Source organism: Aulonocara sp. 'chitande type north' Nkhata Bay, linkage group LG5 (genome assembly GCF_057382095.1).
Source record: "Aulonocara sp. 'chitande type north' Nkhata Bay isolate Kocher_YH1m ecotype deep benthic linkage group LG5, A_spYH_male_GT1.1, whole genome shotgun sequence".
NCBI classification, from domain to species: Eukaryota; Metazoa; Chordata; class Actinopteri; order Cichliformes; family Cichlidae; genus Aulonocara; species Aulonocara sp. 'chitande type north' Nkhata Bay.
In genome coordinates this window covers 44,968,308-45,087,259 of record NC_141348.1, presented here as the reverse complement: position 1 = coordinate 45,087,259, position 118,952 = coordinate 44,968,308, and the positions used below count along the sequence as shown (strand labels likewise).

At 45.4% G+C, this 118,952-nt stretch overlaps 10 protein-coding genes across 21 annotated transcripts in view; 3 read left to right on the top strand and 7 right to left on the bottom strand.

The window, feature by feature from the left end:
• Positions 1-520: 520 nt before the first annotated feature.
• LOC147331465 (haloacid dehalogenase-like hydrolase domain-containing 5) lies at positions 521-13,519 on the bottom strand. Its single transcript, XM_086293784.1, has 10 exons — positions 13,152-13,519; positions 12,753-12,944; positions 12,406-12,597; positions 11,065-11,177; positions 9,269-9,362; positions 8,999-9,032; positions 8,748-8,922; positions 8,492-8,668; positions 6,537-6,702; positions 521-899 (listed from the first exon to the last, which is right to left on the bottom strand). The coding sequence occupies exons 2-10, from the start codon at positions 12,804-12,806 to the stop codon at positions 711-713; spliced, it is 1,194 nt and encodes a 397-aa protein (XP_086149910.1). The 5' UTR covers positions 12,807-12,944; positions 13,152-13,519; the 3' UTR covers positions 521-710.
• Positions 13,520-13,837: 318 nt separating this feature from the next.
• On the bottom strand, positions 13,838-26,278 carry isy1 (ISY1 spliceosome associated protein). 2 transcript variants are annotated; one of them, XM_086293786.1, is made up of 12 exons: positions 26,149-26,278; positions 21,608-21,630; positions 20,627-20,678; positions 20,096-20,161; positions 19,968-20,010; positions 18,094-18,206; positions 17,694-17,811; positions 17,495-17,617; positions 17,138-17,250; positions 16,179-16,268; positions 14,432-14,556; positions 13,838-13,968 (listed from the first exon to the last, which is right to left on the bottom strand). In XM_086293786.1, exons 1-11 carry the CDS (start codon positions 26,149-26,151, stop codon positions 14,449-14,451), a joined length of 852 nt encoding a protein of 283 aa, XP_086149912.1. In that variant the 5' UTR covers positions 26,152-26,278; the 3' UTR covers positions 13,838-13,968; positions 14,432-14,448. The 2 variants fall into 2 exon arrangements, with proteins under 2 accessions (XP_086149912.1, XP_086149911.1); XM_086293785.1 differs by lacking the exon at positions 13,838-13,968 and having other exon boundaries at positions 14,379-14,556.
• A 1,502-nt stretch (positions 26,279-27,780) lies between these two features.
• Positions 27,781-32,209, bottom strand: cnbpb (CCHC-type zinc finger, nucleic acid binding protein b). Of its 6 annotated transcripts, none has more exons than XM_086293792.1 (5): positions 32,191-32,209; positions 29,078-29,194; positions 28,826-28,891; positions 28,558-28,756; positions 27,781-28,484 (listed from the first exon to the last, which is right to left on the bottom strand). In XM_086293792.1, the coding sequence occupies exons 2-5, from the start codon at positions 29,178-29,180 to the stop codon at positions 28,367-28,369; spliced, it is 486 nt and encodes a 161-aa protein (XP_086149918.1). In that variant the 5' UTR covers positions 29,181-29,194; positions 32,191-32,209; the 3' UTR covers positions 27,781-28,366. The 6 variants fall into 6 exon arrangements, with proteins under 6 accessions (XP_086149918.1, XP_086149915.1, XP_086149917.1 ...); XM_086293789.1 differs by lacking the exon at positions 32,191-32,209 and adding an exon at positions 31,325-31,841; XM_086293791.1 differs by lacking the exon at positions 32,191-32,209 and adding an exon at positions 30,996-31,839.
• On the top strand, positions 30,528-40,322 carry LOC147331462 (pyruvate dehydrogenase [acetyl-transferring]-phosphatase 1, mitochondrial-like). Of its 2 annotated transcripts, none has more exons than XM_086293783.1 (7): positions 30,528-32,227; positions 32,354-32,429; positions 33,279-33,483; positions 33,553-33,966; positions 34,174-34,274; positions 34,357-34,922; positions 38,437-40,322. In XM_086293783.1, the coding sequence occupies exons 3-7, from the start codon at positions 33,295-33,297 to the stop codon at positions 38,703-38,705; spliced, it is 1,539 nt and encodes a 512-aa protein (XP_086149909.1). In that variant the 5' UTR covers positions 30,528-32,227; positions 32,354-32,429; positions 33,279-33,294; the 3' UTR covers positions 38,706-40,322. The 2 variants fall into 2 exon arrangements, with proteins under 2 accessions (XP_086149909.1, XP_086149908.1); XM_086293782.1 differs by having other exon boundaries at positions 32,327-32,429.
• A 2,206-nt stretch (positions 40,323-42,528) lies between these two features.
• LOC147331461 (uncharacterized) lies at positions 42,529-44,481 on the bottom strand. The gene is made up of 2 exons (XM_086293781.1): positions 43,966-44,481; positions 42,529-43,077 (listed from the first exon to the last, which is right to left on the bottom strand). The coding sequence occupies exons 1-2, from the start codon at positions 44,223-44,225 to the stop codon at positions 42,819-42,821; spliced, it is 519 nt and encodes a 172-aa protein (XP_086149907.1). The 5' UTR covers positions 44,226-44,481; the 3' UTR covers positions 42,529-42,818.
• A 700-nt stretch (positions 44,482-45,181) lies between these two features.
• On the bottom strand, positions 45,182-57,076 carry LOC147331460 (RNA-binding protein 39-like). Of its 2 annotated transcripts, XM_086293777.1 has the most exons (15): positions 56,863-57,073; positions 56,262-56,328; positions 53,504-53,553; positions 52,686-52,868; positions 51,429-51,482; positions 51,230-51,347; positions 50,232-50,384; positions 49,097-49,243; positions 48,955-49,020; positions 48,615-48,819; positions 48,446-48,532; positions 46,193-46,304; positions 46,004-46,109; positions 45,709-45,787; positions 45,182-45,624 (listed from the first exon to the last, which is right to left on the bottom strand). In XM_086293777.1, exons 2-15 carry the CDS (start codon positions 56,310-56,312, stop codon positions 45,521-45,523), a joined length of 1,515 nt encoding a protein of 504 aa, XP_086149903.1. In that variant the 5' UTR covers positions 56,313-56,328; positions 56,863-57,073; the 3' UTR covers positions 45,182-45,520. The 2 variants fall into 2 exon arrangements, with proteins under 2 accessions (XP_086149903.1, XP_086149904.1); XM_086293778.1 differs by lacking the exon at positions 51,429-51,482 and having other exon boundaries at positions 56,863-57,076.
• A 522-nt stretch (positions 57,077-57,598) lies between these two features.
• Positions 57,599-67,691, bottom strand: tsen2 (TSEN2 tRNA splicing endonuclease subunit). Its single transcript, XM_086293780.1, has 12 exons — positions 67,050-67,691; positions 65,179-65,245; positions 65,049-65,088; positions 64,698-64,958; positions 64,260-64,368; positions 64,092-64,166; positions 63,284-63,334; positions 63,050-63,194; positions 59,895-59,931; positions 59,622-59,733; positions 59,449-59,538; positions 57,599-58,027 (listed from the first exon to the last, which is right to left on the bottom strand). Exons 1-12 carry the CDS (start codon positions 67,212-67,214, stop codon positions 57,968-57,970), a joined length of 1,212 nt encoding a protein of 403 aa, XP_086149906.1. The 5' UTR covers positions 67,215-67,691; the 3' UTR covers positions 57,599-57,967.
• Positions 67,692-82,812: 15,121 nt separating this feature from the next.
• On the bottom strand, positions 82,813-86,661 carry LOC147331458 (MKRN2 opposite strand protein-like). The gene is made up of 4 exons (XM_086293776.1): positions 86,020-86,661; positions 85,743-85,792; positions 84,110-84,278; positions 82,813-83,879 (listed from the first exon to the last, which is right to left on the bottom strand). Exons 1-4 carry the CDS (start codon positions 86,220-86,222, stop codon positions 83,648-83,650), a joined length of 654 nt encoding a protein of 217 aa, XP_086149902.1. The 5' UTR covers positions 86,223-86,661; the 3' UTR covers positions 82,813-83,647.
• A 5,263-nt stretch (positions 86,662-91,924) lies between these two features.
• Positions 91,925-96,852, top strand: mkrn2 (makorin, ring finger protein, 2). The gene is made up of 10 exons (XM_086293775.1): positions 91,925-92,051; positions 93,265-93,393; positions 93,465-93,604; positions 93,680-93,814; positions 93,891-94,066; positions 94,166-94,231; positions 94,299-94,447; positions 96,067-96,177; positions 96,325-96,469; positions 96,550-96,852. The coding sequence occupies exons 1-10, from the start codon at positions 92,026-92,028 to the stop codon at positions 96,718-96,720; spliced, it is 1,248 nt and encodes a 415-aa protein (XP_086149901.1). The 5' UTR covers positions 91,925-92,025; the 3' UTR covers positions 96,721-96,852.
• Positions 96,853-98,394: 1,542 nt separating this feature from the next.
• Positions 98,395-118,952, top strand: part of LOC147331456 (actin-associated protein FAM107A-like) — a 28,378-nt gene continuing 7,820 nt past the window's right edge. For 3 of the 4 annotated variants that reach the window (XM_086293773.1, XM_086293772.1, XM_086293771.1), the window contains exons 1-3: positions 98,395-98,551; positions 103,833-103,884; positions 117,766-117,970. In XM_086293773.1, coding sequence (XP_086149899.1) covers positions 98,528-98,551; positions 103,833-103,884; positions 117,766-117,970 — 281 coding nt within the window. In that variant the 5' untranslated portion in view covers positions 98,395-98,527. Of the gene's footprint in view, positions 98,552-103,832; positions 103,885-107,467; positions 108,195-117,765; positions 117,971-118,952 lie in introns of those variants that run through there. The other variant, XM_086293774.1, reaches the window with a different exon arrangement.

Below are 118,952 nucleotides of genomic sequence, written 5' to 3'. Positions count from 1 at the left end.
CTGTACAGGTGCAATATGTAACGGAGTGGAGAGACTGTCTGTCACTCAGAGAACCAAGGTTACAGTGGAACCACACAGTTTGTTGGCCTTCACACCAAACTGCAGAACACGAATCTTCATATTTACAAGATCATCTTGTCTTTCCTACGGAGCACAGAGAGATTATCAACAACATTCAAACTCGATAAGACTGAGTTTAAATGAAACAAACACGTCTCTAAGCTCCACAGCTCTACATTTACAGATTCAAAGACTAATAGACATCTCACGTTATTATAAAAGCTTTATTCTGACCCATGAATGTAGAAAGTTATTAGTACTTATGTATGTCTGGAATGTTTGTGGATGAAGCATGTGTCTGTGATCTGCTCCTCGCAGCTTTTGGTGGCTGACCGTGACAGGCTGCCAGTGAGAGCAGAAGCCTGTCTGTGTCTGTACTCGGATACAAATGTAGATAAAGCTGCTCTCTTTCTGTCATTCTCCCCTCAGGATACGTGATGATATCTGCCAAAAAATATCCAAATAAAAACACAATTCAGAGATTTCTAAACTTTATTCAACACACTGATGATCAGGACTTTTTCCAACGAAACAACCAATCAGAGTAGGAGAGAGTGTGTCCCTCCAGGCAATCTAATTTAGCACCAGCTCTGATTAAAGGCAGAGGAGTATGTTGATGAGAACCAGGTGCAGGTTTCCCGTTGTGAAGGTCAGAGGTCAGAGCCCTCCTGCTGCAGCAGCAGGTCCACAGCAGCCTCCACGTCCTCCACCATGTAACTCGGCTCCATCAGGTCAGGCTCCGGTACCAGGTCTCTGTGACCGTGAAACACCGTCTCCATGATGCTGCTATTCTGGTCACTAGGCAGTGGGAAACGGGGATTGTAGACACCTGTGCACACCTGAGGACAGGTACATGGGAAGATAAGCATTTTTGCACTCTTATTATTTTGAACTCAGATGTCCTCAGATGTGCTTTTATTTTGAAGGACTAAATCGCTGATGCTCAAAATCAAAATTAGGCTTAATAGCCCTGATTTACTGACTTGGTGTTGGCTCTCTCTGCAATACAGTATCACTTCCTGTTCCTGTTACAGTTCACAGATGTTTTTGTTTAGCCTGTTTAGTTTTAGATAATGACTTATCTTATGGTGTGATCGTCACATGCTTTATCCAAAGAGCACTCTGTGTTGATTCACCCACTAATTACAGTCACAGTATTCACTCACTGTCTTTAGGGATTCACTAACTTAGCTTAGCTTAGCTACGCTTAGCTTGCAGCCGAGTCGCTAGCAGCAGGGCCTCTTCACCTGTTCATCCTGCACTTTCCTGCTCCTTGTGTCAGACATTTAATCACTCCTTGGCCTCCTTTACTAATAACAATACATGTCATAAATGTAGCTATTCTGCAATCTTTTATCCTGTGTAAATCCCTATTAAACATAAAACAGTAATCTATCCTCGAATACACTGAGTGTCGAGCAGAGTAAAAAGTGAATCCTGACGCTGACCCATGGATAGATCGCCACACGTCAATAAGCCCTAATTCCGTTAACATTCCTTTAACCCGTTTCCCTCCAGACGTGCTTTTCCTGTCCCTATTATTTGAGTCTAATCTGGGATTTAACAGTAAATTAAAATCTCCTGCACAAATAAGAGTTCCCACCGTTTCCTTAGAGATCAAATCAAATATCTTCTTAAAGAAGCTTGCGTTGCTTCCCGGGGGTTGCATAGACATTTAATAGTGTGACCGCCTTATTCTCTATTCTACCTTTTACTAAAACAAACCGACCTTCCTTATCACTTATAGTAGATATATGTTCAAATTTTATTTTATTTGAGAGAAGGATAGCTACTCCTCGTTTTTTCCCGGCCCTATACGATGAATAGAATGTATGTCTGAAACCCATCTTTTTTAATTTCTCATGTTCTGCATTATCTAGATGAGTTTCTTGCCAATATGCCAAATCTACTGTCTCCTTTTTCAATTTGGCAATTAATTTGCTTCTTTTAATAGGGCTATTCAGGCCATTTACATTTAGTGACAGCATTTTATAGAAATTATAAGCCATCAAGTGGAGATGTGGAATACAACATAATCAACCCAGACCTCAGAACATCACAACCAGAACTCACTGAACAGCAAACACACCAAACATTAACAAGAGCTTCCAATACAAAGGATATAAGAGTGTCCTTTGACATTGAGGGGACTGGCCACAGGGTGGGGCTCCTCATCCGACAAGAGGGGAGTGACCGACAAAAAAGCCAAAAAAGGGCAAAGAATAAGCAAAAACAGTCTCTTATCGCTACTAGACATAACGTGGTGGTTCTCTAACCATGTCCGTAGGCACCAACCTAAAGAAATATGAATTCTGAAGGATACGAAAGTCAGTGTTCCTGCGGTTAGATTATCAAAACTCTACCGCCAGCTATCTCACCGTTGTCCCGCCATCAGCTGTTCACTCGTCTGCTGGCACTTTTTCTTGCTCCCTCCGGAATGCTTGGAGTTTTTCCCACACGTGCTGCTGGAAGCCGCCCCCGCAGTGTGCTGTCTGCGTTTCCCAAGGAAGTAGGAAGTGTCCTCTGTCATCCTGTTGGTTTGGTTCCCCAAAGTGATCTTACCCACGGCTATTCCCCGCTTTCTTAAATCCTCGGCAGCTTGGGTCGCGGTATTATATAGGACATTGCCTATATAATACGCATAAAACACTCGCATCTTACTTAGTGGTGTCTGGAAACGGATCCCGTTGTCCTTCAAAGCCTTCTTAACTGGGATATATTCCCGTCTCCTTTTCTGCACTTCCAGGGAGTAGTCATGATCGAAATACACCCGTTTGTTTTGGATATGTACCCCTTTGTTCCATGCCGTGCGGAGAATCTCTTCTTTAACGGAGAACCGGAGGAAGCGCACTATTATTGAGTGTGGTGGGGCGTTCGGGGGTGGTTTTGGTCCCAACGCGCGGTGTGCGCGCTCAATGCCGAGAGCACGGTCCGGGCCGAAATCTTCGCCTAGGTGTTCTTTGATCAGATTTTCAACAAAGGTAGTCACCGACGAGCCCTCCGAGTTTTCCGGTACACCGTAGATCCGGATGTTTTTGCGCCTAGCGCGGCCCTCCATATCGGACACCTTTTCCTGAAGCGCCTGTTGATTTTCCAACAGCTGCACAAGTGTATCCCTAACACCAATGTCCCAGCGTTGTCTGTGAAGGTTCTCAGTCATCCAGGTCATCGTAGTCAAAGGAGCTTGCAAAGAAAAGCGTCTGGACTTCTTTAAGTTGCTTGAAGACGTTTCACCTCTCATCCGAGAAGCTTCTTCAGTTCTAATGTCAAATGGTGGAGAGTCCCAGATATAAACCTAGTGGGAGTTTCCCCCCACAGAGCAGCTACAAAAAGAAAGTTATAGCTTGCATTCAGGACCTTGAAAAGGACAAAATCACTGACCGCCTTGCATATCACCGCCTTTACCCAGGGGATGCCATACCCTGCATTTACGGACTTCCTAAAATCCACAAGGAAGCTGTCCCACTCAGACCCATAGTCAGTAGCATAAACTCAGCCACTTACAACATTGCTAAACACCTTGCTACCATCCTTGCTCCTCTCGTGGGGAACACCCCACACCACATCAAGAACTCCACCGACTTCACCGACAAGGTCCAGAAACTTACCCTGGATCCAGATGAAACCATGGTGTCCTTTGATGTAGTCTCTCTCTTCACTTGCATACCCACCAAGGAGGCCGTGGAGACTATCAGAAAACGACTACAAGAAGACAGCTCCTTGGAGGACAGGACCAACTTCACACCCGATCAGATCTGCACACTGTTAGACCTCTGCCTCACCACTACATATTTCAAGTACAACGAAGGCTTTTACAGACAAAAACATGGCTGTGCCATGGGCTCCCCCGTGTCACCTATTGTAGCCAACCTTTACATGGAGGAAGTGGAAAGGAAGGCTCTTGGCTCTTTCAAAGGAAGAGTACCCAGCCACTGGTACAGATATGTGGACGACACCTGGGTCAAAATCAAGACACAAGAAGTGGAATCCTTCACTGCGCACATTAACGCTGTGGATAAAAACATCAAGTTCACCAGGGAAGACACAAAGGACGACTGTCTGCCTTTCCTGGACTGCGCTGTGCACATTGAAGAGAACGGCAAACTCAACATCGAAGTTTACCGGAAGCCCACACACACGGACCAGTACCTCCTCTTTGACTCCCATCACCCTCTGGAACACAAACTTGGAGTAATCAGGACCCTACACCACCGGGCAGAACATGTTCCCTCTAAGCCTGAAGGGAAAAAGAAGGAACACACACATGTAAAGGAAGCACTCAAAACGTGCGGCTATCCTAAATGGGCGTTCTTAAAGTCAGCAAAGAGGCACAGAAAAGAAGACCAGACACCAGCGAGGGAGGACAGACGCAACAACATTGTCATCCCCTATGTAGCCGGTGTATCAGAGAAACTCAGGAGAGTTTTCTCCAAGCACGACATCCCGGTGTATTTCAGACCCAGCAACACGCTCAGACAGAAACTGGTTCACCCAAAAGACAAAACGCCAAAACACAAACTTAACAATGTGGTGTTTGCTGTACAGTGCAGCGAGGAATGCCCAGACCTCTACATTGGAGAGACCAAACAGCCACTTCACAAGCGCATGGCACAACACAGAAGAGCCACCTCCACAGGACAAGACTCAGCAGTCCATCTGCATCTAAAGGTCAAAGGTCACTCTTTGAGGATGCCAATGTTCACATTTTGGACAGAGAGGACAGATGGTTTGAAAGAGGAGTGAAAGAAGCCATCTATGTCCACTGTGAGCGACCATCTTTGAACAGAGGCGGGGCTTACGACACCAACTCTCTGCCATCTATAATCCAGTTTTGAGATCCTTCCCAGACGCCTTAACGCCCACTCACATCCTGGGTCATCTGACCTCAGGAAATCACATGATAAGGTGGGGCCAGGTTTCACAATGAACACACCCGAAACTCTGGCTGATTGGGACCCACGCCCAGTTTCACACCTTGGCTCAGGCGATTAGAGGATCATCAGGGGGTCCTTTTGTCCCTCTGTGGGGGGACACTCCCACTAGGTTTATATCTGGGACTCTCCACCATTTGACCTTAGAACTGAAGAAGCTTCTCGGATGAGAGGTGAAACGTCTTCAAGCAACTTAAAGAAGTCCAGACGCTTTTCTTTGCAAGCTCCTTTGACAGTGTCCCAGCGTTCCGAGTCAGCCATGTTGTCCTCGACGTGCTTTAGCCGACCAGTCATCTCCTCTACCTGATCCGCCATCTCGTGTAGTCTTTGATTCAATTCCTTAGAGAGTTCAGCCATTTGCTTCTTTATATCCTCCCGAAATTCCGTACCGAATGCTTTGAAGTCACTTTTCAATTTGGTTCGCAATGTAGCCATTTCAGCCACCAGTACGCTACTCACAGCATCCCGAAGCCAAACCAGACCTTCACCTCGGTCGCCATCTTGTCCCGATGAGAGGCTTGCCTCACTAGCCGCGGCGTCCTTCTCCATTTCACAGTCAAGAATGTTTCGTAGCCCGTATCCTCCCTTTTTAGATTTATCCCCACTCATTCTTGCGTCGAAAAATGGCAATGTAGCCCTAATACAGCTCTCGAGTCCGGGGAAACACACGGTTGGTGCCGGAGGTCACTCTCTATGCGGCCATGCGGTGCTACGAGCCACCGGAAGCAGAATGTCTGTACTTTTGTCACCTCTGCTAAATTGGAGACTCGGCTTCGCACCCTTCATTCACCCGTAGCTAGTCAGGCCCCTGTAGCTGGTGCAGCCGAAGATAGCGTAGGCCCCGCTAGCTGTTCCCCGGCAGACCCCAAGCAGCTGGGGAAAGAGGGCGGCTGGGTCACGGTGAGGAGGAAGCATAGTCCTAAACAGAAGCCCCAGGTACACCACCAACCTGTTCATGTGTCTAACCGTTTTTCCCCACTCGGTGACACACCCGCCGGGGGTCAAACTCTGGTAATTGGTGATTCTGTTCTCAGACATGTGAAGCTAGAGACACCGGCAACCATAGTCAATTGTCTTCCAGGGGCCAGAGCAGGCGACATTGAAGGAAATTTAAAACTGCTGGGTAAGGGTAAACGTAAATTCAGTAAAATCGTAATTCATGTCGGCAGTAATGACACCCGGTTACGCCAATCTGAGGTCCCTAAAATCAATATCGAATCGGTGTGTAACTTTAGACTTTTAATTCATTTGAAAGCCTGATGCTTAGCCTTGTCCACCGCAGCTGTAAAACTCAGAAACCAGTCTTATTGATTATCATCTATCCTCCATCTGGACCTTACACAGAGTTTCTGTCTGATTTCTCAGACTTTTTATTTGATTTAGTGCTCAGCTCAGATAAAATAATTACTGTGGATGTTTTTAACATCCATGTAGATGCTAGAATCACAGCCTTTGCACTCCAACCTCATTATTTAAATTCATTTTTTAATGACCATCCACCATTCAAAAAAAGAAAGATGTAAACCTCAAAGGTGATGTACGTACCAGGATAGAGTGGCACTGAATTGCAGACATTGGCTCCTCCTCTGCCATCACCTCACTTCCCATTCCCCGGGCAACCAGCCTGGTGGTGGTTGTCACAGCAGCATGCCGCTGACCCAGGTAACGGTTGTACAAGTTAGCACCATAGATGTCCGTCATTAGGTTGTCACTAGGAAACAAGAAGACAGTTGGATTAGCCAATAAAGTAGATACTGGTTCCCAAAGTGTGACGCTGGGTCACACCATCAAGTGATTGCTGGTGTGCTGCAAGATGCAGTGTAAAATCTATAATTAATTAATTAAACTCAAAAGCATTCAAAACTTTGTTGTGGAAAATCTTAAATTAAATTGCACCACCATGTGAGTGATAACATTCTACATGCATGCATACAACTGGTGTCAGGAAAGAGCTTGCTATACTAAAGTGAGAAAGTGATGTTACTATTACTAATATGACATGATTAAAATATGTGATTGACACATCAAACGAAATTTCCAGCACAACTACAAACAAAGCCATGATTAAATTATACTTTATTTTTTATTTATCTGACCAATTCCCAATTAGGAACTGCTTTATTTCTCAGTTGGAAAAGTGAAACTGCCACAATAACAGGACAATCAAATAGAGGAGGAGCTATCAGCAGATGTTGTTATAGATGATGTTTTACTGATGATGTCACAGACGGTGTTGTTATAGATGGAGTTACAGATGTGTGGCTAGAGACGGTGTTGTTATAGATGGTGTTGTTGCAGATGGTGTTACAGATGGAGTCGTTACCAATGTCGTTAAAGATGGAGTTGTTACAGATGGTGTTACAGATGGTGTTGATACAGATGTTGTTCTAGATGGTGTTGATATAGATGTTGTTCTAGATGGAGTTGTTACAGATGGTGTTGATATAGATGTCGTTACAGATGGAGTTGTTCTAGATGGAGTTGTTACAGATGGTGTTACAGATGGTGTTGATACAGATGTTGTTCTAGATGGTGTTGATATAGATGTTGTTCTAGATGGAGTTGTTACAGATGGTGTTGATATAGATGTCGTTACAGATGGAGTTGTTCTAGATGGAGTTGTTACAGATGGTGATGTTCTAGATGGAGTTGTTACAGATGGTGATGTTGATATAGGAGTTGTTACAAATGGTGTTGATATAGATGTTGTTACAGATGGTGATGTTGATATAGATGTTGTTACAGATGGTGATTTTGTTACAGATGTCATTATAGATGTTGTTACAGATGGTGATGTTGTTACAGATGGTGATGTTGTTACAGATGGAGTCGTTACCAATGTCGTTACAGATGGAGTTGTTACAGATGGAGTTGTTACAGATGGTGATGTTGTTACAGATGGTGATGTTGTTACAGATGGTGATGTTGTTACAGATAGTGATGTTGTTACAGATGGTGATGTTGTTACAGATGGTGATGTTGTTACAGATGGTGATGTTGTTACAGATGGTGATGTTGTTACAGATAGTGATGTTGTTACAGATAGTGATGTTGTTACAGATGGTGATGTTGTTACAGATGGTGATGTTGTTACAGATGGTGATGTTGTTACAGATGGTGATGTTGTTACAGATAGTGATGTTGTTACAGATAGTGATGTTGTTACAGATGGAGTCGTTACCAATGTCGTTACAGATGGAGTTGTTACAGATGGAGTTGTTACAGATAGTGATGTTGTTACAGATGGTGATGTTGTTACAGATAGTGATGTTGTTACAGATGGTGATGTTGTTACAGATGGTGATGTTGTTACAGATAGTGATGTTGTTACAGATGGTGATGTTGTTACAGATGGTGATGTTGTTACAGATAGTGATGTTGTTACAGATAGTGATGTTGTTATAGATAGTGATGTTGTTACAGATGGTGATGTTGTTACAGATGGGGTTACAGTGTTGTTGTTATTTGTTACAGATTTCGATATGGATGATATTGGTTACCCCACGGCATAGATGGTGTTCAGCCTGCGGTTGCAGTTCTGCTGTCGCAACACCTGCTCAGCATACTGGTAGGTTACCAGACTGGGTTTTCCCAGCAGTGCCTTGTACTCCAGTTCCCGACCCGTCAGCTTCCTGTAGACTGACTCCAGACACAGTAAGAACATCCCATGGCCAAACCTACAGCAACACAGCAGCAGTCAGAGCCATCAGCAGGACGCCTCCACTTTAGCACCTGTGGTAAGTCTGTGGTTGTTACCGTGGTGATGGGGCCTCAGCCATCCACAGCAAGTCCGTGTTGCAGGCTAAGACTGGCAGCTGTGGTGAAAGCTGGGTGTCATACCCACACTCTGGCCTGCCATTGGTCAGAAGCACGTCAATCAGCAGCTGCAAATTGGTCTCCCATCTGACTGGCTCCCCAAACAGGATGATCGCTATGGAAACACCGAAAGTCAGAAAAGGAGCTGATGAAGAAAAGCCATTCCACTTCCTGTGTGTTGGCTGTCTTACCTTGTATCTGGGGGAGACTCTGTGGTGGAGATGACTGAAACAAACAAACAAAGTGATGATGGAATGAACAAACATAACTCTGGAAGAAGAAACACTAATGAGCATGTGGAGTGCAATTTAACTTACTGATTACTGCCATTTTTGCTTTTTAAAAAAAAAAAAAAAAAAAAAAAAAATCAGCACTATTTACCAGGTAGAACGAAGTCTCATTCTCACCAATCAGAAACTGTTTGCACAAATGGCTCTGAGTTTAATGTCTGCAGGACTCACAGGAAGTGTGGGATTCCTGCTGTGGTCCACCATGTCCAGCAGGGGGTGGTGTTCTGAGAGCTGCTCCATGGTCATCACCCTCTGAAAACCCAAACTGGAAGAGCCATTCAGGATTGCAACACCCAGATTTTTCATTCAGACGTTCCGACAATTAAAGTCCCGCAATCAAAAAAATCTGTCTGAGTGAAAAACACCTCACAGTGTCTCATCATCCAGACAAATATTTGGAAACATTTGTTAAAATCAGATTAACAAGCAGGATTAAGGTTAACCTGGGGGGTATTCCAGGAACTGTGTTCATCAAACTCCGAGTTTAAAAACAAACTCTGAGGTGATCAGCTGATCAGAGTTAGTTCAGCCAACTCTGAGCATGTTGAGCCTGAGTTAAGCATGTGCGCAAGTAGAGAAAGAAAGCCAAGAAAGCGCTTTGATTTTAATCCAGGGAACCGAAGAATGCAAAGACATTTATCAGTTTAATCACTTTGCACCACCGATTTCATCAATGCAGACAGAAATGATGTAATTTTTAATAATGTCAGCTATCACAACTTGAATCCATCCATTCGCTTATCCTTTTCAGTGTTGTGGGGGCGCTGGAGCCAATCCCAGTTGTCATAGGGCGAGAGGTGGGGTACACCCTGGACAGGTCGCCAGTCTGTCGCAGGGCCAACACACAGAGACAGACAACCATTCGCACTCACATTCACACCTATGGGCAATTTAGATAGTGGAGATTGATCAATTAACCTAACTGCATGTCTGTGGACTGTGGGAGGAAGCCGGAGTACCCGGGGAGAAGCCACGCAAACACGAGGAGAACATGCAAACTCCACACAGAAAGACCCCGGGCTGATGGTGGAATTGAACTCAGGACCTTCTTGCTGTGCGGCAACAGTGCTAACCACCGTGCCACCGTGCTCATGAATCCTAATTTTAGATCTGATTTTAAATCTAATTATTCATCTGAAGTCCAAGAGGGATCTGCACTCGAGTCTGTTTTTAATTAAAAACTGTTTGCTACAGTTAACGACCATTTCATTATTTCAAAAATTCCAGTAAAAATAAAGAATTCCCTGAGTTCTGTCATAACTGGATAAAAATGCTGATAATGTCGCTCTAATATCAGCTTCAAGCTAAAAAAAAGTTGAAAAAAAACATCTGGGACGAATCCGATCTGAATCCCTGATCAAAAATCTGTTTCGATCCGTCCTGCTGTGCAAGTGGACTCGGTTTGCTGATCCGTCACGGAGCCCATGTTCTGGCTGATCTGGTTCTGGGTCGACCTGCCGAGGCCGACTCAGGTGATTTTCAGTGGTTACATTTCACGATTACAGTCAGACTGTCTGCAGTGACTTTAAACACATTTAGTTCAGCTTTAGTTTTAAAGTCATCTCAGCCTGAACTTCACTCAAATAAGATCCATTTATCCATCAGTGTGATTGATTATCATAGTTTTTGTAAAAACATCTGCAGATTAATTGTTTGCTCTGAGCTTGGACAGAATTGACTTGAATGAGGAAATGAGTCAGTTGGCTGGTTCAGGTGCAGCAGAGGGGAGGAGTCAGAGAGAAACCATGGCAGCCAGCAGGTTAGTTTGGAGTCTGTTACCATGGTAACTGACTCAGAGTAGAGGTTAACAGTATTTCTGGGACAGAAAAGTTTCCTTCATCTCAGGGTTAGCGCAATCAGAGCTGCAGCTAAACCTGCTTCCTGGAACTCCTCGTGATCTTTCTGTGAGCACCAGGATGAGGTCCTGTCTGCAGTTTTCTGACCCTGATGAACTTTGAGGAGGATACGTGTTGGCGATGTGTGTCACCGGCCCCTGTCCAGACACAAGGACGCATTTATCGTGGAAACTCTTCATCATCTGCAAAGGACTGTGGGAAAGGACCACCTGCTCCGGCGTGATCTACAGACAGAGAGAGACATGAGTGGTCCGAAGAACAGCTGTAGATAAAAGATGGACCCAGCCACTGACGGCGCCTCCACGAGACAAAGTGACGCGCTGATGTTCTTTAGTGTGAGCCATGCTTTAAAAATGGACCCTCGGATGCGCTGTAGACTTGAAGTGGTCCCATGATTCTACATTCAAGTCAGGAGGATTCAGGATGAATCCTGGCGTCCAATCACAGCACAGATATGAGCAACAACACAATGAATTAAAACATTTTAGGGCTGTCAATGTTAACATAATGCAATTAAAATTTTTAACACAAGTAACCCATCTGGAGCGCAGAATGACTCGAAGTCCCTGAAATGTCTCTGTCAGTTTATCCAAAGTCTGTCCGTTCTGCGATCCACATGAATGTTAATCGCATTAATGTTAGCACGTGAACACTAACAGCCTTAAAAATGTTCATGGCAAAACAATGAACTAATTTGAATAAATGTCACTGTCTGACATCATGTTACACAGTGTTGAGCCACACGGGCTCATTTGTAACGGAGGTTAAAGGTGTTAAATTCATAACATTCACAACAAGAATAACACACATGAGTCGTGACACGGGTCAGCTGAGCTGCTCAGAGACAGGAACAGTTACATCCAGCTCTTCAAAATAAGAGCTGAAAGGTGTGTTTTATTGTGTTAACTCATTACTGTGTAAAGTCAAAGTCACAGTAATTTAATGGTCAGTAAAAAGTGTTCAGAATTAGCAGATAGATGATTCTGCTCTCCTGCATCAGCTGCCTTTAAAGAGTAAAAGTATCGGTACTTGTATCAGCAGCTCTACCAACCAGAGCCAACCCTTCGCACCATGTGACAGTCATGTGATGTTAGGGCTATCTTCCTCCTCTCCTCTTCATCACCTCCTGAGTTGAATTTAGAGTCATGGGACCTCTTAAAGTTATAAATTAATGACATTAAAGCCCAACAGAGTCCCGTGAACACGGAGAAGCCCTCAGTGTGTTTATGCAGCCGTGTCACAGCTTCCACAGCGAGAACACGGTGAGCACAGATTAACTTTACCAGAATCACCTGAGACACACACACAGGTAGGGAGGAGGCTCACTGAGAGGTGAGGAAACAGGCTGACTGTGTTAAATTATACGTAAGAGTCCAAAAAAGCTTAAATAATCGATCGATAAACGGCGCCTACACAGCTGGAATCAAAACAGGAAGTTCTGCAGCCTCCTACCTGGACGTCCAGCAGGTGAGACAGCTGCTGGGCTTTGTGGTGTCTCTGGCAGCTTCCTGCATTGGTGACGAAGACAGTGGGAAAAAGGAAGTTGTTGTTACTGTCCAGGAGCTTCCTGAAAGCTCGCCGAGCAGCTGGGATCACGGCGGACCCACGCACCAGGACGCCATCCACATCGAAGATGACGCCCGCCTGACGGACAGGTACGAGAGAGAAAGACAAGTTATTCACTTTTCCTCCATCATGTGAAGAAGCCTGCTGTTGTCCGACAAACAGTAAGACACGATCAATAGATTATCAATAGTTATCAGTCTGGGTTCATAGGATGTCATAACACACACACTGACCTGCCTGCTGGAAACATGTCTGACCGTCTGCTGCAGGAAACCTCGACACCACATGACGCGCAGGTCCCTCTGCCGCTCATCGCTCTTTATATCCACACAGCTGCGATGTCACCAGTGGGAGGAGCCTGATGCAGCACACTTGCGTTGTCACCACAAAAAAAGCTTCTGCTCAGCTGACGGTACGGTATTTTCCTGTGACACAGACAGAGATGAGGGATGGGTTACCTGTGGAGGAGAAGAAGGCGTGGCCTCGAGATAACCTGGTCATGTTTGGTCATTAGTTGATTAGCTCCTATATTAAGCTGATAACAGGAATTGAAAAATAGATCCTGTTACCTGAGCTAAACACTCAGCTTTAAGTCTCAGACATGTGATCTATAAATGAAGTGTAAACTGTACCTGTACAGGTGGGAGGAGTCACCTGGATCCAACAGCACCTCAGGTTCAGCTTCAAGTTGAGGTTCAGGGTCACGATTGGTTCACTGGAGATAAGGACGCTGAAGCAGACGCGCGCGCACACACACACACACACACACACACACACACACAGACGCACACACAGACAGAGATACACACAGACAAACAGACGCACACACACACACACAGATGCACACACACAGACACACACACACACACACAGACACACACACACATACACACATACACACACACACACACACACACACAGATGCACACACACACAGAGACACACAGACGCACACACACACAGACAGAGATACACACAGAGGCACAGAGAGACAGACAGACACACACACAGACAAACAGACGCACACACACAGATGCACACACACACACAGACAAACAGAGAGACACACACACACAGACACACACACACACAGACAAACAGACGCACACACAAACAGAGAGACACACACAAACAGAGAGACACACACAAACAGAGAGACACACACACACAGCCGTTTCCTCCTCACATGACATCACATGAAGCGTCAGGTCATTAATCAGCCACATGCTGCAGAATGCTGCCACCAATCAACAGGCAGATTGAAGCCACATGATGACACAGACTGAAGTACTGCAGTAACCTCAGTGTTGACAGTACAGCGAGGTACTGCTGATGAACCTTTGACCCCTGCTGCTGCTGAGGTTAAAGGTAGTGTGAATATGAGGGCCAACACAGAAGAAGAAGCAGAGCATCGTTACCATAGCGATGGAAAACCTTTGTGATATCCAGCTGGAAAGGAAATGAAAACGTGTAAAAACAAAACAAAAGAATAAAACAAATTTAGCTGCACAAACATGTTCCAGCCATTTTCTTCTGCTTATCCATGTCACGGTCATGGGGGGTGGAGCCTATTTTAGCTGTCACAGGTGAGAGGATGCACGCCAGTCTGTCACAATGAACTTTTTCCTAAAAATCATGACGTTTGTGATTCTTTTTCCCAGTTTTGAGATCAGTTGCACTAAATTGCTGTCGAGTCTCTACGTTAAAAGCGCCCGGAGGAGACTGCTGCTGTGGTTTGGTGCCGATATTCTCTTAAAAGTCAACATTTCTTTCCCCTCAATGAAATTTGTTCACTTCACTGTCCAGCAGGGGGCAGACCTGAGGTTCACTATAAGCAAGAAAAGTAGACGAGAAGAAACTGAAGAGCAGAAAGTTTTTATTAAGAAAAGGTAAAAAACACGCCTGTATTTACAGCAGCAGACAGATGGGTCAGAGCCCCAGTAGAGCTCGGGCCTCCTGACTCTGAGCCTGAAGAGTCTCGCTGGCGTAACGCTGCAGCAACTCCATCTTCTTCCTCCTGACCAAAGCCTCCTCCACCTGAGAGACAGACAGACAGGGAGGTTACTCCTGAACTACGTACCACAGGTACTTCATCACTAGACCATTCTGGAGGATTCCCATGATGCACTGGGTGTTTCTTCTTCACTCGCTATGTGTTAACAGACCTCTCTACTGAATCATATCCGTTATTAATCTCTGTCTCTCTTCCACAGCATGGTCGTGTCCAAATTCATGGGCTGCATCCTCCTGAGGACCCAGCCTTGGCGGTCTACGTGGGCCGGGTCCTCAGAAGGTCGGGTAGGCCGGAAGTAAACGGCTGTGGAATTGGACGGTCTTGCCTTCAGATTAGCGTCACCGCTGTCTCGGTGGAGTTTAATAAACTCGGCCGTCTGCTCCTTGCTGTCTAAAATATAACAGGACACTGGCGGAAATTCTCAACTGCCTCACACGTCTGTTTAATCAGTTTTCTGTTTGACGTTTATTCAGCTGTGTGAAAACCACCCGGGGGATTAATAAAGTTTTATTTTATCTAATCTAATAACTTTAATCTCAGCCAAACTGATTTACTCACGAACAAACAAAACACTGAAAAAAGCCCAACAATAACATTTTTAGGTTGTCTAAGTGACTTATATATCACGTTTAACCCGAGCAGCGAAACTCCGCGGTGATCTGAAAATGATGTGCCGGGAGTTGTGCCGCTCTCGGCCGCATCAGTAACCCTCGAGCTCCCGGCTAGCTGTCGAGCTGGTGGGGAGCAGACGTCTCTGAAAACGTCGAAGCACTTTTGCAAATATGGGATATCTTGATAAACCGAGCAGATATTTGATGTTTACACAACTACTTTCTCACCTGAAAATATGTTAAAAGTTTATTTTGTGACCCAGAAAGATTAGTATGAGTAATTTAAAAACTTAGCAGCGGCCGCCATTGCTGGAAACTGGAGTTTGGCTGGTTTGAATTCTTGGATATGGTGGGCCACGAAGGACACACCCGACCCATCCTTCAAATTCGGGAAAAAGCAGGACGCATTTGTCGGCTGCATTCGGAGGAGTCTACGAATTTGGACAGCCTTCGGCGCGTCGCTGTGATGTAATCGGTCTACAAACCCGTCCTCAGGAGGATGCAGCCCATGAATTTGGGCACGACCTGTGTCTTTATCATGTCCTCCTTCTCTCACAGCAGATGGCCCCGCCCCTCTCTGAGCCTGGTTCTGTGGGAGGTTTCTTCCTGTTAAAAGGGAGTTTTTCCTTCCCACTGTCGCCAAAGTGCTGCTCATAGGGGGTCATATGATTGTTGGGTTTTTCTCTGTATGTGTTATTGCAGGGTCGACCTTACAGTATAAAGCGCCTTGAGGCGACTGTTGTTGTGATTTGGCGCTGTGTAAATAAAAGTGAATTGAACAGACCAAACTCTCCTGAAACCCTGCACGGTAGGCTGACCTGCACCTCCTGGGAAATGTAAAGATAACACCGCCTGCACAGGTGTGCCAAAGGTGACGCCCACTCAGGTAGGCCACGTTGTTGGCTCTATGTAGGTTGGAGATCTAAATGAAGCGGACACAGTCAGAGCTGCTTTCAAGGCTCTGGTTAGAATCAGGCGTCATCCTTGGCAGTGAGGGTCCTCACGTTGCAGGCAAGCGTGTTTGTGTGTCTCACCTCTTTCTGAGATGGAACAGGTACGTGTGCGATGAAGGCGAGTCCTCCATCCTCTCCCTCCTGCTCCTCCTGCTCCTCCTGGTCATCAGGCTGCAGAAATAAAAAAAGATTGTTCATATTCAAGCACATCTGTGTGTGTCAGTAAATTAGTCTTTATTTTTCTCTTCTCTAAACTTATTTAACTTGGATGATTTAAGGATGATTCGAAATGTCCACCATGTTTCAGTAAATAACCCACATGTTGTTGACGTTGGGTCACTGGATTGAATGTTAAATAAAATGAAATAAAAATCACGTGAACCCCGTCTGTCAGACCCAGAAGGCTGACTCTGTTCAGCTGCACATCTTCAGTGAAACATCGTCATCAGGTGACTTCTTCAGTCTCAGCTGACTGCAGGTTTCCGACCCTATGAACAAGCAGCACTGACTAACAATGGGCTGTGAGGTCAGTTTCATCATCATTGATATGCAAATTGTTGTAACTATCGATCGAAGACCAGCTGACACTGAAATGTTTCACTGAAACCGATGAACAGGGTCGACCTTCTGGGACTTCCTCACCTGGATGACGTCTACCTCAACGTTTGAAAAATGTTTCAGTGTCTTCAGCTCGTCCTCGTATCACGATAAAGCAGACGAGGTAAACATGGCTAATGCAATAATCCAGCTGTTAACATCAAATTTATCGTATTTCGTAACGATCTCAGCACACTACAAGTACTGTTAACCTTAAACCTGTACCCGGATTAAAGTGATCCTATTCAGTTCTTACTGACCAGGACAAAAGTGATCTGGATTACATGATCCATGGAAGAAAAACCCAGATCATTTTATCTGGATTACATGTCAGAGTCGCACGTTCACACCAGACGGTGTGTTTCTACGAGTGAACCGCTCTCAGGTGTGCCGAGGTCACCTGACAGAAGCTGATTGGCTGAGCAGGTAAAGAGACAGTTCACCTCTTCGTTGTAGACGGTGTAGATGCTCTCCTCCTCTTCCTCCTCCTGCTGTTTCTCTCCAGACACTCGAGACTCTCTCTCTGTTTTCCACCTGTGGACCGCCTCCAGCACAGCTACACACACACACACACACACACACAGACACACACACACACACACACACACACACACACACAGACACACACACACACACACACACACAGACACACACACACACACACACACACACGTGAGGTTACCTGAAGTGTCACACGCATGAACAGACGCTTCAAATCTGCTGAACTATAATCCAATAATTCCATCATCCAGGATTTTCACATATTCTCTGGATTATTTTATAATCTGGGGATTATGAACCTTGTTTCTCGTACTGCGCCTCCAGAGGAAGAAGGACGCCGTCGTCTTCGTCTCTGTAGCCGTAATACTCTGCATCCACATCCTTCATCAGCTCCCCCCTTGTCTTCCTCGGCGCTGGGGCAGCTGGGAGATTACATACTTGGTGAGGACCGATGGTGTGACAGTGTGACATCAAACAGGAAGTGATGCAAATACGTACGCTCCTTCTCGAACAGCTCCCGGACTCCCGGCAGGTCTCTGGCAGCTCCAAAGTATTTATAGCCGCGGTTTCCAGGCACCTCCTTTCCCTCGTGGTCCAACATCCTTGGCCCAATGCGCTGCGACACAAACACGCGGTCAGCTGCTTCGATTGCGCCGATTGATAAATAAATTGGAATTTTCAATAACTTGCCATGATTACTGATAATAAATCAAGATTATCAATATCAAGTCAGGATTTGATGAAAGTCTCGCAGCACGATGTTACACAGATTACAACATTCAGGGTCACGTGACTCATCACAGCAGGCTTTAAATCAGTGGTTACTATGGTAACAGTTCTATTAATCTGACCCTTTGATGGCTCAGATTAAACGTGAACTCCTGTGTATGTCTCTTACTGCATAGTCGGGTCCTCCGAGCTCTTTGATGCGGACCTCCCAGTGACCTTTCTCTCTCAGCAGCTTGTTGATCTCATCGTTCAGATCCCGAATCCTGAACTCACCCAGACCAGCTGCACAGGTGAGGCACAGGTGAGGCACAGGTGAGGCACAGGTGAGGCACAGGTGAGGCACAGGTAAATGGTCTGTATTTGTATTAGAGATGGACCGATCCGATATTACGTATCGGTATCGATCCGATACTGACCTAAATTACTGGATCGGATATCGGAGAAAAATAAAAAATGTAATCCGATCCATTAAATATCAGGAAAGCACCTCACAAAACTTGCAACACGCCGTAACTCACCTCAGAACGTTAGCACGTGGGAGCAGTATGCATCACGTGATAGAGCAGCTGTGGCATGCGGGACCTGTCGGTGGTCTGGATAGCATGTGGAGCTTCGCTAGCAACCCGGCATTTCATCTCCGACAAAGTTATCCCCGAGAGAAGTAAAGCAAGTGTGTAAGTCCATCTCTGAATGTTTGTAAAGCATTCCTGCGTTAAGCTTAATGAGCGACTGCCTCTCGCTCTCCGGCTGCTACTTCAATCATGAAACTGCTTAATGATCAGCTGATCGGCTTTTCTGTCGCTAGTCCGTGTCTCTTGTTTGTTTTTGGCCCACTTTGCACCAGAAAGAGGAAACCAGCGGCTGAACAACAGCAGCACGTTTAAGCTTGATCAGCTGTTGTTAGAATTTATTTAATATTACTTTCTACTCGAGGATCTTTTTCTACGCAGCTGACGCTGGTAACTGTGCAGGGGCGGATCTAGCAAAGTTTAGCCAGGGGGGCCGATAGGGCATTAACAGGGAAAAGGGGGCACAAAGACATACTTTTCTTTCTTATTCTCATTTAAAATGTCGAGCTTTTAATTATTTAATATTTATCTGAATCTTACACCCAAAGTTTTAATTTGATGTAAAATGAATAGAAGTCAATTACTGTATATAGTAACTATTAAGTCTAATATATATACCCTAGTAAGCTATAGTACTTTTTCCTTTGGGAAGGTACCATCTGTGCAGTCTGCAATTTTGTTGAAGAAAGATGTTGAATCTATTTAATATTTCTTGAAAAATAATTGATTTCTGTGCATTTTTTTTCACACTGCATCAAATTAAGGTTGATTACGTCGATTAAGCATCATGAGGTGGAGCGTGAGGGGTGGTTCCCTATTTTTTATTTATTTATTTTTGTTGTTGCTGGGAGTTGGAACCCTATTAGTTAGGTTGCTTAATATTTATGCTAAGTACTCTTTAAAATACCAGAATAGGGAGGATGGTGTAGGTTTAAGTTTATTAGATTGATCAGTATTGCTGAACTATGAAATATTTTTTTTGCATACAGGTATAACAGAATAGCTTTAGTGTAGTTGTTGTTTTAAACTTGAGTATGAACTTATACAAAATGCAGCAAGATATTTAAAAAACACTATATCAGATTCATATCGGTATCGGCAGATATCCAAATTTATGATATCGGTATCGGACATAAAAAAGTGGTATCGTGCCATCTCTAATTTGTATAGTGCTTTACTAGTCCCTAAGGACCCCAAAGCACTTTACACACAAGCTACATTGTAGCCACAGCCACCCTGGGGCGCACTGACAGAGGCGAGGCTGCCGGACACTGGCACCACCCGGCCCTCTGACCACCACCAGTAGGCAACGGGTGAAGTGTCTCGCCCAAGGACACAACGACCGAGTCGGGGCTCGAACCGGCAACCTTCCGATTGCAAGACGAACTCCCAACTGTTGAGCCACGGAGAGACACAGGTGAGGCACAGGTGAGAGAAGGGGAGTGGGACAAGTGAGGAAGAGACTTGGACTCACCGTTCTGGATCTGTGCGACTTTCTTTGAGATTTCACTGATAATCTGAAACAGGCACACAGGACGCACTCAGTACACCTGACTGCAGGTACCATCACCACTACTGATACTAGTGCTGCAGTGTGACTACCTGTCGTCTCCATTTTTCAGCTTTAGGAAGTTCACTGCACTCTGAGGCCAGAAAGGGTCTTCTTTCCTACAGATGAGAGATCAGGCAGACAGGTGTTTATCTGACGGCAGCACTACTGCTATAGACCGCAACCGCCTGCAGAGTGATAACAATTGCGGAGAAGATCATCAGGACCCCGCTGCCCTCTCTGCAGAGCATCTACCATCACAGAGTCCAGAAGAGAGCTGCCTCCATCCTCAAAGACCCCACACACCCCCAACACGGACTCCTCAAACTTCTGCTTAGGACCAAGGTTTAGAAGTGCGAAATCCAGAACATCAACAACTCCTTCCCCACAGCTATCAGACTCTTGAACAGCTGACCTATTTTAACAGTAATAATAATTTTTGCACATGTATTTTATTTGTTCTAGTTCTATTTGCAGATATTAACCGGCATCTGTGTGTGGACAGCAGAGAAAGAATTTCATTGTACAGAGAAATGCTTTTCTTTGTACACATGACGATAAACGCTTTGGATCTCGAAACTCACCTTGACTTTTCCTTCCTCCAGCTGAGCCTGCCTGAACCGAGCCAGGGCCGTCCTGACAGACAAAGCAGAGGGACACATTTACCCTAAGAGGAGGACAGGTGGAGGAGGACAGCAGGAAGAGGAGGACAGGTGGAGGAGGAGGACAGGTGGAGGAGGAGGACAGGTGGAGGAGGACAGCAGGAAGAGGAAGACAGCAGGTAGAGAAGGACAGGTGGAGGACAACAGGAAGAGGAAGAGGAGGACAACAGGAAGAGGAGGACAGGTGGAGGACAACAGGAAGAGGAGGACAGGTGGAGGAGGAGGACAAGAGGAAGAGGAGGACAGGAGGAGGAGGTCAGGTGGAGGAGGACAGCAGGAAGAGGAAGACAGCAGGTAGAGAAGGACAGGTGGAGGACAACAGGAAGAGGAAGAGGAGGACAACAGGAAGAGGAGGACAGGTGGAGGACAACAGGAAGAGGAGGACAGGTGGAGGAGGAGGACAGGTGGAGGAGGAGGACAAGAGGAAGAGGAGGACAGGAGGAGGAGGTCAGGTGGAGGAGGACAGCAGGAAGAGGAAGACAGCAGGTAGAGAAGGACAGGTGGAGGACAACAGGAAGAGGAAGAGGAGGACAACAGGAAGAGGAGGACAGGTGGAGGACAACAGGAAGAGGAAGAGGAGGACAGGTGGAGGAGGAGGACAGGTGGAGGAGGAGGACAGGTGGAGGAGGACAACAGGAGGACAGCAGGAAGAGGAGGAGGAGGACAGCAGGAAGAGGAGGAGGAGGACAGCAGGAAGAGGAAGAGGAGGACAACAGGAAGAGGAAGAGGAGGACAACAGGAAGAGAAAGACAACAGGAAGAGGAGGACAACAGGAAGAGGAAGAGGAGGACAGGAAGAGGTGGTCAGGTGGAGGAGGACCACAGAAAGAGGAGGACAGGTGTGTGTCTGTGGGGGGGGGGGGGGGGGGGGTCATACAGCACATCTCTGACAGGAAGTACTTACATGGCCTTCTCGGCGTTCCTCGCCTGCACAGAGAGAAGATCGGAGTGAGAAACATCTGGAAACATGTGGAGCTCAAAGAGGAGGTAATTTCATGGTAACCAATAGCACGTGAGGTCACCAAGCACCTCCTCTGAACCTCTCCTTGTTGGCCTGCAGCTGGGCCTGGAGGTGTTATCCAGGTAAAGTTGACACCTGGGCAAGAGCTGAGACCCAGACTGCCGCCAGACTCCATTAAAATCAGCAGTTTAATCAAGCTGATAATGGATTGCATTTATATAGCACTTTACAATTCCACTATTCATTCACTCTCACATTCACATTCAGTGAGATCTTGAGGGAGAACAAAGGGAAGCGGCGGCGGCCTAGAGGGAAGCGAGCCGGCGTCAGGAACAGGCTGAGAGCTCGTGCACACCTCTGCCTAGTAGGGGTGGGGGAAAAAAATCGATACTGTGTAGTATCGTGATATTTTGTTTGCTAATAATGTATCGATACAGGGACAGCAGAAATCGATATTTTGTTACAAAAAAAGTTTTTGTGGACTGGAACTCTGACTTCAGAGCATGTTGATCAGTTCCTTTTTCTGAGCAAGAATCCTGACACTGTCCAAATGTGTTTAACTTTTTTTTGGCAGTTTACTTATTTTAATTTAAGACATGTTTTATTTTAATGAAGTTTAAAACTTTTTTATTTAATGTAAAATTATATTTTGTTTTAATTTACTTTCAAATTCTTCAGTTGCTGAATGGGCTGCATAGTTTTTATAAATAGCTGTAATTGTACCAGATGGTTGCATTCAGTTCAGTTGGACTAGACTGTAATACAAACCGTTCAGTTTGTCAACAATAAAACTGAAATAAGAGAAAGACTGAGTGCGAGACTTTGATATTAGATAAAATGAATATTGATAAACCTTTATGTACAGAATCTGAATATCGCAAAATATTTTTAAATATTGTGATAATATCGTATCGTGGGATGTATGGTGATTCCCACCTCTACTGCCTAGCATCCTGCTCGCCAACGTCCAGTCACTGGAGAACAAGCTTGACGACCTCAGGGCCAGGATAAAGTTCCAGAGAGACATTCGGGACTGCAATCTCCTCTGCTTCACCGAGACATGGCTGAACCCAGCGGTGCCGGACCACGCCATCCAGCCGGCCGAGTTCTTCTCGGTTCACCGCATGGACAGGACACGGGACTCGGGGAAGTCAAGGGGAGGCGGCGTGTGTTTAATGGTGAACAACAACTGGTGCAACAGTGCGAACGTTGTTCCTCTCACACGCTCCTGCACACCAAATCTGGAACTACTGTCCATCATGTGTCGTCCTTTTTATCTACCTCGGGAATTTACATCGGTCATTGTAAGTGCCGTTTATATTCCACCACAAGCGGACACAGTCACCGCCTTATGCGAGCTGCATGAGGCACCAGACACAACACCGGGACGCTGCGCTTATTGTGACGGGGGACTTTAATAGCGCCAACCTCAAACGCGCAGCGTCGAACTTTTATCAACACATCACCTGCCCCACCAGAGGTGAAAGGACACTGGACCACTGCTACACTACGGTCAAGGACGGCTACAAGGCACAATCCCGCCCTCCTTTTGGCAAATCTGATCACGCCGCCATCTTCCTCATCCCAAAATACAAACAAAGGCTGAAACAGGAAGTTCCAGTTCAGAGGAAAGTCGCGCGCTGGACGGATCAATCGGTGGCCGCGTTACAGGACGCACTCGATGACGCAGACTGGGGCATGTTCAGAAACAGCTCCGACGATGACGTCAACGTGTTTACGGAAGCGGTTGTGGGATTCATCGGGAAACTAGCGGATGATACCGTGGAGACAAAGACTATCACAACGTTTCCCAACCAGAAGCCGTGGGTGGATAAAACCATCCGCGACGCTCTGAGATCCCGCACCGCTGCCTACAACACGGGACTCACGACGGGGGACATGGACCCGTACAAAGCCGCGTCATATAACGTGCGGAGGGCGGTGAAAGAGGCGAAGCAGCGCTACGGGAGGAAACTAGAGTCACAACTCCAACAGAGTGACTCTAGGAGCCTGTGGCGGGGACTAAGGACAATAACGGACTATAAAGCACCAACAACCGGTATGACGAACGCGGCCGTGACTCTGGCAGACGAGCTGAACACTTTCTATGCTCGCTTCGAGGCTGCAGCTAAGGACTCCAATGATGCTAGTGTTAGCGGCGCTAACGGCTGCAGACAGGAAGATACTGCCAGCACCGGAAACGTGCTCGTCATCTCAGAGCATGAAGTAAGGAGAGCCTTCAAGAGAGTGAACACCAGGAAAGCAGCAGGACCAGACGGCATCCCAGGTCGTATCCTAAGAGACTGCGCATACCAGCTAGCTCCTGTGTTCACTGAGATATTCAACATCTCTTTATCTCAGTCGGTGATCCCCACATGCTTCAAAGAGTCCATCATTGTTCCTGTCCCGAAGAAACCCCACCCTGCTTCTCTCAATGACTACCGCCCTGTAGCCCTCACCTCAGTAGTGATGGAGTGCTTTGAACACCTGGTCAGAGACTTCATCATTTCTTCACTACCAGACACACTGGACCCACTACAGTTCGCTTACCGTCCAAATCGTTCCACAGACGATGCCATCTCTCATCTCCTCCACACATCACTCACTCACTTGGACACTAGAAGGGGGAATTATGTTAAAATGCTCTTCATAGACTACAGCTCTGCATTTAACACCATAATTCCCTCCACACTCACCACCAAGCTGGAGCATCTGGGACTCAGCTCATCTATGTGTCAGTGGATCTCCAACTTCCTAACTGGCAGACCACAGGCAGTAAGGATGGGCGGACATGTCTCAGCCTCCACCACTCTCAGCACTGGAGCCCCCCAGGGGTGTGTTCTGAGCCCCCTGCTGTACTCTCTGTACACATATGACTGCGTGGCCACTACCAGCTCCACCACCATCATCAAGTTTGCTGACGACACCGTCGTGGTGGGCCTGATCTCTGATAACAACGAGACGGCCTACCTGAAGGAGATTAGGAATCTGGAGAACTGGTGCCAGAGGAACAACCTCCTTCTAAACGTCAGTAAGACAAAGGAGCTGATAGTGGACTTCAGCACTAAGCAGGAGAGGAACTACCAGACCCCCGTCATCAACGAGTGCCCAGTGGAGAGAGTGGACAGCTTCAAATACCTCGGAGTTCACATCACGCAGGACCTGTCATGGTCCTGTCACATCAACACCGTGGTGAAAAAGGCCCGACAGCGTCTCTACCACCTCAGACGCTTGAGAGACTTCCAACTGCCCTCCAAGGTGCTCAGGAACTTTTACTCGTGCACCATAGAGAGCATCCTGGCGGGAAACATCTTAACCTGGTTCGGGAACAGCACCATGCAGGACAGACGAGCTCTACAGAGGGTTGTGCGGTCAGCTGAGCGCACCATCCGCTCCGAGCTCCCTGACCTGCACTCAATCTACAGCAGGCGGTGCTGGACCAAGGCCAGGAAGATGGTGAAGGACCTCAGCCATCCCAACAACAGACTGTTCTCTCTGCTGAGGTCAGGAAAGCGATTCCGCTCCCTGAAGACCAACACAGAGAGACTGAGGAGGAGCTTCTTCCCGCAGGCGATACGGTCTCTCAATCACACCACCACACAGTACTGACCCACACATATGGTTCTTACACACACACTGGACTTTCTGGACTTTGGTTTTGCACAACACTGGTCACTATATTCTTCATTTCCCGTTAATACTTGTACAGCTGCTGTTATTGTGTATATATTTATTTATATTTAGATTTCTTCATACATTCTTATATAGTTCTATATTGTGTATTTTGTTGTACAGTTATTTTATTTTCAACTTTAATTTATAGATTTTATCTTATTCTTCCCAGTTAAATTTACCCTTCATTCTAATTTGTGTTGTACAGTTATTTCATTTTTAACCTTAATTTATATTTTATTCCTTCCTAGTTAAATTTACCCTTTTTAATTTTTCATATTTATTTCCTATCTTATTCATAGCCTTTTCCTTTTTTGTTCTCTTTAGGTCACGAGCAGTTGTCCAAGCATTTCACTGCATATCGTACTGTGTATGACTGTGTACGTGACAAATAAAATTTGAATTTGAATTCACACACTGGTGGAGGCAGCTACAGGTGTAGCCACAGCTGCCCTGGGGCAGACTGACAGAAGCGAGGCTGCCATATCGCACCATCGGCCCCTCTGGCCAACACCAGTAGGCGGTAGGTGACGTGAGCATTAATGTTCAATACAGCCACCTGATCGATACACCAGGTGATCACGGTCTGCTTTGGTTGCTCAGTCTTCTCCATGTTTCAGCTGCTCCACCAGACTCCATTCAAAAATCTGTTATTTTTAACTCAGAGTGTTTTAACACGGTTTGGAGTCGGAGGAGCGGCTCCTCACAGAGCCGCTGAGCGCTTCCTGATCACTGATTAATAATGAATATTGATTAACGTGCACACGGCTGTGACGTCAGTGAACACAACAGATTAAAATGCTGATTCTCACCATGTCTGCTGCGGAGTTTAGCCGTTAATCCAACAACCGAGCAGAAACCATCCAAACACACACGAACACAGCACGCACACTAACAGGAAACACGTCACCGGCTCCCCCACTGCATCCGGTTTTATGTCTGCACTACTGCCCCCTGCAGGACGAGCGGCCCGCCTACAACGACATGTAAGATAAAATAAAAATGTACACACAAATGTAGGAAATAAAATAGTTAATGTGAAAGCGTAGAACATTAATATTCATCTGCTGTATGACGGACGTGCACGCTGAACTCTCAAACTTATATGAGCTGTGTGAGATCTGATTGGACGGCCACAAACGCCAACAAATATTTCCTAAAATGTTTTGTTTGTTGTTTTAAATGTCAAACATTGTATAAGAAGACAAAACTGAAGCCTTTCACTGAACGAGCAAACAAACACACTGGTCCTCTGTCTGCACACACGTCAGAGCACTGCTGCCATCAGTGTGTTGGTATGTAACAACTGCAGTGTGACTCTGCACAGCCTCAGCATGTTTGTGCTCTCTGCTCAGAAAGAACTTATTTTAACATTTAGCTCAACAACAAACAAATTCTGCCTAAGAAGAATTACATTAGATTTCCTCATATCAATATATAATATATCTGATTTTATCTGTTTTGATTTTATATACTGTTTTGTTTGTTTGTTAATTAGTTTGTTTGTTTGCTTGTTTTAATCAATTTTAAATCATGCTTTTTATTTGTTTTTGTTTCTAATGTCTCTGTAAAGCACTTTGAATCACCTTGTTGTTGAATTGTGCTATACAAATAAACTTGCCTTGCCTTGCCTATATAAGTAGGGGTGACATGGGCCACAAGTGGCCACGAGTTTGACACCCCTGGCCCAGGTAAGTGAGAAGTCTGATCATGAACACCACAGAGGTCAGAGGTTAACGCTGGGATGTATTGTTGTACATCAGCAGTGAATGACATGTTCATGTACGACCTGTATTGAACTTTTAAAGATTCATTGTGTTTATTTATGTTTTATTTCCACAGCGACTTTATTCTTTCACTGTACGCAGATCAAACTTCCTGTGTCCTTAATAAAACTGAGTCAGTCGTTCATTCGATGTAATCAGAGTAGTAACAATGATGACTGTTACTACACTGGGGCGATCGTGGCTCAAGAGTTGGCAGTTTGTCTTGTACTGGTTCGAACCCCGGCTCGGACAGTCTCGGTCATTGTGTCCTTGGGCAGGACACTTCGCCTACTGGTGATGGCCAGAGGGGCCGATGGCGTGATACGGCAGCCTCGCTTCTGTCAGTCTGCCCCAGGGCAGCTGTGGCTACACCTGTAGCTGCCTCCACCAGTGTGTGACTGTGAGAGTGAATGAATAGTGGCATTGTAAAAGCGCTATTTAAATGTAATCCATTATTATTATGATGATGAGAGGAGGAGATTCTGGAGGTGTCTGACAGCGAGGAACTGAGCAGGTCGTCAGGGATCGCTCTGTCCAGCTGCTGCAGATGTTAATTAAACCATGAGGCTTTCAGGTGAGCTCTGGAGCTCGTTTCCTCTGATCTGATTGGTCGGTTCGTCTCCTGTGGGTCAGTGGTGCCTGTCTGAAGAAATAAGACAGCCACCGCAGGCTCCGCCCTCATCCTTCTTACCTTTTTATTGTCAGGTAGAACATACACCTTTACAACAGCTCACAGGTAAAATGTACAAAAATAAGATTTTTCTGGGGGTTTTGTCCAGACTTCCTGCGGCTTTTTTTCTTGGCGTACGATTCCTCGACCTGCACAAAAACGCACCTGTAAAACATCTGCTGCGACCTGTCCTGATTGGCTCGTTCATCCTGCGATATTATTGGGTGATTGCTGGAGGTGGGGACAATCATTTTATATGGTCCAAAAACAAAAATGAAGTTGGCAAGATACAAACTTCCATGGCTCTGTTAGCCCCACCCAAAGGGCAGAGGGGAGGGGCCTAATTTGGCCTTCATACATCACTCTCTCAGGTCTAAAAAAGCTCTGTACATCGTAACACAGCTACCAAACTAAAACACAGAAGAACAAATGGGTTTTGTAGCCCGCCCCCTCCTCCTCCCTCCGTCTGCTCTGACTGGCTGTTACGAGGCTGACCGACAGGCCTCTAGACCAATGACAAGAGGAGGATCAGAGGGCACGAACAGAGAATAAAAGAAGAGGTTTGGGAGCGCAGGGTCAGGGGTCAGAGGCCAGCTAGGGGGTGGCTTCAATGGTGCACTCTTTCGCCAGGTGACCTGACTTCCCACAGTTATAGCAGTTCAACTCGGACGCCTTGCTGCAGTGCACCGCAACATGGCCGATCTCCCCGCACCTGCAGAGCACACGGACAGGTTACGCTGGACCGTTCACCTGTGTTTGTAGGCTCAGCTTTAGTATTAGTTTACCTGTAGCACTTGACCTTCTCACAGCACTTCTGGATGTGTCCGAAGCTGCCGCAGGAGTAGCACTTTTGCTCGTGGGCGTGGTTACAATCGCGCGCCATGTGACCGGCCTTGCCGCAGTTATAGCACAGCTGCTCGCGCTCCTTCTTGGGCTCCTTGCAGTCTCTGGAGATGTGACCTCCTCTGCCGCAGTTGTAGCAGGCTGCAGGAAAGATCACACCTGTGCTCACCTGTCTTTAAACTGTTGTGATCTGTAAGCGTGTGTCCTCACCGTCCTCTGTGCGCTCGCAGTCTCTGGCCACGTGCCCAAGTTCGCCACATCGGTAACAGAACAGGTCTGCAACGACACGACAGGGGTGAACCGCCGGGTGTGTCACATAGTCAGCTGTTCACAATAACAGCACCAATGCAGAAGCTGGAAATGGAAACAGGTTTCCACGTCTCCATGGCGACATCTGTAAAAACTACAGGCTTTTTAATAAACTTTAAAATAAACTCATGGAGGTTTGATGATGGGTGTCACCTTTGCCTCTGCTGCGTCCTTTCCCTCGCCCTCGGCCGCCACTCGGACAGTTCTTCACCCAGTGGCCTGAGCGGCCGCAACCAAAACACTCGTTACTGCTCATCGCCACGACCACGGCTGGAACCACAGACAGGAGATTCAGATGTGAAACTTTACCTTCATGAAGGTGCAGAATAAAAACCACGGAGGAAAAGGAAAAACACACCAGGAACACCTGAGATGATTCTCCTCAGTCCTGGGCCCACCCACACAGGTAGAGTTTACAATAATTGATCACACAGCAGTGAGGAATAAATTTGAACACAGCAGGTGTCTTTCTGAAAGTGCTGTAACTAGATTAAGGATTTAATTCCAGGACTGTTTAATGTTAACTAGTAATGACTTCATGAATAACATTTTAGGCATTAGAGAGAAAAAAAGACTCATAATCATCCCACAGATGTAATATTATCTGCAGCTACTCTTAGTACCATTGATGTTAAGTTAGACTCTTTTTCTCCAATTGATCTTTCTGAGTTAACTTCAATAATTACTTCCTCCAAACCATCAACGTGTCTTTTAGACCCCATTCCTACAAAACTGCTCAAAGAAGTCCTGCCATTAATTAATGCTTCGATCTTAAATATGATCAACCTATCTCTAATAATCGGCTATGTACCACAGGCCTTCAAGCTGGCTGTAGTTAAACCTTTACTCAAAAAGCATCTCTAGACCCAGCAGTCTTAGCTAATTATAGGCCAATCTCCAACCTTCCTTTATATCAAACATCCTTGAAAGAGTAGTTGTCAAACAGCTAACAGATCATCTGCAGAGGTTTATTTGAAGAGTTTCAGTCAGGTTTCAGAGCTCATCACAGCACAGAAACAGCTTTAGTGAAGGTTACAAATGATCTTCTTATGGCCTCTGACAGTGGACTCATCTCTGTGCTTGTCCTGCTAGACCTCAGTGCAGCGTTCGATACTGTCGACCATAATATCCTATTAGAGCGATTAGAACATGCTGTAGGTATTACAGGTACTGCACTGCAGTGGTTTGTATCATATCTATCTAATAGACTCCAGTTTGTGCATGTAAATGGAGAGTCCTCTTCACACACTGAGGTTAATTATGGAGTTCCACAGGGTTCAGTGCTAGGACCAATTCTGTTTACATTATACATGCTTCCCTTAGGCAGCATCATTAGAAGACATAGCATACATTTACACTGCTATGCAGATGACACCCAGCTCTATCTGTCCATGAAGCCAGATAACACACACCAATGAGTTAAACTGCAGGAATGTCTTAAAGACATAAAGACCTGGATGGCCGCTAACTTTCTGCTTCTTAATTCAGATCAAACTGAGGTTATTGTACTCGGCCCTGAAAATCTTAGAAATATGGTATCTAAGCAGACTCTTACTCTGGATGGCATTACCTTGGCCTCCAGTAACACTGTGAGGAACCTTGGAGTCATGTTTGACCAGGACATGTCCTTCAACGCACATATTAAACAAATATGTAAGACTGCTTTCTTCCATTTGTGCAACATCTCTAAAGTTAGAAATATCCTGTCTCAGAGTGACGCTGAAAAACTAGTTCATGCATTTATTACTTCCAGGCTGGACGACTGTAATTCATTATTATCAGGAAGTCCTAAAAACTCCCTGAAAAGCCTTCAGCTGATCCAAAATGCTGCAGCAAGAGTCCTGACAGGGACTAGAAAGAGAGAGCAGATTTCTCCTGTTTTGGCTTCCTGTTAAATCCAGAATTCAAAATCCTGCTCCTCACATACAAGGTCTTAAATAATCAGGCCCCATCTTATCTTAATGACCTCATAGTACCGTTTCTATTTTTAACATTAGGCTTCAAACTTGCTCATAGGGGTCAAATGATTGTTGGGGTCTTTTTTTCTGTTCTATTATTGTAGTGTCTTTACCTTACAACACAAAGAGCCTTGGGGCCACTGTTGTTGTGATTTGGTGTAATATACATAAACTGAATTGAATGGAGCAGCAGGGTCCCATCAGATTCACTCTGACCCCCTCATGTGAGACACCTGGGGAAGCTGTAGAGCTGATTTTAATGTGGACACATAGGGGACCACAGGAAGACAGGTGAGGACAGGTTCTGATTGTCTCAGGTCTTCACCATGATCAGACTTTTTCCTCTTGTTCATCATGTAATAAGATGCCTCTTCACAGAGCAACAGCAGATCAATCGTGTATCGATCCTCTCCGGTCCTCCCGTCCCACCAACTGTGCTAACCTGCACCGCCCCCGCGGCTCATGGCAGCCCGACGCCGTTAACAGGCCACTCTGTGCGGCCACCAGCCAAAGGCTCCCCGGCCGATGAGGTCCTTTATACCGGCTCCCCGCTCCGGCCTGTAAGCCTGTAAACAGCCCGTCATGGCAGCTAGCCTGCTAGCAGCTTAGCATACGCTCCGCAGCGGAGGAAACACCCGACACTGTCCGCTCCGCAGCGCCTCTTCCCCGGGGCGGAGCGGCGCGCCGGCCGGCTGCAGTGAGCCCTCTGCAGGCAAAAAAGAGCGGATCAAGCCGCCGGAGCTCCGACTCACCTCAGACCCGAAACTGTGGAGGTTTGTTTGGATGCTGGTCTGCGCCACACGCGGTCTGCACACGGTCCGACACACACACACGCAGACACACACTGATAATCTCACACACACGCAAACACACTGATAAACACACACTGATACACAGACACACACACACACTGATAAACACACACTGATACACAGACACACTGATAAACACACACTGATACACAGACACACACACACGCAGACACACTGATAAACACACACAGACACACACACACTGATAAACACACACTGATAAACAGACACACACACACGCAGACACACTGATAAACACACACAGACACACACACACACAGATACACAGACACACACACACACCTTGTTTACTCACCTTTAGCCTAAAGCTGATGTTCTGGCTCACCTGTGCTGAACTCACCTGTGCGCCGATACAGGAGAACCTGAGCAGGTTTTGTGTACGGTCAGTGGGAACAGCCTGCTGTCTGACACGATTATGAAGAATGAAACGCACAACAGTGTCTGATCTGCACAAAACACCTGCACACAGACAGACCTGAGAGCTGCTGGCGACCCCGCCTCCTCCCCCTCAGGTAATTAAACACATTGGCTGCTTTCTCGCATGTTTAATATGGTGAAGAATGAAGCCTGTGCCACACTGAGCAGGCTGAAAGTGAGAGGATGGTTTACAGGTAACTGATCGATGAGCGCGTCACCAGCAGGGTCAAAGGTCACAGGAACAAAGACGCAGCTGCGGGAGGAGTGATCAGGAAGACGAGACGTCAGGCAGACAGGGTGAGTTTCAGCGTCGTGCTTAGTCAAAACTTTCCACCGGAACCACAGCTGACCGTCAGCTGATCCTGTTTAACTAAACCTGGTTTCTGGGTTAGAGCCAAACCTCAGAGTCACAGGACAGTGATTTATTTATTTTCAGTGTGATAAATGAATCTGTTTGTTGGTCACTGTTCTGATTCTTCTGCTGATCCTTTGATGTCACTCTCTGAAAACCAAAATTCACCTGAAAAAGCTGCTGAACAGAGCTGCTGTTACTTCCTGTCTATTCCAAAAAACTGGCCGCAGTTCAGCTGGTGGTGCAGCAGGGGGCACTCTGAGCTGAGGATTTCCAGCTGCTTCTAGAATTGTATTTATTTTATTTCTCCATGAAGCTGAATCAGTTCAGCGTTCTGCTGCCTGCTGATTGGTCAGTTAGGGCAGGACGTCGGTGTCCCTCGATGGCGCCTGTTTCTAAACGATACCTCTGGCAGATGCCAGGAGTGTAGCCAAAGTGCAGCAGAAGAAGCAGCTGGTTGTGGTGGTTGAATGTGAAGCTATCGTGAGGCCACTGGTGGCTTCATGCCCCAAATCAACATGGAGGATGCAGTAAAGTGACTGGTGATGCTCTAACATCCTTGATATGCACAAAAAGTAGAAACTTCAGTAGAAACATCAAAGAATAGAACAGTAGCTAATGTCCCGAGCCTTTCCATCAGAGTCATGAACAGCTCCACTGAGTCCCATTCATTCTGCATGAGCTCAAGGGCGCCTCCTGTGGAACAGGAAGTCACTAATGGCCTTCACCAGTGGTCATGTAGGGATGTCAAACTTTAGATACCTGAAAACCAAAATGCTCTGATCCTTCTGCAGGTCCAGCCTTCATGCCATGTTGGGGCGAACCGCCTTCCATACTGGATGCTGCAGGTTGCAGCAGTGCTGCTTCCTGTCCTTGCCTCCTCCCCATCCACCTGAGCTGCACAGACTCCATTACTCAGCAAGCAGTGGGAGCCGGAAGCTGAGGGCGGGACAGGAGGCGGGGCAGATAAATTCCGCTCAGGTCGACCGGATCTTAAAGGTGACAAAAATCAGACTCTGAAAGCGTTAACTGGTGATGTCACACATCTTAATGACTGTTTGTTTCCAGGCCAATGAATACAGCCTTACCCTCCCCAGAGGCCCCGCCTCCCATGGCGTTCTGGGTTTTCATAGCAACATGTTGCCATCCAACCTCCCCTGCGAGGACCGTCAGAGCAGCGCCACCTGCCTAGCGGGCCGTGGAGGCGTGTTGTTTGGCGTGTTCGACGGTCACACAGGGCCGGCCTGCGCCCACGCTGTCAGTCAGAGGCTCTTTTACTACATTGCCGTGGCAGCGCTGCCGCTGAGGACACTGGTGGAGCTGGAACGGGCGGTGGAGGAGGAACGGGCCGTAACACCACTGCTGGAATGGCATAAATACCCCCAAGACCTGAGCTACCCCAATGGAGAGGTGACGTCCTTCCATAGCCTCCGGAACTACTGGCAGGAGAGGCTGGAGACCGAGGAGGAGGATGAGGAGGAGGTAACCAGGTGTCCTGACACATCACAGAATCACATTCACGGACAGTGCAGGTCCAAAAAAAACCCAAAACATGCCTGAATGTCAAAGCCTTTACCTGGTCTCAACCAGGTGCAGGTGGACTTTTCAGAAACCGATTTTCCTGTTTTGGTTTCAGCAGAAAGTTCACCTGTGGTGACATCATTATCTGTTCTCTCTGATTGGCTGCAGGATGACAACAGAACGACATCAGCTCTGGTCAATGCGTTCCATCGCCTTGACTACGACCTGTCTGTAGAAGCCCAGGTGCATCTGTCCCTGACCTCCCCCAGGTAAGAACAAAGTTGTGTTTTCTTCAGCAGAACCTGCAGGTGAGTCTGTTTCAGCAGGTTAAGCCTCTCTTTGTGCCCACAGGCAGGTGTCTTTCCCTGGTGAGGGGTTGTCTCTGACCTCCCCCCTCCGGGTGGCGCTCTCTGGTTGCACAGCCTGTGTCGTCCACATCTCCAACGGCGTTCTACATGTGGCCAACCTGGGGGACAGTCGGGCAGTCCTGGGCGTCCAGGAGGCAGACGGAAGCTGGTCTGCGATCAACCTCACCAATGACCACAATGCGCAGAATCCCGAAGAGCTGCAAAGGATTCTGGGAGAGCACCCAGCGGAGCAGAGGACGGTGATCCGCCACGACCGCCTACTGGGCCTGTTGCTGCCCTTCCGGGCGTTCGGTGACGTCCGCTTCAAATGGAGCGCGGATATGCTGAGTCGGGTCTATGAAACTCGACCGGACGTCCTGTCTGCGGTCAGTGAGGCGGTCCGGACGATGCCGCCGCACTACCTGACCCCACCCTATCTGAGCACTGAGCCAGAAATCACCCGACACTGTGTTGGACCTGCAGACAAGTTCCTGGTCCTCGCTACTGATGGACTCTGGGAGCTGATGCATCGACAGACGGTCATCCAGCTCGTGGGGGATCATCTGACAGGTCAGTGCCAATCAGTTACTGATCCTTTAAATAGCAACACAGTAAAGCTTGTCAAAGGAGCTTGCAAAGAAAAGCGTCTGGACTTCTTTAAGTTGCTTGAAGACGTTTCACCTCTCATCCGAGAAGCTTCTTCAGTTCTAAGGTCAAATGGTGGGGAGTCCCAGATTTAAACCTAGTGGGAGTTTCCCCCCAAAGAGGGACCCAGTTTCACACCTTGGCTCAGGCGATTAGAGGATCATCAGGGGGTCCTTTTGTCTCTCTGTGGGGGGAAACTCCCACTAGGTTTATATCTGGGACTCTCCACCATTTGACCTTAGAACTGAAGAAGCTTCTCGGATGAGAGGTGAAACGTCTTCAAGCAACTTAAAGAAGTCCAGACGCTTTTCTTTGCAAGCTCCTCTGACTACGATGACTGAGAACCTTCACAGACACAGTAAAGCTTGTAACTATATATATATATATATATATATATATATATATATATATATATATATATATATATATTTCACCTCTGTAATATTCTGGTTATTTATAACTGAACTATTTAGAATAGAATTAGAATAGAATTCAACTTTATTGTCATTGCACATGCACAGGTACAGGGCAACGAAATGCAGTTTGCATCCATCCAGAAGTGCTTTAGTGATATAGATATATTACAATATATATTAGCAATAATATAGATATGTGAGTATATTACAGAAATGGGTCTATTATGGTATGTTACAATGTACACGGTATGAAGTATGTTGTGAATATTCTATAACTATAAGTATGTACAGGCTGTAGTGAGTACAAGCTATGTACAGGATATGAACAGGATATAAATATGAAAAACTATACAGAATATGAAATAAATAACTTTACAGAATCTGAGATATACAGCTATACAGAAATGGGAACTATGCAAGTTGTAAACAGTTGTAGGGTTAAAAATTATCAAATGTACAGAATGATTATTTACACAGAGCTACACAGTAGTGCAGTTAAGATAAGTGAGATATAATTCCTACAGAGGCTATATAAAGTGCTAGTGGTTGTGAGTGGTGGTTCAGTCCATGTTATTATTGTGTGTTTGAGGGTACAGTTGTCAGTGTTGGGAAAGTTACTTTTAAAATGTATTCCATTACAGAATACAGAATACATGCCCCAAAATGTATTCTGTAACGTATTCCGTTACGTTACTCAATGACAGTAACGTATTCTGAATACTTTGGATTACTTAATATATTATCATGCTTTTTACAACAACGTGAATGTACTATTGCTGTGTGATTTATTACTATTACTGAAGGTCCGCGACTCCGAACTGTAGTAAAGGGACCTCTGACTAATACGGCGGGGTCCCTGTCGGCTCGTAGCCGAAAAATAGCTTTACTTTGTTGTGTGGGTCAACTTTTCTTGCGAGAGACAGAGAGAGGCGTTGAAAGGCTCCAACGGAACTTATTGTTTTCGGAGGAAAACACGAACACGGTGTACAGTCGAGTCTTAATAGCTTACTTACAACTGGGCTCGTCAGGCACTCTTCTTGGCTGCAGTGGTTATTATTATATTTACATGCTTCCAGCTCCCGTTTTTCCTCGATGACAACTCGTACCTTTCCACTCCCCTTTTTCTCCCTCCTCGCTCACAGACCCATAACGTGTATGGCAGTCCATTCTCCCAGCAGCACGGACTACACTACCCATGATGCTACATTCTTTAGAGCTATGCTTGTAGCATTCTGCCTGTTAGCTTAGCACAACAACAACAACAACAACAACGAAAAGGCCTCTCTCACCCAGGAAACACACAGTCGCAGAGAGAGAGAGAGGGCGTCACCCTGTAACCATGGCAACCGTAACGCTGCCGCCTGGAACAACAGAACGTAGCTGTCAAACAAAACCCAAACAGTCCTGACCCGCGACAATATGAAACAGGAAAGTACCGCAGTGTAATCCATTTATTTCAACAAAGTAACTGTATTCTGAATACCACCTTTTTAAACGGTAACTGTAACAGAATAGAGTTACTCATATTTTGTATTTTAAATACGTAACGGCGGTACATGTATTCCGTTACTCCCCAACACTGACGGTTGTCGATTGTGTGTGTGTGTATGTTCAGTCCATGTGTTAACGTGGGTCAGATGTCAGGAGGCAGAGTTCAGGAGTCTGACAGCTATTTGTATATGTTAGCGCTATTACATACATTTTGTAAACTTTGTAATATTTGGTTTTATTTAATTTACTTCAGTCTGTTACTGTTGTTGTCTTGGAGCGACTGTATTCTGATCATATCTAATAGACTCCAGTTTGTGCATGTAAATGGAGAGTCCTCTTCACACACTGAGGTTAATTATGGAGTTCCACAGGGTTCAGTGCTAGGACCAATTCTGTTTACATTATACATGCTTCCCTTAGGCAGCATCATTAGAAGACATAGCATACACTGAAAAACTAGTTCATGCATTTATTACTTCCAGGCTGGACGACTGTAATTCATTATTATCAGGAAGTCCTACTCGTGTTTCTTCTCCACTCACTTTTTTTCATGCTCCATTAGGGCTGTTCGATATAACGATATATATATCAGATGACGATATAAAAACGTCTGTCGTTTCATTTTACGCTATCGTTTGTTTCGTGGTGCCGCAAAATAAACTGTTTACGGCAATATTTGTTCATTGTTTTGATGGTCACTGTAGTGGCTGTATGAATTTCTTAAAGTTCTCTCTTTCTCTTATATTTAATATAACAACACTATGGACGGACAAGCACCTGTTTTTATGCGTTGTTGTTAGCAACAATGACGGTAACACCATCGCGTGTCCGCTTGTTTATGTTCCTCATAAACCTTTCACAATAAAGCTCAAGATCCTGTTGAGACTTTTCAAAATAAACTGAATCACGTGAAAGAGCAGATTATTTACGGATGAGAAGTAAAAAAGAGCCGCCAGGTGCTAAAAAATAAACCTTAGACTCAAACATTAGAACAGGCTTTTCCCCGCAGCACGCCGTGTAATAAATACTCACAAAGGAAACGGCGGCCGTTACAACTTATGTCTAAAAATGTATCGTTTCATGCATCGTCAAGTCGAGCTGCCCGAGATTCACAGAATTTACAGAAAATGTTACATTTTTGTGATTTATATCGTTATCGGGACGATAGCTGTCTTAAATCGGGATATGAGATTTTGGTCATATCGCACAGCCCTATGCTCCATATGTTTACACACCAGAAGGTGAGTTCATATTTTACCCTGAACCACGACCTTATTCTGAAACTGTCCCATTGCCACCTCTTGGTCACCTTGTTTTTACATTAAGCCGTCCCAGCATCTCATCACATGCCAGTCTTCACCTGTTTATGTTTTCGGTGTTGGAGTTTGAGATTCTTTTGAAGACTGAGGTCACAGATAATCACTCACAGTGCTCCAAAAAGTGCACATGAGGTGTGAGCGTGCTCAGACGTGTCCACCTGTCTTTACTTCCTGTCATCGTCCTGACTCTGTGTGTGGTTTGTCGTTGCACAGCCCTCCAGCAGCAGAGACCTATAATTCCCTGCGAGGGCACAACGCTGGGCGACCTGCAGCGCCTCTTGCTGGAGAGGAGGGGGCGGGTCCTGTCGGCGCTTGAGGACCAGAATATCGCCACCCACCTGATCCGCCACACCCTTGGCGACGACGGGTATGGAGCGGTAGCTCCAAATCGTCTCGCCAAGATGCTGAGTCTGCCTGTGGATCTGGCCCGAAGGTACCGTGATGACATCACTATCACCATCATTCACCTGAATGAGATCTAACACCTGCAGGTGATTACCTGCTTGGTAGTCACCCCGCTGACCAATCAGCAGCAGGCGTGCTCATTCCAGCGCTGATCTTCATCCTTTTCCTTAACCGTATCCCAGCTCTGAATGGTCGAGGGGTGGGACACACCTGGACAGGTAGCTGATCAGGTGTTTCTGTTATTTTGTCTGCCTTCAAGAAGACCAGAACTCGACACACACACAGGTCTGAGAAAAGCTCCACGAACGACACCGGAGCTAACCTCACTTTTCAAACATCGCTCTTCAGGTGTGGAGCAACACAGTGAGCATGCTCAGTGAGTTGATGTTCCGCACTTGGAGTGGAGAAGTGGCGCCACCTCCTGGTGGCACACTGAAAACACCTATCTCGCCTGAGGCTACGGCTACGTCCACACGTACCCGGGTATTTTTGAAAAATTTTCTATGCGTTTGCACTTTTCGTCCACACGTAAACGGCGTTTTCAGTAACTGATAACGGAGATTTTTAAAAACTCCGGCCAGGGTGGATAATTTCGAAAACTTCGTTTTTGCATTTACGTGTGGACGACAAAAATGGAGAAAACGCAGAAAACACAGCGTCAAAGGTGTGCGCCTTTTTTGACGTCACACTGTGCGTCACGTTATTGTTTCGGTGAAATGAATTTCTACAATACTGTTACTGTTAATTCTACTCTCTGCAGTGTTTAAATGCTTACATATACACACAGTTACTGTCCCTCCACACTCGACTCGGTTCTGCTTGTCACTACCCGATCTGTACCACGCATGTGTGAAAGGTGTCTACTTCCAGTCGAAGTATTTTACGATAGTTACAGGTCAGAGTATCTGTTAAGATGTTAAGAAAAACAAGTATCTCTTAAAATGTTTCCGATAATGAAACATTTAATATATTGTAGACAAAAACAAAAAAATAAAAAGATAGTTACGGATCAGGACTCCCCGATCCTTACTGCGCATGTGCAATGTTTTCTTCTTCTTCTGTTCGTTTAATGGAGGTTAACACCCCAGTGTACGAGGACACTGTCACCTGCTGACTGAGCGAATGAACCGTATTGTAAACTGAATTAGCGTAATCACAAACGTGTGTTTAATTTGATTTATTGATAGTCGAGTGTGTTTATGCTTGTCTGTGTGGAGAGGATTGTTGGAATAGTGATGATGACGTCCGCTATCACTGTCAATTGTTAGTAAACACTTCATCTGGCTGGTACCAATCGGGTTTCCGGTACAGATCGGGTAGCGACACTGCTTCTATGGAAAGTAAAAAAAAAGAAAAAAGACACTGCTTCTATGCCCCATCCTTGTTTACTTTTTCCCACCGAGGTTTCTAGACTTCTGATTGGCCAACATTTCTACACGGTTAGGAATATAGCGCCACCTGTTGCTTTGGCATGTTCATAGCAGCGTTTTCCTTCATTTCTGCGTTTATGTGTGGACGGGATTATTTTTTAAAACGAAAATGGAAAATCTCCGTTTTCAAAAATACCCGCGTACGTGTGAGAATCACCAATCGGAGACACAGCAGGACTTCCTGTGAGGAGGTGATGGTGGCTTCTCTCTGTGCTTCTCAGACTGTTGCTGTTTTTACTCGTTAATAAAGTTCCTGTTTGACTTCCTGTAGGTCCGGCCTGTTTTTTTCGCCAGAGTTTCACTTCCTGCTTATCCTTCAGCGTGTTAATGCCGGCTTGTAAATGATAAAGCAGCATTGAAACAGGATGCGAGAACTTACCTGCCTGTAGCAGAGGAGGGGGGTTAACCAGCGCCATCTACAGGCTGAACACAAACATGTGGCTTCCCTTCAGAGTGGGATGAATTGATGCCCAGAGTGTAACCCTGATCACAACTATTCTAAAATGTTGTTCACAGGACAAACTTCACAGATTGTCCCAGAGATTAAACCAGTGGTTCCCAAACTTTTTTTGCTGGGCCCCCCTTTGTTTTACAAGAAAAAGTTTGGTTTGGAAACATATTTGGCGATGCTTCCTCTCCTGCTTTGCGTTTGTGTGGGAGCCCCGTAAAAAACCTGTCCATGATGCTAGCAGTGTCCATGCTCGATGGGTGACGTGTCCGGTGAGTCTGCTGGCCGTGCAAGAACTTGGAAGTTTGCAGCTTCCATTGTGTACAGATCCAAACTGCACATGTCAGCCTTTTAGTGTGGGGGGTCTAACGGTGTGTTCACACCGAACGCGATGGACGCGAATAGAGCGTCAGGTTTACATGTAAAGTCAATGGAAAGGCGCGATGACGCGCGATTGCGGGTCCCGCGAAAATTCGGAAGCAGATTTGCGTCGCGAAAACGCCAAAACGCGTGAAACGCGCGTCAGTGTAGCGCGTCTGGCGCGTTTGACGCGCGAATAAAACCACGCGCGTGAGTTTTTGTGTTGCATTTTGTGCATACGCGCGTTTCGCGTCTACCGCTCGAGTTGGAAAAATCTGAACTCCAGCGTCAAATCGCGCCGCGACAACCAATCAGGAGCCTGGTGACGTGGCTGTTACCTAGGTCAAAGGGGCAGATCCAGCCAAAGCCTTTCATACTTCAATGGAGGGGAAGGCTAATCAATGCGGTAGCAAACAACTCGGAGCTGTACAACACCAGCTGCTTTCAGTACCGAGACAGGAATAAAAAGGACCGAGCTTGGAGGAAGATATGTGAAGAGATCGGGCAACCTGGTAAGTTCATTCATTTCTCTTTTGAAAGTTTTCACTGACCCGGGGAAGCAGCACAAAAGCTAGCAAGCCACCGCTATTTTCCCACTGACGTACAAATACCGTTCTGCTTTTATGCATGTTGTCATTTAGGAATATATTTTATTGTTTATTAATAAACAGCACACAGTGGTCCCGCTGTTCATCCGTCACTGCTTTGCTTTTTCGCTGATTTTTTATTGCACAGTACAGCATTGCATTCTGCAGCCTGATTGACAAATCTCCTGCGCTTGCCAAATTTATCACGTTTGGTTTTGATAACCATCGCGTCCAATAGAAAAAACAGCACAAAAACACCCATAACTATGAGCCTCATTCGGAAATAGACACCTGCACCGTGAGGGAAAAAGGCGCACGAAAGTGGCAGGCAGATGAAGACAAACCGCGGCATAATAATACTTTTACGTTTTGCAATCTACAAAGGTTTGCACTTTGAGAATCAATTGTGAGAACTGTGACCAGGGGCTAGTTATTCTGAGAACCCCTGCAATAAATGAGGGACCACTGTCTACTCTACGATTATTATATCCAACCTGTTAACATTTAATACTGTATTGATAGAACCAACTGATTCTGCAGCAGAGCATCCCCAGTCCCTGAGCTCCTGCTGCTGCACCCACAGATATGTACAGCAAGCACTGATACCTTTTTAGTCGGTGGGATTCCCTTGTGATCACCTTTACTAAATATCTACAACCAATCTGATTATATCCTGTTATTGTTTTTTTTTTTTTTTCAATGTTGAAATTAAAATCTAGTAGCAGCCTTCTCATTTCTTTGTGTTTTGTGCTGTTTTACAGGCCCACAGGGGAGGACGGCTCCGAGGCAGATGAGGGACGGGTCCCAGGACGGTCCATCGGCGGTGGAGCTGGCCATCCTGGAGTCCCTGAAGAGGCCACACCAGTCTCCAATGGAGCATTTCCTCCTCAGCCTTGTTCCTGCTCTGGAGAGCAGCTGGTCCTTTTTATTCCTGTCTCTCTGTAAATACTTATATTTTATATATTTATGTTTAATGTTTTTCTGTTTGAGACTTTTAATATTATTTCAAATAAATGTTTATAATGACTAATGTCTCAGTTCTACTACACAGCAAATGTTGGCACACGACTTGACACATGTAGACTTTATTTCATATTATACTAATGACAAAATATACTGATACAGTGGGATGCAAAAGTTTGGGCAACCTTGTTAATAGACATTATTTTCCTGTATAAATTGTTGGTTGTTACAATAAAAAATGTCAGTTAAATATCATACAGGAGACACGCACAGTGATATTTGAGAAGTGAAAAGAAGTTTACTGGATTTACAGAAAGTGTGCAATAATTGTTTAAACAAAATCAAGCAGGTGCATCAATTTGGGCACCACAAAAAATAAATGAAATAAATATTTAGTGTATATCAATGTGTGTGTCTCCTATATGATATGTGGGGTGCCTTTGTCTGGATGTGCTTCCCATCCAGAGCTGCACAGCACAGAGGAAAGTTCCAGCGCTCCTGGAATCCCTCTGTGATGGACCGCCAGTCTCCAGGTGAAGGCACAGCCATGAAGTCGTCCACTAGACAGTCCCAGATGGACGTCGCTGCCTGGGGGGTGATCTGACACACCGACTCTGTAACTGAACGCTTGGTGCTGAAGGAGTCCGCGGTGACAAGGAACCTGGACAAAATTGTTCAAAATCAGTATTATGTGTACTGCAGTTACAAAATACATTATTCAAATTCCAAAATACTTTTGTGATGTCAGATTTAAATCACAAAACATGAATCTTACATAAAACCTTTTGTAATTATAAGGATAATTACAAAATGTATATTAGATCATATCTAAAACAGTTGTTTTGTTTTAACTTTAACATATCATAATTTGATTGGTAGCAACTTTCACAACTACAGTGAGCCAATCACTCATAATTCCTAAACATGTCAATCAGGTAGGAATGAAGTAAGACATTAATAGAAATAAAGAGTTGTATGTTGACATGTAGCCCTTTCCTTGCTTAAATCATTAATATTTTTGAAAAATTAATCTGTGATAAGACATAGCTTATCAAGATAGAACCATGTAACTAGAGATGAACCAAACTGTTCACAGTTTTATCTAACTCTGTTTTAATAAAGGATGGTGACCCCTGTTATAGAGTCTGACAGCTGCAGGGATTATATACAAATATTCAACTATCCCAGAATCAAACCAGGTCTAAATAAAAAGGAGTGAGTATCACTACAAGGTTAACTCAGTGGTCCTAATGCTACAGTTTGATATCAGCAAACACCGAGCGCATACATTGATGTGACACCACAGCCATGCTATCATTCAAACACTGATAACAGCATAAATCGAATTAAATCGGGACTTGATGAGACCTTCTGAGTATCACTAGAAATATTATAAAGAGTCGTCTCTGTACCACAGTTTGCTTTCAGTAAACACCGACAGCATTCACTGTTAGCATAGCACATCCATGTTAGCAGTGTATAACTGGATGGATTAGCATATTAGCACAGATATCAATAAAGGACTACCGTATTGACCACTTTTACTAACCTCAGGCAGACGGACAGGCGCTCTGCAGGTGGGATTGAGCGTCTGTAGTTGGTGTCTAGGCGGGCAATGCTGGGACCGACGAGGGACAGCAGGTCCTCAAACTGGCCGACGGTGATAGCGCTGGAATCGGCCGTCATCCAGGCGCAGCTCCTGGAGCAAGTGGTGAAACTCACCAAACTGCTCATGCCTCTGGAGGACCTGATGGACCCAGGTACGGCGAGGACGTCTTTCACGCTGCTGCTCTGCTCTCCACAGTACATAGAGAAGGGAGACTCTCTCTTCAAGCGCTAGCTCGACAGCTGCCATCTTGCAAAACCAGGTCTGGCACAACTCCCTCCCACATTCCTCCCACATTTCCGGTTCACGCGCGTCAAAATATGATATTTTGACGCGCGTCAAAATATGATATTTTGACGCGCGATGGATTTTTCTTGGACACGCGTTGAGACGCGAATGTACACGCGTCAAATTAGGGGCGTTTGGGGCGTTTTATTCGCGTCCATCGCGTTCGGTGTGAACACACCGTAAGGCACACGTGTGCGGTGGAATGGGTTATCTCAGCGAACGATATGAGAGTAATGAGTCTTTTGTGTTTGTAGAAAATGTTTCAGAACTTAGAGTTCAGCTCATGAAAAATGGGAGCAAAAACAAAAGTGATGCATTTATATTTTTGCTCAGTGTATCTGCCAAAAGAAGCTTCTTCATTAGTGGAGAAGCCATGAAATAACCATTAATTTTCTACTTCCTTCCTCAGTCTCACTGAGTGAAAAGATAAAAATCCCTCCATGGCAGCTCTTTTGATTTCAGGTGCTCGCAGCAGGAAGCTCGGGTTACATTTAAACAGTGCAACTCCCTGAGGAAGAGGAGGGGTGGAGCTGCCCAGCTTGCCGCGCAGTCCGGAATAATCCTTCCACCCAGAGCGGACAGGTGTGGATGCTCCCTCCTGGCTGATGGAGATCATGTTCTGGACTTTGTGGAGAAGCTTAGACATCAATGTTTTATTGAACCAGCAGGAGAGGACCTAAAGTCCAGTGTCCAATGAGAGACCCGTGTTAGTTATGGTGACACTGCAAATTCTGATATCTAGGTAAATACAGACCATCATCACTGACACACTGTAATCTGAATACTGTGACCTGCTCCTGAATGACCTGCTCTGCTCACAGCCAATCAGATCGGGCGTGTGCCCGTCAGAATCAGACGCCACAGCTCAGAGTGACAGAAAATAAAATTTAATCAACAATTTTTACAAAATGAAACTCGTTTACAAAAACATTTAAACTGCAAACCAATCATGTCATCAGGCCACACCCTCGCAGCTCACAGAGCTCAATCACTGGACGATACTTGGGGGCGTGGCCGCACAGAGACTCTACAACAGGAAGAAACGGTGGCGTGGGGAACCAGCCAATCGAGACCGGGCAACATGTTTGTATCAAACAAACGGCTGCCGACCTCTGACCTCGGGAACCACACTGAGCATGTGTGACGACCAGCAGGACAGGGCTGGGCTCTGAATTACAGTGTCCAATCAGAGGGCAGCATTGACAACGAGTCACCGGCGTGGGGGTGGGGCCAGCAGCTGCGTCGCAGTGACAGACTCCGGGAACAGGTTGTGGTAGGTGGGCAGGGGCACGTACGCCGCGGTGATCATTTTACCTGGAAGGACAGGTAAGAGTGTGTCAGAGGTGCTCTCTGATTGGCTGACCAACGACACACAGGTCATGTGACGTGGAATCTTACCAGCAAAGAATCTCCCGTGCAGGGCATTGACGGCAGCCATGGCGGCTGGGATCGAAGGACACTTGACATAGACGTTTCCCTGGAAACAGCAGAGGTCAAAGGTCATCGCAGTGAAAGTAAACAAAACCAAAAGTGAAAGAAACAAAAGTCAGACTTTAGGAACAAACGAAGGTCAGAGTCAGGAAAATAAAAGCTTTGCCCCAACAAACTTCACTCTCTCCACCGCGGCCGCAGCAAGGAGCTCACGACTACCGGCTGAGTCGATAAGGTCAGAGGTAAGAGGTCAGGTTCTTACCTCAGTGGAGTTTTTGTCAACGTAAATGTGAACAATGCCGCCATGTTTGTTACACTCCTCTATGACGTCATGCTGGATGTCCAGCTCCCACCCAGGAGCCTCCTCACTGAAACACACACACACACAGGTCAGGTGAGGCCTACAGGTCCTCCTCCTCACCTGTGGACACACGTGGGCCGAGGTATTTACCTGCTGGGGTTAAACATGTTGGACAGCTGGAAGCAGTGCGTCGCCAGCGGCTGAGACGGGAGGTTCAGAGCAGGAGAGTTCATGTTCATGTTGAGAGTCGGGTTCATGGCCGCTGAAAGAATCCGACACTTCACATCAGTGAACAGGAACCAACCAGCAGCCAACAGGTGTGACACGAGTTTCTCGTGTTGCTCCAAATCACGTCAGTCATCTCAAGGAGCTTTAGATGTAAATAATACAGACAAACCCCAATAATCATACGAGACCCTATGAGCATGTTACTATGAGGAAGGAAACTCCAGGCACGTTTTTAGCATCTACGTGGATGTTAAAATCACCCACAATAATTATTTTATCTGAAATCAACTAAATCAGATAAAAGTCTGAGAAATCAGACAAACTCTGTGTAAGGCACAGGTGGACGATAGATGATAACAAGTCAGACTGGTTTCTGAGTTTTACAGCTGGGGTGGACGAGGCTAAGCATCAGGCTTTCAAATGAATTAAAAGTCTGTCTGGGTCTTTCATTAATTAATAGGCTGGTGTGAAAAATTGCTGCCACACCTCCCCCTCGGCCTGTGCTTCGAGGTTTCTGGTAGTTAGAATGGCTCGGGGGTGTTGATTCATTTAAACTAACATAATCATCCTGCTGCAACCAGGTTTCTGTAAGGCAGAGTAAATCGATTTGTTGATCAATTATTAAGTCATGTAATAGGGATGACCGATCACATATTACGTATCAGTCCCATACTGACCTAAATTACTGGATTGGATATTGGAAAGAAACAAAAAATGTAATCCGATCCATTAAATATCACAAAAGCACCTCACAAAACTTGCGACATGGCGTAACTCAGCTCATAACCTCAGCACGTCGGAGCAGTGTGCCTCACGTGATAGAGCGGCTGTGGCGTGCGAGACCTGTTGGCGCTCTGGTTGAGTATTTGTAGCCTCGCTACCAAACCGGCATTTCATCTCTGAGGAAGTTATCCCAGACAAGTAAAGCAAGTGTGTAAGTTCATCTCTGAATGTTTGTAAAGCATTCCCACGTTAAGCTTAACAACCGATATATGGAGCGACTGCCTCTCCTGCTGCTACTTCAATGTGAAACTGATCAATGATCAGCTGATCGGCTTTTCTGTCGCGAGTCCGTCTCTCTTGTTTGCTTTTGGCCCACTTTGCACCAGAAAGAGGAAACCAGCGGCTGAACAACAGCAGCACGTTTAAGCTTGATCAGCTGTTGTTAGAATTTATTTAATATTACTTTCTACACCAGGATCTTTTTCTACAGCTGACGGCTGGTAACTGTGCAGGGTTTAGCCAGGGGGGCCGATAGGGCATGAACAGGGAAAAGGGGGCACAAAGACACACTTTTCTTTCTTATTCTCATTTAAAATGTCGAGCTTTTAACAAATAATTATCTGAATCTTACAACCAGTTTGAATCTGATGTAAAATGTATAGAAGTCCATTACTGTATATATAATATACCCCAGTAAGCTGTAGTACTTTTTCCTTTGGGAACCGTCTGTGCAGTCTGCAGTTCTGCTGAAGGAAGATGTTGAATCTATTTAATTAAGCATCACGAGGTGGGGGGTGGGGGGTGGTTCCCTATTTTTTTTTTGCTCAGAGTGTGCAAGCCTGTTGGTTAGGTTGCTTAATATTTCCACTAAGTAAAACACCAGAATAGGGAGGATGCTGCAGGTTTACGTTTGTTAGATTGATCAGTTTTGCTGATCTGTGACATATTTTGGCTGCAGTGTATTTCTTGCATACAGGTTTAACAGAATAGCTTTAGTTTAGTTTTTTAAACTTAAGTATGAACTTATACAAAATGCAGCAAGACATAAAAAAAAAACTGTTTTATTGATTTAAAAAACAAAACAAAAAAAACACACTATATCGGATTCATATCGGTATCGGCAGATATCCAAATTTATGACGTCGGTATCGGACATAAAAAAGTGGTATTGTGCCATCTCTATCGCGTACTAACAGAGACTTGGAGGAGAGAGACCTAATATTTAATAATCCACATTTCACTGTTTTACTCTTTGGAGCTGACAGTCTCTATGGAGATGGGGTTTCAGGGGGGTTTGGGAGAGAGGTGTGTCAGACTGCAGCTCTGCTTCCTGTCCTGACTCTGTCACATTTTGGGGGGTTTAATAAATTTGGCCAGATTTCTGGAAATGAGAGCTGCTCATCTCCAAAGTGGGATGGATGCCGTCTCTCCTAAAGCCCACGTTGTCGTTACCTGTCACTGCAGCCATGGCTCCGATGGCAATAGCCCCACTCATCTGCAGAGCCTGCTGAGCAGCAGGAGGGATCTGCAGACCAGTACCTGCACACGCACACACAGAAGTCAGAGGTCACACAAACAGTCGGGGTTACAGGTGTGATTTCAGGTGTGACCTCAGGCTCACCCTCAGCCAGGCGGGCCATGAGCTGCAGCCTCCCGGTGGTTCCCAGGTCGATGCCGGTGTGTTCCAGCTCATCGCTGTCAAGGAGGGACGACGCCATGGAGATGTCGGTCCGCTCGGTCACATGACCCACTTTCATGGGTCTCCCAGCTAACTCGAAGCCATTCAGCTGCTCCAGAGCGTTCTTGGCGCACTCTGCATCTGCAAACTGACATCAGAGCACATCGTGTGACGCCCGACACGTCATAACGGGCTCACCTGAATGTGACCAGGTGACCCACAGGTTCACCAATCAGAGGTTGGTGGTTCTGCTCACAGTCTCTGTCACTGGAATCAAACTCACGGTGATGAAGCCGTATCCTTTGGAGCGCTCCGTCTCGCTGTCCATCATCAACTGGATGCTCTCAATCTGAGACACACACACGGCATCAGAGGGTCACCTGAGAACAGCTGAGAGTGTGTGTGAGTGTGTGTGTTCGTCTCACCCGTCCAAATGGCTCAAAGATCCCTCGCAGCATCTCCTCGGTGATGTTGAAGTGCAGCGAGCCGACGTACAGCCTCATCGGTCCAGATGTCCCTTTTTGCAGATTGTTGGCTGCAGCAGCAGCAGCAGCAGCTCGGTTCTTCTCTGCCTGAAGACAGACACACACACACACACACACACACACACACTAAACTTCGAACATTTAGAATACTTTGATGTACCTGAACTTGAGCCTGTCTGTGTGTGTGTTCCTGTCTAGCTATCTTTGTGAGGACCAAAATCTGCATTCTACTATACTTGTGAGAACCAACAGTCTTGTGAGGACACACTCACGGTCCTCACAAGTTTGAAGACATTTTTGAGGCTCAAAATGTGGTTTTAGTGTCAGGGTTACAATTAGGTTTAGGGAATTGTGGCTTAGTTGTACTTGTTTTAAGCTTAGGTGCACGGTCCTAGCGGCCGACTGGACCCTTACTCTCCCTTCAATGTCCCAGTGTGGTTTATATTTTCCTCCTTTGTTTGCTTCCTGCGTCCTGCTGTGTCAGCCTTAGCCATCTGATCCTACAGTCTTAATATGTGAGCAATATAAGGGGAATACAGAGCTTTTGGTCCCCATTTTCTAATAATGCAACCAGTAGGGAAACAGTCTGAAATACTTAATATGTAACAAAACAATAAAAAAGGTCTTATCTCCAACAGGTGAGCCGATCCTCCCTCACCTCTATGGGGGGAATCTCACCCTCACTGAATTCAAGTTTTTATTACATTTTTTTGTTTTATTTGTGCGTTAGTAAACACAGCACTCACACTACATTAGTTTTGGTTGAACTCTTTATTCACACATCAATGTCAGTACTTTCTTAAGCGAGGGAAGATCAGCTCACCTGTCAGTGTCAGAATTAGCCACCAACCCTGGCTACTTTTATTCTATAAAAAAAAACTATAAAAACCAATAAAATTATAAAAATTATTAATAAATAATAAAAGAACAGACCTGTCCCATCCCCCTTTACACCAAATTGCATTAAAACACTTTTTAAAAAAAAAACCTTTTGCACAGGGTCAGGGGCTGGGAAAGCATTATGTCAATGAAGGTCCTCACTGAGATAGTTAAACGGGGTTGTGTGTGTGTGTACCTGTGAGGCCTGTACAATGATGGGAACTCCCAGCAGCCTTTGTCCCGTCAGCCCAATGGCCAGAGGAACTGAACTTGCCTCCACGAACTCTATGTAGGCGATGCCCTTTGACCTGCGGGAGTTCCTGTCTGAGATCATCCTGACGTCCCGAACCTAAACACAGGAGCAACATTAGTTGCCATAGGAACCAACCAGCCGATCCACCGGAGTAATCAGAGTAAAGCCAGTGCAGAGGTAGGGATCGCCGGGACGTTCCCCTGACGGGACCGGCCGCGCCGCGGTTCACATTTCATTAGTATCCATCGTCTGTCTAACATACATATGCATTATGTTTACTGTGTAACCATTCTGCATATGGAGCTCACGCGTCACACACTCAGCCTGTCCCAGAGCGCCGTGTCCTTCCACCGAGGAGCTGACAGCGATCAAGTAAAAAGCTCACACAGCAGAAACATAACTATGGATTCGATGGTGTTCACAGCGTACGTGTGAACTATCACGTATCATAACAGGAAGTGATATCACTTCCCTAAGGTTTAAACCCCTCCAAGGCCTATTACAGTTCTGATTTTTCCAAGTAGAGTAGATTTGAAAACCCTTTCCACGCCGATGGTGGAACGAGTGGGCGGGCTTGAGGGTCCGACTGCTCGCAGATACGATCGGCCGAGGCTCGAGCGCACGGCGGCGACATTCTGTCTCCACCGTTTTCTGTGACCAAACACAAACGTACACTCTGTAGCGTGAACGAGTAAAATAGAAGCAATGAATCAAAAATCACGACAAGAAGAACTCCACCAACCAGAGAAAAGAGAAGTGAAGGAGCGCCCGCGGTGAGCCACGAAAGCATTGAAGGTTTAAACCCCACCAATCAGACGACGCCTGTGGTCAGCACGCGGCGGAAGTGGGAAGAAGAAACTACCCGTGACTTGCAGTCACCCCTACACGCTGAGGAGGCGCTGCAGCAGGCCCACGATAGAAACAGGAAGTTGGCGTCTCACCTTCCCCACCGCAGAGAAAAACTCCTCCAAGTCTCGGGGGCGGATGCGGGCGGCGAGCTGCATGCAGAACACCGTGCGGGCGTCTCGCTCCTCGGGCGTCAGGTTATCGATGGGCTGCCTGCAGAAAGAACGCCATCAACACCAGTTATTGATCCCGTGAGACAGGCACAGACTCCTCCCCTCAGACCCACGCTCTCACCTGATTGGACTCTTCTCCTTCCTGACGGGACTCTTACTCCTCGACCGCCGCCGGCTGAAACATGCACACAGGGTTCTACTGCAGATTCTACTGTTCTACTGAACACTTCCTCTACAGTTTTCAAGTTAAAAGCCTTCCTCTGTGTTAGAGCTGCCACAAACGATTATTTTGATCGTCGACTAGTCACCGATTATTTTTGCGATTAGTCGACTAATCAGATCATCATCCATTGGACGTAAAACGTACAGCTTATTGCACCAGCAGCATCTGCTCTTATATAACTATCATTAGCTTACAGCTTGAAGTGTTTAAGGTCTGTGCTAACTAAAAATAAAGACAAGATGATAGTTTATTAAAGTTTAATGAAATTTGCAGATTGTTTCGGTGAAGTTTAATAAACTCCTTCTATCTAAAATATAACAGGACACCGGAGTAAATTCTCCAGCATCTCACACTTCTGATAATCAGCTGTCTGCTTGACGTTTATTCAGCTGTGTAAAAACTTTAATCTCAGCCAAACAGATTTACTCAGGAACAAATAAAATACTGAAAAAGCCAAACAATAACATTTAAGTTATCTAAGTGAAAGACGGCGGTGGGTTTGAAAACGATCTGCCGGGAGTCCGGTGTTCTCACGGCTCTAGTTAGCCTAGCCCCCGGCTAGCTATCGAGCTAGTGGGTAACAGACGTCTCCGAAAACGTCGGAGCGCTTTTGAACATATGTTAAACGTTTATTTTGTGACCCAGAAAGAATAATGAGAGTAATATTAAAACTAACTAGCTGCCGCCATTGTTGGAAACTGAGCTGGGCCGCGCTATGAATTCTGGGATAGGTTGGGCCACGAAGGACACACCCAACTCATCCTTCAAATCTGCTGAAATGAAGGGCGCATTCGTTGGAGTCTTCGAATTTGGACTATCTTCGTCGTGTCGCTGTAACGTAATCAGCCTACAAATGCGGGCACAGGAGGATGCGGTTCCTGAATTTGGACACAGCTTCTTCTTCTTCGGGGTTTAACGGCAGCTGGCATCCTTGTACATGCAGTGCTGCCATCTTCTGTTTCAGTCCGTTATTACACTCTTAAATCCTGCTACTTATTCCTGCGTCTTCTGGGATCTTACAAAGCTTCAAACGACGCGTCGACTATTAAATTAGTCGTCGACGATCTAAATAGTCGACTAATCGTGGCAGCCCTACTCTGTGTGTTAGCTTTTAATGTAAAAAAAAAAAAAAAAAACCACCAGGAAGCAACTTACTGCTTGTGGTGGTCTCTGTAGCGCCCACCGCGCTCTCTGCTGCGGCGGTGCTCTCTGCTGCGGCTACGACTCCTCCGCCTGTCTCGGCTGCGGCTACGTTTGCGCTCCCGACTCCGGCTCCTCTTCCTGTCTCGACTCCGGCTGCGCTTCCTGTCGCAGCTGCGACTGCGGCTGCGTTTCTTCCTGCGAGACACACGGCAGCCAATCAGAACACGTCCCGACGGTCACGCTTTCAGTCTGAGATGGTTTGCACACGTGCAGAGGAGAGTGGATATATTGGATGACAAACGATGAAGACGGTACGACGGCGTGTCAAGGCCACGTCAAGACAACGTGGAGATGTGCTGGTGTTTCAGGACAAACTGCCTCCAGGGTCGTGAGGTCATACTTCTGTTTTAGTAACAAGGAAGTGATTTCTCCTATAGCGCACAGACGCGGCGTGGTGATCGGCGTCAGGACGCTGAAGAGAAGGTGCAGATGCACGGTTACCAATGGTTACAGCCTGGCGCAGTAAATGGGATGGATGTTGCATCACAATAAGAGCTGATGAGTTTGTCTCGCTCATCTTTGTGTAGCGCCTACAGCGGCCGTCTTGAAACAATAGTCATCTCCACATTTCGCCTTTTTTCTCAAAATGATCAATTTTGTTCTTGACGTGGCGCCAACACGCCGTCCTAAGATGGAGCTGCCAAGCAGGAGGAAGAGAAGAAGAGGAGGTGAAGGAGGATATGCAGAGGACTGATGTGACAGAGGAGGATGCTGGGATAGGAGGAGAAGGAGGCAGATGATTGGCTGTGGATGTGCAGGCAGGTGAATACCTCTTGGAGCGCTCGTCCTGTCCGTTGGGGCTCGAGATTTTGGCGTCCTCCTAAGCGGGGTCGACAGAGAACAGCATGAGGTGGTGTCAGGGAGTGTAGGGGGTGGGGGGGACAGGAGAAAATATAAACAGTTTAATGAGCGTCATTCAAACAGGAGGGGGAGGGGCTGTGTGTGTGTGTGTGTGTGTGTGTGTGTGTGTGTGTGTGTGTGTGTGTGTGTGTCAGACACACACACTCCAAAGTCCAGCTGCTCTTCAGGTGTGTGAAACTCCTGTGACGCCCTGAAGCAGACAGGAGGATTACAGCCTTGTTTCCACTCGCACCTTCTCTACTCGCTCGGGTTTTAGGGTTTTCCAGGAACTGCAAGTACCTGGTACCAAAAAAGTACCTGGTACTGTACTCTTTTAATACCTACTTGGCCGGGGATCCAGGAGAGCAGATCCAAAACTGTGATGTCATCAGACTGCATGCCAGCAATTGGCCAGTGAGCGGCATCACTCGATGAGTCACAAGAGCGTCTCCCACACAAAAATCAAACGCGCCATATTTTTAAACCAGACAACGCTGCACAAACCATCCCGCCGTGCAGCGGCGAGGACGCCATCCTCCGCTGTTACGTTGATCGTGTCACATACGAATGACACTACGAGACTTTCGGCCACGTTTCTATAGCAACACGTCGAGGCGCTACTTGTAATGGAAAACAACAGAAAACGAGCTGAGTGGAGCAGGTAGTAGTGGAAAAGAGGCATTAGTCACTCAGAGCCAAGAACCAGAACCAGAGCTTAGGACACGCCCTCACCTGCACTACATAAATAATATCTGATTAAACTGAATAGCTGCACACCTGTGTGAAGTCACACCTGTGTTGTGCAAGGTCACACTGTGCACTTCCTGCAGAGCTGCTGCTCTAAATCGCGGTGCTTCCCTCTGGCAGAGAGCAACGTTGCTGCTCACCTGCACACAGGTAGGCCCCACCCACCCCCACGTCCTGACCACCCCCACGCTAAGCTAAGCTAACTCTTCGACTTCATCTCCCAGAATCCTCTGCACTACCTCACCAGTGGAGGGGGTCGGGATGAGGGGGTCGGACCAGAAGCAGGTGACAGTTTAACCAAGGGAACTACAGTCATGTTACCATGGGCACCAGAGTACAGCAATGCATGATGGGGACTTTTACTACCTTCTGAGTGAGACAGATCACAGTGGCTTTCAGGGGAGCAGAGGTGAGAAATCGTTAGGCAAGTCTACAAAGAGAGATAGATGTGCGTTTAATTATGTGAAGGACGCGTCATCATCAACATCATCATCAGGGTCAGCCGCGCTCTGCTGCTCACAGCGCCACAGCGGATTTCAGGCAGTGTTTGGTCACATGATCACGTATCAGCTGAACCAGCAGCCAGCAGGCGGGCTGTGCTTCGTCTTCATATTCATCATCATTTATAAACAACGGTGAATGTTAAGCAAATGAAACCCAGCGTTAAAAAACGGTGACATTTTATTGGTCGACGCAAAAATGTATGAACACGGAGGAAAATCACAAACGTAACGGCTCGACCGTGACATGAGTGAAGATCAGAGAGGAGACAGGGGGAGGGGCTTAGCGGCCAGAGGTTTTCCATGTTGAAAGGTTTTTCCTTGCCACTGTCACCACGTGTGTGCACACGGGGGGGGGGGGGGGGGGGCGTCTCTGTGCCACTGTCCTTACCTTACAGCACCTGTTCTACAAATAAAGTGGAATTGAACTGAGCTGAGGTTTTTCATGTTGAGGAAAATATCTGAAGGGCGAGGGAGGGCGAGGGAGGGCGCTGCAGGCCCGCTAACCAAAATAATCCAGTGTGAGCTCAGGTTCAAGTGTTTGTCTCTGAAAACAGCGAGGCAGATACACGAGAGGAGGCTGAAGGAGAATCAGTCTGCTTTGGATTTAACAAATAACTCTTGTGACAGAAACCAGTGAGCACTGTGCAAAGGTCTGAGGGTCTGAGGATTAGGACTCAGGTGGAGCTCGGGATTCATCTACAGGAGAGCTGCATCATTACAAACTGAAGTCTGTGTGAACAGGTGACCTGGACGATGTGCAGAAGTACAGGAACGCCATTTACCGTCTGATCACGAGCCGTCCCACTTACCATGTTACTGTACGAGCCGCCCACGCACTCTATCTACTCTATTAAACAAGGCGGGACTCTTTCACTGTTAGTCTGAGCAGTTTGCAGTAAACTCTGTCTCACAGACTTTTTCTTTTGGGCATTTTTAAACGGGCTGTTCCCATTTCTATGACCTCCATAAAACATCAGGGTCACAACACGTTGTGGCGAAGTAAGATGCACATTTTGTAGTCCATTGTCTGCACGTCTGCAGTTTTAACATGGCAGACATCCGGCGCCACGCTGTTAATGAGAGAAGAGCGTGAGGTCATTTCAGTTCTCTGTGCACGGCTCCTCTCTTTTCCTAAGTCCTCAACACGGAAAAGTGAAAGTGATTAGGAATAGGAGATGGGATGGACTTTTGGAACGCAGCCCTGGTGTCAGTCTAGATCCCTGTGGAAGGTCCAGAGAGGAAGTGATGTCAAAGAGCCTTAACGCTGCCAGTAGGTGAAGGAGGAGTTACAAATGAACTTTGAGCTGACATAGTTTTGTTCATTTTCCAGCTCGCTGCGCGACCAATTACTCTGCAGAACTCTGCAGGTGAGCAGCAGTGGGTGGAGCAGCAGAGTTCGGCTGACAGTCTCATGAGCAAAGGACAAACAGACTCTCACCTTCTTGTATGGCGCCTCCAGCATCGCCTCGATGTCCAGGTCATCTGCCATCTTTCTACCTGCGCACCTACACATGCACACGCCGAGATAAAGAGTTTAATCACCTGTCACAGCTGTCCAATAGGTACAAGTTAAATCCATTACCAGCTTATCAGTATCAGTTACCATGGTGACCAAACAGGTAAACAAAAATACCTGGCGACACATGTGTCTGACGTCACTGTTACGCCTGTCAGAATCTACTTAAAGTGTAGAAAACATCATCTGATGACGGGATCAGCAGGTAAACGTTACACCTGGACTCCCGGAGGCTCAGCGTAGCATGACTCAGACAGGTGAACAGCACATGTCTGTGAGCCTAACGTTAGCCTCTCAGGTGAACACGCGCTCAGTGACCCCCCCCCCAGGCCGGAAAACCACCATCGGTGAGTCCGGTGTTTGCGCGGGCTCGGCCGGGAGGCTCCAGGTGAGTGTCACCTGAGTCCTCCACAGCAAGCAGCAAGCTCAGCATGCTAACAGGAGCGGGCCTTCCGCCGTTTCTCCGTGCTAGCGGGCTCCGAGTCGGGCTGAAGCCCGGCGGACAGGCCAGTACCGGGCTTACCTGGATGCAGAGTGGCTCGGCGGGTGTCAGCGAGCAAAACGTGTCTGTGTCCGGGTAACGGAGCCTCTCCGGTGCTCGTCCGGGGGACGCTTCTCTTAGCTATAATGGCGAACGACGGGAGGGCTAGTGTTCTCGCGAGATCTGGATACAGCGAGATCAAAACAAAACAGCCGCGGAGTTACAGAAACTAAAAACTGTGAGACAAACTGAAGCAGTTTGACTTTGACCACGTTAATAAACAGCCAATCAGAGGGCGACACCTTTCGCTCGGGACACGCCTCCCTGAATCTGCCGTTCACAAACACCGCAGCCAAGAATTCAAAATACTAAAGTACTATAAAAATGTCTTTATTATTTCCATCCGTTTCTAGGCTACCCAATCCAAAAATATGACGACGTCAGCTCCCTTTCAACAGTATCCACACGTGGAAGAGCTGCAACAATCTCTCATGATCACAAAACATGTGAATGGAAATAAAAGGATGAATACCAAAAGAAAAGATTCAAATGAGCTCCATGATGGAGCCGCAGAGCAGAGGGAACCTGCTTTCATCATCATCACGATGAAGACTTAAAGACACTCAGTCACACCTGTTCTCACGTGAGTTCTCGAAGAGGTTCTACGTCCTTTGATCTGCACGGTCAGAACATAAAACCCTTCAAACAAACCATCGCTGTGTGGAAATGATGAGTGTGCTGTGGTGCAGTGATACAGAAGTCACAACAAACAGGCAGATTCAGGTGTGTTCACCTTTATTAGAAACAGAAAAGTCACCTGCAACGCACAGGTATGGCAGCATTTCATCAAAGCATGTAAAAACTCAGAGTGTGAACTTCATTCAAACACAGGCATTCAGGTCCAATCATGTACCTGAAGGCCTGGGGTCAAAGGTCAGTGAATGACCGTTCCTTGACACCTTTCAGCTGATCACCACCTGTCATGGAGCTGGACAGGTGAGGGTGAGAGGCTGGCAGAGAGCTCACATTTCTTCTTTCTTCAGTCATTAAAGTCTTTTAACGGAAAACACAGATTCTATTCGACGCCTCATGACCTTTTATGTGACATCACCATTTCATGACCTCATAAGCGTCTCACGCCAGCCAATTAGATGTCATCCTGCTCCGCTCGCTCTCTAGAGGAAACCCACCTGCTGACGATCACTTCCTGTGGAGACAAAACTACATCACTAAAGTGTTTCACCAGCAGGCAACCCTAAACCCCGCCCCCATTACTAGCAACTTGGTCATTGAGGCGGAGCTTCTATTCATCGAGTCACATGAGTCCTCATCAGCTCTGCTCGGCTGATTGGCTGCTCTGCTCTGGTCTCACTCTTTATTTGCAGATGGCTAACGTGGCTAACGGGTAATTGCTCTTAGTTAAGTAGCTCATGCTAACATGTTAACATCCCTGATAACAGGTTGATACGGCAGTGTTGCTGAAACAGGAGCTTTACTGAACCCTGACACTCCTCCTGAAGTGTTGATCAGTGTGATGGACGCTAATGACCTCAGCTGTTACTGAGGGGTGGAGCTGCATGAAGTTGACCTAAAAACCGAAATGTTGGGATGGAAGCAGCTCCTAACCCTGGGTTTCAGCTCCATGGCAACCACTGCTTCTACATCCATGTTCTACGGCTCATCGGGCTCTCAGGTTCAGAGGCAGCGTCTCAAAGGTCACGTGGGTCCTTCCACACTGGCTCCAGGACTATCTCGGGGTGTGATTCAGGGTCTCGTCCTGGTGGGACACGGTCAGAACAACGGGGAGAACGACCAAGCTGCTGCATGGAATGGACCATGTAGGATCTGATGACATCAGTGTCTGAACGGTGCACATCTTGAATCTTCACAGGCCTGAAGTTTAGGAAGAGCAGAGGCTTCACTTAAAGTGTCAGAGCACTGATATGTGGTCGGAGGTTTCATATTGTCCAATGAGGAATATCTGACCTGAAGGACATCAGCATCAACAATCCCAGGAAGTTGATTCTATTCATCTGGATGTACCGTTTTCGGTGGGAGGAGCTAACACTGGGTTCATGATCAGTTGATTTATAATGCACAGACTAACAGTCACAAAGCGAGACAGGTGCAGAAGCCGGGTATGAGTTTGGTGCCCGTTCATAGGGTCGGGGAGCTGCAGTCAGCTGAGCCTGAAGAAGTCACCTGATAATGACGGTTCTCCCACTGACTACATCCAGGTGAACAGAATCAACATTTTGGGATTTCCTCCCCTGAATGATTGAACATCAAGACACGACAGGGAGTTTGAACATTTTGTCTTCTCCTCGTCTAAAATAAGGCACGGTCATTCCAGCTCCATGTTATCCTGCTTAGAGGAGCTCCATGAGTGGTTCACGCATCTGCCTAAAGAGTGAAAGATGCCAGTTCGATGCCTTTAGAGTCAGTCATGAAAAAATGTCCCAAATGAAACACGCTGTGGCCACGGCGCCCCCCGCTGCTGTGTGCAGAAGGCATCAGCTCTGCATGAGTCACAGATCAAAATAATCCTTCTTTATCTGATCCTGTTTTAGCTGTTGGGAGCTGTTTTAGCCCCCCCTATTATCGATAGTTTCAGTTCTGGTTTCTTACCTGGACCTTCAGCTTTCTCAGACACACAGGTGAGTCCAGCTCAGCCTCTGATAGGTCGGCTGGATAGATGATGTAGCACAGCATCAGCTCCTATAAGACAAACACAGGCGGTTCTCTGAGGAAACCAAGAGCAGAGAGTTCGGTCCACGCGGGATCGCTCTGATGGCGTGTACCTTCGACACGTTGGCGGTAATCCTGCTGAGAGCTGCCAGAGAACGCCACGAAAACGGGCGCAACGGTGAGGCCTTGAATGCATCGTCAGCCCGTTCTATTACCACAGAGTAGCTACAGGAAGAGGATGGAGACAAAGTTATGGACCCTAGGAATAATCAGAGAGGTCAAAGGTCACGAGTTTAAAACAGAAAATATGTGAAATACTTTGAAAACAAAGATGCTTCCCTAAGATACGCCCTCCATAGAATCACCGCTGTGTGTGTGTTTGCTACCTGGCGTGGTAGAAAGGTGGTCCTTTCCTGTACAACACTGAAAACAAACACAGCATGATCAGATATCACACCTGGGGTTCGTTCTTCGTACCTCGCTAAGTAGGTTAGCCGGATTAGATTGTTGACGATTTCGCGTGATCCCGGATCGTTCGGTTCCCCGAAGCTCATCCGGGACTTGCTGTCATAGCAACAGATCCGTAAGCGTAAACCTGCTGGGGAGCAGGCTTACTTTATGTAAACAGGATTAGATCGCGGCCACGCAGGTATGTCCGCTTCATTTATACGAAAGCAACAGCGATATTCCACCACTGTTTCACCATAAATAAATAACATCAATGTAACTGAAGATAATGCAGCACCTGATCCATTTATTGATTTCACACAGATACATACAGGTCATTTCCTAAAAAAGGGAAATGTACTATTAACATTCTATTACATGTATGTGATTATTACAGATGTAATTCATATTTCAGAGTAGTAATTGTAAATTACTTCGTGTAATCAAGATGAGAGACCACGGCTATAAAAGCGAAGGTGGATTTGGGAAGCCTGTCGCAGCCATGTCCTGTCCGTATACGCGACCAACCCATTGCGGAAGGTGCAAGATTGATAAGGAGAGTTTACAGAATCCAGCGTATATTGCGGGACAGACAGGATCCTTTAGCTCAGCGCGACAGTGTGCTCATAGAGAGATATCGATATTCCCGTGAGGGTATTATTTACTTAACCAACTTGTTGACGAGGGGGTGCAGGACCACCACCTGTCTTTTTTTGCTCTGCCCTTTTCTTGGTTGCTGTTATAAACAAACAGATTATTTCAGGGTCTCTTTCCAAGAGACTAAAAGCAATATAAGTGATAAATATTACCATTCTGTAGAATATTCTTATATTTCACTTTTACTTGTTCCCATGTTCTAGTGGGTCCTGTTGTGGCTCTAATGTGAAAGAGGATATAATGTAATATAATAAATTTACCCTACCACCTACTGGTGTTGGCCAGAGGGGCCGATGGCGCGATATGGCAGCCTGGCTTCTGTCAGTCTGCCCCAGGGCAGCTGTGGCTACACCTGTAGCTGCCTCCACCAGTGTGTGAATGTGAGAGTGAATGAATAGTGGCATTGTAAAGCGCTTTGGGTGCCTTGAAAAGCGCTATATAAATCCAATCCATCATTATTATTATTATTATTATTATTATTATTAAATTACTTACGAGTTTAATTTGTCAGCAACTTTCTGCCAGCCCTCTCTCCTTGCTTTTGCAGCCTTTGCAGTGTTCCCTTGTGTTCTGATTAAACTCTGAAACTCCTGAAATCCCTCAATCAAGAGTTCTTGCTCTGCTGCCGAAAAATACCGAGCGCGCTCCATCGACATTTTTGCCGACCAATCAAAGGGTTGCCGATCAATGTTTCTACTATCGATGCGTAGCCCCTGTTAAGCCACCCAGTGATCTCACATTACTTCATCCAGCTGTACTAATCGTCAACAGCAGGTGTGTTCGGAGCACCGGAATAGCGAGCTCAAAGTTAGCGCGATGATTTGATCTTGGATGTAGTAAGCAAGGTACGAAGAACGGACCCCTGGCCAGTCATATTTTAGACTCCGCCCATGAGTTTAGGCTCCATCTCTGGGGTTCATTCACGTTTTCTGACTAATAGCAAGTAGAGCAGGGCGATATGGCCAAAAATATTTATCACGATATATATTTGAAAATTTGCGATAACGATATAACTGACGATATAATTGATGTGAGACAAAATACAACTCCACAACTTTACTAGCGCAAAAAAAACCAACATCCATTTATTTTCACTTAAACAAGCAGCTGTTTTTATGCATTAAAGCTTTATAAAAATGTAACAGTGCAAATGCAAATTCCTTGCTGAAAGTTTGACCAAAAGGCATTTCCAGTAGAAATGGGCTGACATATCCTGAGCATAACCATGTATAATATCCACTGAAGTTAAAAAGAGGAGCTTTGCAACATTAAACTGCAGTGAGCCAAATAAAAAAGTCAAATACATATTTTTCGGACCATAAGGTGCACGGGATTATAAGGCACATTAAGCGAAACAAAGCAGTCAGATAAATCAAACTTTATTAAACTCATTCTTCTTGCTTCCTCCACTTCTGTACCATTGATTCATTAATGTTGAATTCTCTGGCAGCTGCTCTATTCCCATGTTGTTGCAGTATATTAATGACTAACCTCGTATTGTGGATGGATTATCTCAGTTGTTCTCCTGACTGAAGTTTGGTCCGTTTACAGCATCCTGCCATGCGATTGCATTTGTCTCTAACCATGAAGAACCTTCACGTTAACTTTTATAAGTGGAAAAGTGTTAGTGTTCGTCCTCCAGCTTCACTGTTTATGTTATGCTAACATAGCTGTGTCGCTAGCGATCACGTAGCACATCATTATATACCAGCTAGTCCAACTTCAGTAACCCTACAAACGTCACTGCTGTTTAGTTTCCTGTCTTCATTTATGTTGGAAGTGATAGCAGAGCTGTACGTTTGAATGTTTCAGAAATCTCTCAGTCAGAACATGCTATGTCATGTTTAGGTGGAAACTAGTGAGCTAACTTCCTGCTAACTTCTAACTCCGCTGAATTTAATAAATCCTGTTTTCATGGATGCCTGGATGTTAAACTTGATAGTTACACCTGGTAAAGCAGCAACGCTGATCATTTTATTACAGATGAAAGAATTTAGACAGTTTTTAACTCTCAGTGATGCTGCAGTGTTCGTTTGACTTTGGGACCTGAAAGGATGGAGTTTAGGACCCAGATCATTCCCAGATTTACGAGCACCTTAGTTCAACAAATACCGCTTGCATGTTCTACAAAAAAAAAAAAAAAAGTGCTTTGGTGGGTATCTGATGGACAAACACCAAACCAGTTCCACATCACTGAAGTGGCACCATTTTTACAAACCAATTCTGGTTCATCGGTTTTATTCAAAGATCTGCCGTGCTTTTTCGGCCATGTGCGTATGAAAACAAAAGCACTGCGCATGCACGTTTTACCCAAATTCTATCGCGATATTTCATTTTCTTATTGTTGCCTAACATTATACCGGTATTACCGTGAACGGTATGATATCGCCCAGCCCTAATAGCAACCCCTACCCAAGTGTTTGTGTGTTTGTCTTACTGAGGTCTACGCCATACTTGGCTCCGCCCCCTCCTTTAGGGACCCACCCCTTGCTGCGGAAGTGATGATAGACTGCATAGGAGCTGATGAAATCAGGACGCAGGGACCGAAACGTCCTCCACAGCTGCACGATGGACAGGGGTTCCTGACCAATCAGAGGTTAGTAGAGCAATAAGGTCAGAGTGGGAGGAGCTTTGAGTGAAACACATGAGGCGGAGAGAGAGAGACAGTTACCTGCTGCTGGTAGACGGACAGGCAGCCCAGACTGTAGACCAGGAAGAAGGCCTGAGGGCGACACAGACAAAGAAGCTGAACCTGTTGTGACCCCAACAGCAGCTCTGAACACCTCACTGACATCTCAGCTTGTTCAGGTGAAGCAGGAGCTCACTGCTGTCAAACCTGACGGAGTTGAGGATTGTTGGTAATGTAGGACCTGCTGTGTGTCTGACACCCCTGGAAGTAACTGTGAAACCTGCTCAGTGCAGCTGAAAGCCTGAAACCACACAACCTTCAGACAACCATCACCATTATCTACCTGTGGGAGTGGATGATGCTGTCATCGTGGAGGTGTCTAAATTCTTTCATCTGTAATAAAATCATCAGTGTTGCTGCTTTACCAGGTGTAACAATGAAGTTTAACATCCAGGCATCCATGAAAACAGAATTTATGAAGTTTAGCAGAGTTAGAAGTTAGCAGGAAGTTAGCTCGCTAGCTTCCACCTAAACATGATATAGCATGTTCTGACAGAGATTCAAACGTACAGCTCTGCTGTCACTTCAGACATAAATGAAGACAGAAAGCTAAGCAGCAGTTTGTAGGGTTACTGAAGTTGGACTAGCTGGTATATGATGATGTGCTACGTGGTGGCTAGCGACACAGCTATGTTAGCATGACATAAAAACAAGAAGAAAAACAATATCTGAACACCTGAACCTGAAGTTCTACTTAAACAGCTGTTTGCTCAACTGGAAATCTCCCCCCCCCCCCACACACACACACACACACGTCAAACACGACTACATGAGAAAAACGATGCATTACCTCCTCCAGACTGAGCTGCAGGTACTCGGAGAGAAAGAACGGTGTCCGCCTCACCTCCCTGACCCCGCCTCCAGTCTGCGCGTACATACACAGTGATCAGATGTTAACTCCAGCTTCCTGCGATCATTAAAACAAGGACTGTTTTTCTCCTCCACCATGAAGACCCACCTCACTGTCAGAGACCACCAGGAGGAAACCAGGACCAGGAACCAGAGGAGCAGGATCAGGATCCGAGTCAGGATCACAGTCCAAACTGGAGTCGGAGTCCTGTTCTGAGCTGGAGGTGTTCACAGAGAACTGGTTCACACAAACTGAACTGCATCATCTGAATAAACCTAGACCACCTGACTGTGCTGAGAGCCATAACACGAGGAGAAACCACATGGACCCGTTTATGAACTTTGGCCTGAATGCCATTGTCTGCCTGCACAGATGTTTAGAGTCAAATTACTGACGATAATCGGCCAAATTCAGCCGAAGAAGCAACGACATAGTGTTTTCGTTTTAGGTTTTATTTGTCCTCTCATGTTTGTCAGGTAAAGGAAGCAGAATCTAAAATTGACTGATTTTTAAATGGACCCTGGGTGCAGTGAAACAAAACACTACCTGCAGCTTCTCTTGGCCTCCGGCTCGACCTCTGACCCCCGTCTTGACCTCTTCATCTGGGGGCTGACTCCTCCTTCTTGCTCCGGCTCCTCCTTCCCCCTTTCACCGTTCTCCTCTGCCTCCCCCTCCCCTCCCATCTGGTTCCTCACATCCTCCATTTGTATTGGCTGAGAAAGCCTGAGCAGGGTTTGATGAACAGCCTCTTCATCCCATCCCTGAGCAGACAGAGCTGACCCCACCCACTTGAGCAGCTCCTCATACCTGTGAGGTAAGAGGTGACATCACTGTGTGAGCAAACGACAACAGGAAGTGGTGTGATTAAGAATATAGACAGGAAGTGGTGTCACTAACCTGGCCTGTGAGACCACAGGTAGAAACACGCCTTCGTGTTCTGTAACAGAAACAGAGACCAGCTGACTCCAGAGAGCAGCTCTGATTGGAGGAGGCCGGAGATGATGTCATTGTGCAGGTGTAAACTCACGCTCCCATTGGTTGGAGATGTTGTGCTCCGGTCTGGATCTGGACAGAACCCCTTTACCAAAGTAACCCTGAAAAGAGCACAGGTGTTCAGCTGTCAGCACCTGGCTGCACTAAGGTGGATACAGGCAGAGCAGTGGGCGGGACTAAGCCTCTTTCCAATTTGATTGGCTGAGCTGTGAGCACACATGAATGATTGTCATCTCTAAAACCTGAGCCCTGTTTCAGTCCAGGGCGTCGCTGTGGAGGACTATAAATCCCTCAGAGTACACACTGATAATAAACTGGACTGGGTTTTAAACACCTCTGCTCTCTACAGGAAGGGCCAGAACCTCTGGGGTCCTTCAACATCTGTCTGACAATGCTCAGGATTTTCTATGAGCCTGTTGTGGTCAGCGCTATCCTATGTGCTGTTGCATGCTGGGACAGCAGGTTGAGGGTCGCAGACGCCAACAGACTGAATAAACTGATCACAAGACCAGTAATGCTGTGGGGACGGAGCTGGACTCCGTTAGGATGGTGTCTGAGAGGCAGATGTTGTCCAAGACAAAGACAATGCTGGACAATCTCTCCCACCCACTCCATGACGTGCTGGCCAATCACAGGAACACGCTCAGTGGGAGACTGAGATTACCCATAATGCACCACTGAATGACACAAGAAGTCATTCCTGCCTGTGGCCATCTCTGTGCAACTCCATCTAATACACACACATGGTGGAGTAGTTACAGTGTTTGTACGTCCTCCAGTGAAAACAACGTTTTACAGGTTAGAGTGAAAAATGTCAATCATGTATATTTAATCTCTGTAATAATCTGGATATTTATCATTCAGCTATTTGTTTAGTAGTGCTATTTCTTATTTTTTGTGACTTTGTAATATATTGTATTTAATTTATGTATTTAATTTAGTTGAGTCTTTTATTGTTCTTACTCTTATTAATAAAGGATTCTGATTTAGTCATAAGTGCATCAATTCAATTTTATTTATCCAGCGCCAAATCACAACAACAGTCACCTCAAAGTGCTTTATATTGTACAGTAGATGTACAATAATACACACAGAGACAAACCCAGCAATCATATGACCCCCTATGAGCAGCACCTTGGCGACAGTGGGAAGGAAAAACTCCCTTTTAACAGGAAGAAACCTCCGGCAGCAAATTGCTGATGCACCTCACACACTGCACCTGCTGGTCAGGATGTGACGTCAAATTGTGCGCTCGACACCAGGACCAGTGACAAACCAACTCTATTTCAGAAAGACACAACTTGTGTCCCAGCGGCCGGTGCTCACTGGAATAATTAATTATACTGGGACCTGGAGTGGAAGAAAATTTGGACCTTACCATAGAAAACTCCTGTTAGCCAACACAGTAAAGAAAATTCCTTTTAAAATCAAATAAAAATCATTCATTGTTTTGACCCCACCAGAACTTTTCTTGTAGGATATAAAAAAGACTGATGCTAACTGTTCATTTTGTTTCCTGTCAGAAAGAAGAGATTCCTCACGTGTCTTTGTTTATGTTCTTTATCTCTCCTGGCACGATTTCTGTGCCTTTGTTGTTTCTATGATCTATTCTGACCGCTCTCTCTGTTATGGAAAATATTGTTTGGCTTTTTTGACCCTGGAAATAAAGCAAACGAAGTTTATTTGATTCATTTACTAATCTTACTGGCTAAACCTCGTATACATCAATCAAAATTTTCTAAGGCAAACAAGGCAATATGTGCTTGTTTGATATGTTGTTTCCGCCCCAGGTTGTGTCTAACGGTCACTACACGGACCCCGTGACCGTCTGTGCCCGTGTTCTCACGCGCGGCTGTTAACTCTGCAGAGATGGGAGGGGCTCAGGTGAGGTGGGTGTGGTCAGACCTGGTCGTGGATCTTCTGGCTGTGTTCCGGATCACAGACCAGCACGTGCTGATTGAGGAGCTCTGCCTGGAAGTGGCTCCTCTCGCGCGGGCTGAGCGGCAGCGGAGCCTCGAACTCCTCCGTGACCCGGAGGCGGCGCCGGGGAGCCCGGAAGTCCGCGTACATGCTGCCTGGGGTCGAACCGGGCCGGGACTGCGGGTTTGGCACTGCTAGTTGTTAGCCTCCGCGCGGTTTGTTTGGCTGTGGCTTCACCGAATCTCTGTCCGACAGGAACTGTCGGTCTCCTCCGTGTAGTTCCACCCCCAGTTCTTCTTCTTTGTGTTTAACGGCGGTTGGCAACCAACGCAAAGGAGCATTACCGCCTCCTACTGTTCCGGAGTATGGGTCGGACAGTGAGTTCACAAGCTGTATCAAAAAAAACAAAAAAACAACAACCCTACACTCTGTCATAAACACCTATAGCCTTCAGAAACCCCACCAGTTCCCTCACCTGTGCCCTACTACCCTCCAACACACTCTTCAGATTAAATTCCCCAATTCCCCGCTCCTTCAATCTATTTTGCAGAACTGACCTCTCCACATCATAGCCCTTGCACCGCAGTATTACATGCTCTACTGTCTCCACCTCCTCCTGGCACACTCCACAAAGCCCCGTCTCATGTTCTCCTATCATCAGTAGTGTATTATTTAATGCACAATGTCCCAGTCTAAGCCTGGTAATGACCACCTCATCTCTCCTACTACCCCTATACAACCTACTCACTGCCACCTCCTTCTTAAGATGATACAATTGCCTGCCCGTACTCCCTGAATCCCACCGCTTCTGCCACTCCTGAACAACCTGCCTCCAAACAATACCTTTCGCTTCAGATCCACTGCTTGCAATTTCCATCTCAGTCCTATTTTTAGTCAACGCTCTTTTCGCCAACCTATCCACCTTTTCATTTCCACTGATCCCTACATGAGCTGGCACCCAAAGAAAGTGAATATTGCCACCACAACACCTTATTCTGCTGACAGTCTCCAGAATAGCATACAGCATGCCCTGCCTTGTCTTCGAACAAAACGATTGTAGACTTGAAAGAACAGCTGCCGAGTCAGAACATACTACCACCTGCCTGATTTTCGAACACTCTACCCATTTCAATGCTACCAAAATTGCTACCATTTCAACCGTGTACACTGCCAGTCCATCCGAAGTGCGTCTGTGTATTCCATTATTTTTTGACGGAACTGCTATTCCAAACCCTGTACTTCCAGTAACTGGACTTTTAGCACCATCCGTGAACACATGAATACACTCAGGGTATGCAGTCAACCTGTGAAAATGAAATGCTGAAACAAGATCGAATCTGCCTTTCAATGTTCTCTTCAGATCCAGCAAGTACCAGTCCACAGGAGGGGTCTCCAATAACCATGGGGGAACCACAGAGAACACTACTGCAGGACATATTTTAAGTTCATACACCTGACACTCCTTAGCCCACTGATTCCCCACCTTTCCAAAATGAGCCTTCTGACTTCTTCCATACTCCCAGCATTCCAAAAGTACCTCCTTTGTGGGATGTGCGTCACCATGACCACCAAGATGAACCCAGTAATTCACCGACACTTGCTTCCTCCTAAGATCTAGGGGCATTTCTCCCATCTCCACCTGTAGGGCACTGACTGGAGACATTTTAAAAGCTCCACAGCACACTCTAAGGGCTTCCGATTGCAGAACATCCAAACGTCTCAACACAGAAGGAGCTGCTGAACCATATGCCACACACCCATAATCAAAGACCGACCTAATTAATGCCTGGTAAAGTCTTTTCAAAGCAGAAGGGCTCGCTCCCCAACCCCTCCCAGCTACACACCTCATAACATTAATAACTTTTTTGCATTTGGTTTCAATCAGATCAATATGCTCCCGCCATGTCAGTCTCGAATCAAACACAACACCTAAGTACTTAAAAGAGCTCACTTTCCCAATTACCTTGTCATACAGTGTCAATGTCAAAGTCTCACTCACTTTTCTTTTGGTAAAGAACACACAGTTCTTCTTCTTCTTCTTCTTCTTCTTTCCCCGTAACCGCCCCCTGCGGGCTCCTGTCATCCTTAATCTGACGAACACTTCCTGTCAGGCTAAAAACGGAAGCTGTCCCTCCGGTAATGAATCGATCCATCCACGCTGCCAGCACCACCTGTGTGGATGCACTCCATCCATCTGCCACTAAAAGCCTCTGAAACAGGGGCGGATCTACGAGGTGGCACCCTAAAATAATCTCTCGACCAGTGTTGGTCAAGTTACTTGAAAAAAGTAATCAGTAACTAATTACTGATTACTTCCCCAAAAAAGTAATCCCGTTACTTTACTACGGTGGCCCCTAGAGACAAAGCACGTACAAACTCCAAAACACTTGCAAACTCTAAAACACATGCAAATTCCAAAACACATGCAAACTCCAAAACACTTGCAAACTAAAAAACACATGCAAACTCCAAAACACGTACAAACTCCAAAACACATGCAAAATCCAAAACACTTGGAAACTAAAAAACACATGCAAACTCCAAAACACGTACAAACTCCAAAACACATGCAAACTCCAAAACACGTACAAACTCCAAAACACATGCAAAATCCAAAACACGTACAAACTCCAAAACACTTGCAAAATCCAAAACACTTGCAAACTAAAAAACACATGCAAACTCCAAAACACGTACAAACTCCAAAACACTTGCAAAATCCAAAACACTTGCAAACTAAAAAACACATGCAAATTCCAAAACACGTACAAATTCCAAAACACTTGCAAAATCCAAAACACGTACAAATTCCAAAACACGTACAAATTCCAAAACACGTACAAATTCCAAAACACTTGCAAAATCCAAAACACTTGCAAACTAAAAAACACATACAAATTCCAAAACACTTGCAAAATCCAAAACACGTACAAATTCCAAAACACGTACAAATTCCAAAACACTTGCAAAATCCAAAACACTTGCAAACTAAAAAACACATACAAATTCCAAAACACTTGCAAAATCCAAAACACGTACAAATTCCAAAACACGTACAAATTCCAAAACACTTGCAAACTAAAAAACACATGCAAATTCCAAAACACGTACAAATTCCAAAACACTTGCAAAATCCAAAACACGTACAAATTCCAAAACACGTACAAATTCCAAAACACGTACAAATTCCAAAACACTTGCAAAATCCAAAACACTTGCAAACTCAAAAACACATGCAAATTCCAAAACACAACGGAAGTGCTCCAGGACGCTAGGGGCAGTGTTGAGCTTTTGTTACCTAGTAACTACACAAGCCAGGAAGTACCAATGACCGGATTTGGGGTTTGCAGCCTTAAAGGCCGCATTTTATGGCCGATTACGTCACAGCGACAAGAGAAGGCTTTCCCAATTCAAAGGCTGCTCGAAATGCGGCCCTCAAATGCGTCCATAATTTCCCTTCATGGCCCAACATATCCCAGACTTCATAGTGCGGTGGTGGTGTGGATAATTTTGCCGAAAAAAAAACGGTGGAAGCGGAGCGGAGGAAGAGTAAACTTTCAGAAGTAAGTACTGAATATTATGTCACTTATTTATGCGCAAATATTTTTTTAATGAAGAACATTAAACCATTATTGTTGGCCACATGTCGGGAAAGTTATGTGACATTAGTCATGTCTGTACTTTCAGAATTAACTTGGTTTTAAAGCCTTTACTTTAAAAAATATATATATAGTCGACCTTAATCTGACAGAGAATATGATGATTTTGTGGATAATTAAAGTCAGTCATATATCCACAAACACAACAAGCTGAAAGTCAGTGATGCTGCTCGGTTTGCAGTCCTGAATATCACAGCACAAGGAAGATTCACTGCACTGTTAATGTTAGCTATGTTATATTGCTGCCTCTGTTCGGTGGTGTCGAGCCAAACGCACTTTAACGTGTGTTTGAACGAGCTGACGGTTCACTCGTTAAGCTGAAAGAAAGATGCTTTAATCACAGCAGTCACACATGTGTCCACTGCACCATCTGGAACTCTTCTTGTTTACACTCGTAATAACACAAACACTAAATCCTGCTTCTCTGTGCTGTTGTGTAGCAGTGTGTACACCTGAGACTGTCACCTGTCTGTCTGTCCTGCACTCTCTCTCTGTTTCTTTCTCTCTGATTGTGGAATAAAAGTATGAACATGTGTTTATAAGTTACACTTGTGTCTGAATCCTGCAGCTTATCACACATTTGATTTCCATGTGTGACAACTGCAAGTGTCCAGAGTGAGGACAGACTGAGGGAGCCACTGCTGCACATCATCTGTGAGGCTTTGCACCCCTGATGATCCACCAGGACAAACTCAGCAGTGTGTGAGGAAGAGGAGGAGGAAGAGCCAGCAGCAGCTGACAGATGGAGAGAATAGACAGACTGTTCCCTGTTTGTGAAGGACTGCTAGAAAAGTTTAACATAACTGTCTGTGCTGAATCAGTCTTATTAGGTAATGTTCAAATAATGTGATCATCCCAGTGTTTCCAGTGTGGGAGAAAGTACTCAGAGTACTCAGGGCCTTCAAGCTACACACTATGAAAGGCAGCAACAAGTGTAATATTCAGAAACCTAAAGTATGTATCAGCAGCAGAATGGAGCTAAAAATAAATGTTTGTTTCAGTTCTATGAAGCTTTGAGTATTTTGGATCAGTAGCTGCTGTGTGTGTTGCATCATATTGCTGTAACTGTTTATATGCTTTATATATTCTGAGGTAAGTTGATCTATAGTGTTACATCATATTCTATAAGGATGTTATGTGTTTGTAGACTTTCTGCCCAGTTTGACCCATTTAGCAGACGTCAGCCTGTTTAAGGCTCTGATATCTATTCTGTGTGACTTACAGCAGTTATGACATGGTCTGATTTTCTCACCCAATAAAGGAATATTTCATATATCAGTCTACTCTTCATTTTATCAGACACAGTTATCACAGCTTGTACATTTTCTTTTTACACATGTATGTAAGCAATGAGCCAAATTTAGTAATGCCAACATGAAGGAACAACATTTGTCTCTTATATATGATACACCTATATATGCACTGTCAAAGATACTTGTCTTTGAGTGAAGATTTAAGGTGATAAGACATGTAAATAACTGCAACTTGAATCTGTACTGAGGCTCAGTATTTGACACAGAGTTCATGTTCACTGCTGTAATAGCTAATAATGATTAATATAATAACTAGAATATTGGCCATATTATATTTACATTACCAAAGTGATATGACTTTAGTCTCATGAACAACATCAGCTAATTCTTATTTACTAATTAATCTTGAAATGACTGTTCAGTACAGAAATGAAGCCCAAAAATCATGTTTTACTGTCCTGTGGTCTCAGCCTCAGATACTTATCAAATCACACAAAGCTCATGTAGAAACAAACAAACAAATGAACAAAATATGTTCTCCCTCATTTCTGTCAAACCAAGTTGTATGACACGTTTCCAGCGGTTAGTATCACGGTTGCTAGGCAACCTGGGAAGCGCGACGGAGACTAGACCGTCCCATACAGACAAACTTGCCGTTTATTTTGCAAATCGAGCTCAACACTGCCCCTAGCGTCCTGGAGCACTTCCGTTGTGTTTTGGATTTTGCAAGTGTTTTGGAATTTGCATGTGTTTTTTAGTTTGCAAGTGTTTTGGAGTTTGTATGTGTTTTTTAGTTTGCAAGTGTTTTGGAGTTTGTATGTGTTTTGGAATTTGCATGTGTTTTTTAGTTTGCAAGTGTTTTGGAGTTTGTACGTGTTTTGGAATTTGCATGTGTTTTTTAGTTTGCAAGTGTTTTGGAATTTGTACGTGTTTTGGAATTTGTATGTGTTTTGGATTTTGCAAGTGTTTTGGAGTTTGCATGTGTTCTTTAGTTTGCAAGTGTTTTGGAGTTTGCATGTGTTCTTTAGTTTGCAAGTGTTTTGGAGTTTGCATGTGTTTTGGAATTTGCATGTGTTTTGGAGTTTGTACGTGCTTTGTCTCTAGGGGCCACCGTACTTTACTGATTACTTATTTTCAAAAGTAATTAATTACTTAGTTACTTTTTAAAAACACAATTTACAACCTGAATAGGTGATAAAGCGATAGATCTTTCAGCCCAATTCTACTTTTCTGCATAATCCATCATACAAAATGTAATCAAATGGAAAAGTCTCTTTTTAAAACTTGTTTTATTAGTTTTAATCTTTTAACTTTATGCATCAAGCAAAGATTTAATTATATGCAACATTCTCTGACTGGAAGAAATTAGTTTAACATTTAAACCTATTTTCTGCACATTCCAGCTCATAAAATAAAATATTTTTGTGTTTACACTCAGTCTTTCAAATAGATGCAAGTAAAACACAGCAGAAAACAAATAAAGTCAAAGACTCAGAGGTCCTGTTGCTCTATTTTCACCTGTAAAGCAGGAGTGGGGTAGGCGGAGGTTTACCCTGGTGCAGGTGTGCCGCGGTCAGTGGAAGAATCCGCGAGTTTCTCTGTGAGTTTCCCATTACGTCGTAGCTACTCGGTGCTTGTTTGGACATTTAGGGGTTTTTTCGCTGTAAAAAGAAGTTTTCTTCCCACGCACGATGCGATGGACACTAATGTTTTTGTCACTTTTTATGGAATCAAACTCAAAGTAAGGTCAGTACTTCCACGCTTTAAACGCTGCACGCTCATACTCTCTCTGCACTCGATATGTGATCCATTGTTGATCTGCACACAGCTGTTGTCACGAACGTCGCACTCGCTTACGTCACTGTCATGAGACATTCTCGCAAAAAATCACGGTTTTAGTAACGCAGTAACGCAGCGTTCCTACGGGAAAGTAACGGTAATCTAATTACTGTTTTTGCAATAGTAATCCCTTACTTTACTTGTTACTTGAAAAAAGTAATCAGATTACAGTAACGCGTTACAAGTAACGCGTTACTGCCCATCTCTGCTCTCGACACCCGTACTGCCTCCCTGGGTTTGCATGTGATAATGTTGTTTATTAAAATAAGTTAGCATTAACACTTTGAGCCAGAGGTGGGACCAAGTCATTGTTTTGTCTCAAGTCTTTATCCTCAAGTCTCAAGTCAAGTCTCAAGTAATGTCAGGCAAGTCAGAGTCGAGTCTCAAGTCACTGGTGTAAAAGTCCGAGTAAAGTCACAAGTCTGAAACTTTGAATTTCAAGTCCTTTCGAGTCTTTAAAAAAGAAAAAGAAAAAAAGAAGCATGTTGCAGTTATGCTAAATGTAAATATTAGACCATGTAATTTTTAAATCTGTGTTTTTCTCAACACATGACGAAATAGTGAACTTAGAAAATATACACAAATTGTGAAATTGCACCTCTTTAAAATGCAGCTCAATTAAACCTAGCTCCAAGAATAATTTTCACCGACAGTTCTGAGATAAGCTGCATGTTATTCTTGGATGCGCTTGTAGGACCGGCTTTAAAATCGCATCAGAAAAATATCATACACGTTAAAAAAAACTGTATCACCAACGGAGCCTGGACAACATTTGCTAGTTAGATGAAGTCATGAAGCACCACCTACGTTCTTTATGCAACTTCAACTGTCGGAGAAAGTTGAAGTTGTTCCATCTCTGTCTGTGATTATCTTCTTGCATGTTTTGCATATTGCATTTCGGTTTTTTGTTGACTACTTCATAGTTTATGTACCTGAAAAAAATAACTTTTTTGAGCTTTTTTTTTTTTTTCTTTTTAAAAAAAATCTGGTTAATTTGATTGGCTGTGCTACAGCTCACGCACACATACAGTGGGGCAAAAAAGTATTTAGCCACCGATTGTGCAAGTTCCCCCACCTAAAATGATGACAGAGGTCAGTAATTTGCACCAGAGGTACACTTCAACTGTGAGAGACAGAATGTGAAAAAAAAAAAATCCATGAATCCACATGGTAGGATTTGTAAAGAATTTATTCGTAAATCAGGGTGGAAAATAAGTATTTGGTCAATAACAAAAATACAACTCAATACTTTGTAACATAACCTTTGTTGGCAATAACAGAGGTCAAACGTTTACTATAGGTCTTTACCAGGTTTGCACACACAGTAGCTGGTATTTTGGCCCATTCCTCCATGCAGATCTTCTCGAGAGCAGTGATGTTTTGGGGCTGTCGCCGAGCAACACGGACTTTCAACTCCCGCCACAGATTTTCTATGGGGTTGAGGTCTGGAGACTGGCTAGGCCACTCCAGGACTTTCAAATGCTTCTTACGGAGCCACTCCTTTGTTGCCCGGGCGGTGTGTTTTGGATCATTGTCATGTTGGAAGACCCAGCCTCGTTTCATCTTCAAAGTTCTCACTGATGGAAGCAGGTTTTGGCTCAAAATCTCACGATACATGGCCCCATTCATTCTGTCCTTAACACGGATCAGTCGTCCTGTCCCCTTGGCAGAAAAACAGCCCCATAGCATGATGTTTCCACCCCCATGCTTCACAGTAGGTATGGTGTTCTTGGGATGCAACTCAGTATTCTTCTTCCTCCAAACACGACGAGTTGAGTTTATACCAAAAAGTTCTACTTTGGTTTCATCTGACCACATGACATTCTCCCAATCCTCTGCTGTATCATCCATGTGCTCTCTGGCAAACTTCAGACGGGCCTGGACATGCACTGGCTTCAGCAGCGGAACACGTCTGGCACTGCGGGATTTGATTCCCTGCCGTTGTAGTGTGTTACTGATGGTGACCTTTGTTACTTTGGTCCCAGCTCTCTGCAGGTCATTCACCAGGTCCCCCCGTGTGGTTCTGGGATCTTTGCTCACCGTTCTCATGATCATTTTGACCCCACGGGATGAGATCTTGCGTGGAGCCCCAGATCGAGGGAGATTATCAGTGGTCTTGTATGTCTTCCATTTTCTGATGATTGCTCCCACAGTTGATTTTTTCACACCAAGCTGCTTGCCTATTGTAGATTCACTCTTCCCAGTCTGGTGCAGGTCTACAATACTTTTCCTGGTGTCCTTCGAAAGCTCTTTGGTCTTGGCCATGGCGGCGTTTGGAGTCTGACTGTTTGAGGCTGTGGACAGGTGTCTTTTATACAGATGATGAGTTCAAACAGGTGCCATTCATACAGGTAACGAGTGGGGGACAGAAAAGCTTCTTACAGAAGACGTTACAGGTCTGTGAGAGCCAGAGATTTTCCTTGTTTGAGGTGACCAAATACTTATTTTCCACCCTGATTTACGAATAAATTCTTTACAAATCCTACCATGTGGATTCATGGATTTTTTTTTCACATTCTGTCTCTCACAGTTGAAGTGTACCTCTGGTGCAAATTACTGACCTCTGTCATCATTTTAAGTGGGGGAACTTGCACAATCGGTGGCTGACTAAATACTTTTTTACCCCACTGTACGTACGGGTGTGGTTTGAATAAATAATGCCCACTTTCTATATAATATGCGTGTTAAATGTTATATTTGGGGTGAAATATCAAGTCTTTTCAAGTAAACCGGTTCAAGTCCAATTCAAGTCCCAGGTCACTGCTGTAAAAGTCCAAGTCAAGTCAGTCTTAGAACATTTTTTCAAGTCAAGTTTAAAGTCATAAAATTAATGACTCGACTCTGACTCGAGTCCAAGTCACATGACTCGAGTCCACACCTCTGCTTTGAGCCTAGCTACAAGTTAACACTAAATATAAATAGTAACACATATCGTATAATGTCACCCCCGCCCACATCTGTGCCAGAGCACATTTTGAGCAGGCTACTAAAACCAGAGTTATAAAAAATATATGCAATGAGTTTTTTAGAGAGAGATAGAGAGGGATATGGACAGCGAGTCATGAGATGTGAGAGATTTGTGATGTTTGGAGTATGTAGTTAGTGTGTTGTGTAGTCATTTGTTTTGTTTTGTGTGTCAGTGAGGGCACTTATGAACGTCACAACGGCAGACTGCAGTGTAAACTCTGTCTCCAGGACGAGTGATCCACTTCCTGTTGTCAGACCTGCAGGTTTATCCCTGTGGGGGTTCTCCTCTGTCTTGTGGTGGACAAACTACTTTTTCTTATTGTGTCACCTGATTGTTCTTTCATTTTAGTTTTAGTAGTATTCTTAAAAGGTTGTACCAAAATCACCAGATGCATCGGCTGCATTTTTAGGTCTGTAGTTGTGTAAAACTTTATTGTTTATCAAATTTGTGCATAAGTTTTTAAAATAAAATGAACGTTTTTATGTTCTTGTGTGATTTCAGATCAGTTGTAGGTTGTGCTGAAAAAACAATGAAACAAACAAGATGAGAAAAAATGAATAATAAATGTAAAATCAAACGTAGTTAAAAGTGAGCCGTTATATCCTGAAGCCCAGCGGGTTAATTGTTGTGTAAATTTAAGCAAACAATTTCATTACTTGTAATAAAAAAGAGTGAAACTGAAGTTAGACTTGTGTTTGTAACTGAACCATGTTTTGTAGCTTTCTGGATTTTATACTTATTGGGCTGCATATTTATTTATTATACAGGCTATACCAGGGGTCGGCAACCTTTTTGATGATGAGTGCCATCTAAATTTCCTCAGAAGTCAATGTGCCATATGATTGCATTAGCAATAGATTTAATAACGCTCTATATCAACAGTTACACACTATATAGGACAACTTTATAGAATTATATTTGAATATTTGTTCGCAGATGTTGGCAGCTGTCAGCGAATAGTTATCAGCTATTATGAAACAAAAAAAGACTTTTTATCCATAACAGCAAATGAACTGTACAACAGAAAATGCAAATGCTATTTATGGTCTCCTCACAACAATGATAAGAAAAATAAACTGGGCCAATATGGCATGTTTGTTAACACAGAGATACACATGTTAATGTGATCTCTGGTCTCCAGCATTCAGACGGCTACCTGAGGACAGTCATGTGAGAGAAAATCTGCTCACACAGACATGTAGAGCCAAGGGGCGATCGTGGCTCAAGAGTTGGGAGTTCGCCTTGGAAGGTTGCCGGTTCGAGCCCCGGCTTGGACAGTCTCGGTCGTTGTGTCCTTGGGCAAAACACCCGTTGCCTACTGGTGGTGGTCAGAGGTGGCGCCAGTATCCGGCAGCCTCGCCTCCGTCAGTGCGCCCCAGGGCGGCTGTACCTTGCCATCACCAGTGTGTGTGAATGGGTGGATGACTGGTTGTGTAAAGCGCTTTGGGGTCCTTAGGGACTAGTAAAAAGCGCTATACTGTCAATAAGGCCTCTGCAATGTTCTGAAGACAGTTAAAGTTGTCAGGCAGTGATGTCCAGCAGGTGAAAATGCAGCTCCATGAACACACACAGCTGTGGATTCCAGCTGCATTCGTAGTTCTGCAAACTTTGACCCCACAGAGTCGAGCTTTTCAGTTCAATCAGCTGCATTTCGATGTCCTCTGTTTCCAAACAGCAGTGTTGGGGAGTAACGGAATACATGCACCGCCGTTACGTATTTAAAATACAAAATATGAGTAACTGTATTCCGTTACAGTTACCGTTTAAAAAGGTGGTATTCAGAATACAGTTACTTTGTTGAAATAAATGGATTACACTGCGGTACTTTCCTGTTTCATATTGTCGCGGGTCAGGACTGTTTGGGTTTTGTTTGACAGCTATGTTCTGTTGTTCCAGGCGGCAGCGTTACGGTTGCCATGGTTACAGGGCGACGCTCTCTCTCTCTTTCTGCGACTGTGTGTTTCCTGGGTGAGAGAGCGCCTTTTCGTTGTTGTTGTTGTGCTAAGCTAACAGGCAGAATGCTACAAGCATAGCTCTAAAGAATGTAGCATCATGGGCAGTGTAGTCCGTGTTGCAGGGAGAATGGACTGCCATACACGTTATGGGTCTGTGAGCGCGAGGAGGGAGAAAAAGGCGAGTGGAAAGGTACGAGTTGTCGTCGAGGAAAAACGGGAGCTGGAAGCATGTAAATATAATAATAACCACTGCAGCCAAGAAGAGAGCCTGACGAGCCCAGCTGTAAGTAAGCTGTTAAGACTCGACTGTACGCCGTGTTCGTGTTTTCCTCCGAAACAATAAGTTCTGTTGGAGCCTTTCAACGCCTCTCTCTGTCTCTCGCAAGAAAAGTTGACCCACACAACAAAGTAAAGCTATTTTTCGGCTACGAGCCGACAGGGACCCCGCCGTATTAGTCAGAGGTCCCTTTACTACAGTTCGGAGTCGCGGACCTTCAGTAATAGTAATAAATCACACAGCAATAGTTGTTGGGTCTGTGTTTCCACAAACCCCGCTAATTCTAGAGACTTATTCATGATGAAGAAAACAAGACAGTCGATCGATCCATTACTTGCACAAGGGAGGCCTCGTCTGTGTCCAGCACGACAAAGAACCCCAAAATGGTGGCCTCCTCTCGCTGCCTTTTATTGACAAACTTCAAACAATAGTTTACAAAGCACCTCCCCTTGCAACCCCCCTTTGGTTACAAAGACAAGGCACTGTATGTAAATGTATACAGTGTGTGTGTGTGTGTGTGTGTGTGTGTGTGTGTGTGTGTGTGTGTGTGTGTGTGTGTGTGTGTGTGTGTGTGAGACCTCCTGCTGACCAAAGGGTCATAAACCCAGGAAGCTTACATCAAAAGAAACAGATCTTTCAGATAGGATGTATCTACAATAAAACCTCCCCCAGCACAGAGTGGCTGGAGAGGTGGTCAGAATCAAAGGAATGGCTTTGATCCTACTGCTTAAACTAAGACTGTACAAATTTAAGAAACACAATGGCAACATTCAACAATTAGACTTAACAATAGTACATTCACGTTGTTGTAAAAAGCATGATAATATATTAAGTAATCCAAAGTATTCAGAATACGTTACTGTCATTGAGTAACGTAACGGAATACGTTACAGAATACATTTTGGGGCATGTATTCTGTATTCTGTAATGGAATACATTTTAAAAGTAACTTTCCCAACACTGACAAACAGTTAATGCGAGACAAATCCAGCTGCTCATTAAAGCTTTCTGGATTGATCGAGTTTACGGATGTATCCGTGTATCTCCGTGGTGCTGATGCTGCGCTGAGCAGACAGCTCCTGAAGTGTCAGAATGTGGAAATTTCAACATCGCTTGAAAAAACTGCCAGCTAGCAACGTCCCTCTCACTGGTAGGCTAAGTTATTTTTAGCTAATTACAAGTTGAATCTGGTAGTTGGGGTTGTTAGCTAAGATACTGTCATTAAGAAGCGGCACAACTAATGTGTCTATGCAACAAGGGCGTAGATTTGGCATTTTAAATGAGAATAAGAAAGAAAAGTATTTCTTTGTGCCCCCCTCTCCCTGTTAATGCCCTACCTGCCCCCCTGGCAACACTTTGCTAGACCCGCCCCTGCACAGTTACCAGCTGTCAGCTACATAAAAAAGGATCCTGGTGTTATTTGTCTCTCAGAAACAGTTCATAACTTCAACTCATCCATGTCACCTAAAAGGTAAACCTGTTTCTCCATCACAGCTCTGATGATCCAGTAAGGACATCTCCTGGTTTCATCTTCATGTTTCCCTCTCACCACATATCCAAACCATATCATGACCAGCAGCTTTTACAGCTGTGGCTCCAGCAAACATCAGCTGATACTAGAAAGTAATATTAAATAAATTCTAACAACAGCTGATCAAACGTGCTGCTGTTGTTTAACGCGACATCTGCTGGTTTCCTCTTTCTGGCACAAAGTGAGAGATAAACAAGAGAGAAAAGCTGATCAGCTGATCATTGATCAGTTTCATGATTGAAGGAGCAACAGGAGAGGGAGGGGGAGGATGAGAGGAGAAGAAGCAGCTGTGCAGCGTAAAGACGCAGAAAAACTGCAGCTTTGTGTCTTTTTCCATTCTAGCTGAAGTCCGGGACAAACTGTGTTTCTTTTCACCTCAATACCAAACGCATAATAATTTCTCTGAATACAAAACGATTCTGTTTTTTACAGGACGGTCATGCCGACCACAGAGCTAGCCTTCCTGATCAGTTTCTCCAGCCTGGATGAGTCCTTCTTTGCTGTGCTGCTCCCCCAGCACACCACAGCATAGAAAAGTACTCCAGCAACCACCGACTGGTAAAACATCCTCAGGAGCTTCCTGCAGATGTTAAAAGACCTCAGCCTCCTGAGGAAGTACAGTCGGCTTTGGGCTTTTTTATACAGGTGCTCTGTGTTGCATGACCAGTCCAGTTTATTGTCCACCCACAGCCCGAGGTACTTGTACTTGTTGACCACCTCCACCTCCTCCCCCTCTATCTGAACCGGCAGTGGACCTTCTCTGGACCTCCCGAAGTCCACAACCAGTTCCTTAGTCTTTGAGGTGTTGAGTTGCAGGTGGTTTGTGTGACTCCATGCGACAAAGTTCCTCACCAGACTTCTGTACTCCTCTTCCTGATCATCCCAGATACACCCCATGATGGCCGTGTCATCTGCAAACTTCTGAATATGGCATAATTCAGAGTTGTAGCAGAAGTCAGAGGTGTACAGGGTGAAGAGAAGAGGGGACAGCACAGTTCCCTGTGGTGCTGCTGACCACAGTGTCAGACGTGATGTCCTTCAGCCTGACGTACTGTGGTCTGTCGGTGAGGTAGTCGGAGATCCAAGCCACCAGGCAGGGGTCCACCTGCATCCTGTTCAGTTTTTCCTGAAGCATACAGGGCCGGATGGTATTAAAGGCACTGGAAAAGTCAAGAAACAGGATCCTGACCGTGCCTTTTCCCCCATCCAGGTGTGAGTGGGCTCTGTGTAGGAGGTACAGGATGGCATCCTCCACTCCGACACCCGCCTTGTATGCAAACTGTAGTGGGTCCTGGGCATGTTGTACCTGTGGTCGGAGGAGGTTGAGGAAGAGCCGCTCTAGAGTCTTCATAAGATGTGACGTCAGTGCCACCGGTCGGAAGTCATTCAGCTCATTGGGCCGGTTCATTTTGGGGACCGGGACGATGCAGGATGTCTTCCATAGGGCGGGCACTCTCCCCAGTCGCAGACTGAGGTTGAAGACTCGTTGTAGCGGCTCCCCAAGTTCAGCAGCACACGCCTTTATGTATGTGTTGTGTTACTTTACAGATTATTTATCTTCAAACATAATTAGTTACTTTATTACTTAGTTACTTTTTAAAAACATGATACACAACCTGAATAAGTAGAATGTAGAAGAATGGGAGGCAGAGCCTTCAGTTTTCAGGCCCCTCTTCTGTGGAACCAGCTTCCAGTTTGGATTCAGGAGACAGACACTATCTCTACTTTCAAGATTAGGCTTCAAACTTTCCTTTTTGCTAAAGCATATAGTTAGGGCTGGACCAGGTGACCCTGAATCCTCCCTTAGTTATGCTGCAATAGACGTAGGCTGCCGGGGATTCCCATGATGCACTGGGTGTTTCTTGTTCACTCACTATGTATTAACAGACCTCTCTGCATTGAATCATATCTGTTATTAACCTCTGTCTCTCTTCCACAGCATGTCTTTATCCTGTCTTCCTTCTCTCACCCCAACCAATCACAGCAGATGGCCCCGCCCCTCTCTGAGCCTGGTTCTGCTGGAGGTTTCTTCCTGTTAAAAGGGAGTTTTTCCTTCCCACTGTCGCCAAAGTGCTGCTCATAGGGGGTCATATGATTGTTGGGTTTTTCTCTGTATGTACTGTACCATATGAAGCACCTTGAGGCGACTTTTGTTGTGATTTGGCGCTATAAATAAAATAGAATTGACCTTTCAGCCCAATTCTATTTTCCTGCATAATCCATCACAATGTAATCAAATGAAAAAGTCTCTTTTTAAAATTTATTTTATTTGTTTTAATCTTTGCATCAAGCAAATATTAAATTATATGCAACAGTGTTTAAAAGTGTTTAACTTGTTTAACATTTAAACCTATCACCTGCAGCATATAAAATAAAATCGTGTTTTGTGTATATACTCTTTCCAACAGATGAAAGTAAAACACATCAGAAAAGAAATAAAATCACAGATTCAGCAGCACTGAGTCGTGTTGCTCTTAAATTTATTGTCACCAGTTTAGCAGGAGTGGGGCGGGTGGAGGTTTGCCCACAGCGGTCATGTCAGTGGGAGGATCCGGGGGTTTCTCTGTGAATGTCACGTTCCCGTGGCAGCGTGCTCGCTGCTCGCTCAGATCTGAAGTTTAATGTTTCGCTGTAAGAAGTTTTCTTCCCACGCAGAGTGTACAGTGGACGCTAATGTTTTTATCACTTTTTATGGACTAAAACTCAAAGTAATGTGAGTACTTCCACGCTTTAAATGCTGCATGGTCGTACTTTCACGGTCATGGCGATGACCATCCCGCCACATTCTGCCCCCTGAGGGTGAAAACCTGCAGCTCCACGCCAGAGAGCTGCAGGAAGTGTGATTTAAGAAACTTTATTTCAGAATAAAATAAAAGATGTAATTTCCTCTGAGACCCTCGGTGTGGCTCAGGGACAACAAAAGGTCAAAATTCACACAACTAACGAGCTAAAGAAGATCAGGTGGAGGACGAGCAGCCCCAGGTTCAAATCCTCACACACACAGACATGAACCAAAGCTCTGTGTCTGTGTGTGTGCGTAGGTCAGTTCATTGCACATCAGGTCTGACACTGAAGCGTCACATGTGACCAATGACAGCTGCTCAGCTGCTGGGCTCCGCCCCCTGAGCGTGCTGCTGTCGGTCCACCTTGTAGAACTGGTGTTTCTGGATGTGCCGGTACAGCGTGGTGTATTTGGACACCCTCCTCATCCTCGGCAGGATGAAGGTGTGGGTGAAGTCGTCTCTGCTCAGAGCGCCGCGGCCCTCGGCTGCCAGAACGCCGTTCACAAAGTGCAAGCAGAAGCTGAAGCAGTTGTGGTTGTTTTCATCAAACCTGCGACACACAGAGAGAAAAGCTGTCGACAGATTTCTACACCTGCAGGTGATGGTGGTGATGGTGGTGAAGGCGCCGTGGCGGCGAAACACGCCTGTGTCTGGCGACCACCGCGGGTCACCTCGAACCTGTCTGACAGCGAGGGAGGCTCATAACGACAGAACGCGTTCAAGCTTCCTGCCTTCAAACAGCTCTCAGGTAAACTGTCAGGAAGGTCAGGTGTGAGTTACCTGTGCCAGGCAGGGTCCCACATAGGCCCGTCAGAGAAGCGCTCCAGGTACTGGTCCCACTGAGCGAGCAGGTGGAACATGTCGGGTCGGACCAGAGGGACGCTGATGCTGCGCTCCCAGCCGCTCTGATCCCTGCGGACGCCGCCACGAGTGTAGTTATACACAACACCTGCACACAGGTAGGAGGAGCTGATCACTCTGATCACTGGCCACGGGTCATCGATCACATTGATTATTGATCATTGTTTGGCTGCAGAGCTGAAATCTGTCAGGCGCTGCGGGAGGATCACATCACATCTGTCTGAGATGAATGATTCATAACGTTAAATTTAGAGAACATAAAAATAAATTATTTATAAAATCTAAATTATTAAAATTAGGAGATTTAGTGAAACCACGGACACTATTAATTACGTTTAAGGCTAAAAAATAATATTTTGCCTTTTAAGTTACAAAGAGTATTTTTAACGTGTTCGGGGGGAGAAGACAGAAGGAAATTTTATTTTAAGCGTCAGCTACACAAAGATTAATGAGTCCAACGGTTAGAGGTATACGACTGTGGAAGTGTCTTCATCATCATTTAAAGAGTTGTATAAATTTACATTGTTTTAAAAAGTGTTACATGTATAAAATTAAAATTAAAAAACTAAGCTGTAGTGCCTCTTCACCTCACTGTACAATACCTTGTGCAATACTTTTTGTAAATAGTCAACAGTGCAATAGACTCAATACTTGAAATGTGCAATTCACTTGTATTTTTATTTTTTATTCCTATTTATTCTATTTATCCCCTTTGTATATTTTATTTATATTTGTCTCTGTATTTATATATGTGTGTGTGTGTGTGTGTGTGTGTGTATATATATAACAATTCTGTAACTGTAACTTCGGTCGTTGCTGTGCTTTTTGGAAGTCGAATTTCCCAGAGGAACCCACCCGAGGGATTAATAAAGTTCTATCTTATCTTATCTTATCTTAAAACGATAACTCAATATGAAATTGGAGTTCACTGAAAAAGGATCCATTATTTTATTTACTCATCTTTTCTCCTTGTTACTATGTGGAGTGGTATATTCTGATTGTAAATGTGTTGTTAGGACCGGAGATAAATGTTAATGTTAGTTTGTTCCTTGACTTTTGGTGCCCGCTTGCAATATAAGTTGGATTGTAGAGAGGGGGCGGGGTTTAATAAGAATATTTTCTTCTTCCTGCTGCTTTTCACACGTGGTTGCTTTACTGATAGAAAGTGTGGTTGGTTTGTCTGAAAGAACTAACTGTGGAAGCTGTTGACCAAGTGTGAAATAAATAAATGAAATGTTTAAACGTGTCTGAAAGTTTGATTTTGGTGTCAGTCGGTAAAGTCGCCGACTGACACCGACGCTCTGCACTCGCCTTCGTCCTTCCTGTCGCCGTGACCGAACTGAGACGTGGTTGAACGTCTTTGATTAGATGAAATCAGGGATATGGCAGGTCGGGGGCGTGGTCAGCGATCATGTAGCGTCCTATTGCGAGAGGATGGTGACTGTCTGCGAACGTTTGATCTGAAGCTGAAACGACACCTGACCAAGCCTCCACCTGTCTGCTCGCACCTGAGCCCACGATCACCAGGTGACCTTTGACCTCAGAGACCTACCTTTGGTGTTGGAGATGCCGGTGTGAAGATCAGCCGCCCCATCAAAGTCTCTGAGGATCAAACAGCAGGATACACTGGTTAGACTGGGTACACTGATTGGACTGGTGGGATTGATTTAGTAATTCTACTGGGTACACTGGTTATACTCGTATCACCTGGTCCAGTATGATGACTGGTTCAAACTTCTTCATGTTCCTGTGGGTACACTGACTGTGTACCTGGCAGTGTGCTCACCTGTGTGTAAACACCTGAGTACCTTCACCTGTGTGTGTGTTACCTGTCCAGGTTGTCGTGTGCAGGTGTGACCAGCAGGCAGCAGGACGTCTTGTGCCCATTGGTGAAGGGGGAGGGGAGGCTGACTGGCGCCTCCTGCAGTCTGCTCCCCCTCAGCTCCTCCCCGCAGCTCGGGCACTGCTCCGGCACAGAGAAGCAGAAGATCTCCTTCTGACAGTGAGTCAGACGGATCACGCTGCGCTCCATCACCTCCTCCTCTCTCGTCTCCTCTCGTCCTGCTCCTCCGTTTCTCCTCTTTGACTTCTGCCTTCCTCTTCTTCTCTCCTTCTCCTTTTCAACCGTCTGCGCGGTTACAGCCTATCAGATAACATCACTGTCTGGCCCCAGCCTATCGGGTTGTGGGTGCAGTCACAAAGATGGTCACGTGACCAGGCTCACCTGTCACTTTTTCCCCTCGAACAAGGCGACCTTTGGACTGCGTGGGCAGTGTTGTCACGGAAACGGGACCTGAGCTGCAGTGCATTCTGGGATTTCAATGTCCTGTAATCACAGGCCTGCTTTCATTTAAAGAGCACATTTAAAAACACAAAATGCTGCACAAAAACAAAACAAAGAGCACATCAACTCACACCGCTCCAAACGGAAAAAGAGACTTAAAAACAGGAAGCGAAGATGCCTGTCTCATATTTAAAGGCAACGTATTCCAAAGTTTGGGAGACACAGTTGAAAAAGTTCTCCTCCAAGTTCCAGCCTAGTTTTCGGGACAACCAAAAGCAGCTGGTCAGCTGATCTAAGGGCCGGCGAGGGAATACAAGGCTGAAGAACATCAGAGAGGTATGGAGGAGCAGGACCGTTCATAAGCCAATGTTAGGACTTCTGTGATAAACAGGAAGCCGACGATGAGAAGATGCTGCGTGTGATAGTGAAGAGACGGGCAGCAGCATTTTGAATAAGCTGAAGACGTTACAGCAGGAAGTGCCATACAAAATAAAAGACAGAGAAACTTGAGAACAACTGTCATTATTTCCAGAGAACAAGGAGAACAGCCGGCTTTGACTGCAGTCGTCACTGAGCTGTGATTGGCCGAGCACACAGGACACGCCTCAGTTTCTCCGTCTCACCTGTCAGGAACACCTGATACACGAGCTTCGAAGTCAGATGACAGATTTGCATCTCACTGGAAGTCGACCAATCACATTTCACTTAGATGGAAACCAGAGGTTCCCGTCACTCTGACACAGTCAGAAGATCTGACATCATCCGGTTTTATCATCACGTTGAACGTGACTGAAGCAGCTCTGCTTCAGGGCAGCTTCCTGTCCTGAGACTCTGATCGTCTCTTCCATGTTTTGGTTCTGCACCAGATGAGCCGATCGCATTTCATTTCCCCGATCTCCTGCACGACGACACGGCTGACCAGCCCTCCCCTCCGTCAGCACCAGCTGCTGCCTGTGGGCCTCAATCTGCCAATTGCAGTGACTTTTACTTTCCACAATAAAACAGACCTTTCAGCTTTTATTTTGAAGAGCTGGATGTAAATGTGCTCGTCAGCACTCGGCTCAGCTTCTGTAGTTTTAATGTGGCTGTAAATAAAACAGGCACTATGGAAAGATTCAGGCGTGTTTCACAGCATGTCTGTGGGATCGCACATACCGACCTCATCATCAAACACACTGCTGCTTGCGCTCTATCTAACCTATTAGTGTTAGGTGGGGTTGGGGGGGCACCGAGGCTCTCATTAGTTCCCAGAACTTAAAAAAATTGTGCAAACTCGTTGCCTCAAAAAAAGTAATGCTTACTGAAGATAACGACATCGTGCTCAAAGTTTCTGACTGTGCAGGACGAACTTTTACCCTCTGACAAACATTTCAGCTTCTACTACATTCAAAAACTATTTGTGGTAACTTTTTAAAATTTGCTGACACACTAATTAAATGCAACTAAATCACATTATGTTTGATCTCGTTGAACTTTAGAGATTTCTGGTACAACATTTAATATAAACACTGTATGATTTAAACATAATAATTAACAACAAACTTTTATTTTCAAATCCACAATCAGGTGATCATCCAACATCCTGTTCTACTGAACAGCAAATGAGTACAATGTCATCACTGTAGCTTTTGTTATTTAATTATATTTTAAATATTGTCATGGTCCTGAGTCTGAGGACTCGGTGTTTTGTGTTTCTTTACATTATTCTTTGTTCTCGGTTATTCTGTTTTGTATTTTGTTTAGGTTTGCTATGTGTTAGTGTTTTGTTTCATGCCTGCCTGTGTTCCCTCTGTCTGTCCATGGTGTTATTGTGTATGCTCATGAGTCTGCCGGTCAAGTTCAGTGTCCTGTCTGGGTCTCTGTGTCTGTTAGTTTCCTGTTTTATTCTGAAAGTTCATGTCTCATGTCAGTGTGTTCAGTTTTACCTCTCCCCTGTCTCGTTAGCCTAATTGCTCCCAGCTGTGTCTCCCTCCTGTGGCCCATTCCCTGATTACTCCCCGTGTATTTAAGCCCTGTGTTTTCCTGTGCTCTCTGTCGCGTCGTCTGTTTAATTCCTTCTCAGTCTGCATTATTCTGTTACCCGGTATTCATTCTGCGTCTCTCTGCCATCTCTCTTTGTGCATTTTGCTCCTCCTCCCATGAGTGTCTGGTTTAAATGGCCTGTATTTATATAGCGCTTTACTAGTCCCTAAGGACCCCAAAGCGCTTTACACATCCAGTCATCCACCCATTCACGCACACATTCACACACTGGTGATGGCAGCTACATTGTAGCCACAGCCGCCCTGGGGCGCACTGACAGAGGCGAGGCTGCCGGACACTGGCGCCACCGGGCCCTCTGACCACCACCAGTAGGCAACGGGTGAAGTGTCTTGCCCAAGGACACAACGACCGAGACTGTCCAAGCCGGGGCTCGAACCGGCAACCTTCCGATTACAAGGTGAACTCCCAACTCTTGAGCCACGATCGATTTAAGTTTTGTTCTTTAGTTTTCCCAGTTTAGGTTTGTTTACTCCCCGCTCTGCTCTTCCTGTTTTGTCACCTTCTCACCGCTGTAAATAAACACTCACTCGCACCCCAGCCAGTACCTGCATTTTGAATCCTTTTTTCAATACACCACACGACTGCCCCCAGCCGTGACAAATATGATCACATTTAAATGTTATATTTAGTTGTTAGCCTATTTAATAATCTCACAATGAAACAAAGTCTCAGATGTAATTATTCTACACCAAGTTTAGGCTTCCTGTAGCTTTGTATTGTAGTTACATCACTGACATAATCAATATAAATGTATTTATTGTCTCCAGATCAAACAACACAGAAGCTGGCGTGTTGTAGTATGTTAAGGATGGTTTATTTCCATTACTGCCTGAAGAAAGTCTTTAACACTGTCCCAGCTTCCCTCCAGTACAGTGGCAGTGGCTGTGGGTTGGAGAGCCAATTACCTTGATCCTGCAGGTGACCATCTTCACTGACTGCACCACCTGTGACGGAGGACTCATCTCACCTGATGTAAGCAAACATATTCTTTAGAACACCGACTTATTTGCTTTCTTAAACGTTTTTCTTGTATTTGCTACAGAACAGACCTCAGGACAGACAATCGAGCTGCGTTATTACACTATTACCAAACAATATTGTAAGTTTGATATAAACATGATGCCATCCATCCATTTACTTCCACTCATCTGCAGCTGGGTCGTGGAGACTGGCAGTCTAAGCAGAGAACCCCCACACCTCCCTCCCCCGTAGCTCATCCAGGGGAACTCCAGAGTGTGCTGGTCCTGGGACACGCCCACAACCCCTCAGCCAGGAGGCATCCTAGTCAGACCACGTGAACTGGCTGCTTTCAATGTGGATGAGCAGCAGCTCTACTCTGAGCCCAGCTTGAGTGACTCTTCACCAGGATGGACTCCCTCCACATCACTGCAGCTGTGGCCCCAATCCATCCATCTCTCGTTCTCGTGAACAACACACTCCTCAACTTGGGGCACCAACTCATCCCTGATGCAGAGTGGGCACTCCATCCTTTTCTGGCTGAGGATCGTGGCCATAGATTTAGAGGTGGTGACTCTCATTTCAGCCACTCCACACTCAGTCGTGATTCGCTCCAGTGAGAGCAGGAGGCCACCACCTGATGGCTGACCAAGCCCAACAGAACCCCAACAGGACCCCTCTTCAGCTTCATGCTCATTACCACCAACAGGCACCAACCACCCTAAAGTCACAGCTCCTTGCAGCAGCCTCAACGATATCCATCCTCAGCAATGTTCCCTCACTGCTGGCACGGTTTCTGCACACAGAAAATCTGCTTTGTGCACAAAAACAAATCTACCCTGAATTGAAATTAAAACTTTAACAATTCTGTTTTGCAGTGTTAGTCAGTGAGTGACTGGCTGATGCGATTCACATTCGTATATACGCAGCTAATCAACGTGGTTGACAGGCTATGACAGCGTCCTTATGTTAGTTGTTAGTTGTTTAGGGAGGGGAAGTTTTAGGAGTGACGGCGTGTTTGAGATGTGAGAGATTTGCGACGTTTAGCACAAATCTTGTGTAGTTAGTGTGTAGTTAGTGCGTAGTTAGTGTGTAGTTAGTGCGTAGTTAGTGTGTAGTGTAGTCAGTAGTGTAGTTGTGTGTGTCAGAACAATGAGGCGACTGCTGAGTGTTACAGGTGTTACAGCAGTGACACATCTGCTGCTGTCAGGCCTGCAGGTATCAGGCTGTTGTTCTCCTTCATCTCATAGTGGACAGAAATTATTTTTGGAGCGGCACAAATAATCTGTGTGGCATCAGATTTGATGCAGAACAGCTGATTGTTCTGTAAATAGTTTGAAATGTTTATTTTAAAGCGCATTGGCTGCATTTTTAGGTAAACAGCTGCAAAACACTTTGTTGTTTGCATGACTCAGTTACTTTTTTGAAGAAGTAACTATATAATTAATTACCCAGCATTGGTCATTATTTACTGTATTTCCAGACAGAGTTACAGACTCTCTCCCAGACCACAGACTCACAATACAGTCAGAGCAAAAATAAATAAATAAAAATTTTTAAAAAGAAAGTTGTGTTTTCAAGTTATTTTTGCTTCCAGTAGTGTTAACATGCTGCACATGGACAAGATCTTTTTTAAATTCTCATTGTCAGTGGGCTAATCAGGTAATTAAAAGTCGTCTAACATAAATGCTGTAATTTGATTATTTTAAATAGTCCAGTCTGTTTTTCTTAATGTTACTGTACTGGAGCAACTGTAACCCACATAATTTCCCTTGGGATTAATAAAGTATGCTGATTCTGAAAAGCTCGAGTAAAGCAGGCAACCTATGAGTTGTAATCTTATTTTCGATTAAAGACAATATTCGGTTTACCAGTTTACCACTCCAGCTTAGTCGACTCTTGGAGTCTTTTAAAAGCAGTTGAATACTTCCGGTTTAATCCACCCTTCTGCTGATATTCTTTCACTATTTGTGTTTTGTTGTTTTGTTTTGTTCTTGTGTGTGTGTGTGTGTGTGTGTGGGGGGGGGGTACCTTAAATTCTTTTGTAACGTGATTCTTTCTTTATTGTGTTGTAATTGTTGTTCATTGCTTTATGACTGCCGGTCTGTGAAAAGAATATTATGAATTAACTTTATTTACCTACTAAATGAAAACACTGCAAACATGACGCATGTTGGAAGGAAACTTCTCTGCTGTGGTAACACCACCAGCTTATATGACGACATGAAGAGCACGAAAAAGTAGAAAAGAAGAAGCAGGGACAGACCCTGGCAAAGAAACTCCAACTGAAAACACTCAAACACTTTCAGCTCTATTTTATTACCGAACACACAGAGACCTTCACATTCCAGCTTTTCAAAAATCCCACTTGCAAAATAACAAAAAAACCTGATTGTGTTGTGATTATTGTGTTAAAAGAGACGCTTTCCACGGGTTCGTACTTCCGGAGGAAGTGGAACCTTATTGCTGTGCCCGCCGTTCTCCGTCGGAGCGGTTTAAGCGGCGCACCGCGGTGACAGCTCGGAGCAGTTGTTGAAGGTCCGCGGGGAAGATGAGCACCAAACAGGTGACCTGCAGGTGAGGGTGCGTGCGTGCGCGGGCGTTTGTGTGTCTGTGTGTGTGTGTCTGATCTGTCTGAGTGTCGTCGGGTGTCGCGCTGGTGTGACCCGGATGTCCGCGGACTGTTAGCCTCGTGCTAATGTTTTTAGCTCTTAGCTCCGCACTCGCCTGTCCTCGTCAGCGCGTGTGCCTCTAACTCTAACTGATCGATTAGTAATCAGTGATTCCAGGTGTGTTTAAGTGAAAGCTGAGACTAATCAGCTTCTCCAGGATCGATACTTCTGATTTAAAGTCACGTAAAGAGCTGCAGCTTTAAATCAGAGGGCACGTGAACGTTCCCTCCTGCGAAAATGAAGGCGGCCGCTGATGGCGTGAAACTTCAATAACAAGCACAGGAACACCGGAAGCTGGTCCGAGTCTGAGCGCTCTCAGGTAGTTGGTAGGTTACAGGGGGTGGGAGGGGAACAAACTGTCAAACAGCCAATTAGAAGCCGCTGAGACTGCAACTGCAGTTCCCCTGGTGTCCAGCAGGGGCAGCAGTGACTCACTCCCCACAGACTGACATGTTAAAACTTTACAGCAGAAATAAACATGTTTACAGCCTAACACACAAACTGTTCTGGCCTCTAGAGATAATTTCCCCCTTTGTAACACCTGTATTAAACTTTTGTTACAGAATAAAGAGGATGTAAAAGAGTGGGATGAGAAGGAAAAGTGTCACTGTATGCAGATGACGCACTTTTCAATACTGGAGAAGGCTTTAACAGTTTATCTGGGGTTCATATCACAAGTCAGAGACAATTATAAGGGCACAGGAGGAGAATGTTTTTAGAACTCACCTGTTTAAACTCAATCAAAGGGGGCGTGGCCTCTGTAAGATCTTTGATGAATCAAAACACAAACAGAATGATGAAAAGATGAAAAATGTAGCACGTGTACAAAACTACAAGTTAAAAACTTTGTTTTGAAAGTTATTTAAATAAAAGTAAAAAATAAAGTCTTATAAAAGTCAAAGAGTTTGACACCTCTCCCATCAAATATTCATCCGTCCAACAAAGAGATGTCCTCTCTGTGTCACCCTGGGGTCTGAAACACCTGGGCGGGTAGAATAGGATCCTGATTGGTCAGAATGTGAAGTAAACACACAGTAAACTGAGGTAACAGGTTAAACTGCGAGAGTGATTTCACTAGAGTAGCAGGTCTTGTGGCTCACAGGTGTGCTGCGTTTCAGGTACTTCCTCCACGGCGTGTGCAGGGAAGGCAACCGCTGTCTCTTCTCCCACGACCCGAGTACCAGCAAACCCTCCACCATCTGCAAGTTTTACCAGAGAGGGGCGTGTGCCTACGGAGAGCGCTGCAGGTAAGGCCCTGCCTACCTCTCACCTACGTTTGCATCACTGTGACTCATTTCACTTCCTGTTTGTGCTGCAGGTATGATCACATCAGGCTGTCATCCAGAGGAGGAGGGAGCGGAACTTCAGAGGACCTGACAGGGGGAGGAAGAGGAGGAGGAGGGGCAAGTAGGTCTGGCAGAGGTGGAGCCAAGAAGACGCTGGTGCTGAGAGACAGAGGTGAGGAGACGATGAAGCTCTTACAGAGTCACGATAATGATTGCAGGTAACCCCGCCCCCTCTGTGTTTTCTCAGTGCTGGGCGTCGAAGACGTGTTCAGGGGCCCATCAGACAACTCGGGGTCAGAGGTCACAGCAGCAGCGACTGCATCTCCGCATTCATACGTGGATGCCATCAGGGCGGGTCTAGACACCTCGGCGCAGGAACGAGGTAAGACTTGAGAATCCTCACATTTGATTGGCTCTTATTGGTAGCACGTGAAGATGTTTACCCGTGCTCTCTGCAGCTCCTCCTCCAGTGGGCGGGGCCTACCCGGACCTCCCCCAGCTGTGTCCCTACGCTGCCGGCGGGCGCTGTTTCTATGAGGACAGTTGTACGTATCTCCACGGCGACCTGTGCGAGGTGTGCGGCCTGCAGGTGCTCCACCCCCAGGACCCCGAGCAGAGGAGAGCGCACGAGAAGGTGTGCATGCTCATGGCGTTTCAGTGACCTCTTTGCGTTCATCAGTGTGAGCGCACACAGATGTGCTGCAGCTGTAAATGATCTCGTGTCTGTCTGCAGATGTGTCTGCTGGCCTTCGAGGCCGACATGGAGAAGGCGTTTGCGGCCCAGCTCAGCAATGACAAGGTGGGTTTGATTTGTTTTGGGATTGGTTGTCTTGGTGACCGGCCTTAATTAGTTACCTGTTGTTCAGGTGTGCTCCATCTGTATGGACGTGGTGGTGCAGAAGGCGAACCCGTCAGAGCGCCGGTTCGGCATCCTGTCCTCCTGCAATCACATCTTCTGTCTGTCCTGCATCCGAAAGTGGCGCTGCACCCGAAACTTCCACAACAAGATCATCAAGTAAGAATCCAACAGGACCGGGTCAGGGGTCAGGCACCAGGGTCAGGGACTGGGTCTCTGTATACTGGGGGGAAACCAAGACTGATGGTGTCTCGTGAGATCTGATTGGGGCTTTACTTTGTTTCACTCTCGTTAGGATCCTTCCCTGAGTCAAAGAGCAAATATAATACAAAAGTCTGCTGAATAATAATTTCCTCTCATAAACATTTAAACTTCACCTAAATCATACAGGTAGGTATTTTAAAATAACTACAGATATTAAATAATGACACTCATCTCCAGGCTTTCCCAAAATAAGAAGTTCACTTAAACCTTTGATATGTTCAGCTGGGATACCAAACGATCAAACTACACAAATAATTCTCCAGTTGGAAGTCTTTCTTAAATGTTCTGTAATTTCTAAAGACTAACATTAAACATTTCAGAATTCCAATTTTGCCTTGTCTGATTACACTTTTTATACACCTGTCATTCACCACTCAGGTATGTTCTCATATAGGGCTGTTTGATATAGCGATACACAGTGGAACAGTTTAACTAAAAATTCAAGTTACGAAGGCGCTTAACGGCAATATTTCAGCCTGTGTTACGGCAAAATACTCGCGTAACAAAATCCACTGGCTCTGGCCCAGAACGCCTACAATGCCCACAATGCCTTCCGAATCATGTGACAACCCCCTTAGTCCTTGCGCTTCGCTGTTCCACCGGAACGACGTGTTGTTGTTGCAGGTAGCAATTAGCCTATAGCCTATCGTTCACTCAAAAGTCGCGATGGGTGCTTTGACTTATGAAAATTTTCGACTTAGGAAAAACCCTCGGGAACGAATTAATTTCGTAAGTCGGGGTTCCGCTGTATATCGGATGACGATATAAAAACATCTATCGTTTCATTTTACGCTATCGTTTGTTTCATGGTGTTGCAAAATAAACTTTTTATAGCAATATTTTCTCATCGTTTTGATGATCGCTGTAGTGGCTATATTCATTTCTTAAAGTTCTCTCTTTCTCTTATATTTAATATAACCACACTACGGACGGACATGCGCCTGTTTTTATGTGTTGTCGTTAACAACAACGACGGGAAAACCATCGCATGTCCGCTTGTTTATGTTCCACATAAACCTTTCACAATAAAGCTCAGGACCCTGTTGAGACTTTTCAAAATAAACTGAATCACGTGAAAGACTATGCAGAGCATTGATGGATGAGAAGCAAAAAAGAGCCGCCAGGTGCTAAAAAATAAACCGTAGACTCAAACGTTAGAACAGGCTTTTCCCCGCAGCACGCCGTGTAATAAATACTCACAAAGGAAACGGCGGCCGTTACAACTTATGTCTAAAAATGTATCGTTTCATTCATCGGTTAAAACACTCGACTCCAGCTACATGACGCGCAGCTGGAAACACTTCACGCAGGTCGAGCTGCCCGAGATTCACAGAATTTACAGAAAATGTTACATTGTTGTGATTTACATCGTTATCGGACGATAGATGTCTTATATCGGGATATGAGGTTTTGGTCATATCGTTTTGGTCTGGCTGGGCCTGACTGGGTCTGGCTGGGCGTGACTGGCTCTGGTTGGGTCTGGTTGGGTTTGATGACCTCTCTGTTTCTTTCAGGTCGTGTCCACAGTGTCGGGTCATCTCAGAGTTCGTCATCCCGTCGATGTACTGGGTGGAGGACCAGGATGAGAAAGACCACCTTATAGACCTCTTCAAGTCCGGAGTCGGGTGAGTTGCCTCTCTGTGTCACGCCCACCTGCTCTCAGGCACTTATGAAGAGGATCCAAAGATCTTCCAGGATGTGCTTTCAGGTGGTGTAAACAAAGGTAGCTAAGGTGTGTTCAGCTTTCAGTCATACTCTGTGTGTGTTTGCAGTAAGAAGGCCTGTAAGTACTTTGATCAGGGCCGTGGCTCGTGTCCGTTTGGTGGGAAGTGTTTGTACCTCCACGCCTTCCCGGACGGATCGCGGGCGGAGGCCGAGCGCCCACGGAAGCAGCTGAGCTCGGAGGGGAGTGTGCGGGTCAGTTTGAGTCCTTGTTGTTGTCCATAAGTGGAAGGCTGTTGGGTGTAGTAGTCTCTAAACTCTGTCTCTCTGTTTAGTTCATGAACAGCGTCCGCCTCTGGGACTTCATCGAGGAGCGCGAGCAGCGGTCCGTCCCTCCCCTGCCGTCCCTCACTGATGACATCACAGAACTGAGGGAGCTCTTCATGCAGATGTCGGGGCCGAGCCACGAAGACGAGCCGGAGACCTCGCCCGCCAACGACCTGTAGTCTCCATGAAACCTGTGCCGGGTCCACACCAGATCATGTGATAAGGGGCACGTTGTGTCCGCAGGTTTGATTCCCTGAGACGGGATGGCGCTTAATTTATTGTGTACATGAGTAAATACAGTCTGAAGACCAGCTTCTGTGTGGTGGAGTTATTTTGGTGGTGGAGGGTGGGCATAAAGGTCCCGGAAGGTCCTTAAAACTCAAAACCAGATCTGATATAATAATAATAATAATGGATTGGATTTATATAGCGCTTTTCTAGGCCACTATTCATTCACTCTCACATCCACACACTGGTGGAGGCAGCTACAGGTGTAGCCACAGCTGCCCTGGGGCAGACTGACAGAAGCGAGGCTGCCATATCGCGCCATCGGCCCCTCTGGCCAACACCAGTAGGCGGTAGGTGAAGTGTCTTGCCCAAGGACACAACGACCAGGACAGAGAGCCCAGGGATCGAACCGGCGACCTTCCGGTTACAGATACGCTTCCCAACCCCCTGGCTCGTGTCCTGGTGCACCTCTGATGGCTCCCGCTGTGAGGTCTGTTCTTCAGACTGAGGTGCAGCAGGAGACGAGCTGGCGGTGGAGGTGCTCTCTGAGGTTACCTGCTGCTTTTAAACCTAAACAAGAATCCCTGATGGTGATTTCAAAATCAATTTTAAAACTGGTTTTTACTGTAAAGAGCGCCTCGCCATCATGCCGCAGTGCTCTGACAGCCCTCCAGGGGGCAGCAGTAGCAGACTCCATGTGAGTGTGACCCAATCAGAAGTTCGGGGATCAATTCCAGGATGCTCTGCATGATGAAGGTCGTGTTTGGGGTGTAGTTTTATGATAACATGACTGGAAAGGAAAACAATTGAGCTGCTGAAATAAAATGTGGACTTGTGAAAGAATCGTATGAAGCAGTGAAATAAAAACGTGTGAGGTTTGAACTCCTAAATCTGCTCCAGACAAACACAACGGGCCTCTGCCAGCGAAGAAACTCGGACTGGAACCGAACGCTGAAGACTGATGAGCACTGCAAACATTAGTATCAGTCTGGTCGTTAATACTGAAGACTTTTACCTTTTAAAGTCAGCTGATTATGGGCAGAGCAGTGTGTCCTGATTTATGACATGAACCATCAAAACACACTGACCATTAAATCACTGTCACTTTGACTTTTCACAATAAAACACCTCCCAGCCTTTATTTTGGAGGGCTGGGTGTAAACGTGCCTGTTTCTAATGTGCTGCAGGCTGTAAATAAACCACAGAAAGGTTCACATGTTTCTCAGCATGTTTGACCCGTATTTGTTCATTAAGAATGATTTAACAAATATCGATCTGATACCAGCGCCAATATCAGATCGATATGCAGCATTAATATTCAAATGTGTGTCACTGGTTCACTTCATTCGTATGAACGCTGAACTCCTCAGACTGTCTGCACTCCTCTGAGAGGAGGTAAGGAGGAGACTTAAAGCTCTGCTGTCTCCTCTGATTACTTTAATCCAGCCGGAGCTCCTTAACTCCTCACAGCTGAAAGCAGGGAGTCAGGCAGGAACAGGTGGCCTCCTCCTCGCAGTCACACTGCGTGTGCTCAGCTGCCCGCTCCTCTCTGGTTCCTGCTGGTATGAAGTTTTCGGAGTCGCCTCACAGTCTGCAGGGTTAACGGAGCCCAGCGACCGGGCTGCCAGGCAGCAGGGTGAGCAAGAGGAGGGGAAGGCGGAGGAGGGGGCGCCGAGGCTGCTGGGAAAAAGTAAAAGAAGGAGAAGTTGTGGGGAGGACGCAGAGCCAGGGAGAGGCCTGAGCAGGGCACCGAGGATCATGGGAGCAGTTTATGGAAAGAAGGTGAGTGATAAGCGCTGATCAATGATCCGATCATCTTTACAGTTAGTGAGAATACTCTGATCAGATCCTCACACCAACAGTTTAAACTCAGAAATCTGGTGTTCGGTCATGCGATCACCTGCATGTACAGTGGGGCAAAAAAGTATTTAGTCAGCCACCGATTGTGCAAGTTCCCCCACTTAAAATGATGACAGAGGTCAGTAATTTGCACCAGAGGTACACTTCAACTGTGAGAGACAGAATGTGAAAAAAAAATCCATGAATCCACATGGTAGGATTTGTAAAGAATTTATTGGTAAATCAGGGTGGAAAATAAGTATTTGGTCACCTCAAACAAGGAAAATCTCTGGCTCTCACAGACCTGTAACGTCTTCTGTAAGAAGCTTTTCTGTCCCCCACTCGTTACCTGTATGAATGGCACCTGTTTGAACTCATCATCTGTATAAAAGACACCTGTCCACAGCCTCAAACAGTCAGACTCCAAACTCCGCCATGGCCAAGACCAAAGAGCTTTCGAAGGACACCAGGAAAAGTATTGTAGACCTGCACCAGACTGGGAAGAGTGAATCTACAATAGGCAAGCAGCTTGGTGTGAAAAAATCAACTGTGGGAGCAATCATCAGAAAATGGAAGACATACAAGACCACTGATAATCTCCCTCGATCTGGGGCTCCACGCAAGATCTCATCCCGTGGGGTCAAAATGATCATGAGAACGGTGAGCAAAGATCCCAGAACCACACGGGGGGACCTGGTGAATGACCTGCAGAGAGCTGGGACCAAAGTAACAAAGGTCACCATCAGTAACACACTACAACGGCAGGGAATCAAATCCCGCAGTGCCAGACGTGTTCCGCTGCTGAAGCCAGTGCATGTCCAGGCCCGTCTGAAGTTTGCCAGAGAGCACATGGATGATACAGCAGAGGATTGGGAGAATGTCATGTGGTCAGATGAAACCAAAGTAGAACTTTTTGGTATAAACTCAACTCGTCGTGTTTGGAGGAAGAAGAATACTGAGTTGCATCCCAAGAACACCATACCTACTGTGAAGCATGGGGGTGGAAACATCATGCTATGGGGCTGTTTTTCTGCCAAGGGGACAGGACGACTGATCCGTGTTAAGGACAGAATGAATGGGGCCATGTATCGTGAGATTTTGAGCCAAAACCTCCTTCCATCAGTGAGAACTTTGAAGATGAAACGAGGCTGGGTCTTCCAACATGACAATGATCCAAAACACACCGCCCGGGCAACAAAGGAGTGGCTCCGTAAGAAGCATTTGAAAGTCCTGGAGTGGCCTAGCCAGTCTCCAGACCTCAACCCCATAGAAAATCTGTGGCGGGAGTTGAAAGTCCGTGTTGCTCGGCGACAGCCCCAAAACATCACTGCTCTCGAGAAGATCTGCATGGAGGAATGGGCCAAAATACCAGCTACTGTGTGTGCAAACCTGGTAAAGACCTATAGTAAACGTTTGACCTCTGTTATTGCCAACAAAGGTTATGTTACACAGTATTGAGTTGTATTTTTGTTATTGACCAAATACTTATTTTCCACCCTGATTTACGAATAAATTCTTTACAAATCCTACCATGTGGATTCATGGATTTTTTTTTCACATTCTGTCTCTCACAGTTGAAGTGTACCTCTGGTGCAAATTACTGACCTCTGTCATCATTTTAGGAGGGGGAACTTGCACAATCGGTGGCTGACTAAATACTTTTTTGCCCCACTGTATGTGTGAGGATATTCATTCTGCGCGATGAAGGTTGCAGCAGGTGTGCTTCAAATGTCCTGACAGGTGACAAATTGAAGGAAAATGGTACCCCTGTGGTGCGGGGTGGGGGACGGCTGTAAGCACCATCCATGGTGCAGAGATCGGTGGGACGAAGAGCTCACCTGTACCTGCTGGATTGAATCTGAGGTGCTCTGTGGTTTCAGTGTGAGTGTTTGGTGTGCTGCAGAGCACCTGATGGCGCTGTGGGCGAGGGCTAGTCTCTTTCAGATGAAGCCGTTCGGCGCTGCGATCAAGACTGCCGCAAGCCGCCATTTTTAGATGTGATAAATTAAAGGATATAAAAACAGATTAGTGACTGACATCACCGTGAGTCTGTGAGCCTACAGCAGTCCAGAACAGCTCCTGAAGGCAACAGACTACAGGTAAAAGATGGCCCATGTGACGCTGCCCGTTGGTCAGGGAAGTTATCACACCTTGAGCTGAGCGTTTTCTCGTTCCATCTTTGTGTTTTGAGATGGGACGTGAAGAATCTGACCGAGGAGCGAGACGCTGCGCGACATTCTCCTACTCCCTGTTTCCTGATTCCTACTTCTTCCTCTGAATGGGACCAAAATGAGTTTTATGTTTTATTCAGTCAGACCTAAAAGCAGTGACTGACACCATAAAATCATCAGTAAACATCTTCCTGATGAGCATCTATGCAAGCAGACTTCCAGGTGAGTCGCCCCCTGCTGGACATCAGTTAGAAGTTCACCTCTGATGGCACCTAAATTCAGCAGAAGCTGGCAGATAAAATGAAAGATGAGCTGTTTATTGTTGCTGATTGAAATCACGACCTGCCACCGTCTCTGAGAATAAACAAGGTTTTTGCGTGGAGGTTCCAGTTCTTTAGCGTCGAACGCTCACCTGGATCATGTCTCAGATCACCTGGCTCCAGACATTCATGACCTGCTCCGTAAGGTTCGACTTTCAGAGAAACTGGATGAGTCACATGACCTCATGAGCAGAGGTCAGAAATCGTTTCAGAAACTTTTATTTGAATTTTTGGAAAAAGCACCGCTTTACAAAAAACACCTAAGAACGTCCAACCTGAATCAGCTGATCCACCTCGAGCACAGGAAGTGAGTTACTCTGAGGTCAGAGTGAGAGAGGCTTGGTGCTGCACACCGTTTATTTACAGATTTTTAACTCGTTCAGATGATTTCCTGCGATTCACGTTTGGCTTCGAAACACCTCAGAACAAAGGAGCACCTGCTCTCACCTGAGAGCTTTAGCCAGGGGGGAACTGAGCAAGTCTGAGAGAGGACGAAGGCCAATCGTACGCCTCTCCGATCAGGGTGAGGATGACTGCAGAGTCGCACTCCACAGGGGAGGAGACAGCAGGAATGCGACCTCATAGGAAAGCCGAGCTCTCGCAAATATCCGAGTTATGAGGCGGCGCAGCTGTCGGCGAGGCTGAAGAGCAGCTGAGAGGAGGCGGGGCTAGAGGTTTGTCTGTTTTCAGTGCAGCAGGTGGAGACGAGCTTGGAGCATCGAGTTTCAGGAACGATCTGAGAGGAGAGGTCCGGATTTATCTGGGGGGGGGGTAAGCCATGGTGTTCAAATTACCACACGGTTTGTGTTTGTGTTAGTGTGTGTGAGTCTTTAGTCGGGCAGATTAAGCTGATCCAGCAGTGAGTGAAGCAGCAGGGAAAGATCAAAGTGATGAGGTCAGAGGTCAGAGTGGAAGCTCACACACAGCTGTGAGATGTGTTTTGGCCTGCGGTCCAATCACATTCCTTGCTCGATCAGACGATGCTAGCTGGTGCTTATGCTAACCTGCTACAGTCCCCCTCACTGCTGACCCCGGCCTCGGAGCCGCAGCTGTACCACTGCCGAGAGTCCAGCAGGGGGCAGACAGTCCTCAGGGTTCCGGTGGTCTTCTGCTTCCTGTTCCCTTTCCAGCAGCGGCCGGAGCTCTCATCTTAGCTGCTCTTCTTCACATCTGTGCCGAGGTCTCTAATACACCTGTTCTTCACACACAGGTGTGCCTCGGCTCTTCTTCAGCCTGAACTGCAGAAACGGTCCTCCAGAGCCAATCACAGTGTGTTTTATTACTTCAGCTTTCGTCTGTTGTTACGGGAACCCAGAGACTCAGACCTGTGGTCAGAAGCTGGTGACCTGAGCACAGCTGCAGCTGCGTCTTTCTCACTTTGTCATGTTTGTTTTTTATTGTGAAAACTGGTGAACGTGTCTTTGTTCTTATTTTTGGATTCAGATCTTTCTGATGTTGTTGACTCGTGTTTTCTCTCTCTGACCCGGACTGTTTAACCCTTTCACCCCTCCCAAAAACCTGAGATCAGCTGATTCTGGGTCAGCTGACTGATGAAGTGATGTCAGGTGGATCATTAAGGTGGCAGCAGCAGCTGAAGTTTCTGAGGGTGGTCTCACACACATGAGACTGGCTGTCTCTGTGATCAATAATAATCTGATGCTTTTACTCAATCAATCAATCAATCAAAATTTATTTATATAGCACATTTTTAAGACCGAAGTACACCAAAGTGCTTTCCAGTAAAATCGCAGTACAAATAAAATCACACTAAAATATAAATTACAAATATATAAAATATAAGATAATTACATAATCTAAATACAGAGCCAGATGTAAATTACCCTAATTCGCCTTAAATGCCAGATCAAACAAATACGTTTTTAAACGTGATTTAAAAGACTGAATGGAATCTGACGCGCGAATATGAAGAGGGAGAGTATTCCATGGCCTGGGTGCAGCAACGGCAAAGGCACGGCCTCCTCTGGTCTTCAGCCGAGACCTAGGTTGCACCAAGAGCAGTTGGCCCGATGATCTTAGTGCTCTCTGAGGGCTGTACAGACAGAGGAGATCAGCTAAGTAGTCAGGTGCCATATTGTTTAAAATTTTATAAGTAAACAATAGAATATTAAAATCAATTCGATATTTGATAGGAAGCCAGTGTAAATTTTTCAGAACAGGGGTGATAGAGTCAAACTTTCTAGTGCCGGTCAAGAGACGTGCTGCGGCATTCTGGACCAGCTGCAGACGCTGCAGAAGAGAAGATTGTAGACCCAAGTAGAGAGAGTTACAATAGTCCAGTCTTGACATAATGAAAGCATGAATGAGTTTCTCCATATCTTTGTGTGGTATGTAGGGTTTAGCCTTAGAGATTAGGCGTAGTTGATGAAAGCTAGTTTTTACCACAGTAGAGACCTGTTTTACTGTGAAAGTTCAGTTCCTGCTGTCTCAGTGTTGGTTCTTCTGTCAGAGGAGGATAAAAACAGAAAGCTTTTAGCAGTGAGGTGTCAGGATCTCCACCTGTGAGACTCACCTGTGTGAGTAAACGAGTGAATGGAAGCTTGAAGCTGTGACTGCACTTGTTCCTGTTTTACCTGATTTTGCCAGGTTCGGAGTGACACCTTGAGTCACTGCGTGTGTTTCTTTTTCTCTTGTTCTTAGCCTGAGTTGGCCATTCCCCACTGCTCTCATCCTCCTCCTCAGCTAAATGATGAGCCTTTCTTCTTTGTTTTGCAGAAGGCGTATAACATTGACCATCAGGCTCTGCCGAAGCAGCCGCACAGCAAAGGTGAGTTAGGCCGTCTCAGGTAATAAAGGCGGTACGACCTGTGAGCAGCCAATGTCACAGACCTGTTCTAGAATAGAATAGAATAGAATAGCCTTTTATTGTCATTGTACATGTACAACAAAACTGTGGGTGCTCGACACCAACTGTACCAGAATAAAATATTTATAAGTTGCAAAGTGCTTGGAGGTAGTCCAAAAGGACTTGGTCTGAATAGAGTCTGTGTGTGAGTGGCCTGAGTGATGAGGGTTTATTATAAGGGAGTATTAATAAATTAATGCTTCAGTCTTAAATATGATCAACCTATCTCTAATAATCGGCTATGTACCACAGGCCTTCAAGCTGGCTGTAGTTAAACCTTTACTCAAAAAGCATCTCTAGACCCAGCAGTCTTAGCTAATTATAGGCCGATCTCCAACCTTCCTTTATATCAAACATCCTTGAAAGAGTAGTTGTCAAACAGCTAACAGATCATCTGCAGAGGTTTATTTGAAGAGTTTCAGTCAGGTTTCAGAGCTCATCACAGCACAGAAACAGCTTTAGTGAAGGTTACAAATGATCTTCTTATGGCCTCTGACAGTGGACTCATCTCTGTGCTTGTCCTGCTAGACCTCAGTGCAGCGTTCGATACTGTCGACCATAATATCCTATTAGAGCGATTAGAACATGCTGTAGGTATTACAGGTACTGTGCTGCAGTGGTTTGTATCATATCTATCTAATAGACTCCAGTTTGTGCATGTAAATGGAGAGTCCTCTTCACACACTGAGGTTAATTATGGAGTTCCACAGGGTTCAGTGCTAGGACCAATTCTGTTTACATTATACATGCTTCCCTTAGGCAGCATCATTAGAAGACATAGCATACATTTACACTGCTATGCAGATGACACCCAGCTCTATCTGTCCATGAAGCCAGATAACACACACCAATGAGTTAAACTGCAGGAATGTCTTAAAGACATAAAGACCTGGATGGCCGCTAACTTTCTGCTTCTTAATTCAGATCAAACTGAGGTTATTGTACTCGGCCCTGACAATCTTAGAAATATGGTATCTAACCAGATTCTTACTCTGGATGGCATTACCTTGGCCTCCAGTAACGCTGTGAGGAACCTTGGAGTCATTTTTGACCAGGACATGTCCTTCAATGCACATATTAAACAAATATGTAAGACTGCTTTCTTCCATTTGTGCAACATCTCTAAAGTTAGACACATCCTGTCTCAGAGTGACGCTGAAAAACTAGTTCATGCATTTATTACTTCCAGGCTGGACGACTCATTATTATCAGGATGTCCTAAAAACTCCCTGAAAAGCCTTCAGCTGATCCAAAATGCTGCAGCAAGAGTCCTGACAGGGACTAGAAAGAGAGAGCATATTTCTCCTGTTTTGGCTTCCTGTTAAATCCAGAATTCAAAATCCTGCTCCTCACATACAAGGTCTTAAATAATCAGGCCCCATCTTATCTTAATGACCTTGTAGTACCATATCACCCTATTAGAGCACTTCGCTCTCGCTCTGCAGGCCTACTTGTTGTTCCTAGAGTATTTAAAAGTAGAATGGGAGGCAGAGCCTTCAGTTTTCAGGCCCCTCTTCTGTGGAACCAGCTTCCAGTTTGGATTCAGGAGACAGACACTATCTCTGCTTTCAAGATCAGGCTTCAAACTTTCCTTTTTGCTAAAGCATATACCGTATTTCCCGGACTACAAAGCGCACCTGAATATTAGCCGCACAAGCTAAAATCAGGGGAAAATCCTGTTTTGTACATACATTAGCCGCACCTGACTAAAAGCCGCAGGTGTTTCAATGTTGACTTATCATATGTAAGAGAATATGCACAAAGGGAATTGTCAGGAAAGAGATGGCTGTTTGGAGACACACCCCTTTTATTAATATTTTGAAAAACAAGTTATGGGTACATATTTGCATAACTTTTTAGGTATATGTACAAGTAGCGGTAATTACAAGTACGAAACATGTACTGTGCTTCATAAATGAGTAACAAATGTAGTACATAACAATAACCTACAGCACACCAGAAAAATAGATTCGGACTACCTTTTAGGCTCAGGTGCAGTGACACGGCTTTAACAAGCAGAAAAGTCAGTCATTCACCACCATCTTCCTGCGCACTAAAACCACCAAAGTCCTCTTCTCCAGTGTCGGATACGAACAGGCTCAGGGTGGCTTCGTCATCCACTCTCCGCTTCTCTCCTTCGTTGTCACTTACAAAACCAAAGAAATCCTCGTTGTCAGTGTCAGAGTCGAACACCCTCAGAAGGGCCGTGGCGGTGTCCTCCTCTCCATCATGCAGCAGTCCAGCCCTTAGAAATCCGTTGGTGATCATGGATGTTTTCACACTTTTCCACGCTGTCAGAATCCACCGGTGGAGTTGAGCATAACTTGCTTTTCGCAAGCTTATCGCCGCTCGTCATCCACGACTCCCGCTGAACGCGTAGCGTTAATTTGAAGTTTGTTTTTCGCGCTACTTGTACGGCACTATGTTGCCTGGCGGATGGACACGTGACCAACATACCACTCTTGAACCCAGATACTGTGTGTCTGATCACATGCCCTTCCGCCAGGCAACGTAGTGCCGTACAACAGCGGAACAAACAAAACAAATCGTCTTACGATATGACAAAAATCATGGACAATCCATAGAAAAGCCGCACCTGACTAAAAGCCGCAGGGTTCAAAGCTTGTGCAAAAAGTAGCGGCTTATAGCCCGACAATTACGGTAGTTAGGGCTGGACCAGGTGACCCTGAATCCTCCCTTAGTTATGCTGCAATAGGCTGCTGGATGATGCACTGGGTGTTAGGGTTAGGTCTCACTGTCACCAAAGTGCTGCTCATAGGGGGTCATATGATTGTTGGGTTTTTCTCTGTATGTATTATTGTAGGGTCTACCTTAGAATAAAAAGCTCCTTGATGCAACTGAAAATTGGATTAAGTTGACCTGATTGAGGCCGGTTGGTGAGAAAGTCTTTGATCCACTAGCAGGTGACAGGACGGATCTGGGATCGATGTTTGGGATCATGTTGTTGAATGCTGAGCTGCAGTCCATGAAGAGCATCCTCATGCAGCTCTTCCGGTTCTCCATTCATTGAGGCTGCTTTCGGGGGTTGGGTGCTCTCTCTGCTGTTTACTGATGATAAGTTGGAAGTGATTGAGTGCTGAGCTAACATTAGCATTTGGGGGGGGGGGGGGGGGGGATGTAAACAATGGTAGATAAAAAAGGCCTCCAAGTCTGGTGGGCAGTGACTGTTTACAACTCTGCTGTTATGGCACCAGTCCCAAGGCACACAGCCCACCACCCCGCCCTTACCAGAGTCTTTGTTGTGTGTGTGTGTGTGTGTGATTGTGTGTGTGATGGCCCAGAGGAACATGAAGCTGATGATCAAACTTCTTCCCGACATGTTTTCTTTTTGCTGTGTTTGAACCTTTGGGGCCACCATACGCCATAGTTAGAAATATAAACGAATTCAACATGCGCACAGGTATAACTCACACAGCTGTGATTGGTCAGGGTTGGACCATGTGACTGAAAACAAGAATAAAGTCAACTGTTCACAGTTTCTGTCAAAGATAAACGTGACGTCAGGCTTGATGATGTCACAGATCTGTCCATGCAGGATTCAAGGAGCTTTATTGTCATTTGCATCACATGTTAACATGAGGTGGAAAGAAATTATGTACACACAGCGAAAAGAAACCAAATAATGAAGAAAGTTTTTTTTTATTTTAAATAAAAAATAAATGAATAGTTGTTTTGTTTTTTAACAAACAGAATAACAAGTAATAAAACAATACATAAATAATACTATAAGTAGAGTGCAACAACCTGAGTACCAGTATAGAGTATGGGCATAGAGTGTAGGTATAAATAAATACTTTAGCAGCAAAGAGCCTGATGACCAGCATTGATAAAGTGACAGTGTCGGCAAGAAGAACAAAAGTGTTTAAAGTTGCCGACAGGAAGTGTGAATATTAAAGATAAATGTCAGATTAAATGTTGTGAGATCATCATTATTTATCTTCGTGGTTCGCATGCAACCCACACTGAGAGTCTGCTCCAGGCTGCAGTGAGAGTCAGCGCCCCCATCAGATGGCAGCTGGATTTCAGGCTGGGTGGAGCCGCTGGCTGATGAATAGGAGCAGCGTGGGAAGTGGTCCCGAGGAGGAGGGGCAGTCCACGTGCCACGTGACCGCTGCCTGGCTTTGAGCTGTGCAGGAGAGCAGGAGCAGAGGAGCAGAGGAGCTCTGGTAGCATGGAGCCCAGCACCGCCCAGGGAAGGGTGGTGAAGTCCGGTAAGACCCGGCCGCGGACAGAGCTGAGGATCGAGCTGTGAGGCTGTCAGCTGCTCTCAGATCAGAGTCATGCTGAAGAAAGTCAGCTCCCAGCTTTTTGAATCTTTTACTCCACAAATGGAGAAACAAGCTCAGACTGACGTCATTCACACTTGTAATGCTTTTCACTAAAATTATCATTAAGATGTGACGTCATCTCTAGAAAAAACTTTAAAAATAAACAGGACTTTAGTTTGAGAGCTGGAAGTTTTAATTATCATCTCCAAAGTGGAAATAGAGCCTTCATCAGCTCTGTGTTTCTATCAGAAACATTTCTGCATGTTTTTGTTTGTGCTCAAGTTTGACTATGTGAGGCTCTGAGAGCATGGCTGATGGTGGTGGTGTGGATGATGATGGTGGTGGTGTGGATGATGATGATTGTGGTTTGGATGATGATGGTGGTAGTGTGGATGATGATGATGATGATGATGATGATGGTGGTGTGGATGATGATGATGGTGTGGTGTGGATGATGATGCTGGTGGTGGTGGTGTGGATGATGATGATGGTGGTGTGGATGATGATAATAGTGTTGGTGTGGATGATGATGCTGGTGGTGTGGATGATGATGATGGTGGTGTGGGTGATAATAGTGGTGGTGTGGATGATGATGATGATGCTGGTGGTGTGGATGATGTTGATGGTGGTGTGGATGATGATAATAGTGTTGGTGTGGATGATGATGATGATGATGGTGGTGTGGATGATGATGGTGGTGGTGTGGATGATGATAATAGTGTTGGTGTGGATGATGATGATGATGATGATGCTGGTGGTGTGGATGATGTTGATGGTGGTGTGGATGATGATGATGATAATGGTGGTGGTGTGGATGATGATGATGATGATGATGATGCTGGTGGTGTGGATGATGATGGTGGTGGTGTGGATGATGATGATAGTGTTGGTGTGGATGATGATGCTGGTGGTGTGGATGATGATGATGATGATGGTGGTGGTGTGGATGATGATAATAGTGTTGGTGTGGATGATGATGATGATGCTGCTGGTGGTGTGGATGATGATGGTGGTGGTGTGGATGATGATAATAGTGTTGGTGTGGATGATGATGATGATAATGATGCTGGTGGTGTGGATGATGATGGTGGTGTGGATGATGATGATGCTGGTGGTGTGGATGATGATGCTTGTGGTGTGGATGATGATACTGGTGGTGTGGATGATGATGATGGTGGTGTGGGTGATAATAGTGGTGGTGTGGATGATGATGATGATGCTGGTGGTGTGGATGATGATGCTGGTGGTGGTGTGGATGATGATGATGATGATGCTGGTGGTGTGGATGATGATGGTGGTGGTGGTGTGGATGATGATAATAGTGTTGGTGTGGATGATGATGATGATGATGATGATGATGCTGGTGGTGTGGATGATGATGCTGGTGGTGGTGTGGATGATGATGATGGTGGTGTGGATGATGATGCTGGTGGTGTGGATGATGATGATGGTGGTGTGGGTGATAATAGTGGTGGTGTGGATGATGATGATGATGATGCTGGTGGTGTGGATGATGATGATGGTGGTGTGGATGATGTTGATGGTGGTGTGGATGATGTTGATGGTGGTGTGGATGATGATAATAGTGTTGGTGTGGATGATGATGATGATGATGGTGGTGGTGTGGATGATGATGGTGGTGGCGTGGATGATGATGATGATGATGATGATGATGATGATGCTGGTGGTGTGGATGATGATGATGCTGGTGGTGTGGATGATGTTGATGGTGGTGTGGATGATGATAATAGTGTTGGTGTGGATGATGATGATGATGATGATGCTGGTGGTGTGGATGATGATGGTGGTGGTGTGGATGATGATAATAGTGTTGGTGTGGATGATGATGATGATGATGCTGGTGGTGTGGATGATGTTGATGGTGGTGTGGATGATGATAATAGTGTTGGTGTGGATGATGATGATGATGATGATGATGGTGGTGGTGTGGATGATGATGATAGTGGTGGTGTGGATGATGATGATAGTGGTGGTGTGGATGATGATGCTGGTGGTGTGGATGATGATGCTGGTGGTGTGGATGATAATAGTGGTGGTGTGGATGATGATGATGATGGTGGTGGTGTGGATGATGATAATAGTGTTGGTGTGGATGATGATGATGATGCTGCTGGTGGTGTGGATGATGATGGTGGTGGTGTGGATGATGATAATAGTGTTGGTGTGGATGATGATGATGATAATGATGCTGGTGGTGTGGATGATGATGGTGGTGTGGATGATGATGATGCTTGTGGTGTGGATGATGATACTGGTGGTGTGGATGATGATGATGGTGGTGTGGGTGATAATAGTGGTGGTGTGGATGATGTTGATGGTGGTGTGGATGATGATAATAGTGTTGGTGTGGATGATGATGATGATGATGATGCTGGTGGTGTGGATGATGATGGTGGTGGTGTGGATGATGATAATAGTGTTGGTGTGGATGATGATGATGATGATGCTGGTGGTGTGGATGATGTTGATGGTGGTGTGGATGATGATAATAGTGTTGGTGTGGATGATGATGATGATGATGATGATGATGGTGGTGGTGTGGATGATGATGATGGTGGTGGTGTGGATGATGATGATAGTGGTGGTGTGGATGATGATGATAGTGGTGGTGTGGATGATGATGCTGGTGGTGTGGATGATGATGCTGGTGGTGTGGATGATAATAGTGGTGGTGTGGATGATGATGATGATGGTGGTGGTGTGGATGATGATAATAGTGTTGGTGTGGATGATGATGATGATGCTGCTGGTGGTGTGGATGATGATGGTGGTGGTGTGGATGATGATAATAGTGTTGGTGTGGATGATGATGATGATAATGATGCTGGTGGTGTGGATGATGATGGTGGTGTGGATGATGATGATGCTTGTGGTGTGGATGATGATACTGGTGGTGTGGATGATGATGATGGTGGTGTGGGTGATAATAGTGGTGGTGTGGATGATGATGATGATGATGCTGGTGGTGTGGATGATGATGCTGGTGGTGTGGATGATGATGATGGTGGTGTGGGTGATAATAGTGGTGGTGTGGATGATGGTGATGGTGGTGTGGGTGATAATAGTGGTGGTGTGGATGATGATGATGATGATGATGATGCTGGTGGTGTGGATGATGATGATGGTGGTGTGGATGATGTTGATGGTGGTGTGGATGATGTTGATGGTGGTGTGGATGATGATAATAGTGTTGGTGTGGATGATGATGATGATGATGGTGGTGGTGTGGATGATGATGGTGGTGGTGTGGATGATGATAATAGTGTTGGTGTGGATGATGATGATGATGATGATGATGCTGGTGGTGTGGATGATGTTGATGGTGGTGTGGATGATGATGATGATAATGGTGGTGGTGTGGATGATGATGGTGGTGGTGGTGTGGATGATGATGATGGTGGTGGTGTGGATGATGATGCTGGTGGTGGTGTGGATGATGATAATAGTGTTGGTGTGGATGATGATGGTGGTGGTGGACTTGTTGCTGCTCCTGTCTGTTCAGCATCTTCTTAAGTAATTGAGGTGCTGCGTTGTACCAGAGCCACTCATGGCTCATGAAGCGCTGTGAGGAGCGAAGGCTGATGAAGATGAAGTCACCGCTGGCATGCAGACGGACTGCAGTGGGAGTTCACATCCTCTGCTTGAGTTTTAGCCTCGGCAACGGGGAGTCATGTAGAGCTTCAGTGTTGATGGTGGTGGTGGTTGTATTCAGGGTGGCTGTGTTCATGGTGGTGTTGATGGCTGATCATCAGGTTTGTGACAGGAAGTGGCGTTTCCTCAGCAAGCCTGTTAGCGGCTCGTCTGCTCTGATTTAGATTCTGCGGGGTTTCCTCAGGATGAGCGAAAGAACGAGCAGATGCGTTATGGCCTGCCGTTACAGAGCGATCACGTTTCCTCCCGAGGTGCGGCTCCGGCCTTAGACTCGAGCTCAAGTTGTCCGCTTTGCTGTAACCAGATTGGCAGCACTCACGGGGACGTCAATACAGAGAGGCTCCGGTCTGCACGTCCTCCCTCCGATCAATACAAACCTCAGAAAGGCTCAAAGTCCGGCAGACAAACACTGAGCTAACAGAGAGAGGCGGGTAAAGTTCAGCAGCAGAGCTCCCTGTTACTGTAACTTCTGTGGGTCCAACACATTTTTAATAACACTCAAAATGCGTGGCCTTCAGGTCATACACTGTACATAAAAGATGTACACAGACACTGGTTTCTGCACCTCATTGTTAACCATGTTTGTTTTTAATATAACCCTGGTCATTCAGAATCCTTTAGGATTTAACACATAAAATGTGGAGATTATATACTGAGCTCAAGCAGGAACTATTAATAACAAAAAGATTACATCACAAAAATAGATCAAATTAATAAACTGTGGGAGTCTAATCACAAAACAGGAAGTGTTCTCTGTGTTTCAGTGTCTTCTACAAATTGATTGTCTCACTCCTTAAAATCTGATGCAGTGGTTCAGTATTTAAGAGTGAACGTCTGAGGTCAGGTATTTCAGGTGTTTCAGATGTGATTCAGATATTTTCAGACATGTTTCACACGTGTTCAGGCGTGTTTCAAGCTTTTTCAGGCTTGTTTCAGACATTTTCATATGTGTTTCAGGCTTGTTTCAGGCGTGTTTCAGACATTTTCACATGTTTTACAGGCTTGTTTCAGGCTTGTTTCAGATGTGTTTCAGACATTTTAATGCTTGTTACAGGTGTGTTTCAGATGTGTTTCAGGCTTGTTTCAGATGTGTTTCAGACATTTTAATGCTTGTTACAGGTGTGTTTCAGGCTTGTTTCAGATGTGTTTCAGACATTTTAATGCTTGTTACAGGTGTGTTTCAGATGTGTTTCAGGTGTGTTTCAGACATTTTCCAACTTGTTTCAAGTGTGTTTCAGGCTTGTTTCAGATGTTTCAGCCGTGTTTCAGACATTTTCAGACTTGTTTCAGGCTTGTTTCAGGTGTGTTTCAGACATTTTCATATGTGTTTCAGGCTTGTTTCAGGCGTGTTTCAGACATTTTCATATGTTTTACAGGCTTGTTTCAGGCTTGTTTCAGATGTGTTTCAGATATTTTCAGACTTGTTTCAAGTGTGTTTCAGATGTGTTTCAGTCGTGTTTCAGACATTTTCCAACTTGTTTCAAGTGTGTTTCAGGCTTGTTTCAGATGTGTTTCAGTCGTGTTTCAGACATTTTCCAACTTGTTTCAAGTGTGTTTCAGGCTTGTTTCAGATGTGTTTCAGTCGTGTTTCAGACATTTTCAGACTTGTTTCAGGCTTGTTTCAGATGTGTTTCAGACATTTTAACGCTTGTTACAGGTGTGTTTCAGATGTGTTTCAGACATTTTAATGCTTGTTACAGGTGTGTTTCAGACATTTTAATGCTTGTTACAGGTGTGTTTCAGATGTGTTTTAGGTGTGTTTCAGGCTTGTTTCAGATGTGTTTCAGACATTTTAATGCTTGTTACAGGTGTGTTTCAGATATTTTCATATGTGTTTCAGGCTTGTTTCAGTCATGTTTCAGACATTTTCAGACTTGTTTCAGGCTTGTTTCAGATGTGTTTCAGACATTTTAACGCTTGTTACAGGTGTGTTTCAGATGTGTTTCAGACATTTTAATGCTTGTTACAGGTGTGTTTCAGACATTTTAATGCTTGTTACAGGTGTGTTTCAGATGTGTTTTAGGTGTGTTTCAGGCTTGTTTCAGATGTGTTTCAGACATTTTAATGCTTGTTACAGGTGTGTTTCAGATGTGTTTCAGACATTTTAATGCTTGTTACAGGTGTGTTTCAGATGTGTTTCAGACATTTTAATGCTTGTTTCAGGCTTGTTTCAGGCTTGTTTCAGTCGTGTTTCAGACATTTTCCAACTTGTTTCAAGTGTTTTTCAGGCTTGTTTCAGATGTGTTTCAGTCGTGTTTCAGACATTTTCCAACTTGTTACAGGTGTGTTTCAGATGTGTTTTAGGTGTGTTTCAGGCTTGTTTCAGGTGTGTTTCAGACATTTTCATATGTGTTTCAGGCTTGTTTCAGATGTGTTTCAGACATTTTAAAGTGTGTTTCAGGCTTGTTTCAGGTGTGTTTCAGACATTTTCATATGTTTTACAGGCTTGTTTCAGGCTTGTTTCAGATGTGTTTCAGACATTTTAAAGTGTGTTTCAGGCTTGTTTCAGATGTGTACCAGTCGTGTTTCAGACATTTTCCAACTTGTTTCAAGTGTGTTTCAGGCTTGTTTCAGATGTGTTTCAGTCGTGTTTCAGACATTTTCAGACTTGTTTCAAGTGTTTTTCAGGCTTGTTTCAGATGTGTTTCAGTCGTGTTTCAGACATTTTCCAACTTGTTACAGGTGTGTTTCAGATGTGTTTTAGGTGTGTTTCAGGCTTGTTTCAGGTGTGTTTCAGACATTTTCCTATGTGTTTCAGGCTTGTTTCAGATGTGTTTCAGACATTTTAAAGTGTGTTTCAGGCTTGTTTCAGGTGTGTTTCAGACATTTTCATATGTTTTACAGGCCTGTTTCAGGCTTGTTTCAGATGTGTTTCAGACATTTTAAAGTGTGTTTCAGGCTTGTTTCAGATGTGTATCAGTCGTGTTTCTGACATTTTCCAACTTGTTTCAAGTGTGTTTCAGGCTTGTTTCAGATGTGTTTCAGTCGTGTTTCAGACATTTTCAGACTTGTTTCAGGCTTGTTTCAGGTGTGTTTCAGACATTTTCAGACTTGTTTCAGGCTTGTTTCAGGTGTGTTTCAGACATTTTCATATGTGTTTCAGGCTAGTTTCAGTCGTGTTTCAGACATTTTCAGACTTGTTTCAAGTGTGTTTCAGATGTGTTTCAGTCGTGTTTCAGACATTTTCCAACTTGTTTCAAGTGTGTTTCAGGCTTGTTTCAGATGTGTATCAGTCGTGTTTCAGACATTTTCCAACTTGTTTCAAGTGTGTTTCAGGCTTGTTTCAGATGTGTTTCAGTCGTGTTTCAGACATTTTCAGACTTGTTTCAGGCTTGTTTCAGGTGTGTTTCAGACATTTTAACGCTTGTTACAGGTGTGTTTCAGATGTGTTTCAGACATTTTAATGCTTGTTACAGGTGTGTTTCAGACATTTTAATGCTTGTTACAGGTGTGTTTCAGATGTGTTTTAGGTGTGTTTCAGGCTTGTTTCAGATGTGTTTCAGACATTTTAATGCTTGTTACAGGTGTGTTTCAGATATTTTCATATGTGTTTCAGGCTTGTTTCAGTCGTGTTTCAGACATTTTCAGACTTGTTTCAAGTGTTTTTCAGGCTTGTTTCAGATGTGTTTCAGTCGTGTTTCAGACATTTTCCAACTTGTTACAGGTGTGTTTCAGATGTGTTTTAGGTGTGTTTCAGGCTTGTTTCCGATGTGTTTCAGACATTTTAAAGTGTGTTTCAGGCTTGTTTCAGGTGTGTTTCAGACATTTTCATATGTTTTACAGGCTTGTTTCAGGCTTGTTTCAGATGTGTTTCAGACATTTTAAAGTGTGTTTCAGGCTTGTTTCAGATGTGTTTCAGTCGTGTTTCAGACATTTTCCAACTTGTTTCAAGTGTGTTTCAGGCTTGTTTCAGATGTGTTTCAGTCGTGTTTCAGACATTTTCAGACTTGTTTCAGGCTTGTTTCAGGTGTGTTTCAGACATTTTCATATGTGTTTCAGGCTTGTTTCAGTCGTGTTTCAGACATTTTCATATGTTTTACAGGCTTGTTTCATGCTTGTTTCAGATGTGTTTCAGACATTTTAATGCTTGTTTCAGGTGTGTTTCAGATGTGTTTCAGTTGTGTTTCAGATATTTTCCAACTTGTTTCAAGTGTGTTTCAGTCGTGTTTCAGACATTTTCAGACTTGTTTCAGGCTTTTTTCAGATGTGTTTCAGATATTTTAATGCTTGTTACAGGTGTGTTTCAGATGTGTTTCAGACATTTTAACGCTTGTTACAGGTGTGTTTCAGATGTGTTTCAGACATTTTAATGCTTGTTACAGGTGTGTTTCAGACATTTTCCAACTTGTTTCAAGTGTTTTTCAGGCTTGTTTCAGATGTTTTTCAGTCGTGTTTCAGACATTTTAATGCTTGTTACAGGTGTGTTTCAGATGTGTTTCAGGTGTGTTTCAGACATTTTCCAACTTGTTTCAAGTGTTTTTCAGGCTTGTTTCAGATGTGTTTCAGTCGTGTTTCAGACATTTTAATGCTTGTTACAGGTGTGTTTCAGATGTGTTTCAGGTGTGTTTCAGACATTTTCCAACTTGTTTCAAGTGTTTTTCAGGCTTGTTTCAGATGTGTTTCAGTCGTGTTTCAGACATTTTAATGCTTGTTACAGGTGTGTTTCAGATGTGTTTCAGGTGTGTTTCAGACATTTTCCAACTTGTTTCAAGTGTTTTTCAGGCTTGTTTCAGATGTGTTTCAGTCGTGTTTCAGACATTTTAATGCTTGTTACAGGTGTGTTTCAGATGTGTTTCAGGTGTGTTTCAGACATTTTCCAACTTGTTTCAAGTGTTTTTCAGGCTTGTTTCAGATGTGTTTCAGTCGTGTTTCAGACATTTTAATGCTTGTTACAGGTGTGTTTCAGATGTGTTTTAGGTGTGTTTCAGGCTTGTTTCAGATGTGTCAGGTTCTGAATTGAAGTTTGCAGCAGGCTCCGTGACTGACTTGCTCAGCTGTGAACATTGTGAGTAGTGTGAGATGTTTGCTGCTCACAGAGATCAGTGCTGCAGCTCAGTGCGCTCCTCCTGCCAGCCTTTCATTTCCTTCTACTGAACCTACTGACAAACTGCTACAGCAGTCCTTACAATCACAGGAGCTCAGAGAAGTTTCTGATGGTTATCCGCCATGTGCGACCTCACAAGCCCGTTCCTATTTGCTGTAGCAGCGCCAACATCTGGAGGCAGGGAGGCTGTCAAAATAGCCGTCCACTTACGTTCTTCTGCGTGTCTAGGAGTGAACAGACATCCGGAGCTCGTTTCATTTTTCTGAAATATGAAGCTGGAAGGCGGGCTCTGGTTGCACTCGAGAAAGGGTCATTGTGCGGCGTGACCTGTCATGTGATCTCAATCCCAGAATATCCGAGGACGGGTTGGGTTTATTGTCCTTTCTCAGATGCGCCGCAGGCCGGAAACTGAGGACCTCTGCCTCAAACACCCCAGCTCACAGACACCACGAGCTGCTGCTAGCGCCTCCTGCTGGCTACACCTGCTGTCAGCGCCTTATCAAGACCTGACCCAGTGAAGACGTTTCTCTAAAGCAAGGACTTTTAAACACAGTCCGGACTTTTCCAGTGGGGAATTTATAAAGGGACAGTGTTAATGACGTTTTGGGAACGGGGACACATTTACAGAGTGAGCAGAAAAACAGGGAATGAGGCTTTTCTCAGCTGCTGTGAATGGACTGTGAAGATGTTTCAGGATGTATGATATCCTGCTAGCATCTGCTGGGGGTTGCAGTTTGTCCAGTAGGTGGCGCTATGATTTGTTCTCTCTAACATTTTGTGTCCTCTTTGTGTCCGTAGCATCAGCATATGCCAGCCTGCAGCAGCACGGCTCCGAAGGCGTCCATGGGAAGTCGTCCCCGGTTGCCGTCTTCGTACCCCGGCCGGATTACCTGGAGGGGGACGAGGACACGGACCTCATCAAACCCAAGAAGCTGGTGAATCCAGTCAAAGCTTCGAAGAGTCACCAGGAGCTTCACCGCGAGCTGCTGAGCAGTTACAAACGGTAACGCTCTGATTAGTTTTAATTTTCCAAAGAATGAAGAGGAAGAAGAAGGGGCGGGGTCAGACAGCGTAACTGAAGCTCCCACCTTCAGCTTTATTCAGACTGTTTAAATCCACTCATGTTCAGTTATGAAAGCTGAAAGTTTGAACTCGAGTCACGCCATCTGAACCCGCCTGTGTCTCAGGACGCAGTCAGAGATGTGTTTTTAGATTATTAGAGATGAATTTCATGGAACATTTGTGGAAAAGATGTTTTTTAGTTGTGGGAGTTGGGGTTGATGGAGCCTCAGATTTAGATCATATTTCAGGGAAGTGTCATCAGTGATGTTTCTGATATACTGAGCGTGTTATCGATGCTGCCGGCAGAGCGCCAGTGAGTGAAGGTCACGCTCACGTGTCTAATCACTGATCACACTTCCTGAAGTCAAATAAAAGACCTCTCTAACAAAAGCCTGGAAACACAGAATCAGGCCGAGCTAAAATTCTTTCCCCGCGTGACCACGTCACCGAGTTCCTGTCACATGACCAGAACTCGTTCATGTGACAGGAACTCAGTAACTCAGCGATGCTCGGTGAACTCGTTTGTGTCAAAAGCTCGTTTGTTGCTTCCACTGTCAGCAGGACGGTGTCCTCGCTTGTATTCAGAGCTCAACATCGCTCAACCACTGCCGTGTCCTCGGGTTTACCTGACAGCCGCTGACCAATCAGCATTTGGCCATTTAAATGGCGTCGCTGCGGTCGGGCTTGGGCCGTGAGGGGTTTGTGAAGCAGGCGCTGCTAAGCAACAGCCTCCTGCCTCCCAGGCCTCTGACCGCCGAGGACGCTGGGAAAGTTCTCACCTCATTCAGGAGGAGCAGCGAGGCACAAAACAACTTTATTTAAGCTCCAGGCCTGAAACACAAAGAAGTTAAAGGCTCCTGGAAAAGAGGAGGCGAGCGGCGTGAATGATTCATGAGGGGCCGAATGCTGCACACACACACACA

Bases quoted from the DNA above. Each gene is read 5' to 3' on its own strand.
- cnbpb (XM_086293787.1), bottom strand. From the start codon at position 30,597: ATGGAAGAAAGCAGTCTTACATATTTGTTTAATATGTGCGTTGAAGGA. The intron at 28,892-29,077 runs GTGACACCCATC...GTGTCGTTGCAG, and splicing joins AGGACGCAGCAGAGGCAAAG to ACCTGTTCTGTTACCGATGT. The intron at 28,757-28,825 runs GTGAGGACACAC...TCTTTCCTGCAG, and splicing joins CTGCGAGCGCACAGAGGACG to CCTGCTACAACTGCGGCAGA.
- mkrn2 (XM_086293775.1), top strand. From the start codon at position 92,026: ATGAGCACCAAACAGGTGACCTGCAG. The intron at 94,448-96,066 runs GTAAGAATCCAA...TGTTTCTTTCAG, and splicing joins TTCCACAACAAGATCATCAA to GTCGTGTCCACAGTGTCGGG. The intron at 96,470-96,549 runs GTCAGTTTGAGT...CTCTCTGTTTAG, and splicing joins GCTCGGAGGGGAGTGTGCGG to TTCATGAACAGCGTCCGCCT.
- isy1 (XM_086293786.1), bottom strand. The intron at 16,269-17,137 runs GTGAACTGTCTC...TTATTTCTGCAG, and splicing joins ACACCGTCTACAACGAAGAG to CCTGATGACCAGGAGGAGCA. The intron at 14,557-16,178 runs GTGAGACACACA...TCTGTCTCTCAG, and splicing joins CTGTTCCATCTCAGAAAGAG to GTGGAGGAGGCTTTGGTCAG.
- LOC147331458 (XM_086293776.1), bottom strand. From the start codon at position 86,222: ATGGAGCGCAGCGTGATCCGTCTGACTCACTGTCAGAAGGAGATCTTC. The intron at 84,279-85,742 runs GTAGGTCTCTGA...ACCTGTGTGCAG, and splicing joins CGGCATCTCCAACACCAAAG to GTGTTGTGTATAACTACACT. The intron at 83,880-84,109 runs GTAACTCACACC...TGTGTGTCGCAG, and splicing joins TGGGACCCTGCCTGGCACAG to GTTTGATGAAAACAACCACA.
- LOC147331461 (XM_086293781.1), bottom strand. From the start codon at position 44,225: ATGTACTGTGGAGAGCAGAGCAGCAGCGTGAAAGACGTCCTCGCCGTA. The intron at 43,078-43,965 runs GTTAGTAAAAGT...AATTTTGTCCAG, and splicing joins CGCCTGTCCGTCTGCCTGAG to GTTCCTTGTCACCGCGGACT.
- LOC147331460 (XM_086293777.1), bottom strand. From the start codon at position 56,312: ATGGCAGATGACCTGGACATCGAGGCGATGCTGGAGGCGCCATACAAG. The intron at 50,385-51,229 runs GTGAGACGCCAA...TCCTGTGTTTAG, and splicing joins TTTTCTCTGCGGTGGGGAAG to GTTCGGGACGTCAGGATGAT. The intron at 48,533-48,614 runs GTGAGCCTGAGG...GTGCGTGTGCAG, and splicing joins CATGGCCCGCCTGGCTGAGG to GTACTGGTCTGCAGATCCCT.
- LOC147331465 (XM_086293784.1), bottom strand. From the start codon at position 12,806: ATGTGGTGTCGAGGTTTCCTGCAGCAGACGGTCAGACATGTTTCCAGC. The intron at 11,178-12,405 runs GTAGGAGGCTGC...CTCTGTCTGTAG, and splicing joins CTCACCTGCTGGACGTCCAG to ATCACGCCGGAGCAGGTGGT. The intron at 900-6,536 runs GTACGTACATCA...ACCTGTCCTCAG, and splicing joins TTCAGTGCCACTCTATCCTG to GTGTGCACAGGTGTCTACAA.
- LOC147331462 (XM_086293783.1), top strand. From the start codon at position 33,295: ATGTTGGGGCGAACCGCCTTCCATACTGGATGCTGCAGGTTGCAGCAG. The intron at 33,967-34,173 runs GTAACCAGGTGT...GATTGGCTGCAG, and splicing joins AGGAGGAGGATGAGGAGGAG to GATGACAACAGAACGACATC. The intron at 34,275-34,356 runs GTAAGAACAAAG...TTGTGCCCACAG, and splicing joins CTGTCCCTGACCTCCCCCAG to GCAGGTGTCTTTCCCTGGTG.
- tsen2 (XM_086293780.1), bottom strand. From the start codon at position 67,214: ATGTACGCGGACTTCCGGGCTCCCCGGCGCCGCCTCCGGGTCACGGAG. The intron at 65,246-67,049 runs GTCTGACCACAC...TGCTCTTTTCAG, and splicing joins GCCAGAAGATCCACGACCAG to GGTTACTTTGGTAAAGGGGT. The intron at 63,335-64,091 runs GTAATGCATCGT...TGTCGCCCTCAG, and splicing joins TGCAGCTCAGTCTGGAGGAG to GCCTTCTTCCTGGTCTACAG.